Source organism: Monocercomonoides exilis (assembly GCF_001643675.1).
Source record: "Monocercomonoides exilis strain PA203 chromosome Unknown scaffold8-1962414, whole genome shotgun sequence".
NCBI lineage: Eukaryota > Preaxostyla > Oxymonadida > Polymastigidae > Monocercomonoides > Monocercomonoides exilis.
Genome location: NW_027150553.1, coordinates 1816160 through 1959397, shown reverse-complemented (window position 1 = coordinate 1959397; position 143238 = coordinate 1816160). Strand labels below are relative to the sequence as shown.

General features: G+C 37.2%; 23 protein-coding genes across 23 annotated transcripts; 11 read left to right on the top strand and 12 right to left on the bottom strand.

Moving 5' to 3' along the window:
• Positions 1 to 748: 748 nt before the first annotated feature.
• MONOS_17172 (uncharacterized protein) lies at positions 749 to 1260 on the top strand (the record flags this gene model as incomplete). Its single annotated transcript, XM_067870067.1, has 3 exons — positions 749 to 843; positions 914 to 956; positions 1033 to 1260. The coding sequence occupies 3 exons, from the start codon at positions 749 to 751 to the stop codon at positions 1258 to 1260; spliced, it is 366 nt and encodes a 121-aa protein (XP_067733191.1).
• A 7613-nt stretch (positions 1261 to 8873) lies between these two features.
• On the bottom strand, positions 8874 to 9521 carry MONOS_13733 (uncharacterized protein; the record flags this gene model as incomplete). The annotated part of the gene is made up of 3 exons (XM_067866463.1): positions 8874 to 9176; positions 9261 to 9274; positions 9401 to 9521. 3 exons carry the CDS (start codon positions 9519 to 9521, stop codon positions 8874 to 8876), a joined length of 438 nt encoding a protein of 145 aa, XP_067733190.1.
• Positions 9522 to 10377: 856 nt separating this feature from the next.
• MONOS_17171 (uncharacterized protein) lies at positions 10378 to 10889 on the bottom strand (the record flags this gene model as incomplete). Its single annotated transcript, XM_067870066.1, has 3 exons — positions 10378 to 10605; positions 10682 to 10724; positions 10795 to 10889. 3 exons carry the CDS (start codon positions 10887 to 10889, stop codon positions 10378 to 10380), a joined length of 366 nt encoding a protein of 121 aa, XP_067733189.1.
• Positions 10890 to 14821: 3932 nt separating this feature from the next.
• Positions 14822 to 16078, top strand: MONOS_15600 (uncharacterized protein; the record flags this gene model as incomplete). Its single annotated transcript, XM_067868487.1, has 1 exon — positions 14822 to 16078. One exon carries the CDS (start codon positions 14822 to 14824, stop codon positions 16076 to 16078), a length of 1257 nt encoding a protein of 418 aa, XP_067733188.1.
• Positions 16079 to 20079: 4001 nt separating this feature from the next.
• Positions 20080 to 20292, bottom strand: MONOS_16240 (uncharacterized protein; the record flags this gene model as incomplete). Its single annotated transcript, XM_067869153.1, has 1 exon — positions 20080 to 20292. The coding sequence occupies one exon, from the start codon at positions 20290 to 20292 to the stop codon at positions 20080 to 20082; it is 213 nt and encodes a 70-aa protein (XP_067733187.1).
• A 342-nt stretch (positions 20293 to 20634) lies between these two features.
• MONOS_16241 (uncharacterized protein) lies at positions 20635 to 21266 on the bottom strand (the record flags this gene model as incomplete). The annotated part of the gene is made up of 2 exons (XM_067869154.1): positions 20635 to 20795; positions 21200 to 21266. The coding sequence occupies 2 exons, from the start codon at positions 21264 to 21266 to the stop codon at positions 20635 to 20637; spliced, it is 228 nt and encodes a 75-aa protein (XP_067733186.1).
• Positions 21267 to 28960: 7694 nt separating this feature from the next.
• On the bottom strand, positions 28961 to 29301 carry MONOS_15599 (uncharacterized protein; the record flags this gene model as incomplete). Its single annotated transcript, XM_067868484.1, has 2 exons — positions 28961 to 29073; positions 29142 to 29301. 2 exons carry the CDS (start codon positions 29299 to 29301, stop codon positions 28961 to 28963), a joined length of 273 nt encoding a protein of 90 aa, XP_067733185.1.
• A 181-nt stretch (positions 29302 to 29482) lies between these two features.
• On the top strand, positions 29483 to 29929 carry MONOS_15598 (uncharacterized protein; the record flags this gene model as incomplete). The annotated part of the gene is made up of 2 exons (XM_067868483.1): positions 29483 to 29495; positions 29733 to 29929. The coding sequence occupies 2 exons, from the start codon at positions 29483 to 29485 to the stop codon at positions 29927 to 29929; spliced, it is 210 nt and encodes a 69-aa protein (XP_067733184.1).
• A 1532-nt stretch (positions 29930 to 31461) lies between these two features.
• MONOS_15597 (uncharacterized protein) lies at positions 31462 to 37443 on the top strand (the record flags this gene model as incomplete). The annotated part of the gene is made up of 1 exon (XM_067868482.1): positions 31462 to 37443. One exon carries the CDS (start codon positions 31462 to 31464, stop codon positions 37441 to 37443), a length of 5982 nt encoding a protein of 1993 aa, XP_067733183.1.
• Positions 37444 to 42290: 4847 nt separating this feature from the next.
• MONOS_16435 (uncharacterized protein) lies at positions 42291 to 44717 on the top strand (the record flags this gene model as incomplete). Its single annotated transcript, XM_067869343.1, has 1 exon — positions 42291 to 44717. The coding sequence occupies one exon, from the start codon at positions 42291 to 42293 to the stop codon at positions 44715 to 44717; it is 2427 nt and encodes an 808-aa protein (XP_067733182.1).
• Positions 44718 to 49156: 4439 nt separating this feature from the next.
• On the top strand, positions 49157 to 49630 carry MONOS_15950 (uncharacterized protein; the record flags this gene model as incomplete). The annotated part of the gene is made up of 3 exons (XM_067868855.1): positions 49157 to 49277; positions 49404 to 49417; positions 49505 to 49630. 3 exons carry the CDS (start codon positions 49157 to 49159, stop codon positions 49628 to 49630), a joined length of 261 nt encoding a protein of 86 aa, XP_067733181.1.
• Positions 49631 to 62601: 12971 nt separating this feature from the next.
• Positions 62602 to 63044, bottom strand: MONOS_17170 (uncharacterized protein; the record flags this gene model as incomplete). Its single annotated transcript, XM_067870065.1, has 2 exons — positions 62602 to 62745; positions 62862 to 63044. 2 exons carry the CDS (start codon positions 63042 to 63044, stop codon positions 62602 to 62604), a joined length of 327 nt encoding a protein of 108 aa, XP_067733180.1.
• A 4221-nt stretch (positions 63045 to 67265) lies between these two features.
• On the top strand, positions 67266 to 69255 carry MONOS_13734 (uncharacterized protein; the record flags this gene model as incomplete). The annotated part of the gene is made up of 1 exon (XM_067866464.1): positions 67266 to 69255. One exon carries the CDS (start codon positions 67266 to 67268, stop codon positions 68817 to 68819), a length of 1554 nt encoding a protein of 517 aa, XP_067733179.1. The 3' UTR covers positions 68820 to 69255.
• A 287-nt stretch (positions 69256 to 69542) lies between these two features.
• MONOS_13735 (uncharacterized protein) lies at positions 69543 to 83158 on the bottom strand (the record flags this gene model as incomplete). The annotated part of the gene is made up of 2 exons (XM_067866465.1): positions 69543 to 82823; positions 83154 to 83158. 2 exons carry the CDS (start codon positions 83156 to 83158, stop codon positions 70259 to 70261), a joined length of 12570 nt encoding a protein of 4189 aa, XP_067733178.1. The 3' UTR covers positions 69543 to 70258.
• A 5442-nt stretch (positions 83159 to 88600) lies between these two features.
• Positions 88601 to 89192, top strand: MONOS_14255 (uncharacterized protein; the record flags this gene model as incomplete). Its single annotated transcript, XM_067867041.1, has 4 exons — positions 88601 to 88613; positions 88744 to 88755; positions 88849 to 89055; positions 89110 to 89192. The coding sequence occupies 4 exons, from the start codon at positions 88601 to 88603 to the stop codon at positions 89190 to 89192; spliced, it is 315 nt and encodes a 104-aa protein (XP_067733177.1).
• Positions 89193 to 90488: 1296 nt separating this feature from the next.
• MONOS_14254 (uncharacterized protein) lies at positions 90489 to 90785 on the bottom strand (the record flags this gene model as incomplete). The annotated part of the gene is made up of 1 exon (XM_067867040.1): positions 90489 to 90785. One exon carries the CDS (start codon positions 90783 to 90785, stop codon positions 90489 to 90491), a length of 297 nt encoding a protein of 98 aa, XP_067733176.1.
• A 1538-nt stretch (positions 90786 to 92323) lies between these two features.
• Positions 92324 to 105190, top strand: MONOS_14253 (uncharacterized protein; the record flags this gene model as incomplete). The annotated part of the gene is made up of 2 exons (XM_067867039.1): positions 92324 to 93499; positions 93773 to 105190. 2 exons carry the CDS (start codon positions 92324 to 92326, stop codon positions 105188 to 105190), a joined length of 12594 nt encoding a protein of 4197 aa, XP_067733175.1.
• A 5186-nt stretch (positions 105191 to 110376) lies between these two features.
• MONOS_14694 (uncharacterized protein) lies at positions 110377 to 113046 on the bottom strand. The gene is made up of 2 exons (XM_067867518.1): positions 111040 to 113046; positions 110377 to 110860 (listed from the first exon to the last, which is right to left on the bottom strand). Exon 1 carries the CDS (start codon positions 112851 to 112853, stop codon positions 111387 to 111389), a length of 1467 nt encoding a protein of 488 aa, XP_067733174.1. The 5' UTR covers positions 112854 to 113046; the 3' UTR covers positions 110377 to 110860; positions 111040 to 111386.
• Positions 113047 to 116397: 3351 nt separating this feature from the next.
• Positions 116398 to 116790, bottom strand: MONOS_14693 (uncharacterized protein; the record flags this gene model as incomplete). Its single annotated transcript, XM_067867517.1, has 1 exon — positions 116398 to 116790. One exon carries the CDS (start codon positions 116788 to 116790, stop codon positions 116398 to 116400), a length of 393 nt encoding a protein of 130 aa, XP_067733173.1.
• A 1261-nt stretch (positions 116791 to 118051) lies between these two features.
• Positions 118052 to 119629, top strand: MONOS_14692 (uncharacterized protein; the record flags this gene model as incomplete). Its single annotated transcript, XM_067867516.1, has 1 exon — positions 118052 to 119629. One exon carries the CDS (start codon positions 118052 to 118054, stop codon positions 119627 to 119629), a length of 1578 nt encoding a protein of 525 aa, XP_067733172.1.
• Positions 119630 to 126226: 6597 nt separating this feature from the next.
• MONOS_14690 (uncharacterized protein) lies at positions 126227 to 127612 on the top strand (the record flags this gene model as incomplete). The annotated part of the gene is made up of 1 exon (XM_067867514.1): positions 126227 to 127612. One exon carries the CDS (start codon positions 126227 to 126229, stop codon positions 127610 to 127612), a length of 1386 nt encoding a protein of 461 aa, XP_067733171.1.
• Positions 127613 to 132782: 5170 nt separating this feature from the next.
• On the bottom strand, positions 132783 to 135241 carry MONOS_14691 (uncharacterized protein). Its single transcript, XM_067867515.1, has 2 exons — positions 133324 to 135241; positions 132783 to 133134 (listed from the first exon to the last, which is right to left on the bottom strand). The coding sequence occupies exon 1, from the start codon at positions 134593 to 134595 to the stop codon at positions 133384 to 133386; it is 1212 nt and encodes a 403-aa protein (XP_067733170.1). The 5' UTR covers positions 134596 to 135241; the 3' UTR covers positions 132783 to 133134; positions 133324 to 133383.
• A 3071-nt stretch (positions 135242 to 138312) lies between these two features.
• MONOS_17169 (uncharacterized protein) lies at positions 138313 to 138836 on the bottom strand (the record flags this gene model as incomplete). The annotated part of the gene is made up of 1 exon (XM_067870063.1): positions 138313 to 138836. The coding sequence occupies one exon, from the start codon at positions 138834 to 138836 to the stop codon at positions 138603 to 138605; it is 234 nt and encodes a 77-aa protein (XP_067733169.1). The 3' UTR covers positions 138313 to 138602.
• Positions 138837 to 143238: the final 4402 nt, after the last annotated feature.

Genomic DNA, 143238 nt, shown 5'->3' with positions numbered 1-143238 from the left:
TTGGATCAACATCCCTCAACATCCCAAAGAGACAAAACAAGATGATTCTCTTGTGTTTGAAAGGCATTTGTCTTCACCTGATATCTCTCTTTTTCTGCCATTCTATCATCATCTTCTTCTTCTGTTTCTATTTGTTATCTTCATCAACATTGTTGGGAAGAGCCCATCTGATCCCAAGAAAATATATCAATGAGAATGAGCAGGATTGTTTTTTATCATTCCTTTTTGTTAATGAAAGGAAATATCACAAAGCTCTTGGTTTTTGAATTGGAGTCATCAAGGCCAATCACGTGAGCACTTTGGCGATCATCAGGGTTGTGAGTCCATGGAAAGGTATGGAAAGAAGAGAGAATGCAAAAGGCGAGAAATGAGAAGAGGAATTATTAAGAATCTGTTTGTGAATGAAGCCTTGCATGAAGCAGAAGGAAAGACAGGATGGATTTTTTTTTGAGAGGGATTGTCAAAGAAGTTCTTTGAACTGAACAAGGATCGAATTGACAGTTGGTGTGCCTGAGTGGATTTTGAGCAGGATACACATTCTTTAGCCTTCTCATAAGTCTTAATGCAATTATGTTCCATTTGGAATGAGAGATTGTTTTGAATATATTTGAGGATATGGTGAAACACTTTTTCTGATAGAAATGGTGGAGCTGATTCATGCAGTTTATTTTCTTTTGCAATCAGACATCTGGGAAAATGGGAAGGATGCATTTGTGGAGAATGGAGCAGTTAGTGATTTTTGAGGGTGATGGAGGAAGATATGTCCTATCCAGAACGAGTCGGGAGAAGGGAGCAGAGGGAAATGAAGGTGAAAGAGCAAGGAGGAATGGCAGATGAAACTCAGTTTGTGAGGGGAAGAGAAAGAAGGGTAAATTGCTTAATAAATCCTTTTTTTTATATGAGTTATTGCCAGTCTTGTGGTGTGGCTGCACATCAACGATCACTTTGGAAAATGTGTGTGGAGAAGGTTGTATTTCCTTTGGCATTCCTCTAACCATTTGTGTTTTTGGGGGAAATGTGCCTGTGAATGAGCAAAAGGAGGGGGAATGGATGTTGTTGGGAGTGATTGAGATGTGTCTGTTTTGCAAAAAGGATGAGGATGAGGAAGGTGATGGAAGGGGAAGTTGGCAGTCTGCTTGGAGGGGTCTTTGGAAGGGAGTTGGAAAGAAGAAAAGCAGAGGGGCAGGGGATTGGGATGGAAAGGAAAGTTGGGTGAAGAAGACGAAAGGTGAGGAGAGGATGGTGTGGCTGGGCAAATGAAATGGGGTGAGGAGTGCTTGTGGGTGTGATGATTCCACGCTCAGCAAGGTTGTTGGGAATGTTGATGGTTGTGACGGATGCTGTGTGTTTTGGAGCAGAAAGGATGAGGAAAGCAGACAGAAGAAACGAGAGAGGATGGTGAGTGGCAGGCAGTTGTTGGAGGGGGTGAGGATGAAGCGGAGGAAAGGATGCTGGATGGGCATATGGCTGATGGAGCAGATGTGTTTGTTGAGAGGGGTTGAGGGGCAGTTGTATTTTTGGAAAGGAGAGGAAAGAAGAGGGAGATGGAGAACATATGGAGGGTGAAGGGTTTATTGAAACAAGAGAAGGAAGATGAAGGAAAGGGAGGCATTTGAATTGTGATAAGCATGAAGGGAATGGGAAATATCCTTGAAAATTCACAAAAAAATAAAAAATATCTTGTAATTTTTCAGAGAAATTTCAAGTACATTATTCTCTGTTTTGTTCTCATTCACATTGTTGGTTTCTTTTTCGCTCAGTTCCACTCAAAACTTATTTTTTTATCTGTCCGTTTGTGTGGCATTCCCCTGTGTGATTCTTGCAAATAATACAAGGGAATGAACACACGTTATTGTCTTTGGAAAGGAGCCAGGGCAAATGAATTCTTTTGTGAAGGCTGAGAAAATGGATTTGGAGGAGTCTGGACACACAGAAACCAGGGAAATGGTACTTTTCTTCTTTATAAATATTATTAAAAATATATTGACAATTACAAAAAAAATATTTTATTCAAATAGACTGAGGAATTGGTTTATGCAATCAGATCAAATGAAAACAGAAAAATGCGGAAAGCGTGTTGAGAGAAGTTTTGCAGCCTGGAACAGACATGGTACATGGCACCATCTGAGGAGTGTGGCTCGATCCTTGAGGTGGTACGGGTGCTGAGCCTCTGGGGTGCCTGGGAAATGGGGCAGCGATTTATTGGCCAGATGTCTGTGTCTGGGCATGGAACATGTTTATGATGCCTCTTTCTATGTGCTGTGATGGAAATGTGTTGTGAATTGGCCGTATGAGTGGGCTTGTGGGGCAGCTTGGTGTCGGTGGGTGTCATTGTTTCCTTTCAGAATGTTATCTAATCAGCCATACTGGTGGAGGTGTGCCATTTTATTTGCCTCACGAGGGAGCCGTTGACGTGTTGCACCTTTTTTATATCTATTTTTCCGTATTTTATTTCTCAGCAGGGAGCAGCTGGGGATGTTTTGCAACAGAAGAATTTTTCGATGATCGGGGTTCCTGTGTGGGCCAAAACAGCGGAGAAGGGGATGGGAGCAAAAGAAACAGCGATTGGGAGGGGTGCAGCGTGGAGACGAGGGGATGCAGCAGAATTTTGTTTTTTCATCTCAACGGCAGTTATTGGCTGTTGTGGCAGCGCCAGCGCAAATACGGATGATTTTATTGGATGCTCTCCTTCAGACCTGGGATTTGCCGTTATTTCAGCCAGCAAAAATATTTCGACTCCAACTGCCCACCCGTCACACTGAACAGCATCGTTGAAATTGAAGAAAGAGAATTCGTCCCAATCACACTCACTGTCTTCCCTTTCCCAACAACAGAAATCTTCTTTTCCCCAACATTGATCGTCGCCCCTTCGCTCACATGCTTCCCATCCAGCAACGTGATTGTCGAGCTCAGCTGCGCCATGCTCGAACCCACTGCATGCCCCACTGTCTTGCAAGGTGCTGCCTCACTCATCCCACACAGATTATTTGTGTCATCTCCACTCACTCCAACATACCGATCCTTCATCCCGACGCTCAGCCACCACATCTTTTCTGTATGCTGATAATACCAACTTCCAGATTTATAATAACGGCACACTCTCGTATCATTGCTGTTCGTTGTGTACGATTCGTAGAACGGGTTGTTCGAAGAAAAGTGATTGTAATTGTCTTGAAAAAACACATCGTGGCCATATGGAGTGGAATTACTGCAACTGCAATCGTGGAAGAAGAAGAAATAGCAATAAAGGTTGTTGCCGGGAGCTGTTGATTGATATGGATAAAAATACAATCCTCCACCATATGATAATGCACTGCACGAAATAAACTGGAGGCTCCTCATTTTGAATGCAGACGGAACACCATAACAATATATCCCTCCGCCGCCAGTGCTCGAGAGTGTACATGAAGTGAATGAGCACTCAAACACACAAGCACTCTCCCCTTTGTCGTTTTCTGTTCCAATACAGGAAGATCCAGAAACATTAAAAGTTTGAAGATAAAGGCCTCCTCCATAATTTTTCGATGTGCATTTCTGGAACTCGCAGCCACTGATCCTGACACACGAAGAAATCGAATAAATGTCAATTCCTCCGCCTTCATAGTTCTGAGCTGTGCAAGCGTTGAACGAAGTATTCTCGACCGTAATGGAACATATTTCATATGCTGTTATTGCTCCTCCGCCATAATACGCGTAGCAGTTGTTGAACGAGCAATGCTTTACAGAAAGTGTTCCTGATGACAGACCGTATATATTGATTGCTCCTCCATTTGAAGCGCTATCTTCATAATCTTCATTTTCTCCAGTTGTTTTTGACCCATTCCACACACACCAAGTGAACGAATTCGCCCCATCATCTGTAATCTTCTGTCTCGCTGGTTTCGATAAATTCCCCTCACTCCCTCCTATTGCAACATTCTGAGTGCGATAGCATCTGACAAATGAGGTGTTCGAGGCAGCCAATGACGATGAAGAGCTGTTAAGCAAAGGCAGAAGGTTTTATAAAGGGAATCGATTAAAGATGAAGAATCCAATAGTTTGGCTAAGATATTAGAAAAGACCAAATGAGAGCGCGATGCAAAGGATATGACGGGCAACGGAAGAACGGCGCTGAAGAAATGCAAAAAGAAGAGAAATGCGACTCGCCCTCCCGAAAGCACTGCCTCCTTCTTCTCTTTTTTATTTTTATCATTGTTGTTGAATGGATTGTTATATTTATCACGATTTTATTGTTAAAATAATAAGACGGTTGATTCAATTGAAAGGCATTGTCAGTACTTGTCAAATAATTTTTTTTTTAATTCAAAGAGAAATTGAGAGATTCTAAATTGAGGGATTTATAAGCTAAATGCCAATGGCCAAGATGCATTCATTCTTTTCTTTGAATGCATGTTTGGAATCAAAATTTATTGTTTTCCTTTTATTTTATTCATTAATGATGAAGGTGAATGAAATGATGGAGATATCTTCAATAGGTGAAAATTCTTTTTTGTTCATTTTTGTTTTGTTTTTATCCAAATATTTGAAATATGTATTGATTGAATATTTGCAGCAAATCGAAATGAATAATTCTTTTAATTCGTTTCATTTTCACTTAATATTTTTTTAAAAAAAATACATTCGTAAATCGGATATTATTATTATTATTTTAATATTCAATATTTCCATAAAAGGAAATAACTATGCACAAATTTGTTTTTGTTATTTATTTATTTTCGAAAAAGATAGTTATTTAAATAGCAACAGAACGTTTGTAACGCTTGGCCAGAATATCGATTCTTCGAACAAATCTTTTTTTTTTTTTTTTTCCTTTTTTATAAATATTCAAACACTCTTAATTTCACAGATCAGCCTTTTCACCGTTTATTATTCAGAAGAAATACAAATGAAATATTTTTATTAAAAAATGTTCTTTAGGTATTCGGTTTATCGAATGAATGTTTCAAACAAAATAGGATTCGATATTCAATTTCTTTTCTCTTGAAGTGGAAGATGATTTGAAATTTGATTTTCTTGAAAATTGACAAAAGTTTTTTTTCAACAAAATCTCTTGACCCTTCACAAAATAAAACTGTCATTGTTCATGTTGATGATATATTTATTCAGAATTGATTTTTCACCTCTTGTCTTATTTGTTTGTTTGTTTGTTCAGTAATTTGATTATCAAAATCCAGTCTCTTTCAAAATATTATTGATCATTTGTTGTTGTCATTTACTGATTTGAGATTTGGGTGATTCCTTTGTGGCATCACACTTTTTCTATCATAAGAATTCGTTTCGATAAATCAATTTGATGATCATGAAGATGAAACAAAACAGAACTATTAATGAGTTTCTATTTGTTTTCAGATTGTTGTCTTTCAGTTATTTTCAATGATTCAATAATTGATCATTTCCATCCACCGAACAATTCATTGCAATCTGTTAGACCCAATGATAGAATGTTGGTTATTATTGGAGAACAGAATTTTCATTTTTGATTTCAAAAACACTCACCCATTTTCAAGAGTTAATCTCAAAGTCCAATTTCATTTTGACATTTGTTTTGAAATTTGATGAGAATCATCAACTATTTTGTATTCTTGTTTGCACCATGTTTCAACAGTATTTTTTTTCCTTTATGAATGAATTGAAACATGTTTTTCAAAAATATGTTATTCTTTCAAATGTTTTCCTGTGTGATCCTTTGATATTATCTAGAAATTATCTGAGTCGAGTGATTATTTTTGTTATTATTTATTAGAATATTGATATCTTAAAAAAACTGAATTGAGATAAAGATCAACATAATTTTCAAACTACACTTTCATTTAATTTTTTTCCAGTGCAAATATAAGTTTATCAAAAAGCGTATCATTATATCAGAGTGATAATAAACAAATAAAGCTCGAAAAATTGACTGAAAAATTATCACTCGACTCAGATAATTTCTAGATAATATCAAAGGATCACACAGGAAAACATTTGAAAGAATAACATATTTTTGAAAAACATGTTTCAATTCATTCATAAAGGAAAAAAAATACTGTTGAAACATGGTGCAAACAAGAATACAAAATAGTTGATGATTCTCATCAAATTTCAAAACAAATGTCAAAATGAAATTGGACTTTGAGATTAACTCTTGAAAATGGGTGAGTGTTTTTGAAATCAAAAATGAAAATTCTGTTCTCCAATAATAACCAACATTCTATCATTGGGTCTAACAGATTGCAATGAATTGTTCGGTGGATGGAAATGATCAATTATTGAATCATTGAAAATAACTGAAAGACAACAATCTGAAAACAAATAGAAACTCATTAATAGTTCTGTTTTGTTTCATCTTCATGATCATCAAATTGATTTATCGAAACGAATTCTTATGATAGAAAAAGTGTGATGCCACAAAGGAATCACCCAAATCTCAAATCAGTAAATGACAACAACAAATGATCAATAATATTTTGAAAGAGACTGGATTTTGATAATCAAATTACTGAACAAACAAACAAACAAATAAGACAAGAGGTGAAAAATCAATTCTGAATAAATATATCATCAACATGAACAATGACAGTTTTATTTTGTGAAGGGTCAAGAGATTTTGTTGAAAAAAAACTTTTGTCAATTTTCAAGAAAATCAAATTTCAAATCATCTTCCACTTCAAGAGAAAAGAAATTGAATATCGAATCCTATTTTGTTTGAAACATTCATTCGATAAACCGAATACCTAAAGAACATTTTTTAATAAAAATATTTCATTTGTATTTCTTCTGAATAATAAACGGTGAAAAGGCTGATCTGTGAAATTAAGAGTGTTTGAATATTTATAAAAAAGGAAAAAAAAAAAAAAAAAGATTTGTTCGAAGAATCGATATTCTGGCCAAGCGTTACAAACGTTCTGTTGCTATTTAAATAACTATCTTTTTCGAAAATAAATAAATAACAAAAAACAAATTTGTGCATAGTTATTTCCTTTTTATGGAAATATTGAATATTAAAATAATAATAATAATATCCGATTTACGAATGTATTTTTTTTTAAAAAAATATTAAGTGAAAATGAAACGAATTAAAAGAATTATTCATTTCGATTTGCTGCAAATATTCAATCAATACATATTTCAAATATTTGGATAAAAACAAAACAAAAATGAACAAAAAAGAATTTTCACCTATTGAAGATATCTCCATCATTTCATTCACCTTCATCATTAATGAATAAAATAAAAGGAAAACAATAAATTTTGATTCCAAACATGCATTCAAAGAAAAGAATGAATGCATCTTGGCCATTGGCATTTAGCTTATAAATCCCTCAATTTAGAATCTCTCAATTTCTCTTTGAATTAAAAAAAAAATTATTTGACAAGTACTGACAATGCCTTTCAATTGAATCAACCGTCTTATTATTTTAACAATAAAATCGTGATAAATATAACAATCCATTCAACAACAATGATAAAAATAAAAAGAGAAGAAGGAGGCAGTGCTTTCGGGAGGGCGAGTCGCATTTCTCTTCTTTTTGCATTTCTTCAGCGCCGTTCTTCCGTTGCCCGTCATATCCTTTGCATCGCGCTCTCATTTGGTCTTTTCTAATATCTTAGCCAAACTATTGGATTCTTCATCTTTAATCGATTCCCTTTATAAAACCTTCTGCCTTTGCTTAACAGCTCTTCATCGTCATTGGCTGCCTCGAACACCTCATTTGTCAGATGCTATCGCACTCAGAATGTTGCAATAGGAGGGAGTGAGGGGAATTTATCGAAACCAGCGAGACAGAAGATTACAGATGATGGGGCGAATTCGTTCACTTGGTGTGTGTGGAATGGGTCAAAAACAACTGGAGAAAATGAAGATTATGAAGATAGCGCTTCAAATGGAGGAGCAATCAATATATACGGTCTGTCATCAGGAACACTTTCTGTAAAGCATTGCTCGTTCAACAACTGCTACGCGTATTATGGCGGAGGAGCAATAACAGCATATGAAATATGTTCCATTACGGTCGAGAATACTTCGTTCAACGCTTGCACAGCTCAGAACTATGAAGGCGGAGGAATTGACATTTATTCGATTTCTTCGTGTGTCAGGATCAGTGGCTGCGAGTTCCAGAAATGCACATCGAAAAATTATGGAGGAGGCCTTTATCTTCAAACTTTTAATGTTTCTGGATCTTCCTGTATTGGAACAGAAAACGACAAAGGGGAGAGTGCTTGTGTGTTTGAGTGCTCATTCACTTCATGTACACTCTCGAGCACTGGCGGCGGAGGGATATATTGTTATGGTGTTCCGTCTGCATTCAAAATGAGGAGCCTCCAGTTTATTTCGTGCAGTGCATTATCATATGGTGGAGGATTGTATTTTTATCCATATCAATCAACAGCTCCCGGCAACAACCTTTATTGCTATTTCTTCTTCTTCCACGATTGCAGTTGCAGTATTTCCACTCCATATGGCCACGATGTGTTTTTTCAAGACAATTACAATCACTTTTCTTCGAACAACCCGTTCTACGAATCGTATACAACGAACAGCAATGATACGAGAGTGTACTTCCAATATTATAACGGAAACAATTGGGTGTATCAGGAAACACAAAAGAAGGAATGGCTGAAGGAAGGGATGAAGGATCGGTATGTTGGAGTGAGTGGGGATGACACAAATAATCTGTGTGGGATGAGTGAGGCAGCACCTTGCAAGACAGTGGGGCATGCAGTGGGTTCGAGCATGGCGCAGCTGAGCTCGACAATCACGTTGCTGGATGGGAAGCATGTGAGCGAAGGGGCGACGATCAATGTTGGGGAAAAGAAGATTTCTGTTGTTGGGAAAGGGAAGACAGTGAGTGTGATTGGGACGAATTCTCTTTCTTCAATTTCAACGATGCTGTTCAGTGTGACGGGTGGGCAGTTGGAGTCGAAATATTTTTGCTGGCTGAAATAACGGCAAATCCCAGGTCTGAAGGAGAGCATCCAATAAAATCATCCGTATTTGCGCTGGCGCTGCCACAACAGCCAATAACTGCCGTTGAGATGAAAAAACAAAATTCTGCTGCATCCCCTCGTCTCCACGCTGCACCCCTCCCAATCGCTGTTTCTTTTGCTCCCATCCCCTTCTCCGCTGTTTTGGCCCACACAGGAACCCCGATCATCGAAAAATTCTTCTGTTGCAAAACATCCCCAGCTGCTCCCTGCTGAGAAATAAAATACGGAAAAATAGATATAAAAAAGGTGCAACACGTCAACGGCTCCCTCGTGAGGCAAATAAAATGGCACACCTCCACCAGTATGGCTGATTAGATAACATTCTGAAAGGAAACAATGACACCCACCGACACCAAGCTGCCCCACAAGCCCACTCATACGGCCAATTCACAACACATTTCCATCACAGCACATAGAAAGAGGCATCATAAACATGTTCCATGCCCAGACACAGACATCTGGCCAATAAATCGCTGCCCCATTTCCCAGGCACCCCAGAGGCTCAGCACCCGTACCACCTCAAGGATCGAGCCACACTCCTCAGATGGTGCCATGTACCATGTCTGTTCCAGGCTGCAAAACTTCTCTCAACACGCTTTCCGCATTTTTCTGTTTTCATTTGATCTGATTGCATAAACCAATTCCTCAGTCTATTTGAATAAAATATTTTTTTTGTAATTGTCAATATATTTTTAATAATATTTATAAAGAAGAAAAGTACCATTTCCCCTGGTTTCTGTGTGTCCAGACTCCTCCAAATCCATTTTCTCAGCCTTCACAAAAGAATTCATTTGCCCTGGCTCCTTTCCAAAGACAATAACGTGTGTTCATTCCCTTGTATTATTTGCAAGAATCACACAGGGGAATGCCACACAAACGGACAGATAAAAAAATAAGTTTTGAGTGGAACTGAGCGAAAAAGAAACCAACAATGTGAATGAGAACAAAACAGAGAATAATGTACTTGAAATTTCTCTGAAAAATTACAAGATATTTTTTATTTTTTTGTGAATTTTCAAGGATATTTCCCATTCCCTTCATGCTTATCACAATTCAAATGCCTCCCTTTCCTTCATCTTCCTTCTCTTGTTTCAATAAACCCTTCACCCTCCATATGTTCTCCATCTCCCTCTTCTTTCCTCTCCTTTCCAAAAATACAACTGCCCCTCAACCCCTCTCAACAAACACATCTGCTCCATCAGCCATATGCCCATCCAGCATCCTTTCCTCCGCTTCATCCTCACCCCCCTCCAACAACTGCCTGCCACTCACCATCCTCTCTCGTTTCTTCTGTCTGCTTTCCTCATCCTTTCTGCTCCAAAACACACAGCATCCGTCACAACCATCAACATTCCCAACAACCTTGCTGAGCGTGGAATCATCACACCCACAAGCACTCCTCACCCCATTTCATTTGCCCAGCCACACCATCCTCTCCTCACCTTTCGTCTTCTTCACCCAACTTTCCTTTCCATCCCAATCCCCTGCCCCTCTGCTTTTCTTCTTTCCAACTCCCTTCCAAAGACCCCTCCAAGCAGACTGCCAACTTCCCCTTCCATCACCTTCCTCATCCTCATCCTTTTTGCAAAACAGACACATCTCAATCACTCCCAACAACATCCATTCCCCCTCCTTTTGCTCATTCACAGGCACATTTCCCCCAAAAACACAAATGGTTAGAGGAATGCCAAAGGAAATACAACCTTCTCCACACACATTTTCCAAAGTGATCGTTGATGTGCAGCCACACCACAAGACTGGCAATAACTCATATAAAAAAAAGGATTTATTAAGCAATTTACCCTTCTTTCTCTTCCCCTCACAAACTGAGTTTCATCTGCCATTCCTCCTTGCTCTTTCACCTTCATTTCCCTCTGCTCCCTTCTCCCGACTCGTTCTGGATAGGACATATCTTCCTCCATCACCCTCAAAAATCACTAACTGCTCCATTCTCCACAAATGCATCCTTCCCATTTTCCCAGATGTCTGATTGCAAAAGAAAATAAACTGCATGAATCAGCTCCACCATTTCTATCAGAAAAAGTGTTTCACCATATCCTCAAATATATTCAAAACAATCTCTCATTCCAAATGGAACATAATTGCATTAAGACTTATGAGAAGGCTAAAGAATGTGTATCCTGCTCAAAATCCACTCAGGCACACCAACTGTCAATTCGATCCTTGTTCAGTTCAAAGAACTTCTTTGACAATCCCTCTCAAAAAAAATCCATCTTGCTGTCTTTCCTTCTGCTTCATGCAAGGCTTCATTCACAAACAGATTCTTAATAATTCCTCTTCTCATTTCTCGCCTTTTGCATTCTCTCTTCTTTCCATACCTTTCCATGGACTCACAACCCTGATGATCGCCAAAGTGCTCACGTGATTGGCCTTGATGACTCCAATTCAAAAACCAAGAGCTTTGTGATATTTCCTTTCATTAACAAAAAGGAATGATAAAAAACAATCCTGCTCATTCTCATTGATATATTTTCTTGGGATCAGATGGGCTCTTCCCAACAATGTTGATGAAGATAACAAATAGAAACAGAAGAAGAAGATGATGATAGAATGGCAGAAAAAGAGAGATATCAGGTGAAGACAAATGCCTTTCAAACACAAGAGAATCATCTTGTTTTGTCTCTTTGGGATGTTGAGGGATGTTGATCCAATTTCCCAGATCGAGTATTGGCGAATACGAAGAAGAAGAAAAAAACGTTTGAAAACATGGAAAGCGAAGATGATGCACAAGTGAAAGAGATAATTTTGATAAACGAAAATTATCCATTTGTATCTGTGTTGGATTTCACAATAAAATTGAAAGATGACACCAGATGTTGCTCAACAGGTGAAGAATAAAACACATGTTCAAAAGTGCAACAATGTTGTGACATGACCGAAACAAGATTTAACATTGCTTTTCCTTTTCCTTCACTTTTCAAAGAAATTCCATTTATTCAAGGGGATTGGCAGGATATGTTGCAATCCAGGTGCTGAATGATGAATCAATGCATTGTCGATAATTTCTCCCTCTTATTATCTCATGCTCATCATGAGCACCAGACAGCGGCCATAAAGTTAGAAATCAATTTCTTTTCTGCTCATTTGGCACACAAATAACAAGAATTGGCAAGGTTGTTGAGCTGCCCCACAAACAATCCCCTGTCCCCATTTCTCTTCCAGCCTCTGCCCTTTCAACCAAAAAACATCAAATTGAATCCTCTTTCATTCATCAAACTCTCTAATCTGTTATGGCAAATGATCAAAGTTTAATGATAAAAAAGCCGTTCAACAGAGTGAGAAATCAAGACGTCAAACATTCCAGCTGGGATGGGTGAATTATTTCCAGAGATATGGCAGATGAGACAGCAACAATTTTATTTTGAGGGAAGCTGGAATTATTCATTTTGATTGATGGAATGGTGTGAGGATGCAACATTTTCAATGTGAATGTGAAATTTTTAATGTATGTATTTTTTATTTTTCTGTTGATTGTGAAGATATTATCATCCGTATCCTCTCCAAAGTCGTGATTCAGACGATTTATAAAAAATGGACGATTTATTCCATGCAGAGGAGAACAGCAATGAAGCGAGACAAATGCTATCTTACAAATATATTATAAGAGCCTGAATATATTTTATCATAAATGTATGTGACTTATTTTGGACTCAACATGCGCGATGGATAGAAATACGATGAAAAATGAGTTTTGATGGAGCAGAAATCAACGGGATTGGAAAATGCCAAAGCTAAAAAGGAAGAATAACCAAATTCAATGAAAAGGGAGCGTTTTTTAAAAAGAGGAAGAAGACATTTTCATTTTTAAGTTTGTTGGAAAGATTGGGACAAGTGACTGAAACAGGACATTGGAGGCAATTGGAGCAGAACAAGGTGCCTTTCTTTGGAGAAGAAGGGGAAGACATTGCTTTTATGGACCGAGGAGAGGGGTAGAATGGCACTTGATTGTTTTGCTTGTTTGTCGAAAATTCGAGAAAAACAGACAGTTTGGCGTAAAACAAGCAGCTTGTGGTGGATAACAGACAAAATAGATTTAAGTCATTTTGCCTTTGCCTTCAGTCTTATATCATAGAAGGATTTGCAGCTGGAGCAGAGAACGAGATTGCTATTTTGAGGATGTCTTCTTACAGAAGAAAATATCATTCATATGAAAACTCAGCGGCATCTTCTTTATCGTCTTTTGCATCTCCTTCATCGTATTCTTCATCTTCACAGACTTTTTCATTTATTGTTATTCTTATTTTTCAGCCTCACAGTTTTCATCATCTTCTTTGCCTTCTTTGCCTTCTTCGCATCATCATCATCATCATCACCAGCTCCTCCGAATAAAATAATTTCATTTTCTTCTTCAATTTATTCGTCTATGTCTCCTTCTTCGTTTTTCTCGTCTTCGTCTTCTTTTTTCTTTTTTTCACTTGCCATCTTATGAAAATAAAAATGGTTGGAGTTGTTGGAATTTGTGGAATAGAACCGAAAGTGAGGATTGGACATGGGCAATTTTGAGGGAACAGAAGAGAAGTGGTTTCATTTGCCGTGAGACTGAGAGCAGAGACAGAGAAGGCTGATGTTATGAGCAGAACAGAGAAATACACACAGAAGAAGAAGAAGAAGAAGAAGAAGAAATGTTGTATACGAAGATTGGTCATATCAATTGGCATAGGTTTGTTCATTATTATTAAAAAATATGTTTTCGTATTTTATTTTTTATGATGTTTGTATTTTTACAAGAATGCTCGATGGCAATGAATGAACATGGAACATGGAAAGAGGAGATTAAAAATGCATAAAAGAAGTCTGGATGAAATAAATGAAGGGGCGCATAGAGGAGTGAGCTGGAGGAGAAATGCGAAATGAAATGAAAGAAAGATAATTTTGAAGGTTTTGGAAGGAGTGCTGGACAAATCTGGTTGAACGCGAAAAAAGAGAATGGGAAAATGATGAAAAGACAGAAGATATGCACAAGTAATTGAGAAGAAGAAAAGAAACTGTGCCTTACAAAGAAGAAAGATGAAAGGAGAAAGGGGTTTTGGTGAAAAACAGAGGAGATTAGCTTTTGTGAGAAAGAACACAGATAATTTGGAGAAAATTCTAAAAAGAAGATGGGGATAGATTCCAGAATATTTATCTTTATGGATGGAGATTGCAGTATGTTTTGTTTTTGTTGGAGATGATGGAAGGGATGAGGAGGCAAGGAATGGGATGATTCTTTGAGAAAAGTGGGCGAGAGAAAAGGAAAACAAGGGTATGACATTTTTATTAATTATATTATTTGACTATTTTTTATATGATTTATTGTTTTTTCTTTTTATTTTGTTTGAACAAAATTGTTTTTGCTGGCGTTTTCGTAAAATTTCAAGGGAGTGAAATTACATCAAAATACAGAAAGTGAAGGTCAATCAGCAGAATCAGTTTGGGAAAGAGCTTTATGGGATCATTAATTATAAAAAGGCATTGACAGCGAAGGTCTGTTATAATTTTTTATGAGATTCATAACATATGCTGCAGAAAGAGGAAGGAAAAGGGTTGTAGAATAATTTGAGATTTTGATGAAAATTGTATTGAGAGGGATGGTGCAGCCGAGAAGTGGGAGAGAGGAGGAGGAAGAAGAGGTGGAGAAGGAAGAGAAGAAGGAAGAGAAGAAGAAAGCGAAGGAGGAGGGAGTGTATTGGTGAGTGAGTCGAATTTCTCATCTTTTTGTGTGTCTTCAGCCCCGTTTCTGGCACCTCCCCTGACACGCCTTGTATCTCTCACCCAGCTGACCTTCTTCAACATCTCCACAAATCCACCAAAAATATCACATCTGGCTGAAGGGCTGAGCCAAACATCATTTCTGATGAGTGGGTGTGAGTTTGTATCGGTGTGGGATGTTTATGATGGGGGCATTGTTCCCTCACTGAACAGCCCCTCATCATCCTTGGCTGCCTCGAACACCTCATTTGTCAGGTGCTATCGGTCTCAGAATGTTGCAGTCAGCGGGAGTGAAGGGAATCCATCGAAACCAGTGAGACAGCAAATTTCTACAGATTTAACGAATTCGTTCACTTGGTGTGTATGGAATGGCTCAAAAACAACTGGGACAAATTATGATTATTCTTATGGAGATTCAAATGGCGGAGCGATTTACATGTATAACAAGGCATCTGGAACACTTTCTGTGAAATTTTGTTCGTTCAATGATTGTTATGCGCATTATGATGGCGGAGGAATTTTGTGTGTTTCAATCAATTCTATCAAAATAGAGAACAACTCATTCAATGCTTGTACAGCAAAAAATTGGGCTGGAGGAGGATTGTATGCTTATAATATAACTTCTTGTGTCAGGATCAGCGGCTGCGAATTCAAGAGTTGCAAAGCGAAAATTTATGGAGGAGGTTTATGTCTCGATTCTTTTAATGTTTCTGGATCTGGCTGCATTGGAACAGAAAATGGCAAAGGGGAGAGCGCTTGTGTGTTTGAGTGTTTCTTCACTTCGTGCTCCATTACAAATTCGAATGGCGGAGGGATGTGCTGTTACAATGTTCCAGCTGCATTCAAAATGAGGAGCCTCCAGTTTATTTCGTGTTCGGCATATTCACATGGCGGAGGAATGAGATTTGATCCAAACCAACAAACAGCTCCAAGCAACAACATTTATTGCTATTTCTTCTTCTTCCACGATTGCAGTTGCACTGATACCACTCCATATGGTCATGATTTGTTTTTCCAAGATCTATACAATCTCTTCTCATCGAATAATCCGTTTTATGAATCGTACACAACGAATAGCAATGATACGAGAGTGTGCCGTTATTATTTATCAGGCAGTTGGACGTATCAGCACACAGAAAAGATGTGGTGGCTGAGCGTCGGGATGAAGGATCGGTATGTTGGAGTGAGTGGAGATGACACAAATAATCTGTGTGGGATGAGTGAGGCAGCACCTTGCAAGACAGTGGGGCATGCAGTGGGTTCGAGCATGGCGCAGCTGAGCTCGACAATCACGTTGCTGGGTGGGAGGGATATGAGCGAAGAGAAGACAATCAGTGTTGAGGAAAAGAAGATAATAATAGCAGGGAAAGGGAAGAAATTGAAAACGATTGGGATGAATTAGCTTTTGGTGAGAGAAAATCACAGCTGCCAGAAGCAATGGGAGGTGTTTTGCGGAATGCGACAGTTCCGAATGCCAGAAAAAGATGATAAAAGATGAAGGAAAAATGCATTTGAAGATGATAAATATTTGAAGAACTTTTGAAGAAGGGATGGATTCAAAGGAGAAAAAGAAGGTGGAGAAGCAAATGAATGGAAAATATTTTCTTGCATTATTTTTTTGGGAAATTTGCTGAGAAGAGAATAAAGAACAAATCAGTCAACTTTTTTCCTCAACCCAAAGAAAATGAAAAATATGTGAGGAAAAACATGGATTTTCAAGAATTTTATGCATAGTACATTAAAGCCTCCTTTCTCGAATAACCTAACAGTTGCTTCAAAAAATTAATAAAAAAATAGATTTTCATATCTTAAATACATTTTAAGAGAATTTTTATTTACAAAAAAATTCTTTCATAGAGTAAATTTTTTTCAGTGAAAACACCATTAGCGGGTATATTTTGCCCCATGTGTTATCCTACAGAAGCATCTTTCATGAACATTATTGCAAATGCATAAACATCGACGATGCTTTGAATTAGAATTAGAATTTTTATTTATTTATTTTTTTTATTTATTGGCTTGTTTGTTTGTCTTCAGCAATTCAATTAATGTGGAAAAATTTATTGTGCAAAAATTATTAGTTGAATAAATAAATCGGTACAACAAATTTTTTTAAAAAAAAACATCTGATATTGTTATTTTCACTTTTTCGTCTTATCGCTCAGTGTTTCTTGAAAATTTTCAAATCGAAATTTTTTGAGAGAAAACATATGATATCAAAAAGCAGTCAAGTGCTGATTGAAAAATATGAATTATTTTTAGTTTTGTAACTGTTCTTTTTTTCGAGGCATATTTCCCACATAATCATGCTATGCTTTGTTCAAGATTAGATTACCCAGGGTCGACTTTTTAATGGGACTTTTTTATTTATTGGTACTTTTTTGTTAATATGTCTCAATCAACCATGAGCTCCCTGTGACTTTCAACACCTCAACACTCCTTTTAAACAGTTTTCGCACTGTTATTAACCAGTTTATTTTTCCATTTTTGTTTATTGCTCACAGAGATATTTTGTTTTTTCGTTTATTTTAAAAGAAAAAATTTTCAGCCAACAAGTCTTTTCAAAAATATTTGAAGTTCATTTTTGAATAATGTTAACTTTTGTCAATTTGTCTAAATTTTTTTGAAAAGTTCCTTTTGTTTATTTTCCAAATAAAGAAAAAATTTCATATTTCGATCATATTTCGATCATATTTATGTTCCCACTCATAAACATTCGCTGTTATGAAAAAATAAATCTTTCTGATGTTATTATTTCCATTTGAGTGAAGTTTCGTGAGTGGGAACATAAATATGATCGAAATATGATCGAAATATGAAATTTTTTCTTTATTTGGAAAATAAACAAAAGGAACTTTTCAAAAAAATTTAGACATTTGTCATTTCAATTTCAAGTTAAAGAATTATGTTTTTCATGATATTTTCACATTTCAAATTTTTTGCAACATGAAAACAAATATTTGAGTTTTTCTTTGTGAACATGATGAAGTGAAATTAATCAAAATATTGAGAATAATACTGACTTCCATACTTTTTTCCCACGAAACGTTGAAAAATTGTTTCACTCATAACAATATTTAACTTTCTCAGATTTCAAAATAAATTTTAATTTCACATCTGTAAATGGACTTCAATGATATTATGACACTTTGTTTTGAAGCCATGTTTAAATTCGAAAAAATAAATTCATTTTATTCAAAGTTTTTCTTCAGAAAAGTTGATCAATAGTTCATTTTTTCACAAAAAATAAATCATTGGAAATTAATAGTTTGCACTATTTATTCAGGGCATGCGCAAAACGTTTTTGAACAAATATTTGTGCACATGACTGTTAAAGGATTTGTTTCATATATCAAATGGGACAAAATACTGTTCATCAGACATTTTCAATGATAATAATTGGGTGATTTTTTTTGATATCATAAAAAAAGATCAAAAATCGAAAAAATAAAATCAATTGTGGTAATTTTTGATCGAAGAGTTTTTTAAATATATTTCTAGTATTTAGCTTTTATTTCTGTTATGTATATTTGTTTTATTGTTTTATTCAAAAAAAAAACATACCTTTTTAATGTTTTTCGTGAAAAAGGATTTTTTGATCAAGTTTTAGAAAAATTAACAAAAAACAAATAAATGAAACTTCTAAAGGAAAATAGAAATATCATAATTGGAAAATCAAAACATTGTTAAGAGAAAGTTTATGAAGAAGAACTGAAAAGAAGATAAGAAAACAAAATTATCGAAATTAATTGATAAAAATCAGATAATTTTCTTTTTTTGTTCTTTCCTTTGAATAGACAACAAATCTCCATTTTTTTTATTTGATTCAGAAGCTTCATCAATTTTTGAACGAAACCGTGAACCATTGGATAAAGCGAAGTTTAACAGCTGTCTCCCCCTCATCGCCCAGAACAAAATTGTTGCCAGCAATGGAACTGATGCAGATGCCTATGGCAGACCCCAACAGACCCCATGTGTCACCATCGAGTATGCCCTCACTGGCTTCATTTCCCTCCTCCAAGACGCCTCTCTCACCCTCCTTTCCTCAATATTTACTCCGACTCAAACACTCACTTTCAGCGCGGTTGACACTAAAATCAATGGAAATGATGAACTTTTTCTGATTTCATCATAATTTCTTCAATTTTTTCTTCTTCTAATTTTGAACAATTTTTATATTATTGTAAAATTCATGAGTTTTCGTCGTCTTTTCACAAGAAGCTTATTTTTTCAAAAATCCTTTACGTCAGCTCAAAATAAAAATATTTCTTCGAAATTTCTTCAACCGTTGTCACTTCTTCCGTAAAGCAACAAATGGAATTTGCATTTGGTGAATCATCTATTACTTCTCTTCAATATGCATCTCTTCTATCATATCAGAAAGTTCTTCAAAAGCAATATTTCTTCAACATTCAGATTTCAACTTGCTTGAAACCGATTAGCGCAACTACCTCTTTGAAATTTCTCTTCAAATATGCCTTTTCCCCAAAAATTGCTTTTCCTCTTCATTTCACTTCCAACAAGTCGCTGTGGTTTTGATGTTGTGAAATTAATCGAAGGCTATTTTTGAACCAATTCACCCCAAATATCCTATCCTGCCCTGCTCCTTCTGTTTTCTGTGAATTCTTTCAATCTTAAAACGAAAAGGTCAGAATAGATTTTCTTTCCGATTGCATTCCTGATAATCGGCTTATCTTGGTTAAATATTGCACAATTTCCTTTGAAAAATAACATCAGCTGTTATTCTGTGATGGAATGAATATTTGTTTTGTGCTTCTGAATTGAAATGAAAGTGATAAACGATGTCGAATTCGAGGGGAGTTGAATGCAAGAGAAGGAGACGAAGAGAGAGCAGGAAGAAAGAGTGGAGAAAGTGAGCCAGGAGAAGCAGAATTAGTAGAAGATGGATGAACAGCTTGAGACAAGAAGGAAGGAAACAAAGATGTTTTGAAAGAAGGAGAAGATTGAAGTTGGTCGTTCATAAACAAGGACAAATTGACAAGCGAAGTGATGCAACGAAAAAGAGGATGAAGAGCAATATTTGTATTTGCAGAAAAATCAGCAGCCGAACCAAAAGGCGCAACCAAATAGAGAGCAGGGTATTTCTGCATCAGATCCATTGCCATTGAAGTGTGCAACGTGAACAAATAAGCTGACTTTGAAAACGACAGCAAAGAAAACAGCTTCGATAGTGCATTTCTCCTCCCAGGCACACTGCTCTGACTGAATGTTCTCATCATTTTCTCCTTCTGAAACAGCAGAGGCGATCCTTTCCCTGCTCCTTTCTATCCCTTTCTGTGTGTTTCTTCTGTTTCCTCTTCGCAGTTCCGCACAGGTTTGCTTTAGAACGCTCTTCAGCGCACTCATCAGATCCGACCGCTTTATTGTCTGCCTCGAAAAGATTCATGCATACGCAGGAACTTTCCTCATCTTCCACACAAATTTCCAGTTTTCCTCGCTTTTGATACGCACATAACGACAGGGCACATCCTGTTCATCGCTCAAATCTTCCAGGTCAGAATAAGCGAGGTCATTCAGCGTGCAGTCCAATTTCCGCTCTATTGTCAGAAATGGCGTTTGGCTTTCTTTCGCCTCTTGCTGCACCTCGCATGCCATTTTGTTTTCTTTCTGGCTGATCTGTGTGCCTGTTCCAAGATGTGGCTGTAGTATTCCTTGGATGCTGTTTCACAGATTCTTGTCTTTTTCCTCTATCTTCTTCGTCATTTTCTCCATTTTCCTGCGCTCTTTCTCTTCTTTCTCCTTCTTCTTCTGTGTCTCCTGCAATTTCGTCAGCCGAAGCTGTTTTTCTCTCTGATCATCTGATTCCAATGAATTGAACGTGATCTTCGCCTCTTCATCGTCCACTTTCCATTTCTCATTCTGAAACTCATCTTGCATCGCCCTTGTCACTTCTTTGTTCAAATCCTTCATCCTCATCACACCCAACGTCACCCCTTCTTATCCTCCTCCAATTCCTATTCCTATTCCTCCTCCTCCAACAGCAGGTGATAGCGGAGTTGTCGGTGCACCAACAGCCCCTCTCCCCATTTCCATCTCTTGGCAGTACACAATCAATGCACAACCTCCAACTCCTCTCCATCCACCGTCCATTCGCTTTCCTAGTGTTAAGTGCATCTTTCTAAAGGCGCATCGTTCTGAAAAGCACTGTTTAGATTGTGGAGAAGGTGAATGTGGGGGAGAGGGAGTTGTTTTTGCTGCTTTTGCGATGAAAGAGGCTCTGATTTTGGCTCATTGGAATGTATTTCGTATTTTCTGCCGTTTTTTATTCATTCTTTGGCGTTTGCACTCTTTTTTACTTCCGTTTGATTATATTTGCTTTTGAAACAACTTCTTTGGGGTTGTTCATTAAATCCTCCAAAATCACTTCTTTTCCTTATCTTTTCCATCATCTTCATCTCATTCAACTTCTTCCTTGTTTCCATTTTCATTCAAAGAATGATTCCCTTCTTTCTCTTCTTTCCCGTCTTCGAAACCATCCCCCTCATTTTCGAAGCATTCACACTCATTCCTGATCTTTTTGTCGACTCGTCAATCGGTGCTGGAGAAAGCAGAAGGTTTGGTCTGACCATCAAAAGCACCTCTTTCACAACAGAATCTCGTTGAAGCTCAAGCACATGGTAATATCTTCGCACCAGTCACTGTCTTCATCTTTGTTTGCTTCATATCTCTGCTCTCGTCTTCATCACTTACGATGGAGATGTCGGAAAGGCATTCAGTTTCTTCCTTTTTCTTCAGTTCCTTCAAAGAATCTCTTCTGATCAATGATAAACTCTCGTTTTCTTCTGATTTTGTTTTATTTTCTTTTTCATCATCACAGCTATCTTCGTCATTTTTATGCTTTAATTCCTTCCTCAACTTAATATGTTCCCTTTTACTTCATCTGCATTGCCTTTAACTTCTTCCTTTTCTTCAGATTCTTCGCATACCGCTCCACCATCCGAAACTCTGCAAACAGCGGCAGTGCCTCAAACACATCCAGTGGGAGAACAAAATATTGTCTTTTCCTTCTTCTTCCGAACAACTGTCTCATCCTCCTCATCTGCTGCTCTTCTCCTGTCAGAAATCTGTTTCAAGAAGAGCGAAGCAACGAGGAAGAGAGGAAGAAGAAGAAGAAGAAGAAGAAGAAGAAGAAGAAGAAGAAGAAGAAGAAGAAGAAGAAGAAGAAGAAGAAGAAGAAGAAGAATGTGAAGCACCAGAAGCAGCAGCCACTTGCGCACAGCGTTTGAGATAGCATCGGCGGAGGAGAGGGAGCATTGCTCTTACGCTGAGCGCATTTTAATCTCAGAGCGATAGGGTGATCAAGAGTGGAGAGAGAGAAAGATCGGTCATTGCTGGAGAAGATGTGGATGAAGAGGAGGAAGAGGAAGGTAAATGAGAAGGTAATAGCCGACGAAGTGAAAGCAAGGAATCATTGGTCAAAGTCGGAGATGCGCCTGTACACATTCCAGCAAATGAATGAGTCAAAGATGTTTGTGAAGAATTTTGATTATTTTTTCTTTTGCCTTTGTCTTCAAGGGACATAAAATGAATTTTGAAGAGTTGCTTCTTGTGGTGGGTTCACAGGAAGAGGCAGAAGCTGCGCATGTTTTCTTTTGAAGTCTTCGATGATTTCGTCCATTTTTGCTTTTTCGGCTCTTTCTTGTGATGAATTCACTTCTAACTGTTCGTAAAAAGAGGAAGATGAAGATGATCAGTTTTCTATTTTTTCTTTCTCGAAGAATTTGACAATTGCTGTTTTTGATGATGACGTTGAAGAAGAAGAAGAAGAAGAAGTCAAAGAATTTGGAGAAGGTGAGGAAGAAGGAAATGATGAAGAAGAAAATGAAGAAAGTGAAGAAGATGAAAGGACGATGAAAATGAATATTTTTGGTGATTGATAAATCCATAAAAAATTCAAAAAAATTCCAAGGAAGAAGTGGGGAGGTTCCATGTGATGTTGTTTACTGAATGAAACATCTCATTTAACAAGTTAACTTCGCAACGAGACAAAAACCCAAATTGCAAATATTTTGGAAAATATTCTGTTATTAATCAATTAAGCTGCATTTCTTCAAAGTCATTTGCCTTCTTTTTTTAATTTCCTCTCCTTTTTCTTCAAAAACAAAAAATGTTAATAACTCTCAATTTCCTTTCTTTTCCATTTCCATCTTCAAAAAATCTTCTCTCCTTTTTTTCTCTTCTCAAAAAATATCCCTCTTTCATCTTAACATTTCAGAATATCCATCTTCTGTCCCGCTTTTGCCCTCTTTTCCTTCTCTTCCAAATTCCATTTCTCCAATTTATCTCAAATATCTTCCTCGCCCTCCTCAGCCACTTCTCTACATATTTACTACATTTTCCTCTACAAATTTCCATCTGCTCTTCTCCACCTTTTTGTCTCAGAATTTCTTTCATTCAAAAACCCCTCTCGAAATATTAACATTCAAAGATATACTCAACTCCCACCCCCTGCCACAAATAATCCTCTTCCATCTCCTCTCTGCCCCATATATCTCCTGCACCAGACGTTGATGAGATAAACATCAAATACTGCTTTGGGTGGTTGAGAATATTATTAAAGGAGATGATCATGACAAAAACAGAAAAAACCCCTTTGAACAGGCATCACAATGTGTACGGGCTGAGAAGACCCTCCAGCGAGATATATGAAATATTTTGTGGAGATGCATTCCATGTTGCAATTTGACCATTCTGAGACTGAAATGATGAGATTTATTTTTTGAATGATGATGGCTGTGGAAATGAAGCTGTTTGGCAAAAAATAGTCGAAGGGCAGTTTGGCCTTTATTTGTTTTTCTGTATATGAATATTAACCTGTTGATGATTTTTGTGTTGCTTTCAAGGCAGGAGGCGGAAAAGAGTGAAAATGAATGAAAGCAGGATATCTCGTTATGAAAGGTGAGTGTCGAGTTGGGAGAGCGAATTCATACGAAAAGTGCTCAGGATGAAGGGGTTGGGAAGGGAATTGAAGATGATATTTTTGGAATAAGAAGTTTTTTAATGATGAGTGTGGAAATGAGAAAAATTCAAATTTTTACATTATTCAGAAGAGAAAGATAACGAAACAGTTGAAAGAGAAGCGAACGTAGGTGAATCAACTATGAAAATTATTAATTGTCAAAAATTTATTGATTTTTTCTATTATTTGTTGATTTCAACCAATCAATTCTTTTTTCATTTTCAATAACATTTTTCTGCAAATTTTTCTAATGAAATTTATTGAATACTTTATCTGAATTGTTGCATTCATATTTTATTTGCATTTAATTTGAAGTTTAATTCTATTTATAAAAGTTTTGTAATTTTTTGATAAGTTTAAGGAATTTTCTTCAAAGTTTGAAGCAAAAACAATTAGAAACAAATTTAAATTAATTTATAAACAACAACAACCATATATAAAGCAATATATTTGAATAATTTCCTCATTTATTTTTCTTTTTAAAAGCAACCCTTAATGAAATTAATTTTTGATCAAACGTCGGAATTTTTTATGATATCAAAAAAAATCACCCAATTGGACATTTGATAAACTTTTTATGTGAAAAAGTTTGAATAAAATGAATTTATTTTTTCGAATTTAAACATGGCTTCAAAACAAAGTGTCATAATATCATTGAAGTCCATTTACAGATGTGAAATTAAAATTTATTTTGAAATCTGAGAAAGTTAAATATTGTTATGAGTGAAACAATTTTTCAACGTTTCGTGGGAAAAAAGTATGGAAGTCAGTATTATTCTCAATATTTTGATTAATTTCACTTCATCATGTTCACAAAGAAAAACTCAAATATTTGTTTTCATGTTGCAAAAAATTTGAAATGTGAAAATATCATGAAAAACATAATTCTTTAACTTGAAATTGAAATGACAAATGTCTAAATTTTTTTGAAAAGTTCCTTTTGTTTATTTTCCAAATAAAGAAAAAATTTCATATTTCGATCATATTTCGATCATATTTATGTTCCCACTCACGAAACTTCACTCAAATGGAAATAATAACATCAGAAAGATTTATTTTTTCATAACAGCGAATGTTTATGAGTGGGAACATAATTTGGAAAATAAACAAAAGGAACTTTTCAAAAAATTTAGACAAATTGACAAAGTTAACATTATTCAAAAATGAACTTCAAATATTTTTGAAAAGACTTGTTGGCTGAAAATTTTTTCTTTTAAAATAAACGAAAAAACAAAATATCTCTGTGAGCAATAAACAAAAATGGAAAAATAAACTGGTTAATAACAGTGCGAAAACTGTTTAAAAGGAGTGTTGAGGTGTTGAAAGTCACAGGGAGCTCATGGTTGATTGAGACATATTAACAAAAAAGTACCAATAAATAAAAAAGTCCCATTAAAAAGTCGACCCTGGGTAATCTAATCTTGAACAAAGCATAGCATGATTATGTGGGAAATATGCCTCGAAAAAAAGAACAGTTACAAAACTAAAAATAATTCATATTTTTCAATCAGCACTTGACTGCTTTTTGATATCATATGTTTTCTCTCAAAAAATTTCGATTTGAAAATTTTCAAGAAACACTGAGCGATAAGACGAAAAAGTGAAAATAACAATATCAGATGTTTTTTTTTAAAAAAATTTGTTGTACCGATTTATTTATTCAACTAATAATTTTTGCACAATAAATTTTTCCACATTAATTGAATTGCTGAAGACAAACAAACAAGCCAATAAATAAAAAAATAAATAAATAAAAATTCTAATTCTAATTCAAAGCATCGTCGATGTTTATGCATTTGCAATAATGTTCATGAAAGATGCTTCTGTAGGATAACACATGGGGCAAAATATACCCGCTAATGGTGTTTTCACTGAAAAAAAAATTTACTCTATGAAAGAATTTTTTTTGTAAATAAAAAATTCTCTTAAAATGTATTTAAGATATGAAAATCTATTTTTTTATTAATTTTTTGAAGCAACTGTTAGGTTATTCGAGAAAGGAGGCTTTAATGTACTATGCATAAAATTCTTGAAAATCCATGTTTTTCCTCACATATTTTTCATTTTCTTTGGGTTGAGGAAAAAAGTTGACTGATTTGTTCTTTATTCTCTTCTCAGCAAATTTCCCAAAAAAATAATGCAAGAAAATATTTTCCATTCATTTGCTTCTCCACCTTCTTTTTCTCCTTTGAATCCATCCCTTCTTCAAAAGTTCTTCAAATATTTATCATCTTCAAATGCATTTTTCCTTCATCTTTTATCATCTTTTTCTGGCATTCGGAACTGTCGCATTCCGCAAAACACCTCCCATTGCTTCTGGCAGCTGTGATTTTCTCTCACCAAAAGCTAATTCATCCCAATCGTTTTCAATTTCTTCCCTTTCCCTGCTATTATTATCTTCTTTTCCTCAACACTGATTGTCTTCTCTTCGCTCATATCCCTCCCACCCAGCAACGTGATTGTCGAGCTCAGCTGCGCCATGCTCGAACCCACTGCATGCCCCACTGTCTTGCAAGGTGCTGCCTCACTCATCCCACACAGATTATTTGTGTCATCTCCACTCACTCCAACATACCGATCCTTCATCCCGACGCTCAGCCACCACATCTTTTCTGTGTGCTGATACGTCCAACTGCCTGATAAATAATAACGGCACACTCTCGTATCATTGCTATTCGTTGTGTACGATTCATAAAACGGATTATTCGATGAGAAGAGATTGTATAGATCTTGGAAAAACAAATCATGACCATATGGAGTGGTATCAGTGCAACTGCAATCGTGGAAGAAGAAGAAATAGCAATAAATGTTGTTGCTTGGAGCTGTTTGTTGGTTTGGATCAAATCTCATTCCTCCGCCATGTGAATATGCCGAACACGAAATAAACTGGAGGCTCCTCATTTTGAATGCAGCTGGAACATTGTAACAGCACATCCCTCCGCCATTCGAATTTGTAATGGAGCACGAAGTGAAGAAACACTCAAACACACAAGCGCTCTCCCCTTTGCCATTTTCTGTTCCAATGCAGCCAGATCCAGAAACATTAAAAGAATCGAGACATAAACCTCCTCCATAAATTTTCGCTTTGCAACTCTTGAATTCGCAGCCGCTGATCCTGACACAAGAAGTTATATTATAAGCATACAATCCTCCTCCAGCCCAATTTTTTGCTGTACAAGCATTGAATGAGTTGTTCTCTATTTTGATAGAATTAACAGAAACACACAAAATTCCTCCGCCATCATAATGCGCATAACAATCATTGAACGAACAAAATTTCACAGAAAGTGTTCCAGATGCCTTGTTATACATGTAAATCGCTCCGCCATTTGAATCTCCATAAGAATAATCATAATTTGTCCCAGTTGTTTTTGAGCCATTCCATACACACCAAGTGAACGAATTCGTTAAATCTGTAGAAATTTGCTGTCTCACTGGTTTCGATGGATTCCCTTCACTCCCGCTGACTGCAACATTCTGAGACCGATAGCACCTGACAAATGAGGTGTTCGAGGCAGCCAAGGATGATGAGGGGCTGTTCAGTGAGGGAACAATGCCCCCATCATAAACATCCCACACCGATACAAACTCACACCCACTCATCAGAAATGATGTTTGGCTCAGCCCTTCAGCCAGATGTGATATTTTTGGTGGATTTGTGGAGATGTTGAAGAAGGTCAGCTGGGTGAGAGATACAAGGCGTGTCAGGGGAGGTGCCAGAAACGGGGCTGAAGACACACAAAAAGATGAGAAATTCGACTCACTCACCAATACACTCCCTCCTCCTTCGCTTTCTTCTTCTCTTCCTTCTTCTCTTCCTTCTCCACCTCTTCTTCCTCCTCCTCTCTCCCACTTCTCGGCTGCACCATCCCTCTCAATACAATTTTCATCAAAATCTCAAATTATTCTACAACCCTTTTCCTTCCTCTTTCTGCAGCATATGTTATGAATCTCATAAAAAATTATAACAGACCTTCGCTGTCAATGCCTTTTTATAATTAATGATCCCATAAAGCTCTTTCCCAAACTGATTCTGCTGATTGACCTTCACTTTCTGTATTTTGATGTAATTTCACTCCCTTGAAATTTTACGAAAACGCCAGCAAAAACAATTTTGTTCAAACAAAATAAAAAGAAAAAACAATAAATCATATAAAAAATAGTCAAATAATATAATTAATAAAAATGTCATACCCTTGTTTTCCTTTTCTCTCGCCCACTTTTCTCAAAGAATCATCCCATTCCTTGCCTCCTCATCCCTTCCATCATCTCCAACAAAAACAAAACATACTGCAATCTTCATCCATAAAGATGTTCTTTTTGATAGTGTTCTTGAGGATATTCCCTTCTCCTTTTTTGAATAATTCTTTGTTGAACTGACTTTCCTCTATTTTCCTCCAAAATCTCTTTTCTCTTTTTTCTTCTTCGTGTCCTCCCTCAATTCATATTACCATCTCGTTTCCTTCTTTCTGCTCTTCTTCCAATGCTCCAAAAAAAAAATTCATTCTTCCAATTCCTCTTGTTTTCCTTCTTCATCTCATTTTCTTTTCCCTATCTTCTGCTCCAACTTCCGCTTCTTTTTCTTCTTCTCGACTTTTTCTCAAATTTCTTCTTCTGTCATGTCATCAATTTTCCGCCATTCCTTTTTGATTTAAACAAGATTCATCGTAAATGCCTTCCAAAACCTTCAAATAAAAATATCTTCTTCTCTTTTCCTTTCATTTATATTTTGCGCCTGCTCACTCCACCAAGCGCCACTTCAATTATTATTTTCTGACTTCTTTAATGCATTTTATATCCTCTTTTTCCGCATTCCATGTTCATTCATTGGAATAAAATATACCTGCAAAACAATCCAATTTCATAAAAAAATAATATATGAAAAATCGTAATTAAAAAAGGCAAACCTATATCTTTTATAATGATCATTCTTCACTGATTTTCTTCTCCTCCTCCAAATATCGTTCCTTTCTACCAACAAAACCCATCTGCCCCATCTTCGTTTCCTTTCTGCCCCCAAAAATCGTTTATTTACAATCCTCTGTTCTTCTTCCACTCAAACAACTCCACAAACTCCTTTCTATAAAAAATTAGAAGAGATATAAGCATTCCATTTGAAGAACCCCCATTCCATCGCTTTTCGCAAATAGTATTCTTCTTCTTTCCATTTTCCCAAAAACATCAATGCTCCTCCACCGCACATCCTCCATCTCTTCCACTTCATTCCTCAACATCCTTTTCCCAATCAAAAAATAAATGCCTCCAATATTTTGCATCTCTTTGGTGCAAAACACCCTCTCATGGTCAGCCCCTCACCTCGATCCATCCTTGTCGCACCTCTGTCTCCACACCTCCAATGCAAAGTGCCAGCGCTGATGTTCCTTCTTCCTGTCCTCTTCCGCATCCACCTCCATTCCCTTCCCTCCAAATGCGAGTCACATCCAAACAATCATCAAAAGATTATATTAAAATATGAAAAAAAAACTTCTCCTCTTCTTCTCCTCTGCTTCTCCAATTATTGCTCCGTTCTTCCCACAAAGCCCATTCGTCCTGTCTTCGCTTCCCTTCTGCTTCTCCCAAGAATAATAATCGCCAAAGTCCAATCTCTTGTCCTGCTTCCACAGAAATAACTTCGCAAACTCCATTCTGAAAAATAAAAGTGAACGAATAAGACGGAGACGAAGACGAAGACGAAGACGAAGATTAATAATCATGTGCAGTCGAATAAGAGGAAGAAATCAAACTTGAAGGCGATGAAGGCAAAAAAGATTATGGCCAAGAAGGTCAAAAAATAATTTTGCGTGTTTCAGCTGTGAAAACGAAAACATGATGATGGCGAGTCCGAAGAAAACAATCTGAAAGAAGAAGAAGAAGAAGAAGAAGAAGAAGAAGAAGAAGAAGAAGAAGAAGAAGAAGAAGAAGAAGAAGAAGAAGAAGAAGAAGAAGAAGAAGAAGAAGAAGAAGAAGAAGAAGAAGAAGAAGAAGAAAGAGAAAGAGAAGGAGATGAAGATGAATGAAGATGAGAAGGAGCCGATGGGAACGTGCCCATCAAATGCTGATTCCATTGGAGAATAAGAGGAAGAGGAAGAAGAAGAAGGAAAAGAAGAAGAAGGAAAAGAAGAGGAAGAAGAGGAAGAAGAGGAAGAAGAGGAAGAAGAGGAAGAAGAGGAAGAAGAGGAAGAAGAGGAAGAAGAGGAAGAAGAGGAAGAAGAGGAAGAAGAGGAAGAAGAGGAAGAAGAGGAAGAGGGAGAAGAAGAAGAAGATGATGATTGAGAATGAGTTAGAGAGAAAGAGAAGAAGAAGAAGAAGAAGAAGTTGATGTTTCTGTTGTTGATTCAAAAAGAGGAATTTGGAAGAAGAAGAAGGCGAAAGAGATGGTAATGATGATGATAAAGATGAAGATGATGTTTGCAGAAGAAACATTTTTGGAAGGTCAGAAGATGCATCGAATGAAAGGCAAATGAAAATGACCAACACAGAATCTGAAAGCAATGAAATCACCATCATCACACATTTTGGCTGCTCAATGAAAAAGTCCACTGCTTCCTTTGAGGAATTTGATGCGTGACTCAGAAACAAACATTTGCTGTTCCATTCTCCAAAGCTGAAGTCATAAACATCACAAACACAACTGAAAGGCTCCAATGACTGTGCTGTGCAAGTTCCTTATCTGCCTTCATTTCACCATTCACAAATGCCCAAATGCTCAGTTCTCTTCCTCCTCTTCTCATTTTCCTCTTCCTATTCTTCCTCGATTCAAATAACTTTGCAAACAGATTCGCCAATCATCCCCTTTGCTTGTCTTTCTTCCGCAAAATGCTTCAATCTCAGACTTTTCTGTGAATAATGAGATTAACATTTTCTTTTCACCTCCATTCCATTTTTGATCAATGTCAAAAAATATGGCCAGTTCCAATAAACGCCCAATGCTTTCATTCCTTATCTTCATAAATGGCACTCGCTGTCTGTCCGTAAGATTCAGCTAGAATAATCGCATATTTCTCATTTTATTTATTCTTGTTGATTTCATTCCTCTGAACTGATTGGAATCACAAAAATAAAAAAACACTCAAAAAATGCAAAAATAAAAATGCAAGCAAACATCATACTTTCTGTCTCTTCCTTTTTTCCAGCAGATGCTTTTTCGGGGCAGCTGGCTTTCAAATGCTTTCTTCAAAACAGAAAAAGGACGTCCAGCTGATTTGCTTCGCCTGTCCATTGCCTTTTAAAATAATAATAATACATTTCCCTATAATGGAGGATGCCACACAAATTATCGAAGCAATAAATTTCATTTGGCACGTTCAATTCAACTTTCCATCAGCCGAGGAAATGTCAACAATTGACCACATAGAAATTAGAAAGCAAATGAAATTGCCATTCATCTGCGCTTTTGAACATTTATCATTCGGTATAAAAATCGAAAATGAAAAGATATCAAATCAAACAATTAAAATAAAGAGGAAGAAAATGAACAAGATTTCAAAAATTGAAAGCAAAATAAAATTATTAGAATAATGATTATTTAATAATATATAAAAAGAAAAGTCACACCTCACTCAATCAAATGAAAATACAAAGAATTTAATAATCACAAAAATATATGAGGTTACAAATATGGTTAAAAAAATGAAAATGTTTCATTTATCACATATATCGCTTATATGCATAATACACAAATGAAAGATTATATCGTTTGAATAAAGATCAGAAATTGATAGCAATGAAGGGAATAGGATCCATCAAGATCAACAAGAAAATCAATTCTTTGTTATCTTGTTATTAACAAGGTAATGATTAAAATAATGCATATGGCAATGATTATGAGTGTTTTCGGAATAAGTGTGTGCTTGGATGGAGAGTGGAAGGAGAGTGTGGTATGTGGATGTGTTTGTGCATGTAATTCGTCCGTTGAGTTGAGAGGGATGATATTGACGAGGCATGAGCGTGGGAGTGTGGTTTATGGTATGAGAGGGAGTGTGGTTGTGGTGAGTGGATGTGATGTTGAAGTTAAGAGAGAGACATCCCCATTTTATTTGTGTGGGAGCTGCGGATTGTTCACCAACATTTCCCTCATATCGTCTTCAACTTCGTCTTCAATTCCAACTTTAACCTCGACTGAACAGATATTTCCTCCACTTTTCTCTTCAAAAGCAGCGGAAGGAGAGATTTCAGAGAAATGCCATGTTTCTGTTTGTTCTTCTCATTTCTCATCTTTTTGTGTATCTTCAGCCCCATTCATCTCATCGCACTTTGTTTCTCTTTCCCAATTGGAATTCTTCAACATCTCCACAAATCCACAGAAAACAAGACAACTGGGTGAAGGGCTGAGCGAAAGAGTGTTTCTGATGAGTGGGTGCTCATTTTCATCGGTGTGGGATGTGTATGATGGAGGGATTGTCCCCTCGCTGAACAGCCCTTCATCTTCGTTATCTGCCTCGAACACCTCGTTTGTCAGGTGCTATCGCTCTCAGAATGTTGCAGTCAATGGGAGCGAAGGAAATCCATCGAAGCCAGCGAGACAGAATCAGACAGACAATGGAGCAAATTCATTCACTTGGTGTGTGTGGAATGGATCAAATACAACTGGAACGTCATCTTCTACGACTGATAGAGTTTCGAGTGGAGGGGCGATTAATATGTATAATCTGGGATCGGGAACGCTTTCAGTGAAGTTTTGTTCGTTCAATGATTGTTATGCGCATTATGATGGTGGTGGAATTTTGTGCTATTCGATCAATTCCATCAAAATCGAAAACAACTCGTTCAATGCTTGTACTGCCCAAAATGACGGCGGAGGAGGAATGTATGCTTATTCGATTTCGTCATGTGTCAGGGTCGGTGGTTGCGAATTTCAGAAATGTTCTGCAAAATATGATGGAGGAGGACTTTATCTCGATTATTTTAATATTTCTGGATCTTCCTGCATTGGAACAGAAAGCGGCAATGGAGAGAGTGCTTGTGTGTTTGAGTGCTCATTCACTTCGTGCTCCATTACAAATTCGAATGGCGGAGGGATGTGCTGTTACAATGTTCCAGCAGCATTCAAAATGAGGAGCATCCAGTTCATTTCGTGCTCAGCAGTGTCATATGGCGGAGGATTGGATTTCAGGCCATATCAATCAACAGCTCCAAGCAACAACATTTATTGCTATTTCTTCTTCTTCCACGATTGCAGTTGCAATGCCTCCACTCCATATGGACACGATGTAATGTATTACGATTATTACAATCTCTTCTCATCGAATAACCCATTCTGTGAATCGTATACAACGAATAGCAATGATACGAGAGTGTGCCGTTATTATTTATCAGGCAGTTGGACGCATCAACATACGGAAAAGAAGGATTGGCTGAAGGAAGGGATGAAGGATCGATATGTTGGGGTGAGTGGGGATGACGCAAACAATCTGTGTGGGATGAGTGAGGCAGCACCTTGCAAGACAGTGGGGCATGCAGTGGAGTCGAGCATGGCGCAGCTGAGCTCGACAATCACTTTGCTGAGTGGAAGGCATGTGAGCGAAGAGAAGACAATCAGTGTTGGGGAAAAGAAGATAATAATAACAGGGAGAGGAAAGACAGTGAGTGTGATTGGGATGAGTGCGCTTTCTACCTCTTCAACAACGCTGTTTAGCGTATCTTCTGGCCAACTGGAGGTGGGGCATGTGGGGATCGACCACAACGCGACAAGGAGCTCATCACCAAGCGTGTTTGTGGTGTCTGTGGGGAGCGGGACACTTTCACTGGAGGATGTGGTGATTGACTCTTCGACATCAGGAGGGAGTGGAATCTCGTCATCTGTTTTTGAAGTGATGCTGAGGCAGCTGAAGATGATTGAAGTTGAGATCAAAAATATAAAAATGAGTCAACCACTATTTTTTGAACCATCATCAGCAGGATCGTCATCAGGAAAGAGTTTGCTGGGTAATGTAACAATTCGGAATGTGAATCGGACAACAGGGGATGGAGTGGTGATAGCAAAAAGCGTGAAGGGAGGAGAGACATTTGTGGTGTGGAATACAACAATAGAAGGGTGTGAGTGCGTGAATGGGAATGGAGGAGGGATTAAGATTGAGTTGGCTTCTTCAACAAGCAAAGCACGAATTGGAACATCAACATCGCACAGCGGAGGAACAACGAAATTCAACAAAACGAAGTGCAGTGGATATGGAGGAGGGGTGATGCTGTGGCTGGCAGATAGCTCATTCGATTTTACAATATCATCAGTGAGTTTTATTGGTTGCAGTGCAACATTGGGAGGGAAAGATGTGTTTGTGAATGGGAGCAGGCTGGTGAGTGGGACAATAACAACCACAAAGCTGAATGTTGGACACAATGGATCTATTTATGATGAGTTGATGGGATATGATCGGAATGAGGGAGGGATGGGAATATTCCCATTGAATGTGTTTTTGGAAGCATTTTCAGGAGCAGCACATGTGGGGAAAGCGGTGAATGGGTATGGAGGATATGACTGGTGGTTTTGTGGGTTTGGGTATTTTCCATGCAAAACGATCGCGTTTGCTTCACAGAACAGATTCAGTTCGTCAAAGAAGAACATTGTGTTGGATTCAGGGTTTGAGCTTGGAGAAGTTGTGTCGATGGCAGGGTCATATGAATGGGAGGTGTATTGTGGGATTAACAAGACGAATGTGAATGTGAGAGTGCCTGGTGGAATGACATCTTCATATTTGATAAATGTTCAGAGTGCAAGTTCCATAAAGAACATTGCATTCCAAATTCCATTTTTGTTATCGAGTGCAACATCGCTCATCGTTTTGACAAGCTCATCACTCACACTCACAGACTGCTCAGTTGCTCATATATCAGAGAGCACATCGAGTGTAGCCTTTGGATACAGCATTGTGAATGTGCAAGGTGGGAGTCTGAAAATGGAACGATTTGTGATTGGTGGAGCACTTGTGTTTGGAGCTCATTCAGCGATTGAATTTTGTGAAGGAATGACGAGTGTGATATGTTCAGGATGCAATATCAGTGGAGTCAAAAGGAATGAGGGAGATGGAGGATGGATGAAAGGAACAGTTGGAGGGAGTGGAACGTTGACAGTTGAAGGATGCAATGTGAATGGGTGCAGTTGTGGTGGTGGAAAAGGAGGAGGAATATATGTTGGATTGAAGGGAAATGGGAAAGTGGTTGTGAGTGGAACGGGTGTGATTGATGGGAATAAGGCAGAGAATAATGGAGGGAGAGGAGAGAGAGGAGGAGGGATGTTTGTGTTGATGGAGAGTGGAGGATGCGGATTGACAATTGGGCAGGATGTGAAGTTTTCGAAAGTGAATGAGAATGTGGCAACATATGGGAAGGATGTGTTTGTTGATTGTGGGAGTGGAGCGTTTTTGGAGTCAAAAGTGAATACCAGTTCATTTGCATTTTTCACTCCACTGACAATTCCATCAGATGTGCTTCAGTTGAGTGGGAGCGAAAATGGGGATGAAAATGGAGTGATTCCACTGTTTGTGTATTTGTGCACAATGGGTACAAAAGTGCTTGTTGATGGGAGTGGAGGAAATGGGAAGGATCACAGTCATTGTGGATTTGATGGATTCAGGTGTTTGACAGTTGATTATTGTGCGAACTCAAGAATGAGCAGCACTTTGAATGAAATAGAAGTTGTCTCATCTTCTTCAATTGCCAAGGAAATATCAGGACCGTCATTTGGTGTGATAATTTCAGGCAGAATAGCGTTATCCGATGGAGAGAGGATGGGAGTGAATGTGAGTGATGGAGGATCAGCCACACAAGACTGGCTTGTTGGATGTTCGAGTTCACTGACAATGAGCCGACTTTCATTTGTTGTGAAAGGTCAGTTGAGTTCAAGGAGAAGTGCATTCATTCATTCAACATCAACACTCAATGTGACGAACTGTTCAGTCTCATTTGAAAGTGGGGCATTGACCGATGGAAAAATAGGATACAACATCATTGAGATGGCAGGAGGGAATCTGATTGTTGATGGATTTGTGATGGAAAGTGGAGCGACACTGACAATGAATGGGAAATCGCCAATAATGATGACAAATGGAGTGAAATTGAAGATTTTGAATAGCAGAGTGTGTGGAGTGGAAGTGAATGTGGCAGGTGGAAGTGGAGGTGGGGGATGCTTGAATGTTGGGATGGGCGTTAATGGGAATGCGAAAATTGAAGAAAGCAATATATCCTCGACATGCATAGGTGGAAGTGGAATGAAAGGGGGAGGGATGATGATATCAGTTGGAAGCGGAGGAACATTGAGGGTGAAAGGAGTGAAATTATCAGGATGTGAAGTGCCATCAGAGGATGTTGAGAATGGAGGGAGAGGAATGGGAGGAGGGATGTTTGCTGAACTTGCAAATCAAATGGGAACATTTTCATTGGAGAGCATGGAATATGAGGGATGTGATGGGTGGAAAGGAAAGAATATGTTTGTGTCAGGATGGGATCTGAGAGAGATTGTGAATGAGGAGCATCTGAAATGGGAGATGAATTCAGAGGAGTTGGAGTCGTTGGATGAGTTATGTGGATGGGAGAGGAAGACAACAGGAGAGGAGGGATATGTGATTCCGCTTGTTGTGTATTTGTGGAGGAACTGGAGTGGGGATGGGTTTGTTTCGAAAGAGAAAGGAGGAGACTTCAGCGGGTGTGGGTTTTCTGAAGCACCGTGTTCATCGATTGACCACTTAATTTCTCTGAGATATTCGACACTTGGAAAAGGCGAATCCCAGATCAGCATTGGCGATTCAGGATCGCTGAGCCATTCAATATCATTCTTGTCTTCGTTGCCAACTTTGCCAGATTCAGAAGCACCAGCAGTTGTGATAAAAGGGACAAAGAAAGGGACAGGAGTGACGATCAGTGATGAAGATGAGAATGATTTGGATGATGGTGCAATGATATCATCGAATGTGAGTCTATCATTTGTCAATTTATCATTCACCAAACCTGGATCGACCACCAATCATGCAGTATTCATTGAATCGTCAGGAACAAATACAGTCTTGTCGGTCACAGACTGCTCATTTGGGTCATCGAGTGGGACGGTTGAAAGTTTTGCATATTGTGTGATAAAAGTGAACGGAGGGAGCGCAGCAATTCAGAGCTGCACGTTGAATAAGATCAACGAATTGAAAGGATTCATTGCTTTCAGCCAAAGTGCGAGCCAGGTGACAAACCAGAATGTGAACATTTCATCAGCCACTTTGACAGCAAACAGCCTGATTTCGATGATAGAAGAGGAAAACCAGATGAATGAAAATGAAAACACTCATTTGAATGGCAACAAGCCTGTGTTGAAAGTTGTGTACTGTTCGCTTGAAAACATCATGAACGAAGGAAGTAGAGCAAGTGCGATTGAATTGGGATCGTTTGATTATGCGATGGAATGCACGATAGAAGACTGCACAATGTCCAAGTGCAGGAGCGATTTGAGCACTGAAGGAGGAGGAATGAAAGTGATGCTGAAGGGTGAAGAATCAGTTTTGAAGGTTGATGGGAGCACGTTTTCGATGTGCAAATGCTCGACGGTATCGGGGCGTGGTGGAGGGCTGTTTATCGATGGAGCCGATCCAAATGTTAACATTAATGATGAAAGTCAGATACCACTCCTGAGGATCAAAATTGTGAATATCATGTTTTATATGAATGAGGCTTTTGTTGGGAAAGACATATTCATCAAATGCCATTCAATTGCTCGACAGGTCAACGAAACACTGTTCACTCTTGACTACAACCAGGAATCATTGGGCACAAACAACTCCATCTGTGGGAGCGATTTAGAAGGGAATACTTGAAAAAGAAAATGTGAATCTCACTTCCTTCTCTTCTATTTACGAGAGATCATCACTTAAGGGTCAGTCACCCAACTGATCTGAAATGCAAAATAGTAATAGATTACAACGGTGATGTGAAATAGCTAAAAAGGATAGAAACATTAAAAAACATAACAATGTTATGGCGCTCATTACATATCACGCCTGAAGAAGAAGGAAGATGGGTCATTAACAGAATCTGTTTATAATAAGGGTGGGAGTGTATCGAGGCGGGAAGAAGAGAAGGGAAGTGAGATTCACATTTTCTTTTTCAATCAAAGCGCAAGCACTTTGATTTAAAAGAAAACATTCTCTCACTTCCTTCTCTTCTATTTACGAGAGAGTTCCATAATTGGGAGAATACTCTGCTGTTGTTATTATTTGATTGACCTCTTATTTGTCATCCCTCAGCAATTGTTCGAGTTGCTCACGTTTGGCTTGCGCTCTGGTTTTAATTGTTATCTCAATTGTTTTCTTCTGGACAACTTCTCCAACTAGTCTTTTCTCACGAAAATTCCTTCTTTCATACTCTTTATGACTGTTCTCGTCTGGCTCCTCCACGTAGTCTGGCTTTGATGGTTCTTCTTCGTCGTTGTAGATCGTTTGGCTTTTGTTGTCATATTGCAGATTAGGTTTTTCCAACCTGATCCTGATTCCTTTTTCGCTCTCGATGTTGTCAGACTTTGAGTTCAGACTGTAGTCCTCCTCATCTTGCTCTTCGTCAGTTGACGAAGAGTCCTCAATATCTTCTGAACTTGAATTGTCATCAAAAGTAATTTTTGGTTTGCGAAGGGTTTGCAGACTTAAAGGTGATGACTGGGTCTGGGAGGAAGTTGCATTAATAGCCGCTTGATCTGCAATCACTTTCGCACAGGATGTGGCGATATCTTTTTGAAAATAGTAATTAATAATGGTATCGCTTCGTGGAGACAGCCTTGCGAACTTTGCCACTTGCGCTATTGGTAGTCCAGCCATTGTCAATGCAGATATTGAAGCATGCTTTATCGAGTAAGGACCAAAATAATTCGGTATACCTGTCTCGTGAAGGAGATTTGCAACAAGTTTTCTCAGCACTCTTGCGGAAAGTGGAATCTTTGTGCGATCGTTAATAAACAAGTGGTCAGGGTTGTCTTGAAGTTTGCTTATTCTGGACCACAATTCACACACTGCTGAGGCAGGACATATTGAAGGAGTATCTGTGAGAAACGGTATTATAATGTCTGTTCTTTCGGGTCCTGTTTTCAGCGAAGTATCCAATGCAATTGAATCTTCTCTCACTGCAGAATGTTTTCAGACTGATCCGCTCGAGCTCGGTGAACCGGCAGGCGGAGAATAGCATGCAAAGACAAATTGTTTTCTTCGTGAGAGTAGTGAAGGATAAGTTCGCGTTCTCGCCTAGCCCCGATATATAATCAAGAAGTATTTTGGGGTTCCATATATCAGGCTTATTTTTCTTCTTCCTCCTTTCCAATCTTTTAAATGATCGGAAGAGAAGCTTCATAAGCGGGTAATCTCCCAAACTTCTCTCGAATAATAATTGAGAAATGAGAGAGATGGCAGATCGTATTTTACAAAGGGATTGCTCCTTCAGCCCCTTGTTGAAAAGCTTAAGGAAAACATCGGCACATCTAACGACCCAATTGAACCAATCTCCAACAGAAAGACCATAGCCGCAGTTTGTCCACTGGTCTCCGAAATGAGCATAACTGAGTAAGTACCCATGCCACGTCGAAGGCGAAAGACTGGATTTGCACAGATCACATATATCCATTGGAAATCCTCTTGTTTGCAAAACTCCTTTGAACCAGTGTTCTCCATTGATCGCTAAGGATTCATCAGTACAACTCGAAGCTTCCCTGGTGGCAGGCAAGCATCCATCCTCTTCATCCATGGTCCCGGGGTAAGAAGTTCGCTCTGGCTCTTCCACATCCATTCTATATGGGTCGTTCTTTTCAACAACGGCTCCCATATTTGTCCCTTCCAATCGGGAAGAAGGAGAAGACCTCGAGCTCGTTCGAGAATCATTTTCCTGATTGTCGGAAGAATGAGAGGAATTGGAGGATGAGCAAGAACTGTCTCTCCTCGCCAAGGCTGCTGCAGACCGTCTTCGTTTATCGGGCTTCCTGGCCCGCACCATCTGCTCACTTTCTTGTTTTGTTTTGTGGCGAAAGCGTCCAACGTTATGTTCAATCTCATCTTCGTTACAAGCTCCTTGTAGGATTCTTGCTTTATCTGATAGTCGCCTCCCCTTTCTAGCCTGGAAAGAGAATCGGCCCTTTCGTTTCTTTGACCGGGGATGTGTTGCGCTTTCACTTGAATCTGCATCGTGTGCGTTTGTTTCCAAATCTTCAATAGGAGTCTTCTCAAATTCGCTCCTGCCCGCCACCTGTTCAGGTTGAACACCGATGTTGAGTTGTCCGATCTGATAAGTAGTTTGTGGATGCGATTGGATAACAGAATTGGGGAGAAGTGAGTTAGAGCTGACAAAATTGCGAACATCTCCCGATAGTTTGAACTTTGATTTCGTTGCCAATAGGGGGAGTCTGCGATGAAAATCCAAAATACTGTTTCCGATTCTTAAATAAGCTCCAACAGCTTTTCTGGAAGCATCCGTCGTAAGTGTTGCATCTGGAAGAAAGAGTGGGCATAGTTGTCTTGGCGTGTTGGTTTTCAACCTCGATATCCATTTGGTTAGATTGGGGAGAATGGACTGGTTGATCCTCATCTTCCCTCTCCATCCCACCATCGAAACCATTTTGTTTAAAGTGCGATAAAGATCTGAGAGAAACAGAGAAGCTTCTCGAACCACGAACCTTGTAGCGTTCAGCTTTCCAATGAACGCTGCAAGGTCTCTTACTCTCACTTCTTTCGCTCTGAGGGACCTCCTCCTCCATCTGGTACATTCCTTTATAAGTTCTTTCGTTCTCATCATTTCCAGAGCTACATTGAACTGGTGCGTGTTCCACTCGAAACCCAAATAGGTGAAAGTTTGTGAGGGAATCAAATGACTCTTTTCTGTGTTTACCAGAAGACCAAGGCTTTCGAAAAGAGAAACGACTTTCTGAGTTATCCATTTTAATTTCTTTTGGTCTTGGTGAAGAAGAATAATATCGTCGAGGTACGCGATTGCTCTTACGTTCCATTGCTCCCGGATGAATTGTATCACCTTCCTCATGATTTTTGTAAAGATTCTTGGAGAATCTTTGTATCCAAATGGCATTCCGTTGAAACAGTAGTAATTTTCGTTGAATTCGAACGCAAGAAACGGCTTGAAGTTGTCGTCCACTTTCACTAAATAGTAGGCCTGGCTTAGGTCTAAAGTTGTTGCATAATCTCCTCTTGTTATAATTCGTTCTAGTGACCTGTAATCCTCCAGTTTGAAATGGATTGACTTCGTTGCATTGTTCAACGCTCTGCAATCGATAATTTGTCTCCATCCCCCTTGTTTTTTCTTTATCACAAACACTGGATTTAAATGTTTCACCTTTCTTTTCTGTATTTTTTGTATTATGTTCGTTTCGAGCTGATTCTGGATCAGCTTTGCCATCGCTTTGGTTGCTTCCCCTGATTGATGGGGGCTGTATGTTTCCATTTTTGAGTTTAGTAATTTCTCCCTGGCTATCCTGTTTTTCCAAATTGGAATGACGCCTCTTTTTACCAACTTCTCTCCATCTATCATTCTCCACGCTTCTCGAAAATATTCCGTTCTTCCTCCAACAATTGAAGGTGACTGGCTTAGTTGGTTCCCGTTCCCCTGGATCGCGTTTGAGAAGGACTTCTGCGGTATGTATTTGAGGTTTTTCTCCCTGCCCACGACCGGGGACCCGAACGAAAAAACCGAGGGCGTTGGTAGCTTTCATGTTTTCCATATCTGCTTTTGCCAAAGGATTTGGAATTAAATGAGAACGAAGTCCATCTTTTCGCTGTTGATTGTGAGGTTTTCCTGACCTCTTCCAATAAATCACTTTGCCTTTTCGTTAGGAGCGGTGATGCTGAATCCTCTTTCATTCTCGCTGCTTCGGTAAATCCAAATCTCGCTTGGATGCGAGCGTTTCTGGCTTCTTTCAAGGCTTGTGCAAGCAGTAAACATGCTTGCGCTACGGCACTCTGAGCTTCATCATCTTTTGTTTTCGTATGGGCAAATAAAATAAGTTTCATTGCGGGGTAAAGAAACGTCTCACATCTTTCTCCTGCTTGATCTAAGGCGTCTTTGTACGGACTGGTAGTCCTTACAAAAGGTGGAGGCGCATTAGGGAGGAAAGGGGATAAGTCTTCTGTCTTCAACGAAGCAACCAAGTCATTTATCTCCTGTTCCGGTAATGGAAGATCATATAACGATAATTCCGGTGCTCTACCAAATATTTTAAGAAACGAATTTTCCAGTGTAATTTCTTCTTCTTTTTCTTCGCCAAGGGTGGTAGAAGGTGGGGAGAGTGAGGATGAAATAGAAGAAGGTTGGGAAGCGGAAAAGGGTCCGGGAAATGTCGGAAACCCGCTTGTTGGACCACCAGGCAGCGCAGCTGCGCTCGGTTCGGCCGCAAGTCCTGTTCCCAGAGGATTGTTAGGGATCATCATTTTTAGATCAGTGATCGTGACTGACCCTTAAGTGATGATCTCTCGTAAATAGAAGAGAAGGAAGTGAGAGAATGTTTTCTTTTAAATCAAAGTGCTTGCGCTTTGATGACATGGATGTTATTCCTCGGATCACATTCTTCAAAGGCCTTCAAGTGTTTTTGAATGGGTTGGGGGAGGATGGCAGACGATGCGGAGCTCAGAGCAATCCATGCAGCAGCATCAACGAAGCGATTGAACACATTGAGCAAGGAGTGATGAATGCGATTCTGATTGACGGAGAAGGGACTGTGACAAAGGAATGTGCGATTGGAGATCTGAATGTGAACTCATACAAAAAGTCTCAGGCGATTGTGAAGCTGAAATCGGATATAGCGAAATCAGCAGAGAAGGATTGCATCATGGAGTTTATAAATGAAAGCGCAGTTGAGAGGTGCTCATTCGAGTTTGAAGATACGTTTGAGGCTTCTCACAGCTACATCATGAAAGTGAAGAACGGGTCTATGGAGATCCAAAAATGCGAGTTCTACTCATCAGCAACAACGGTTGATATGAAGCTGAACAGTTCGGTTGTGGGCGTGGAAAGCGGAGAGCTGAGGATATCGGAAACAGCATTCAGTGATTTGCACTCAACAACAGCATTGCTTTCCTTCAATGAAAAATCGAATGTGACACTGCTTGAAACAAGCATTTTGAACATCAAATGTGAAGGAGATGTTGTGAGTGTTGGAGGGAAAGCGAAGGTGGTGATGAAAGTGATGGTCATTGAGAATGTGACTGTAGCATCAAAAAGCTGTGTTGTTGCGGTGGAAGATGCTGAGCAAGAAGCGAGCGCATTGAACTGCTCGTTTGGAAAATGTGCGAATTCGGTGGAGAAGGGAAGCATGATGCAGATAAGACGATCCAAGGAAGTGAAGGTTGAGGCATGTGCGTTTGATGGAGAGAAAGAGGAGAAAGAAGCAGAGACAGTGAACGAAGGAAACAAGGGAAAAGATGAATTATGCAAATGGAATGGGTCATTGGTTGACATTGAAAACAGCAATGTGGTGATGAGGGAAACAACAATCAGAGCCAGCAAGGCAGGAGGATTGTGGGTGAGCGGAGGGAATGTGAATATTGAGAAAGGAGAATTTTTGAATAACAACCCATCAATTGAAGGATATCCATTGTTGAGAAGAAATATCATCTGTTCAGATTCAGGAACATTGAATGTGATGAGTTTGAAAGGAGGAGATGGAGTTTTGCCAAATTCATCACTTTGGATGTTGAATGAAGGGTGCAAGTTTGAAGGGATTGCTTCAGAAAGGGATTCATCATTCTTCATTCCTGTGTTGGAAAGTGTGGAAGCAAAAGAAGAAGCAAACAGAATGAAGCTGACATTCAAAGGAATGCTTCTTGTTCCGTGCAATCTGTCGTTCTCAGTTGTGAAGAGCAAAGGTGAAGAGAAAAAGATTGAACAACATGATTTTGTTTCAAATGGATTCTTATCAGAAAGAAAAGTTGAAGGAAGTATTGCAAAAGATCTCATCAGCAGTTGTGGAAATGATGTTGAGGTGAGTGTGTTTATTTTGTTTGGGAATGCAGAATCTCCTTCATCGACACAGCCATTTATTCTGAAGAACAAAAGTGAGACTGAACCAAAAGGAGATGAAATTATTTCAAAAGGAGAGGAAAAAATGGAATGGAGTTTGTTTGCGTTTATTGGGTGTATTGTAATAGTTGCAATTCTGTTATTTGTGATTGTTGTGGTTGTTGTGCAACAGAGAAAGAAGCGGAACAGAGATGGATGGAGAGTTGAAGATGGAGATATTGAAGAATCAAAGAATATTGGGAGAGGGGAATGGAGAAAAGAAGATGTTGCAGAAAGAGTTGAGGAGGAAGAGGAGGAAGAAGAGATGCGAACATTATTGACAGGAGAAACGGGAAATGTGATGGGAGTGCAATCAGAGAAAGGCGAAGAGCTGGAGGTGTGTGAGAACAAAGAAATGGTTGAAAATTCATTTGATTGCGAGGGAGTGATCGAGGTGGTGCCAGTGAATTATGTTGAAATACAAACAGTTGCTTCGCTTCTTGGTGGTGGAGAGGAAGAAGGAACGGAGACTGGAGCAAGAAGAAAGGAAGATGAGAATGTGCGAAAAAGAGATGGAAAAATGAAAAAGGGGAAGAGAAGGAAGGGGAAGAAACGAAGGCAAGAGGAAGAGACTGATGAATTTGGGGATGAGAGGGAAGGATGTGAGATTGGATTGGAGGAGTTGGGTGGGGTTGCAGCTGCAGATGATGGAAGAACTGGAAAGCCGACAGAATATTATATTGGGATATGTTCAGCACCACACAGCCATTTTTCGATGATTGGAGAGGATTCAGAAGAGCAAGGGATGAAGAGGATGATGGAAGAAGAAAGAGAAGAGGAGGAAAGTGTGATGAAGGAAATTGGAGGAGCTCCAGAAAAAAGAAGGAGGGTTTCTAAAGAAGCTGAAGGAGAAGAAATGATGAAAGAGTGCGAAGGGTTTGAAGAGGAGGGGAAATTGACAGATGTTGATGGATGTTTGAATGGTGAGGAAAGTTCGAAAGGTGAAGAGAAGCAAAAGAGGAGGAAGAAAAAGAAAAAGAGAAATCAGAAAAGAAAAGATAAATCAGAAATTGTTTGGGATATTGTTGAAATGGGGTTGCTCGATGCGGGATAGTGCAGCATTGAATATGGCAGATAATATGGTTGTGGTTGCTTCAGAAAACGAAGGAGGATGTGAGGGAGGGGAGAATGAAACCCTGAAATCAGAAAGAACAATAATATGAAAGAACTTTCGACTGGCAAAAGCACTGATGGAATTGTATTACTCCTTGAAAATCTGTTCAATTGTGAAATGAAAGACCCTCCCAATCAAACTTTTTGCTGCATGTTCTGAAAGAGAAGAGTTGAAATAACTATGCCAATTTGATTCCTCATTTTAATCATTTTCATTTTCATTCTATATATTTTCACTATGTTTTATTGAACACAAGACAGTGGGTGCCAAGCTTTATCCAATGTTTTGAAAAAGCCATCTCTTTCATCACTATGTAGCATTTCATTTTTTTTTTCTTTTTTTTTTTAACTGTAATATATATGTAATGAAATTGCTTTTGAATGAAATACATTATATATGCATTCATTTTATAAGTATTATAAAACAAACTCACTATTTCATCTCATTGCATTTCACTTCATCAACTTTAATTTTTAATTCACCATTTATTATTTCTATCCATATTGTTTGCTTGTTTTATTTTTATTTTTATTTTTATTTTTATTATTATTTTTATTTTTATACTGTAGTTAATGATTGTTGTGATTAGAATATCGACACACAAAAAAGAATTGGGTGAACATGTTTTTATGAAGAAGTTGTTCGAGCAATGCATTCCTCAAAATTGAATCCAGAATTGTTTGTTTATGCTCTGTTTGATGGAGACCTTTCCAATTCTTTGATGTTGAACTTCTGTGGAAGTGGTCTGAGAGGAACTGATGGATGTTCTGGATGAATGTTTCTGTTGAATTATATTATTTTCTTCCGTTTTATTAAAGAATATCATTTCTGCCTTCTTCAATCACATGAAAGAGGCATCTTTGGAATCGAATCGGTCTTTCTTGTGTGAATGAAGATGGTTTCCTTGCATGGCTGTTGGGGAATCTGGCATCTGAGGCATCGGAACAGAAACATCAGTTTGGACAAGAAATGATCAGGTGTTTTATCATCACTCCGTTTTGCTTCTCCTTCTTTGTCATCTCCACCATAATGGATCGGAAAAGGAGAAAAGAAGTCTGGTGGATTGGCAAGGGGAGGAGCGTTGTTCTTCATGGTTGTGTGGAAGAGTGTGTTTTGATAGGACAGATGATGAGAGATGGCTTGTTTTGGGCAGACTCAACAAAGGAGCTCGAAATTGATGAGCAGAGAGGAAAGTGAGAAAAAACAACTCATCTTTTCTTAAAAGATTCTTCTGGTGTTGTGAATGATTGAAATGATTTGGAGTTGGGCTTGCTTATATTTTGTTTTTGATTTTTTGTTTAAGAAAATGGGGTTAATGTTTGTTGGTTCGGTCCAAAAAAAGAAACAGAAATGTGGAAGTTTCTTGCGGTTGTGATTGAATTTCTATCCATTTCCTGATGATTCTGGTGGATGAAATTGTTGTTGGCTTTTGAAGAGCTTGCGATATGATGATGAAGTTTTGTGGATTGAATGAAAAGAGAAGTGACGTACAAAGGAGCTGCTTTGTGGAGTGCATGATAGAATGTGGAGCATGTGGTGTGTTCAACGGCGGTGATGAATGTGCGAGGAAATTCACTCGTGGAGTGTGAATGGGCTTGAAATGTTCGTGGAGAGAAAAGAGATGGAAACAGAAAGAAAGAGATGAAGAAGAAGCAAGCGGAAGTGAAAAAGAACCAATCTCACAAGTTAGAAAATTATGATCGCAGTTTGAATGTGCATCTGAATGGATATGAAATTGGAGTTGTTTGCACGACTGGATGGTTGGACAAGAAAAAGGGGAAATCTGAATAGTCAATTTTGCAACTCAACAACCTTGCCAATTCTTGTTGTTAATATGCCAAATGAGCAGAAAAGAAATTGATTTCTAACTATATGGCCGCTGTCTGGTGCTCGTGATGAGCATGAGATAATTAGAGGGAGAAAACATCGACAATGCATTCGTTCATCATTCAGCACCTGGATTGCTGTATGACTTGTTAATCACTTGAATAAATTATATTTTGTTGAAAAGTGAAAGAAAAAGAATAACAATGCCAAATCTTGTTTTGGTCATGTCACAAAATTGTTGCACTTTTGATCATGTGCTTTATTCTTCTCATATTGGTGTCATCTTTCAATATTATTGTGAAGTTCAAAGCACATACAAATGGATTATTTTCATTTATCAAAATTCGCTTTTTCACTTGTGCATCATCTTCGCTTTCCATGTTTTCAAACGTTTTTTTCTTCTTCTTCGTATTCGCCAATACTCGATCTGGGAAATTGGATCAACATCCCTCAACATCCCAAAGAGACAAAACAAGATGATTCTCTTGTGTTTGAAAGGCATTTGTCTTCACCTGATATCTCTCTTTTTCTGCCATTCTATCATCATCTTCTTCTTCTGTTTCTATTTGTTATCTTCATCAACATTGTTGGGAAGAGCCCATCTGATCCCAAGAAAATATATCAATGAGAATGAGCAGGATTGTTTTTTATCATTCCTTTTTGTTAATGAAAGGAAATATCACAAAGCTCTTGGTTTTTGAATTGGAGTCATCAAGGCCAATCACGTGAGCACTTTGGCGATCATCAGGGTTGTGAGTCCATGGAAAGGTATGGAAAGAAGAGAGAATGCAAAAGGCGAGAAATGAGAAGAGGAATTATTAAGAATCTGTTTGTGAATGAAGCCTTGCATGAAGCAGAAGGAAAGACAGGATGGATTTTTTTTTGAGAGGGATTGTCAAAGAAGTTCTTTGAACTGAACAAGGATCGAATTGACAGTTGGTGTGCCTGAGTGGATTTTGAGCAGGATACACATTCTTTAGCCTTCTCATAAGTCTTAATGCAATTATGTTCCATTTGGAATGAGAGATGGTTTTGAATATATTTGAGGATATGGTGAGACACTTTTCCTGATAGAAATGGTGGAACCAGTTCTTGCAGTTTGTTTTATTCGACAAAAAGACATCTGGCAAAACGGGAAGGATGCATTTGTGGAGAATGGGAAAACAGGAGAGTTTTGAGGGGATGGAGGAATGAGATGTCTCGTCCAGAACGAGTTGGGAGAAGGGAGCAGAGGGAAATGAAGGTGAAAGAGCAAGGAGGAATGGCGGATGAAACTCAGTTTGTGAGGGGAGGAGAAAGAAGGGTCAGTTGATTTATTAATCATTTTTTTATATGAGTTGTTGTTTGTCTTGTGGTGTGGCTGCTCATCATTGATAACCTTGGGAAATGTGTGTGGAGAAGGTTGTGTTGCCTTTGGCATTCCCTTTTGATATTTGTGTTTTTTGGGGAATGTGTGTCTGTGAATGAGCAAAAAGAGGGAATGATGTTGTTGGGAGTGATAGAGATGTGTCTGCTTTGCAATGAGGAAGAGGAAGAGGAAGAGGAAGGTGATGGAAGGGGCAGTTGGCAGTCTGCTTGGAGGGGTCTTTTAAAGGGAGAATGAAAGAAGAAAAGCAGAGAGAGGCAGGGGATTGAGATGGAATGGAAAGGAAAGGAAGGAGGAAGAAGGAAGAAGAAATGTGAAGAGAAAGATGTTGTGGCTGGGCAAATGAAATGGGGTGAGGAGTGTTTGTGGGTGTGATGATTCCACGCTCAGCAAGGTTGTTGGCAATGTTGATGGTTGTGATGGATGCTGTGTGTTTTGGAGCAGAAAAGTTGGGGAAAGCAGACAGAAGAAATGGGAGAGGATGGTGAGTGGCAGGCAGTTGTTGGAGGGGGGTGAGGATGAAGCGGAGGAAAGGATGCTGGATGGGCATATGGCTGATGGAGCAGATGTGTTTGTTGAGAGGGGTTGAGGGGCAGTTGTGTTTTTGGAAGGGAGAGGAAAGAAGAGGGAGATGGAGAACATATGGAGGGTGTGGAGCTTGTTGGAACAAGAGAAGGAAGATGAAGGATAGGATTGCATTTGAATTGTGATAAGCATGAAGGGATTGGAAATATCCTTGAAAATTCACAAAAAAAAATATTGTAATTTTTCAGAGGGATTTCAAACACTTTATTCTCTGTTTTGTTCTCATTCACATCGTTGATTTCTTTTTCGCTCAGTTCCACTCAAAACATATTTTTATCTGTCTGTTTGTGTGGCATTCCCTTGTGTGAAAAAATATAAGGGAATCAACACACATGATTGTCTTTGGAAAGGAGCCAGCGCAAATGAATTCTTTAGAAATGGCTGAGAAATTGGATTTGGAGGAGTCTGGACACACAGAAACCAGGGGGAATGGCATTTTTCTTTTTTATAAATAATAATAAAAATATATTTACAATTACAAAAAAAAAATATTTTTTCTCAAATAGAATAAGGAATTGGTTTATGCAATCAGATCAAATGAAAACAGAAAAAGCGGAAAGCGTGTTGAGAGAAGTTTTGCAACTTGGAGTGGACACGGCGCATGGCACCCTCTGAGGGGTGCAACTCGATCCTTGAGGTGGTACTGGTGATGAGCCTCTGGGCTGACTGGGAAATGGGGCAGCGATTTATCGGCCAGATGGCTGTGCCTGTGCATGGAGCATGTTTGCGATGCCTCTTTCTATGTGCTGTGCTGGAAATGTGTTGTGAGTTGGCGGTATGAGTGGGCTTGTGGGGCAGCTTGGTGTCGGTGGGTGGCGTTGTTTCTTTTCAGAATGTTATCTTTTCAGCCAGGGTGGTGGAGGTGTGCCATTTTGTTTGCCTCTCGAGGGAGCTGTTGATGTGTTGCACCTTTTTTGTGTCTTTTTTTCCGTATTTTATTTCTCAGCAGGGCGCAGCTGGGGATGTTTTGCAACAGAAGAATTTTTCGATGATCGGGGTTCCTGTGTGGGCCAAAACGGCGGGGGATGCGATAGGAGCAATGAAAACTGCGATTGGGAGGGGTGCAGTGTGGTGACGAGGGATGCAGCAAAATTTTGTTTTTTCATCTCAACGGCAGTTCTGGCGGCTGTGGCAGCGCCAGCGCAAATACGGATGATTTTATTGGATGCTCTCCTTCAGATCTGGGATTTGCCGTTATTTCAGCCAGCAAAAATATTTCGACTCCAACTGCCCACTCGACACACTGAACAGCGTCGTTGAAATCGAAGAAAGAGAATTCGTCCCAATCACACTCACTGTCTTCCCTCTCCCAACAACAGAAATCTTCTTTTCCCCAACACTGATCGTCGCCCCTTCGCTCACATGCCTCCCACCCAGCAACGTGATTGTGGAGCTCAGCTGCGCCATGCTCGACCCCACTGCATGCCCCACTGTCTTGCAAGGTGCTGCCTCACTCATCCCACACAGATTGTTTGCGTCATCTCCACTCACTCCAACATAAATCGTTTTGTCCTTCAGCCAATCCTTCTTTTCTGTATGCTGATACACCCAATTGTTTCCGTTATAATATTGGTAGTACACTCTCGTATCATTGCTATTCGTTGTGTACGATTCGTAGAATGGGTTAGCCGATGAAAAAAGATTGTTTCCATCATAAAAATGCACATCATGGCCATATGGAGTGGAATTACTGCAACTGCAATCATGGAAGAAGAAGAAATAGCAATAAATGTTGTTGCTTGGAGCTATTTGTTGGTTTGGATCAAATCTCATTCCTCCGCCATATGATAATGCGCTGCACGAAATAAACTGGAGGCTCCTCATTTTGAATGCAGCTGGAACATTGAAACAGCACATCCCTCCGCCACTAGTGCTTGAAAGTGAGCACGAAGTGAATAAACATTCAAACACACAAGCACTCTCCCCTTTGTCGTTTTCTGTTCCAATACAGGAAGATCCAGAAACATTAAAAGTTTGAAGATAAAGGCCTCCTCCATAACCACTTGCTTTGCATTTCTGAAATTCGCACCCACTGATCCTGACGCATGACGAAATCGAATAAATGTCAATTCCTCCGCCTTCGTAGTTCTGAGCTGTGCAAGCGTTGAACGAAGTATTCTCGACCGTAATGGAACATATTTCATATGCTGTTATTGCTCCTCCGCCATAATACGCGTAGCAGTCGTTGAACGAGCAATGTTTTACAGAAAGTGTTCCCGATGAAAGACCGTATATATTGATTGCCCCTCCATTTGAAGCTCTGTCTTCATATTCATCATTTTCTCCAGTAGTTTTTGAGCCATTCCACACACACCAAGTGAACGAATTCGCCCCATCATCTGATATCTGCTGTCTCGCTGGTTTCGATGGATTCCCCTCACTCCCGCTGACTGCAACATTCTGAGAGCGATAGCATCCGACAAATGAGGTGTTCGAGGCAGCCGAGGAAGATGAAGGGTTGTTAAGCAAAGGCAGAAGATTTTATAAAAGGAAATTGACTGAAGATGAAGAATCTTATTGCTTATCTGAGACGTTAGAAAAGACAAAAAGAGAGCGTGACGCAAGGGATATGACGAGCAATGGAAGAATGGGGCTGAAGAAATGCAAAAAGAAGAGAAATGCGACTTTTCCTTCGAAAGCACTTTCTCCTCCTCTTTTTATTTTTATCATTGCTGTTGAAAGGATTGTCATTTTTGTCAAGATTTTATTGTTGAAAAAAAATAATAAGACAGTTGGTTCAATTGAAAGGCATTGTCAGCACTTGTCAAATAATTTTTTTTTAATTCAAAGAGAAATTGAGAGTTTCAAAAGCTAAATGCCAACGGCCAAAATGCGCATAAACTTTTCTTGAAAGACTCGTTTTGGAATCAAATTTATTGTTTTGCTTTTATTTTATTTATTGAATATGAAAGTGAATGATATGATGATGTTTTCAAATGGGACGAAATTTTTTGCTTTATGAATTTTGTTCCACTCATTTCTTTCAAAGATTTTTCTCCACTTTTTTATATTTCTCATTCAATAGAGCACAGTAATGTCAGTTTTATGATTATACGATTGCAAAAAATTTTGGAACAAATCATTGAATTTTTCATAAATGTAAGAATTCTGTCCCAAATGGTGAAAATTCTATTTTGTTCTTTTCTTTTTTGTTTTTATCCAAATATTTGAAATAAGTATTGATTGAATGTTTGCAGCAAATCGAAATGAATAATTTTCATTGATTCGTTTCATTTTCACTTGATATTTTTTAAAAAATACATTTATTTATAAAAATTTATTATTATTTTATATTCAATATTTCCATAAAAAAAATCATAACTTTGAACAAATTTGTCTTTTGCTTTTATTTATTTTCGAAAAAGATAGTTATTTAAATAGCAACAGAACGTTTGTAACACTTGGCCAGAATATCATTTCTTCAAACAAATCTTTTTTTTTCACAATATTCAAACACTCATAAGTTCGCAGATGAGCCTTTTCACCGTTTATTATTCAGAAGAAATACAAATGAATTATTTTCATTAAAAAATGTTCTTATAACATTCGGTTTGTCGAATGAATGTTTCAAACAAAATAGGATTCGATATTCAATTTCTTTTCTCTTAAAATCAAAGATAATTTGAAATTTGATTTTCTCGTAAATTAGCAGATTCTTTTTTTCAACAAAATTCTCTTGACCCTTCACATGATAAAACTGTTATTGTCCATGTTGATGATATATTTATTCAGAATTGATTTCTCACCTCTTATCTTATCTTGTCTTGTCTTGTCTTGTTTATTTATTCAGTAATTTGATAGTCAAAAATCCAGTCTCATTCAAATAATCATTTATCATTGTTTTCATTATCGTTTGTTGATTTGAGATTTGGGTGATTCCTTTGTGGCATCACACTATTTCTATCATAAGAATTCATTTCGATAAATCAATTTGAAGATCATGAAGATGAAACCAAGCAGAACTATTGATGAGTTTCTATTTGTTTTCAGATTGTTGTCTTTCAGTTATTTTCAATGATTCAATAATTGATGATTTCAATCCACTGAACAATTCATTGCAATCTGTTTGACCCAATGATCGAATGTTGGTTATTATTGGAGAACAGAATTATCATTTTTGATTTCAAAAACACTCACCCATTTTCAAGAGTTAATCTCAAAATCCAATTCATTTTGACATTTGTTTTGAAATTTGAGGTTGTTCACGGACCATTTTTCATTTTTTTTTGTACAATGATTCAACAATTTATTTATCTTTTTGAATGAACTGAAACATCTTTTTCGAAAAAATGAAAAATTCTTTTAAATATTTTCTTGAAGGATCATTTGGAATTATATTAAAATCATCTTAATTGATCACTTGTTTTTTTGGAGTATTTTTTTTTCGAGTTTTTATTGTTTATTATCACTCAAATACAATGAAACACATAGGCCTTTGCGACAGACCGACTTTTTTTTCTCTGCTCGACAAGTCGACCGACAAGACAGTCACAAATATTTCTATTTTATTTTATTCGAAAAAATATATTTTTATATAACTTTTTTTGAATTATATTCTGCTCGTTTTTTTCAAAAATATATTTCTTATTGCATTTGATAATTAACAACATTATTTAATATTTCATTTTTTTTCGAATAATTACAAAAATTGCATTTTTTAATGGGTTATCGACAGATCTTTGTCGAGATCAGTCTGTCGAAAGATCAGTCGGTAGAAAGATCAGTCGGTCGAGATCACTTTGTCGAATGCATCTTCTTTTTTGAAAATGTCACTTCATTTCAGAAACAGACAATGATATCTTTTTAATTTATAATATCATTTAATGATTGGAAAATTTAAAGAATTTTACGTAAATGAAGAGATTGTCTGTTTTGCATATATTATTATTAGTCCAAAATCACATTTCGTTAAACACTTTATCTGCTTTCAGATATATGCGTTGTTGATGTTATTATTTTTGAAAATAGTTTAAGAAAATATTCCATAGGGCTGTAATTTTATCTTGACCTTTTTTCTTTATCTTGACAATTTTCTTTTTTGTTATGCTTTCAGCTATACACAAGCTTGTGATAAATAAAAAATAACCAGAAATGTTTGAAATGTTTTTATTTCCTTATTCTGTATTTTTTTTTTCAATATTTCTTTTTTTTAAATAAGATCGAGGATTATAATAATTTTATGTTCTGATCAATTACTTGCTGCTTTTCCAGCGAATATTTTTTATCGGAAGTTTTAAGTTTTCATATCATAATACATCGTTTATTTTTTATAAGTTGAACTTGTTTTAAACTTTCTCAACTTGTTTTTTTAACACTTTTTCTCATTTCACACATTTTTTCAAAAAACACGATTTAAAGGACAAATATGAATTTGTTTTGTAATTTATTGAAATGATAAATAAACATTATTATAATAAAAAGATTCTTGTTTATTTAAATGATAAATTATTTGTATATGTTTGGTAATTTGAAACACAAAAAAATGATATACACATGCTTTTCAGTTCAAATTCTTGAAAAGTTCCTTTTCATTTCAATGCTTAATGCAAATAAACAATAAATAAGATTTTGAATATTTTTTTCATTTAAATAAAATTTGACACAAACACTTGTTTATTAAAAAAATCGTGTTTTAAGCAAAAACAGTGAAATGAGAAAAAAAGGTCAAAAATTAAATTGAAAAAGTTAAAAACAAGTCAAAATAATAATATAGGAGTGAAGAATTGTGATGCTATTGCTTAAAACGTTCAGTATGAAATATTCGTTTCACAGCCAGCAAGTCTTTGATCTGGGTCCTAAAATAAAAAAAATTTAAAATATTATTTGGTACATAAAAATATCAATTTTTTTTTCTACAGAATTCTGAAAATCATAAATATCAAGAAGTCTATTAATTTTGTTTTTGTTTTAAGCCTTTTCATAAATCAAAAAAGCAAAAATAAGTTTTAAAAAAATAGGGTTGAGATAATAAATTGAGGTCAAGATAAAATATGCACCCTAATAATAAAATATATCAGTTTTGAAAATAAACATTTAAATTTTGAAAACAAAAGGTTGACATGCGTAATAGGTTTGATGAAGTTCATTTTTTTTATAATTAAATACTATTAATAAAGAAAGAAGTTTGACAGAGTTGTTTGTGATACTGAAGGAAATTTGAAATTATTCGTGAAATTGTGTGCACAATAATTGCTATTTCAAGATGAAATATGAAACATTCAAAATGATATCAAAGGAATGAGGGATACTTATGAGAAGAACAGAATTCAATCATAACTAAATAAAAATGAAAAGATAAAAAAAGATACGAAAGATTTTTTGAAGGAAAAAAAGCTTACGTTTTCAAAAAAAAAGAAAGAAAAGAAGAAAATGTTGTATTGAAAATTTATATCATTGAAATCATTTGATAGACAACCAGGAAGTCCACACACTTACGCTTCAAGAGGTTTTCAGGGTAGAGGAAGGTGAACTCAGGCTAATGATAGCGTCATCGCAAAACAAATATCGCTGTTTTGCATTGGCCATTTCACGAGCGCATAGCAAGGGATTCATGCACATAGATGCAAAGCCTAACAATACATTGACTCTGCCTGCGAAAATTTGCCCAACGTTGTCTCATTTAGCTTTGTTTGAACAATGTTCTTCTTCTTTTTCTTTTCATTCATCGATTTACCCCGGATTTATACGAGCAAAGTTTGGAACTGAGATTTTCATAGTCGGTTTTCTACACAATTTCGATCTGATATGTCTGCCACAATGGGAGCAGAGATCCTAGCTCCTCACTCGTCATCTTGGTTCTTTCGATTCGTGGAATCAATGCTGGATTATACGATATTGCAAAATGCATTCTTCTATGCGTAGAAATGAATATCATTTGAGCTGAAAACTGGAAGTGTTTAGAACCGAAGAATTCAAATATAAAGATGCAAAGGCTGATTCAGGAGTCCAAGGGTGTGCTGCCAAACTGGCTGAGAAGCAAAGGCAATGAACAATGGATAAAAAGATGCATTAATGAATATGGAAAGCTCCTGGAGCATTTCTTCGATAAACTCATGCTCGCAAAGTCCATATTGACGATTGCCTATTCGTAGCCTTCGCAGATTATTCACGAGATGCTGTTTGACGCTGCGATTCATTCTCTTCTTTCTGCAGTATCTGAGGCGATTGCAACTTATTCGTTATTGCAGCCAACAAGAGAAAACAAACTGTTGCTGAGTGAAGTGGAGTAATTCATCGATTGTTGACTGACGTTCAACATATAGAAGGATATGGTAACAGAAGTGTCAGAATTCCGCTCGTTTCTGAGTCAAATAACATCTCAACAGAAACTCGAAGGCGGATATAATAAATACTGATTCTGAATCGAAATCTTCATCTTCATCTTCTTCTTTCCTAATTCAAATCAGCTCACATTTTCATGTTAATGTCTATCCAAACGAATAAAATTAATGATACATGTTCATTCTTTAGCCATTTGTACTATTATCGAAATGGAAGAGATACAGCGTTTGAACAAAACATCTGACGAATTTAATGTGAAGTCAACTTCAATCAACACTCTTGAAGTGGTTGTGTTTTATAAAAACATAGCAAGCAAAAAAGATAGAAAAGCTAATGAGTCAAAAGATGGCGATGGAATTATTGATGAGAACAGCAGATTTATCTGTATAAATTATATAAAAACATCTTATTCAAGAAATAGCTGAAGATGGAAAAAAAGATGAATTTATATGGAGAAAGAAAAAGAAAAGAAGAAAGAGAAAGAGAGAAAGAGAAAGAAAGAATGAGTATATAAAAACAGATGGATTTGGAAATTCAAGAATTTTTGTGGATACTGAACGGAGAAGGAGGAGCGGAAGAAAATGAGATATACGAAGAGAAAGAAGTTCCAAAGACTGTGCAAGTGATTCATTTCTCAGCGGGAAAGGCCAAGAACATTCTTCAGTATGAAAAGATCAAAAAAGGCAGAAAAAATAAAATTTCCAACCTGACGAACTCAATTCTCTTTATTTGATAAATGGAATATTTTCGATTTTTGAAACATCCTGGACAGTTGTTGTTTTGTCACTTCTGACAAACAAAATTGAATTTCCAAAACATTCAAAATGATACATGCTTTATTTGCTTCATCTTCTGTACTTTCATCCGCACCATTGAAATGTGGCTCGCTTCCATCTTCTCAGCATTCAAAACAAATAAAGATCAAGTGAATACAAGCACATTCCAATCTGTATTCGAAAGAGAATCAAGATGCTTCGCAACATGCTTTTTTCCGCACTCATTTTTCTCTCAAAACACCATTTTCACGTTCTTAATAAAAGGCCAAAAAAGATTTTGCTTTGCTATCCAGTTACAGATGCTGACAGGCATTGGAACTCGACTGAAGGAAAAAGGAGGATATATTGTTCTGTTCGAGATGCATTTTTTCCCATGCAGCAGAGAAGGTAACCTGGCTAAAGAATTGTCTCAATTGGAAACACGAATTGGAAGGACAAACAGAACATCAGCTTCTCGAAACAGCATTTAGTGTTAATATTCTTTTCTCAATTCAAGTGATACCAATGCTCCGCTTTCTCCTCGCTCTTATGAACGCTCATCTCTCCCATCCTCAGATGAATCATTGAATCTGATACCTTCATTTCCATTCACAGTGCTCCATCTCTCACACAATTTTTTCTTTTGCTGACTATTTGCACAGGAAATGGAAATATAACGTAATATGAAACAATTGAGCCGCTTTGAACAATTCCACTATTCTCAAAAGACCGCAGGAATCCTGTTCTGATTTTCTCCTTGCGAACGGAACCCGTTTCAATTTACATCTTTTGTTCCTTCGTTTTTTTTAAACAAGGACAAATTGTTGAAGCAAGAACTTCCGTTTATTGTTCCAACATTCTTTCTTGCAACTTATAAAAATCCAACGATAATGCATTCCACATGTTCTTCCTATTTTTAAAAACAACAGCTTAACATCAATCCAACAACAGCCGCTCAAAATCAGATTTCCTCTATCGTTCACATATTTAGTTTCATTGTTGGCCTCTTGCTTCAGTCGATTTAAAGTGGAAAAGATAGGTCATTAAATGATGCTGAAGGACAAAAAAAGACTTCATGAAATGAATATTGACAACACAGCTTTATTTTGCTTGTTTTACATATTTTTGAAAATTCCAGCTGAATCTGAAAGTTATTTAAAATCAAATTATTGTTTTTGCATTTGATAATAATATTTGTCTTGTGTTTGAATGTGATTTTTATGAGTTATTGCAATACCTTGCACTGATAATATCTGTATTTTTTAACTGAATTAATAAGTATTTTGAGATTATTTGATTGCATTTCACTGAAAAATGAGTTCTTGAAAAATCAAAACTTAACTTCTTGCGCATGAAATGTGTGTTAAAATAATTTGCAAAAGAAAAATTTTGCAACTTCAAAAGTTAAAAGCGAAAACTGTTAAAAATACATTTCAAATAGCTAATTTCAGAAAAAAAAAAAAAAAAAAAAAAAAAAAACTTTTTTTTCGACCGACACAATTCGCTAAATATTTCCTTGTCGCAAAGGCCTAGAAACACATATTAATGAATTTTGTTTTGCATTGTAAAAAATAAAATGAAAGTGTAATTCGAAAATGATGTTGATCATTATCTCAATTCAGTTTTTCAAGATATCAATACTCAAACAAATGAATGAAAACAGTTCTCGATTTTGATGATTTGAAGATAATTATTAATGATCACACAAGAAAACATTTTGAGAATATTTTATTTTTTGTTTAAAGATGTTTCAATTCATTCATAAAGGAAAAAAAATACTGTTGAAACATGGTGCAAACAAGAATACAAAATAGTTGATGATTCTCATCAAATTTCAAAACAAATGTCAAAATGAAATTGGACTTTGACATTAACATTTGAAATTGGGTGAGTGTTTTTGAAATCAAAAATGATAATTCTGTTCTCCAATAATAACCAACATTCGATCATTGGGTCAAACAGATTGCAATGAATTGTTCAGTGGATTGAAATCATCAATTATTGAATCATTGAAAATAACTGAAAGACAACAATCTGAAAACAAATAGAAACTCATCAATAGTTCTGCTTGGTTTCATCTTCATGATCTTCAAATTGATTTATCGAAATGAATTCTTATGATAGAAATAGTGTGATGCCACAAAGGAATCACCCAAATCTCAAATCAACAAACGATAATGAAAACAATGATAAATGATTATTTGAATGAGACTGGATTTTTGACTATCAAATTACTGAATAAATAAACAAGACAAGACAAGACAAGATAAGATAAGAGGTGAGAAATCAATTCTGAATAAATATATCATCAACATGGACAATAACAGTTTTATCATGTGAAGGGTCAAGAGAATTTTGTTGAAAAAAAGAATCTGCTAATTTACGAGAAAATCAAATTTCAAATTATCTTTGATTTTAAGAGAAAAGAAATTGAATATCGAATCCTATTTTGTTTGAAACATTCATTCGACAAACCGAATGTTATAAGAACATTTTTTAATGAAAATAATTCATTTGTATTTCTTCTGAATAATAAACGGTGAAAAGGCTCATCTGCGAACTTATGAGTGTTTGAATATTGTGAAAAAAAAAGATTTGTTTGAAGAAATGATATTCTGGCCAAGTGTTACAAACGTTCTGTTGCTATTTAAATAACTATCTTTTTCGAAAATAAATAAAAGCAAAAGACAAATTTGTTCAAAGTTATGATTTTTTTATGGAAATATTGAATATAAAATAATAATAAATTTTTATAAATAAATGTATTTTTAAAAAATATCAAGTGAAAATGAAACGAATCAATGAAAATTATTCATTTCGATTTGCTGCAAACATTCAATCAATACTTATTTCAAATATTTGGATAAAAACAAAAAGAAAAGAACAAAATAGAATTTTCACCATTTGGGACAGAATTCTTACATTTATGAAAAATTCAATGATTTGTTCCAAAATTTTTGCAATCGTATAATCATAAAACTGACATTACTGTGCTCTATTGAATGAGAAATATAAAAAGTGGAGAAAAATCTTTGAAAGAAATGAGTGGAACAAAATTCATAAAGCAAAAATTTCGTCCCATTTGAAAACATCATCATATCATTCACTTTCATATTCAATAAATAAAATAAAAGCAAAACAATAAATTTGATTCCAAAACGAGTCTTTCAAGAAAAGTTTATGCGCATTTTGGCCGTTGGCATTTAGCTTTTGAAACTCTCAATTTCTCTTTGAATTAAAAAAATTATTTGACAAGTGCTGACAATGCCTTTCAATTGAACCAACTGTCTTATTATTTTTTTCAACAATAAAATCTTGACAAAAATGACAATCCTTTCAACAGCAATGATAAAAATAAAAGAGGAGGAGAAAGTGCTTTCGAAGGAAAAGTCGCATTTCTCTTCTTTTTGCATTTCTTCAGCCCCATTCTTCCATTGCTCGTCATATCCCTTGCGTCACGCTCTCTTTTTGTCTTTTCTAACGTCTCAGATAAGCAATAAGATTCTTCATCTTCAGTCAATTTCCTTTTATAAAATCTTCTGCCTTTGCTTAACAACCCTTCATCTTCCTCGGCTGCCTCGAACACCTCATTTGTCGGATGCTATCGCTCTCAGAATGTTGCAGTCAGCGGGAGTGAGGGGAATCCATCGAAACCAGCGAGACAGCAGATATCAGATGATGGGGCGAATTCGTTCACTTGGTGTGTGTGGAATGGCTCAAAAACTACTGGAGAAAATGATGAATATGAAGACAGAGCTTCAAATGGAGGAGCAATCAATATATACGGTCTTTCATCGGGAACACTTTCTGTAAAAGCATTGCTCGTTCAACGACTGCTACGCGTATTATGGCGGAGGAGCAATAACAGCATATGAAATATGTTCCATTACGGTCGAGAATACTTCGTTCAACGCTTGCACAGCTCAGAACTACGAAGGCGGAGGAATTGACATTTATTCGATTTCGTCATGCGTCAGGATCAGTGGGTGCGAATTTCAGAAATGCAAAGCAAGTGGTTATGGAGGAGGCCTTTATCTTCAAACTTTTAATGTTTCTGGATCTTCCTGTATTGGAACAGAAAACGACAAAGGGGAGAGTGCTTGTGTGTTTGAATGTTTATTCACTTCGTGCTCACTTTCAAGCACTAGTGGCGGAGGGATGTGCTGTTTCAATGTTCCAGCTGCATTCAAAATGAGGAGCCTCCAGTTTATTTCGTGCAGCGCATTATCATATGGCGGAGGAATGAGATTTGATCCAAACCAACAAATAGCTCCAAGCAACAACATTTATTGCTATTTCTTCTTCTTCCATGATTGCAGTTGCAGTAATTCCACTCCATATGGCCATGATGTGCATTTTTATGATGGAAACAATCTTTTTTCATCGGCTAACCCATTCTACGAATCGTACACAACGAATAGCAATGATACGAGAGTGTACTACCAATATTATAACGGAAACAATTGGGTGTATCAGCATACAGAAAAGAAGGATTGGCTGAAGGACAAAACGATTTATGTTGGAGTGAGTGGAGATGACGCAAACAATCTGTGTGGGATGAGTGAGGCAGCACCTTGCAAGACAGTGGGGCATGCAGTGGGGTCGAGCATGGCGCAGCTGAGCTCCACAATCACGTTGCTGGATGGGAGGCATGTGAGCGAAGGGGCGACGATCAGTGTTGGGGAAAAGAAGATTTCTGTTGTTGGGAGAGGGAAGACAGTGAGTGTGATTGGGACGAATTCTCTTTCTTCAATTTCAACGACGCTGTTCAGTGTGTCGAGTGGGCAGTTGGAGTCGAAATATTTTTGCTGGCTGAAATAACGGCAAATCCCAGATCTGAAGGAGAGCATCCAATAAAATCATCCGTATTTGCGCTGGCGCTGCCACAGCCGCCAGAACTGCCGTTGAGATGAAAAAACAAAATTCTGCTGCATCCCCTCGTCTCCACGCTGCACCCCTCCCAATCGCTGTTTTCATTGCTCCTATCGCATCCCCGCCGTTTTGGCCCACACAGGAACCCCGATCATCGAAAAATTCTTCTGTTGCAAAACATCCCCAGCTGCGCCCTGCTGAGAAATAAAATACGGAAAAAAGACACAAAAAGGTGCAACACATCAACAGCTCCCTCGAGAGGCAAACAAAATGGCACACCTCCACCACCCTGGCTGAAAAGATAACATTCTGAAAAGAAACAACGCCACCCACCGACACCAAGCTGCCCCACAAGCCCACTCATACCGCCAATTCACAACACATTTCCATCACAGCACATAGAAAGAGGCATCGCAAACATGCTCCATGCACAGGCACAGCCATCTGGCCGATAAATCGCTGCCCCATTTCCCAGTCAGCCCAGAGGCTCATCACCAGTACCACCTCAAGGATCGAGTTGCACCCCTCAGAGGGTGCCATGCGCCGTGTCCACTCCAAGTTGCAAAACTTCTCTCAACACGCTTTCCGCATTTTTCTGTTTTCATTTGATCTGATTGCATAAACCAATTCCTTATTCTATTTGAGAAAAATATTTTTTTTGTAATTGTCAAATATATTTTTAATAATATTTATAAAAGAAGAAAAATGCCATTCCCCCTGGTTTCTGTGTGTCCAGACTCCTCCAAATCCATTTTCTCAGCCATTTCTAAAGAATTCATTTGCCCTGGCTCCTTTCCAAAGACAATCATGTGTGTTCATTCCCTTGTATTTTTCACACAAGGGAATGCCACACAAACAGACAGATAAAAAATAAGTTTTGAGTGGAACTGAGCGAAAAAGAAACCAACGATGTGAATGAGAACAAAACAGAGAATAATGTGTTTGAAATCCCTCTGAAAAATTACAAGATATTTTTTTTGTGAATTTTCAAGGATATTTCCCATTCCCTTCATGCTTATCACAATTCAAATGCCTCCTTTCCTTCATCTTCCTTCTCTTGTTTCCAACAAGCCCACACCCTCCATATGTTCTCCATCTCCCTCTTCTTTCCTCTCCCTTCCAAAAACACAACTGCCCCTCAACCCCTCTCAACAAACACATCTGCTCCATCAGCCATATGCCCATCCAGCATCCTTTCCTCCGCTTCATCCTCACCCCCTCCAACAACTGCCTGCCACTCACCATCCTCTCTCGTTTCTTCTGTCTGCTTTCCCCAACTTTTCTGCTCCAAAACACACAGCATCCGTCACAACCATCAACATTCCCAACAACCTTGCTGAGCGTGGAATCATCACACCCACAAGCACTCCTCACCCCATTTCATTTGCCCAGCCACACCATCTTTCTCTCACCTTTCTTCTTCCTTCTTCCTCCTTCCTTTCCTTTCCATCCCAATCCCCTGCCCCTCTCTGCTTTTCTTCTTTCAACTCCCTTTAAAAGACCCCTCCAAGCAGACTGCCAACTGCCCCTTCCATCACCTTCCTCTTCCTCATCCTCATCCTTTTTGCAAAGCAGACACATCTCAATCACTCCCAACAACATCCATTCCCTCCTTTTGCTCATTCACAGGCACATTTCCCCCAAAAACACAAATATCAAAAGGGAATGCCAAAGGAAACACAACCTTCTCCACACACATTTTCCAAAGTTATCAATGATGTGCAGCCACACCACAAGACTAAGCAACAACTCATATAAAAAAGGATTTATTAAATCAACTTACCCTTCTTTCTCTTCCCCTCACAAACTGAGTTTCATCTGCCATTCCTCCTTGCTCTTTCACCTTCATTTCCCTCTGCTCCCTTCTCCCGACTCGTTCTGGATAGAGACATCTCATTCCTCCATCACCCTCAAAAATCTCCTGTTTTCTCCATTCTCCACAAATGCATCCTTCCCGTTTTCCCAGATGTCTTTTTGTCGAAAATAAACTGCATGAACTGGCTCCACCATTTCTATCAGAAAAAGTGTTTCACCATATCCTCAAATATATTCAAAACAATCTCTCATTCCAAATGGAACACATATGAATTGAAACTTATGAGAAGGCTAAAGAATGTGTATCCTGCTCAAAATCCACTCAGGCACACCAACTGTCAATTCGATCCTTGTTCAGTTCAAAGAACTTCTTTGACAATCCCTCTCAAAAAAAAAATCCATCCTGTCTTTCCTTCTGCTTCATGCAAGGCTTCATTCACAAACAGATTCTTAATAATTCCTCTTCTCATTTCTCGCCTTTTGCATTCTCTCTTCTTTCCATACCTTTCCATGGACTCACAACCCTGATGATCGCCAAAGTGCTCACGTGATTGGCCTTGATGACTCCAATTCAAAAACCAAGAGCTTTGTGATATTTCCTTTCATTAACAAAAGGAATGATAAAAAACAATCCTGCTCATTCTCATTGATATATTTTCTTGGGATCAGATGGGCTCTTCCTTAACAATGTTGATGAAGATAACAAATAGAAACAGGGGATGGTGATGATAGAATGACAGAAAAAGAGACACTATCAGGCGAAGACAAATGCCTTTCAAACACAAGAGAATCATCTTGTTTTGTCTCTTTGGGATGTTGAGGGATGTTGATCCAATTTCCCAGATCGAGTATTGGCGAATGCGAAGAAGAAGAAAAAAACGTTTGAAAACATGGAAAGCGAAGATGATGCACAAGTGAAAGAGCGAATTTTGATAAACGAAAATTATCCATTTGTATGTGCTTTGGATTTCACAATAAAATTGAAAGATGACACCAATATGAGAAGAATAAAACACATGTTCAAAAGTGCAACAATGTTGTGACATGACCGAAACAAGATTTGGCATTGTTATTCTTTTTCCTTCACTTTTCAATAAAATTCCATTCATTCAAGGGGATTGGCAGGATATGTTGCAATCCAGGTGCTGAATGATAAATAAAAGCATTGTCGATAATTTCTCCCTCTTATTATCTCATGCTCATCATGAGCACCAGACAGCGGCCATAAAGAACGAAATCAATTTCTTTTCTGCTCATTTGGCAAACACAAATAACAAGAATTGGCAAGGTTGTTGAGCTGCCCCACAAACAATCCCCTGTCCCCATTTCTCTTCCAGCCTCTGCCCTTTCAACCAAAAACATCAAATTGAATCCTCTTTCATTCATCAAACTCTCTAATCTGTTATGGCAAATGATCAAAGTTTAATGATAAAAAAGCCGTTCAACAGAGTGAGAAATCAAGACGTCAAACATTCCAGCTGGGATGGGTGAATTATTTCCAGAGATATGGCAGATGAGACAGCAACAATTTTATTTTGAGGGAAGCTGGAATTATTCATTTTGATTGATGGAATGGTGTGAGGATGCAACATTTTCAATGCGAGTGCGGATATTTGTATGTATGCAATTTATATTGTTCTATTTGATTGTGAAGATGTTATCATCCGTATCCTCTCCAAAGTCGTGATTCAGACGATTTATAAAAAATGGACAATTTATTCCTTGCAGAGCAGAACAGCAATGAAGCGAGACAAATGCTATCTTACAAATATATCATTGGAGCCAGAATGTATTTTATCATAAATGTTTATGTGACTTATTTTGGACTCAACATGCGCGATGGATAGAAATGCGATGAAAAATGAGTTTTGATGGAGCAGAAATCAACGGGATTGGAAGATATCCAAAGCCAAAAAGGAAGAATGTCCAATCCCTATGAAAAGGGAACGTTTTTTAATGAGTGTGGGATATTTTCAAAATTTTTGTTGGAGAGATTGTGGCAAATGACCGAAACAGGAGATTGGCAGCAGTTTGGACAGAGCAAGGCGCCTTTCTTGGGATGAGAAGGGTAAGATATTGATTTTATGGACTGAGGAGAGGGATGGAACTACTTTAGTTGATTGGCTTGTTAGTCGAAAATTCGAGAAAAACGGACAGTTCTGTGTGAAACAAGAAGCTTGTGGTGGATAACAGACAAAATGGACTTTGAATATTTTAATACTCGCCTTAGCCTTATGTCATCGAAGCGTTATCTACAGGAGCAGAGAACGAGATTGCTATTTTGAGGATGTTCTTACAGAAGAAAATATCATTCATATGAAAACTCAGCGGCATCTTCTTTATCGTCTTTTGCATCTCCTTCATCGTATTCTTCATCTCTCACAGACTTTTTCATTTATTGTTATTCTTATTTTTCAGCCTCACAGTTTTCATCATCTTCTTTGCCTTCTTTGCCTTCTTCGCATCATCATCATCATCACCAGCTCCTCCGAATAAAATAATTTCATTTTCTTCTTCAATTTATTGTCTATGTCTCCTTCTTCGTTTTTCTCGTCTTCGTCTTCTTTTTTCTTTTTTTCACTTGCCATCTTATGAAAATAAAAATGGTTGGAGTTGTTGGAATTTGTGGAATAGAACCGAAAGTGAGGATTGGACATGGGCAATTTTGAGGGAACAGAAGAGAAGTGGTTTCATTTGCCGTGAGACTGAGAGCAGAGACAGAGAAGGCTGATGTTATGAGCAGAACAGAGAAATACACACAGAAGAAGAAGAAGAAGAAGAAGAAGAAATGTTGTATACGAAGATTGGTCATATCAATTGGCATAGGTTTGTTCATTATTATTAAAAAATATGTTTTCGTATTTTATTTTTTATGATGTTTGTATTTTTACAAGAATGCTCGATGGCAATGAATGAACATGGAACATGGAAAGAGGAGATTAAAAATGCATAAAAGAAGTCTGGATGAAATAAATGAAGGGGCGCATAGAGGAGTGAGCTGGAGGAGAAATGCGAAATGAAATGAAAGAAAGATAATTTTGAAGGTTTTGGAAGGAGTGCTGGACAAATCTGGTTGAACGCGAAAAAAGAGAATGGGAAAATGATGAAAAGACAGAAGATATGCACAAGTAATTGAGAAGAAGAAAAGAAACTGTGCCTTACAAAGAAGAAAGATGAAAGGAGAAAGGGGTTTTGGTGAAAAACAGAGGAGATTAGCTTTTGTGAGAAAGAACACAGATAATTTGGAGAAAATTCTAAAAAGAAGATGGGGATAGATTCCAGAATATTTATCTTTATGGATGGAGATTGCAGTATGTTTTGTTTTTGTTGGAGATGATGGAAGGGATGAGGAGGCAAGGAATGGGATGATTCTTTGAGAAAAGTGGGCGAGAGAAAAGGAAAACAAGGGTATGACATTTTTATTAATTATATTATTTGACTATTTTTTATATGATTTATTGTTTTTTCTTTTTATTTTGTTTGAACAAAATTGTTTTTGCTGGCGTTTTCGTAAAATTTCAAGGGAGTGAAATTACATCAAAATACAGAAAGTGAAGGTCAATCAGCAGAATCAGTTTGGGAAAGAGCTTTATGGGATCATTAATTATAAAAAGGCATTGACAGCGAAGGTCTGTTATAATTTTTTATGAGATTCATAACATATGCTGCAGAAAGAGGAAGGAAAAGGGTTGTAGAATAATTTGAGATTTTGATGAAAATTGTATTGAGAGGGATGGTGCAGCCGAGAAGTGGGAGAGAGGAGGAGGAAGAAGAGGTGGAGAAGGAAGAGAAGAAGGAAGAGAAGAAGAAAGCGAAGGAGGAGGGAGTGTATTGGTGAGTGAGTCGAATTTCTCATCTTTTTGTGTTTCATCATCCCCGTTTCTGGCGCCTCCCCTGACACCCCTTGTGACACTCACCCGGCTGACCTTCTTCAACGTCTCCACAAATCCATCGAAAACAACACATCTGGGTGAAGGGCTGGGTCAAATGGCGTTTCTGATGAGTGGGTGTGAGTTTGTATCGGTGTGGGATGTTTATGATGGGGGAATTGTCCCCTCACTGAACAGCCCCTCATCTTCATTGGCTGCCTCGAACACCTCATTTGCCAGGTGCTATCGCTCTCAGAATGTTGCAGTCAATGGGACTGAAGGGAATCCATCGAAACCAGCGAGACAGCAGATTATAGACAATGGGACGAATTCATTCACCTGGTGTGTGTGGAATGACTCAAAAACAACTGGGACAAGTAGTTCTTATTCAGATGGGATATCGAGTGGAGGGGCGATTTACATGTATAACAAAACATCGGGAACACTTTCAGTGAGATTTTGTTCGTTCAATGACTGCTATGCATATGCTTATGGTGGAGGAATTATGTGCTATAAAATCAGCTCAATCAATATTGAGAACAACTCGTTCAATGCTTGTACCGCAAAAAATAATTATGGAGGAGGGATGTATGCTTATTCGATTTCGTCATGTGTCAGGGTCGGTGGTTGCGAGTTCCAGAAATGTTCTGCAAAATATGATGGAGGAGGACTTTATCTCGAAAATTTTAATATTTCTGGATCTTCCTGTATTGGAACAGAAAGTGGGAAAGGGGAGAGTGCTTGTGTGTTTGAGTGCTCATTCACTTCGTGTTCTCTGACAAACCAATATGGCGGAGGGATGTATTGTTATGGTGTTCCAGCTGCATTCAAAATGAGAAGTCTCCAGTTTATTTCGTGTTCTGCATTATCATATGGCGGAGGAATGGAGTTGTATCCAAACCAACAAGCACCTCCAAGCAACAACATTTATTGTTATTTCTTCTTCTTCCACGATTGCAGATGCACAACCACTTCCACTCCATATGGCCACGATGTGTATTTTTCTGATGGAAACAATCTTTTTTCATCGAATAATCCGTTCTATGAATCATATACAACGAATACAAATGAGAAGAGAGTGTGCCGTTATTATAATGGTCAATATACAGAAAAGAAGGATTGGCTGAAGGAAGGGATGAAGGATCGGTATGTTGGGGTGGGTGGAAATGACACAAACAATCTGTGTGGGATGAGTGAGTCAGCACCTTGCAAGACCGTGGGGTATGCAGTGGGTTCGAGCATGGCACAGCTGAGCTCGACAATCACGTTGCTGGGTGGAAGGCATGTGAGCGAAGGGGCGACAATCAATGTCGGGGGAAAGAAGATAATAATAGCAGGGAAAGGGAAGACAGTGAGTGTGATTGGGACGAGTGCGCTTTCGAACTCTTCGACAACACTGTTCAGCATATCTTCTGGCCAACTGGAGGTGGGGCATGTGGGGATCGATCACAACGCGACAAGAAGCTCATCGCCGAGTGTGTTTGTGGTGTCTGTGGGGAGCGGGACTCTTTCGCTGGAGGATGTGGTGATTGACTCTTCAACATCAGGAGGGAGTGTTATATCAGCATCTGTGTTTGAAGTGGCGCTGGGGCAGCTGATGATGAATAATGTTAAGATTGGAAAGAAGATTTTGATTTTATTGAACAAATTTCTTTTCTATTTTTTATTTTGAAAAACGTTCAAAGAAGCTTTTTTTTGTATCATGAACGTTGTATCAGAATCATATGTGATTTTTGTTAAAAATTTATTTTTCGCAGCAAGACAATCTTTCTTTGATTTGAAAAGAGTTGAAAGGTTTTATCCATATATTTTCAAAGCCATGTCTATTTTTCGAATGTCGTTGTATTTCATCATTGAACACATTTGATTCGTATTATTTCGTGACAAACAACACAAAAGCATTGGAAAAGCATCATTAACATGAAATGCACCTGAAATAATAGAAAACTGAGGAAATGAAAGAATTTTTCAATTTTTATTCTCTATTTTTTTGAAAAATCTTTTGATGATTTTTATTTTCTTCACTTCACTCTTTTGCAAGCCCAAAAAAAAAAAGGATTTTGTGAAACGAGCTTAAAAAAAATGAGAAAGAATTTTTTCAATTCAAATAGTAATTTTTTGCTTTTTGAACTTTTTTCTGCAAAAATCGTTTTTGTTGGAAAGTTTCTTTTTCCAAGAAATACATTTTCATATAACTTTCACAATCGAATATTCAGGCACATAGTTTCGATTTGTATCATTTGAAGGATGCTTTTCATTTGTGCTTTTTATGAATGCTTAACTGAAGAAATCTTTTTGCAACACTTTTCCTTCAAAAATGATAAAAAGCATTCATTTGGTAGATATTCTCCAATAATAAAAAAATTACAAAAAGAAATATAAAAAGATGAAAATACAAAACAAAAAATTCATTTGTTGTCAAATTTGGTGAAGTTGCTTTTCAAAAAATGAAAAATCAAACTAAAATGGAAAAATGCTTATAAAACTTTTCAAATAAAAAATAACAAGGAAATCCAATCAAATATACTCAACAATGAATACTATTCCAAAAACAGTCTGGTGCGAAGTACATATTAACGGCCAATGCTAAAAGCGTGAAGTTGGATCAATAACAATTCTTGATTTCCAAAACAAAAATTTAAATCTCTCAAAAGCTCTCAAATCAATGCTGTATGCAATCACTACTAGACATGACAAAACTGATATGCGCAATTTCTCAATATGCACACAAAATTCTCAAACGAAAAGAAGTCAAAAAAATAAAATAAAATAAAAACATTTTCCGAGTGGATGAAAATTCGCAATAATGCGAGAAAACTTAAAAAAAGACCAACGAATCAAAAGATAAACCAAATAAACCATTGCTCGTGTGTCTCTTTAGTTTTGTTGCTGATTGACTTTGCGTTGTTGAATCCATCGAACATTCATCATTTTGCATTTTGTCTTTGTAAAAAGGAACAAATTTCTTCTTCTTCCTTCTTTCTTCTTCTTTTTCTTCTTTTTCTTCTTCAAGTTTTATCTTTTCTTCGGCTTTTCCCTCTTTTCCCGCGTTTCTTCTCTGAGCTGCTTTGAGTTGAATCCGATGCAGCGCAAAGACAGAACGCAGCGAGATTAAGCCAAACAAGACGATTTGTCTTCGCTCTCTTCCTTCAAATCTGCCTCAGAAACACATTCCGAATCAGACTGAGCAGAAGAAGCAGAAGCAAATGAAGCAAAAGAAGAAACAGAAGAAGAAGAAGAAAGGCTATCAACAGACTCATCTGACTCATCTGAGTCATCCAATGCATCCACTTCGGCTGAGTCATCTGAATCATCTGAGCCATCTGAAGAGGCAGAAGAGGCAGAAGAGGCAGAAGATGCAATTGACAGGATCGACGCTGAGGTGGAGATGCTCACAATACCCAACTCTCCATTTCCTTCTCTTTTAACTTCTTCTCCCTCTCCCTCTCCTTCTCTTCCTTTCTTCATCAGCTCCTCTGCCTCTGGAAGAATTCCCGCAATCTTTTTCTTCAGCGCGCAGATCGACGGGCGCAGAGCGGGATTTTTCTGCAGCATCTGCTCGACGATGGGCCGCAGGAAGGAATATTCCGCGCCCACTTCGGAAGGTTTGCGGCCGGCAGCGATCGACACGCCCGCCGCGAAGGCGTCTTCGTCCTCAAAGGGCATCTTCCGGCTGAGCATCTCGTGCAGCACCAGCCCCACCGAAAACACAGCGCTCTTCTCGTTCGGCTGCCCAACCGCCCCGCTCAGCTGCTCCGGCGCTGCCCACCGCTGCGCAAAGAAGTTCGTCGGCCGCTCGCTCTTTCTGCACAACACTCCCTTCCCTCTCTCTTTCTCTTTCTCCCTCTCTTTCCCTCTGCTCAGACACGACTCCACCGAGAAGCCCACAAAGTCCTCTCCTTCCTCATCTCCCCATCCTCCCTCTCTTTCTCCCTCTCTCCCTCCTTCTCCTTCGAATGCCCCGCCCGCTGTCGATGAATACAGCCGCAGCGCAACTGCCCCGCCGTCGGTGAACACAACCGACTGCGACGTAAACTCCCTCAGCTCTTCTTCTCTTCCGCTCTGCAGCAGATGCTCCACCCCATTCAGCACCCAGAATATCACCCGCGCTGCCTCCACCTCTTCCTTCTTCGCTTTCTCCCTTTTCTTCTCCTCTTCTCCTTCCTCTTCTTCTTCTTTCTCTTCTTCCATTCCTCCTCTTCCTTCTCTTCCCATCCCCATGCTCTCCATCTTCTCCATCTTCTTCTTCTTCTTCTCCTCTGCCAAGTGTACCCTCGCAAACACCGTGTCCCTCAGGTCAACCACAACTGACTCGAATGGATGCTCACAGCTCATTCCTTCCACCAGCTGGCTCAGCGACGTCGTCGTCTGCGCATCTGAATACGGCACCATCAGACACGTCTCTGCCCCTTGCTCTGCACTCACCCCATTCACCCCATTCATCCCAATCATTCTATTCAATGAATCCATTCTGTTCAATGAATTATTTGAGTTATTAGAATCATTAGAATTGTATGAGCTGTATGAGTTGTATGAATTGGCTGAATTGGCTGAATGAACTGAATTCAGTCTATTTATTCCCTTCCCTCCGCTCCCTCCATTCATTGCTGCCCCTGCCAAGCCAGGCGACACACACAGCGAACGATTCGACTCCGCCCCGTTCAGCACAGGCGGCGCAAACGGCGACAGCGCATTCGCCACCTCCCTCTGCCCCATCCACTTCTCCCTCTCCCTCTCCTTCGCCTGCCCCTCTTCTCGCTGCTGAGCATCCAGCAGCAGCTCCAGCGTGTTGCACTGCCCGTCTGCTGCCACCAGCCGGCAGTCAAAGCCATCCACCCCACCATCTCCTCCATCTCCATTCAGCCTCCCAAATCTGCCTGAGCCCTCGCACCGCAGCAGCGCCTCCTGCGACGAGCAGATCTCGCTCGTCTGCGCCACCCCGCTCAGACCCATCCCGATCGCTGCTGTCTCCATCCGCTGCATCTCAAAGCCCCCTTCTGCCCCGTCCCCGTAAATGTCATACGCATAGCGCATCCCTTTCGCCTGGTTCTTTTCCTCTATTTGGCGCCGACGCCTCGCCCGCAGCAGCACAGCCACAATCGCCAGCACAAGCACCACAGCCAGCACGATCATCCCAATGAAGGCATACAGCAGCCACGAGGCACTCCCCTTTCCATTCTCTGTCTTTGTCATTTTATTTGGATCGTTTGTTTCAGTATTGTTCTCGTCTGCTGGCAGTGGGTGTGCTTCATTGATCACAAACTCATTCGTTTGCACAATCGAATTGTTGTGCTCATCTCGAAACTGAAGAAGAACAGCAACTTTATATTCATTTTCCAATTTGCCTTTTGCAGAGCTGTCAATCAGACATTCCAACGTGTTTTCGTCAATGCTCTTCGTCTCTTTTATCGCTAAATCTTCAATCGTTGTTATTTCTCCTTCAATCCGATGAACTCTCAAAACAGGCGAGCAAGGCAGCAAAAGCGTGCCAATGAATTTCAATTCGATGTCTTTGTTTTCGTTCTCTGATTTTTCAACAGACTTGATCGAAGGAACAAAGAAAGACAGTGGAACTTCTGTGTCACTCTTGTTCAAAGTGCCATCTTTGTCCAGCACCCAAAAAGAGGAGTTCTCTTTTGCTCCGTCTCCTCCTTTCACACTCTTCACATTCAACGTGCTTCCATTTGAACACAAAATGTTGCGTCGAAGAGAAGGAAAGCCAGAAACAAATGGATTGTTGTTCTGAAACATCCCCAGTTCTATCGTAACAGTCGAGTTAGACAGAGAAATGGCTCCTTGAGAGAAGTTCTCAAATGAAGTATCGTTTATATTCACTGTGCTTTCTACAAAGTTGATTGAAGAGCTGCTCCATTCCCACACAAAACCAGTTTCTTCGCCAGTTTCTTCGTTTTCATTCACTTTTGAATGAATATTCTTTCCATTTTGGCTCATCATTTCTCCAACCCCCCAAAATGAGCTCTTTTCTATTGCAACACTTCCACACGAGGTCAAATCCAAATAGCTTCCTCTTTCGCGCTGGCTGCTGATGTTGCTGAACACACACGAGTCAATCAGAATGCGGCTGTTCCAACTGGCTGCCTTCACAGCTGCTCCTTCCGAATGCTTCAGCTGCACATCCCTCACTTCACACAGAACCAACTCAAACGGCGTGTCGCTGCTTTCATCGGCTGCCTTGTAAAATTCAGAATTAAACTCAAAATTATCCGATTCTTCATCGAAAAGAGAAGAAAGAGGAGGAGAAGGAGAAGGAGGAGGCAGAAGAGCAAACAAACATCCTTCTTCCACAGCCACTTGGCTGATATGAACGTCTCTCAGCACAAAAGACGCTGCCATTTCGGCGGCAAAGGCAGACGAGTGCGAAGAGAGCGAAGAGACATTGCTCCGCTTCACTTCCACTTTGCACCCGCATTCTGCAGAGAGCACACCGCAGCACTCGAAAACATGCTCTATGCAAATGTCTGCCAGCACAGCCACGCTGCCGCCAGACACAGAAATGAGAGAGTTCGCAGATGACTCAAAGGAATTGGGAGAATGAGAAGAAGAAGAAGATGATGATGAAGATGATGATGATGAAGAATCGGAAGGTGTTATGAAAGAAACAGAACAATCTTCTATTCTCAGTCCGCTGGCTGTCAGAGACGACGACTCGCACTTGATGACATGAGCCGACTGCGAGGCATCTCCCGACACGACAAATAAAGATAGCTCTTTGAAGCAGACACCAATCAACTCCACAGCAGCACCTGAGCAGGCCTCAATGAACGAATTCCCTGCTTCTGGCTCTAACAAAGACAAAGCAAAAGAAGACTGAGCAAATTGCTTTGCTCCAAATGCTTCTGCTGATGGCTGCTGCCTCGATGCCTGCAAGCGGATGGCCGAGAACGAAACATTGCTCAAACACAAACAATGACTCTCAACACAAATTACAGTATTTGCCAGCTGCGCCGGCTCTTCTGACGTGATTGTGCAGTCGCCCAGCGTCAGATTTCCGCTCCTCACCCCAAAGACAGAGCGATGCGCTGAAGCGAAGCTGGGGCCGAAGACGATGTCCATCCCCAAAATGCTGCACTCCTCAGACGAAGACACCACACAATCCGCACTTCCATCTGTCTGAGCGATTTCGGAGTTGAACTCGAAAACAGCTGGGCTGCCTCCGACTGTCTGCACTGTCGCTGATGAAATGGCTGTCTCTGCTGAAACAGCTGCCTTCTTCACCACCAGCACGTTCTGGTACGGCTCGTCGTTCAGATGCCGCACAGCCTCGCTCAGCGTCTCACACGGGTCTTCCCTTCGCCCACAGTCCTTCTCGTTCTTCCCTTTCTCTCCCGACACAAATATCCGCTCTGACTTGTAGAACACAATTAATGGCACCAAATCAATTGGCCCCTCGTTTTCTTTGTCCATCCCGAAGATGGCATTATTTCTGTCAAAGGCCAACTCGCTGAAGTCCATCACAAACAGCGCCTCGTTGATCTGCTCAGCAATCGATCGGCAGACAATGTAAAGATCCTTCGCCACACTTGCTCTGTTCAAAGAAAACCGAATCAGCCGAAATTTGATTGGCAGCGCCTTCGCTTTCTCCGCAGACGGAGCATCTGAATCTTCTGGATCGTCCAGGCAGTTCAATGCAATTGCGCCTCCTCTGCCTTCACTTGTTGAGCACGCACATGTCACAAAAGACGACAGATTCGCCAGCACACTTCCTTCATTTGCCCAGCTGTCAGCCAGCCCACCCGCCTTCTCCTTCATCCACACACAAAACGCCCCTCCCAGCTGAGACTCGCTGTTGCAGTCGCTGAATGTCGAGTTGTCCATCGTCAGCTCCACAGACAGCGCGCTCTCATAAGAAATGATCGACGCCTTCGCATTTGTGCTGCGGATGAGATGCCACTGAAGATTCTCCAGTCTGATTTCGCTCGCTTCTTTGCTTGCTTTCGTTTCTTTGCCATTCCCTGATAACACTGATTCCTCATTCCCCTTCTCTTCTGCATCGTCCACAGAAATAAACGATCCATCTGCAAAATTCAGAACATCAACAGAAAACGCGCTTGCAACAAAATGTGCAGCGGGTGCTGAAAGTCGGATGGCCGATATCGCAAAGGAGAGCTCGGCCATTTTGGACTCTTCAATCGAAAGTGTCCCAGACGAAACATGGAAAAGCACAAACGCAATGCCTTCTTCTGTTGTCTGCATCGCAAAGGAGCACTTGTTAAGCGTGGCTGTTCCTGTCTCTGTGAAAAGAAGTTCCTTTTGTGGTGTTTCGAAAGACGAAGGCAGGCAGAAGTTGATGGAGGTGAATGTGAGCACAAGCTTGTTAGTGAGCACAGCCTCAGAAGGCTCAGAAAGAGATTGAATAGCTTTTCCCACATTGATTGTGCATTCATCAGAGGAAGGCTCATCAGAAGAGGAAGAAGAAGAATAGCCAGGAGAAGAAGGAACAGCTGGGCTTATTGAGCTGTTTGAAAGGTCCCACTCGTCTGAAATGGCAGCACTTGTGTTGATTTTGATTTCTCTGAACTGAACTCCTTCTCTGAAATGCCTCATCCCTTCCCAAAATGACAGGCAAGGCTCCGTTTCTGACCCGCACCCATGGATGTCTCTTCCACTCGACGACACAACAACAGAAGTGTCTGTGTGCTCAAACAGCAGCTTGTCCAAAGATATGCCTTCTGTAAAGTTCACTTCATCTGCCCCAAAGAAAGCATTTTTGTTTTTCCATTCAGTCCAATCAAACATCAACCTTTCAATGATAACAGAGGAATTTAAATCGGAGCTCAATATGAACACGTTTCCGCCAACAAATGCTTCATTCTCAGAAAACACCAAATCAGACAAAGAAAATCCATCGATCGAGTTGCAGCAGCTCAGATACAAAAACCCTCCTTTTCCGACAAACGTCGAGCAAGTGCAATGGCTAACAGAACTTAACTGCTCAGAATTTTCTCCCTTCAGACAGAAGCTTCCTTCTGTTCCAAGTTCAATTTTCATTCCTCCGCCTTCCTCACTCAACGCAGATGTCAAATCATCCAAAGAACAGTTCACAATCGACAGATGCGTCTCAAGCTGTACATACCCAAACGAAGGCTGCTCGTCATACTCACTCACATGAAGAGAAGTGAATTCACAGTTCTTGAAGCTTATTTCTGCTGGCTCAGATTCTTGATTGGTCGAAGAGGAATAATCATCTTTCTCTTCTGGTGTTGAAGGAATCAGATCGAAAAGTGAACAAGTCGAAAATGACAAATGCGTAAAGTGAACTCCCTCGAATGAAGCTTGGGCTGTTTGCGAAATCACAAAAGGCGTGACAGAAAATGAGGCAGAATCTGCATGGCATTGAGAAAGCTGCACAACTCCACCCAAAACGCTGATCAAATGCACGCAACTTGAAACATCTTGCGATTCTGAAGAAGTGAGAATGAAAGAGCACGATGAAAATTGGATGTTTCCTGTTTCTGTCGAAGAGGAAAACAACGAAGCACCTTCAGGTGTATCAATAGCAAAAACAGAAGGAATGTGAAAATCGATCGAAGAAAACGAAAGAGCGGCTGTGGATAAAACAACACTCCCAGATGCAAACTGAACATTGGTGCTGATGTTAATACCGCTGTTTTCTTTGCCAAATGACAGAACATTGACTGAATTGAGTGAAATGTCATTTTCGATCGAGCCATTCGATTTCACAGTGATCACCCGATGTGGCACATCTGCACTGCTCTCTGCAAGTCGATTGACAGAATAGTCAAGCGATTGGCACGGAACATATTTGTTCCCACAAAACACCTCGTTCTGCCCTGCTGGCGCCTCAACCAGAACAGATGCACTCACAAAACCTTCCACAAAAATCATCAGATCAACTGCCTCGTTGAAATAGCTCCTATCAAACCCAACCAGCGCATTCGTTTTGTCCTCAAATTGTGTTGCAAATGCAAACAACTCAGAATTCACTCCCTTCCTCAGATCATTCGCCACAATGAACATGTCTCTTCCCTGGTGTGCCTTGTTTCCTCCAACACTTATCTCTGAAAATGAATATCGGTCATTGTTGTCTGTTGCACATGTCAAATAGATTCCTCCCCCGCATCCTTCAGAACTGCTGCAGATGCTGTCCGTCACTCCCACGTTCCTCATCTTCAGCTGTCCATCTACCCCTTTCAGCTCAAAAGACATCGCTCCTCCCTTTTTGCATCCTTCTGAGCCCAGTGTTTGGAACGTGCATCCAACAACTTCGATTTCGTAGCTGTTCTGAAGAGAGAACATCGAAGAACACGGATTCAATGCTCCATTGTTGATGCTGCTGAATGAAGAAGCGTTCAACAGAAGAACAGCTGTTGATGAATCTCCTTCTCCTTCTCCTTCTTTTTCTCCTTCATTTTTTGGTGTTTCCACCTCCAACATTTCCATGAAAGATTTCTGCTCCAAATTGACTGATGCAAAATGGCATTCTTCAAACCACAAAACACCACCTGAACTGAATGCAAATGCAGAGCAGCTGAATGCCATCTCCTCCACCCACACATCACACAGAGACACTTTCCCTTTCATTGCAGCAACCAACTTGTACTTCACAGATTCATCTGTCTGCTTTTGGAATGAGCATTTCGTCAGACTCAGTCCACTCCCTGCCAAATCTGCTGCATCGTTGCATTCACTCGCAAACAGCACATTCTCATTGATCGAAGCAGAACTCCCATCCAAAAAGGACGAAGGAATCGAAATAAGAACATCTTCTATTGTGGCACTGCGAGAATTGACAAGCACACCTTTTTGTGAATTGTTCAAAGTGTTCAGTTTGGAATGAATGGAAAGCGTTGAAGAAGGCAAAGGCGAGTCAGAAAGTGAGTCCAAAGCACTTTGCGACGAGATTGTCAGGCCAGAAATGTCGTGTTCGTCTTCAATGTCTGTTGAGGAGGTTATGATTATTCGCTTGTTGGTGGCTTTTGTGTCAATATGCTTTATGGATGTCCAAAATGAGAAGCATGGAACATGTGCACCACACCCATCTGAATCCAATCCTTCAGAGCCAACGTTGATTGTGCTTCCTAAATAAGCAAATAGAAACACGGTCAGATCCGTATTTCCATATTTTGTGTCGTTGCCGACAAAGGCGTTGATATTGCCAGCAAAATCAGAGAAATCAAAGTTGAACTTCGAAGTCTTGATCGAAGCATTCAATTCTGTGCAAGCGAGGAACATGTTTTCTCCCACTTTTGCTTCGTTTCCAGAAAAAGTCAGCTCTTCGAAGTTGAATTCTGCATCACTTCCGTCCAAGCAGAGGAACAAGAATCCTCCCTTTCCGCTGGCTGTTTCGCATGCACAGCTGCTGATGCTGCTCTTCTTCAGAGTGAACGGCGCCTGAGACGAGGCAGACAGGCGAAGTGCTCCTCCTTCGAGGGATCCTTCAGAGAGACATGTGGAGACAGAGCAGTTCGACAGAACAACACCCGCAGCGTGTTCAGGCGACAGAAGCGACGCTTTTCCAGTCTGAACAGCCGAAGAAGCTGAAGAGACTGAAGAGATCGAGTTGAATGTGCAGTTCAGGAATTTGAATGAATACTCTGAAAAGTCTTCATCAGAAACATCTCCTTCTCCTTCTGTTTGTTCTGTTTGTGCTCTTGAGGAAGCAGACGCAGAAGCAGACGTCGAATGAAGCAGAGAAGCCTCGTTTGAATGCACAACGTTGAAGAGACAATCAGAATGCACACACAAATTCTGAAATGTCGCTGTGTCAAAGGTGAAGTCGACTGAGTCGCTGATTTCCATCACAGCTGCACCAAAATTGACTGCCAAGTTTGAGCCGAAGCAGCACGAGACAACAGACAGCACACCCGAAGACACCCCAACAAGAGGAAACGAGAAGGAAACGGCATCATCAGCATCAGCATCAGCATCATCACCATTTGAATGGGCAAATGAAGAAGATGAATTCAAATAGAAATTGCATGATTCTAACGATGTTGTTCCACTTTGCGACGAAATCAGGAGCGTCATGCCATTTGTGAATGCAGTTGGAACATTGAATGAAACATGAGAGATTTTCATTGTTTTTGTGTTTGTGATGGCAATTCCTGTTGTCTTTGGAATCGACTGAACAAAATCCACTTTGCACTCTGCGTTTTCTTCTGCAGATGTCAAAATCGAGTCAGAAAGATCGATTTCTTCTTTGATGAACGAAGACTCCTTCACTTTTATCGTCTGCATTTTATCTTCTTCTGCTGCTGCTTCTTTTGCTTCTGGTTCTGGTGCTGCCTTTTGCTTCAGACTGAAATCGATCGTTTCACACGGATCATCCGAGGGACCACAGCGGAACCAGTCGATGCCTGTTTGGCTGGCTGGATCAGTTGGGTCAGAATTGATGGCAGAAGAAGAAGAAGAAGAAGTGACAGAAGAAGAAGTGGTAGGAGCTTTGCCAAACACAAACACAACTGTGCTTCTGTATCGCATCGCATCCAGCAGATCAACAGTATTCGACAATGTTGCACTTTCTGCTCCAAAGAACGAGTTGTCTGCGTCGAATGCACTCGAAAACACATCCACATATTTCGACAGATCGGCTGCCTGCGACAACTTCGCGCACTGAATGAACACGTCTCTGCCCAGCTCTGCCCGGTTGCCTGAGAAAGTGCACGACTCAAAAAGGAAGTCGCTCGAAGACCCATTCAGAATCAGATAGACGCCTCCTCCTCTGCCTTTGCTGCTGTCTTCATTGCTGCCTCTGCTGCTTCCAGGGCTCTCTTTGGCAGCACAGCTGCTGATGTTGCAATTGATCATCTTCATCTCTTCTGAGCCACACACATCCCATCGCATCCCTCCTCCTTCAGTCGAACTGGCTCCCACACAATCTGTCAAGTTGCACTGCTCAAACACAACTGAGCCTGTCATCAATGGACTTGTCGAAAAAAGTGCATTTGTGCCTTCGCTTCCTTTGATGTTGGCAAAACTGCACTGAGAAAATGAGGTCTGTGGATTGGCTGCTGAAGACGATGAAGAAGAATCAGAAGAAGAAGAAGAAGAAATAGACTTAAACGCAAAGACAGCTGAGCTTCGACTGCTGGATGTGACATTCTGAATGTGAACAGAAGTCAATTGGGAGCTGATTGAACCCTGCGACAGATCAAAGATGGGAACAGAAATGGCCAAAGGAGCAGAATGGCTGATGGCGCATTGGTTGATAACAAGCTTGGCATCTGATCTTTGCTCAGATGATATCAGAATGAGAGAAGAGGAATAAGAATTAGACAATGATGACTCGTCCCATTGAAACGAGCAGTCACTCAAAGTTAATATTCCATTTTGCAAAGAAACAAGCGATTGAAGCAGATGTTTAACCTCATCGATAACTGATGGAGCAATTGAGAATGCAAGGCTATTCAATGAAGTCTCATCCGAGGAGTGGAAAATATAGCTGCTTTGACCAGTAACAGAAGATGGGATACGAAGATTGGCTTTAACAGATCCAGAAGGTTCAGAAGAATATGATGATGAAAATGAAGATTTTGAAGCAGAATTTTGTTCTGGTGTTATTGAAACTGAATTTAACAGATTTCCACTAGAAGTGACTGTTGAAGCACCTGAAATATAAACAGTTCTTTGTCCATTTGAAGGAGAAGACGACGACGAAGAAGAAGAAGGTCTTGTCAATCTTCCGAGTGCATAGTTCACAGTGGAGCATTTGCGACGGATTTCTCCACAGAAAATTCTGTCGATGCTATCTGAGCCAGATGCTGCATACACAGTCATTGCAAAATAACCCTTCAGGAATATCCTCAAATCAATTGGATCACCTTGGAAATAATTGAAATCATCTCCATAAATTGACATGTGAATTCCTCTTTTCGATTCTGCCGTTGAAACAAAGCCAAACAGCGTTTCATTAACGCTTTCTTCAAAGTTTAAGCACACAAAATACAAATCACCTCCAGAAGTTGCCTGATTTGAACTGAAACTCGTGTTGAACACATAAAAATCTGATTCTGTTGGCTTTGACTGACCGTAATTCGCATAAATAGCACCTCCTTTGCTGTTTGCAGGCTTGGATGCACACAAACTGAAAGAACAGTTGCGAATGCTGAAAGAAGAGGCAATATTCGAAATTGAAGAATCACTTGATGATGTTAATTTCGCATAGAATGCAAGACATCCACCAGTTGCACAATCTCTGGAAGAAATATTGTTGAATGAGCAGTTTTGAAGAGAAAGCGCCAGATTTGATGAGCTGAGCTGAGTAAAAATAGGAGAATAAATTGACATGGAAGAAGAATACCATGAAAAAATATTATCGAACACACAATCTCTGATTGAAGGATTGTCACAAGAAGAGAAGAAAAAGAGAGAAAAGAAAGAAGATGATAGCTTAATATTAACTGCTGTTAGCTTTGACACAGAAAACTGCCCAGACTCAATCGAAAACAGCGCTGCAGACAGCTCTTTGTCTGCCGTTTGATTGATTTTGATTGACTCAAACTGAGAAGTGCTTTGACCAGAATTTGATGAACAGAAAGCGTTGGGTTCGTTTGATGAGTGAGCCGAAGAGGAAAATGAAGAGGCACTTGTCATTCTCAGTATTCTTGTACTGCCAGTTGAAAGCAGAAAACACAAATTCTGAACAACCAATTCGTTTCCGCTAACCATAAAAATCGCATTATTTGCATATGAGTTTCCAATCGTTGTTTTGTCTATTCCTGCTCCTGAAAATGTCAGCGGCTTTTCTGAAATCGTCAGAGTTGGGGGCGTATATGTGCCTTCTTCACAAAGCATTGGCATTATGTACTTTGTTCTCATAGCTGAATACGCATACGCGATTGTTTGACATGGAAGGGTTCCTAATCCGCATCCCCATTCATCAGCCCCAGAGTGTTTAATTTTTCTCTGCTCGTTCATTGTGGCAATATAATTTGAATAATCTCCCTTTTCATTGATAACAAATCGAGAGCCAGTTGTCGTTGAATAAGAATTCGAAAATGCAAAATTTGCGATTTCATAATGTGAATCGGTGTTTGCAACGTAAATGTCTTGCGGATCATTCACAGCTGTGTTTCCAAAGAAATGACAAGCTGAACAAGTATGCTTGTAGATCTTGTATACGAAAATTGCACCACCTTTATCATCTGAATGGCATTTTTCGAAAACGCAGTTGCTGATATTTAGATCCCAATTTACCGTTATGTAATATCCATTAAAATATATTGCGCCTCCCTGTTGACCTTTGCATTCAATCCATTCCTCATTTTCAAATATGCCATGTTGTTTTTCCATTGTAACGCGGTCAGTTCGGGATATGTAAAATTTTGATGATTTTTCAGTTGATTGTGAATGAGTGCATTGAATATAGCGGTCGAAAGATGATCGAAAATCACAAGCCGGCGAGCTGGGCGACAATCCGTGTACAACAGTTCCGTAGAAAACGTCTGCACAACTGAAAAAAGTGTTGTTGTAAAGCACAGAGGAGTTAACAGCGGATAAATGATCGGCCATTTGTAGCTCCTTGATGGGTTCTTCCTTTGCTGTAACATTCGAAAAGGCGCATCCCTCAACGGACTCAAAATCTCCGATGCCTCCGCAGGCAAACGAAGAAGATTTCGAGGGGCAAAAAACCAAAGAATTAAATGATGAAAATAAAACTGATGACCTTCCGGCTCCACCAGAAAGCCACGCCAAACTGCAAATTGAACGATTCCAATTTGCTTCAAAAACAACGGAAAAATTAACGAAAAAGCATTGGCCATTTGATGTACAAGTTGGGTGCAAATTAATAGTTGGTTTTAATGAAGTAATACGGTTCAACGACAATATCGAATTCTTGTCCACTGAGAAAATTGCTGAGCATCCTCTTTCATCGAGCAACAAGTTCGTGCTTTCCAGGGAAGAATTTGTTAAAAGCACCATTGGCAAAAATTGCTGATTTGACTTAATTACAGCTTTTTCTTGGCTCAGCGGAACGAGTTGAGCAGCTACTGCATAACAAAGTGCAAAAACAAAAATGGCTAACCGCATTGTAGCAATATATAACAAATTCTCTCCTGTAAAACCGAAAAAGTCAACAAAACAATTTTGATCTAAACCTAAAAAGAAAAAATCGTGTCAAATGATTTATATTGAGAAATTTTTTTTGGCATTGCATAAGAAAGGAAAATGAACTTCACATAATTAATGATGAATGCTGTTGAAAATTTGAGGATTATTATTATCGTTCATGCATATTAATTTACAATGACAATGAAAAAAACAAATATTCAAAATGAAAATATTAAGAAAAAAAATTATTAGAAAAAGTCTGGATTAAGCCTCTGCGAAACAAAAAAATTTCAGGTTATTTGTCGGTCGAGCTGGGAAGTCTTTGTCGAGAAAAAAGAGGATTTAAATTTTTCTAATTTTCAAATTTGCATTAACTTTTGTGAACAAAAAACATTCTATCAATTTTAATTTCTTGAATTAAATGTTCATTAAAATACCATTGGTGGAAAACCCGGTAGTTAGTGGAAAACCCGGTAGTTAGTGGAAAACCCGGTAGTTGGTTATTCGATATTGTCAATTTTTTCAACGTCAAAGTCATCTCAATTAATTTTTAACATTTTTATTTTTGTTTTGAAAGGTGTTTGTGATAAAATATTTAATGATTGCAGAAAAAACTTTTCGAAATTTGGAGAGAAAATTATTGACTTTTATTTGATCAAAACCATTAAAATATGAAAAGCATGCCAAAAACTCAGCTACAGTGTGTAGTTCATGTATGTCAATAATATTTCATTAAGCAATTAATAACAAATTATATTTCTCTTACTATACATCAATTTTTTTAGTGAACGAGCACACAAGCTACATGTTTTGATTGGAGCGTGCTTTTTGGTTGCAGGCTTTCCAAAAGAAAGGTTACGGTTTGTTATTTTTTTGTACTATGTTTATTTTTTTATATTTTGCGATGTAATTAATTAAATTCTTTAAAAGAAAATGTTTATTGCAATATTGTTCGACGTGAGTATTTTTGAAGTTTATGAGTGTTTAATTTGTGCAACAGTTGATAATACTTTGGTTTTATGTTAGTTATACAAAATTCTAATTGTAATTTAAATTGTGATTTGTTTGAATAAGTATTGATTGTTAATTTTGAAAAATATTATCATTTGTACTTTCTTCAATTCTTTTTATACACAACTATTTTTCTTGTTTTGTTATTAAATTTCTTGAATTCAAACTCAATACATTATTCCAATTGATTTTATATCTCAAAATTCTTTTTTGTCACATAAATATAAGATAAATATATTTGTTTCAAATATTTACAATTTTTTTCTCAGAATACAAGAATCATATGAAATACTTAATTTATTTTGTAATTTCACAATATTTTTTCTATTTTAACATAAATTAAACGTTTATCATAAAAACAGCTTACGCTCTTTAATGATTTATGAAAGAAATCTCATTTTTCTTAAAAATTGAATTAATTTTCAAAAATACTTAATAATGTGTAATTTTTGAATCTGTTTCAAAAGGTTATTTCTCTAATATTTACTCTAATATCCACAATAAATATTTCAGCGATTGATTTCATTTATTCTGAGAAAAAATTGTAAATATTTGAAACAAATATATTTATCTTATATTTATGTGACAAAAAGAATTTTGAGATATAAAATCAATTGGAATAATGTATTGAGTTTGAATTCAAGAAATTTAATAACAAAACAAGAAAAATAGTTGTGTATAAAAAGAATTGAAGAAAGTACAAATGATAATATTTTTCAAAATTAACAATCAATACTTATTCAAACAAATCACAATTTAAATTACAATTAGAATTTTGTATAACTAACATAAAACCAAAGTATTATCAACTGTTGCACAAATTAAACACTCATAAACTTCAAAAATACTCACGTCGAACAATATTGCAATAAACATTTTCTTTTAAAGAATTTAATTAATTACATCGCAAAATATAAAAAAATAAACATAGTACAAAAAAATAACAAACCGTAACCTTTCTTTTGGAAAGCCTGCAACCAAAAAGCACGCTCCAATCAAAACATGTAGCTTGTGTGCTCGTTCACTAAAAAAATTGATGTATAGTAAGAGAAATATAATTTGTTATTAATTGCTTAATGAAATATTATTGACATACATGAACTACACACTGTAGCTGAGTTTTTGGCATGCTTTTCATATTTTAATGGTTTTGATCAAATAAAAGTCAATAATTTTCTCTCCAAATTTCGAAAAGTTTTTTCTGCAATCATTAAATATTTTATCACAAACACCTTTCAAAACAAAAATAAAAATGTTAAAAATTAATTGAGATGACTTTGACGTTGAAAAAATTGACAATATCGAATAACCAACTACCGGGTTTTCCACTAACTACCGGGTTTTCCACTAACTACCGGGTTTTCCACCAATGGTATATGGGACAAAATTCTTGCTTTTATGAAAAAAACAAAGATTTGTTCCAAACTTTTTCTATTTTCATGCCTTAACAAGTCAAACATTTTCATTAAAATTGTTCGGAAAAATTAATAAAATGAGATATTTATTCGTCAATTCTGAATGGAACAAAATTCATAAACTGAAAAATTTCGTCACATATGGTTAATCACAACTTTAATTAACATTCAGAAACTCGTTTTTTTTCGGATTTTTTGTGATAGAATGATTTAACATCAAAAAATAAAACATTCTAGGGGTGAATTTTCCATTTTAAGAACACTTTTTTTTCGATGAAAAAAATCAAATTTTCGAAAATATTATGGTTGTGATCAAACAAATTTCTAATAATTTAAATTTGAAAATTGAACGATTTTTCGAAATTTCATAGTTTGGTACAATTTGATTTGTTTGAAAAAATCATTCCATTCTAATGAAGTGAATTAAAGATGTTTGAAGTTCATATTTGAATGTTTTGAAAGTTTGAAAGGAAAAAAATGTAGTGAAAATGAACTTCTTTGTTTCGTTCTGCTTTAGGGTTTTCCTTTGAATCGAAATATTAGGTTTAAAGGTTTGCGTTTTATTTTTGTACATATTTTTATTAATAGGGTTAGGGTTTTAATCTATAAATCACTTTTTCACACACAAAAAACGTGTGTTTTAATGATTTCACAAGATGAAATGAGAAAAAAATAAATATAAAAATGAATTGAGAACTTATGTCATTTTCTTTTTACATAATAAAAAAAGAAAGCTAAGAATTATATAAAAAATTTTAAATTATTCTTTAAAAAAGTTGATTTTTATTGAAATTATTAGAAATTAGTTTGATCATAACCATAATATTTTCGAAAATTTGATTTTTTTCATCGAAAAAAAAGTGTTCTTAAAATGGAAAATTCACCCCTAGAATGTTTTATTTTTTGATGTTAAATCATTCTATCACAAAAAATCCGAAAAAAAACGAGTTTCTGAATGTTACTTTAATTTGTGACTTGCCGCTTATTTCGTTTGACAGGGAAATAAAATTAATGATTTGTTGAAGTATTTATTGAACAATTTCTAAAGCAATTCCAATAATTTTTATTCAAATATGGTAAACTTAGTAAAAAATAATCGATTTTGTTGCTTTTGAAATGCACATGGGTGATTATTTTTGAAATCATAACTTTTTTCGAGGTGTTGATAATTTTGAAAATTCATTATCATTAACCTAATAACTAACTTTTGAATATAAATGCTTTTAAATCGTATCAAAAGCTAAATGTTGATGAAAAAGAAAGACAGAGATGTTATTTATTAGAATTATCACTTTTCCTTATTCATTAACAAAACTTTTGAAACAAAATTGTATAACCGAAATTTTTGAACGAAAAAATTTGACTTCAAAAATTTTCACCCACATAGACAATTATTGGCAAATATGTGCCTCACAGGTTCATCGGAATTTGCTTTTTTTTATGATAAAAGTGATTATTAATGTTCTATAAAAATTTGAACAAAATATCAATGATCGAAAATTATTCTCTGTTTAAAGGAAATTTTTCAAAATAAATAAATCTGTATAGGATCAGATTTTTATTAGTATCCCGTTTTTTATTAGATCCTAATTTTTTTCTTCTTCAATTGCTTTAAATAGAAGCTTGTATTCAATGAGACTAATTTTAAAACAAATAATATACAGATATTGCATTAAATACTGGACATTGCAAAAAATACCGTGCAATATCGATTTCTCAATAACTGCAAAAGGAGTAATTCTGACAATTTTCCTAAAAATATATCTCATCAATACAAACTCAATTGATAAACAAAACTTTTAAAATATCCTTATTTGTACTCAGGAAAAATTAATGAGTTAAATCTCGGAGATACTCCAAATCCCATTTCTCTAAAGTTTCATCAAAAAATTTCATCTAAGCATAAATTATATTATTTTGAAAGTTTTGTTTATCAATTGAGTTTGTATTGATGAGATATATTTTTAGGAAAATTGTCAGAATTACTCCTTTTGCAGTTATTGAGAAATCGATATTGCACGGTATTTTTTGCAATGTCCAGTATTTAATGCAATATCTGTATATTATTTGTTTTAAAATTAGTCTCATTGAATACAAGCTTCTATTTAAAGCAATTGAAGAAGAAAAAAATTAGGATCTAATAAAAAACGGGATACTAATAAAAATCTGATCCTATACAGATTTATTTATTTTGAAAAATTTCCTTTAAACAGAGAATAATTTTCGATCATTGATATTTTGTTCAAATTTTTATAGAACATTAATAATCACTTTTATCATAAAAAAAAGCAAATTCCGATGAACCTGTGAGGCACATATTTGCCAATAATTGTCTATGTGGGTGAAAATTTTTGAAGTCAAATTTTTTCGTTCAAAAATTTCGGTTATACAATTTTGTTTCAAAAGTTTTGTTAATGAATAAGGAAAAGTGATAATTCTAATAAATAACATCTCTGTCTTTCTTTTTCATCAACATTTAGCTTTTGATACGATTTAAAAGCATTTATATTCAAAAGTTAGTTATTAGGTTAATGATAATGAATTTTCAAAATTATCAACACCTCGAAAAAAGTTATGATTTCAAAAATAATCACCCATGTGCATTTCAAAAGCAACAAAATCGATTATTTTTTACTAAGTTTACCATATTTGAATAAAAATTATTGGAATTGCTTTAGAAATTGTTCAATAAATACTTCAACAAATCATTAATTTTATTTCCCTGTCAAACGAAATAAGCATATTTTCCTAACTGTTGATGGGCTGAGTTTTCATGATAATGGCAAACGCGGTTTTCTTTTTTGCACACATGCAATTGATTAGTGATAATATTCATTTTTTCATAAAACATACGAACCGTTTTGGCTTTATATATAGAAAAACGAAGGTCATTGCTTATGATGATTAACAATATATATTGAAGACAGTTATTTGATGAGACTATTTTTTTTGGGTGATTTGTGAAAAATTAAGGGGCAGAGATGAAAACGGCCGAATGAAAAATTTGTGTTTGCAAAAATGCCATAGATTTGGCTGCGGACAGTTTTGACATCTACAAACATCATCGAAATAGAACATAACCCACAAACTTTGCAAGTGCAAAACGTACATTATAAACATTTTTTTGTTTGCAAATAGCGTCGGATTCAGGTGAGAAATATTTTTGCTGGACATTTTGAATATTATTTAAGACATTATTTGTTTTGTTGCTTTTGACTTTGGATGCGAACGAATGTTGATTAGAAACGATTGTACAGAAGAATGATGTTGGAATTCATAAAATTTGTGTTTGCTCGCGTTGGGGATTTCTTTTATTTATCGGAGAAATTTTTTTTGCTAAGGCTAATTTTTTAATAACTAAAAGCGGGTTCAAATCGAAGGAAAAGGGCGGAAGTGCGAAAAGAGGTGGAAATAAAATTGCTGGACTTGAGGAACATCTTAACAAGGGAAGTTTGCGAAGTTTTTTTCGAAGGAACGCATTGCCTTTTTTTGAATTTTGAATAGGAAGAGAAAAAAGAAGCTTAATTGAGCGAGATCACAGAAAACATCCGAGACTGCCAGGAGCGTCACGATCTTATTTAGCGTGAGCATCGATCGGGCTTGGGCTTTTCAACGGACAGATTAATCGAAAAAAGGAGAGCTGGGAAAGGTGAGGGCGAACGATCAGCGGGTTGCATCAGAAGCGAAAAGAGAATTTGGAGAGCCGAGAAGAAATATGTATTGGAAGGAAAAAGAGATCAGAAAAGAAAAGAGAAGAAAGAAACGAAGATCACATTGAAATGGACAGTTGCAGAAAACTGCTTTATTTTATTTTATTTTATTTTATTTTATTTTATTTTATTTTATTTTTTTTTGAGTGTTTTGCGGTGTGGAATGGAGAAAATGCTGTGAGAGATTTGCAGTGTTTTGAGGGAGGGCAGAGCAGAAGGAGGATATGAAAGAGGATATGAAAGAGGAATATTTGGAAAAGGCATTTTATTCAATTTGAAGGCAGCTGGAGTTGGAGTTGGAGTTGGAAGGCGAAATGACAAGAAAGTGGGTGAAACAATTCGGTTTGGCTATTTCTGAGAGAGAGAAAGGGAGAAAGGGAGAAATAGAGAAAGAAAGAAAGAAAGAAAGAAAGAAAGAAAGAAAGAAAGAAAGAAAGAAAGAGAAAGAGTGAGAATGAGAGAGAGAAAGGAAGGAAGATGTCATTGAGATGATCTGTTTCCTCAGCAGAGCATCTTGTTCTGGATTGTCTTCTTATGCAGCGAACAGCACTGCGAATGTGTTTGGAGAATGAAATGATTTGAATTTCGCCTTTCAAAAATAAGAAATTCAATTTCTTTCTTTCTTTCTTTTTTCATTTCTTTTTTTTGCCATCTCACAACACCAAAAAAAAAAAAAAAAAAAAAAAAAAAAAAAAACAGTTTTCGAAGTTTATTTGAAAGCCTTTTGACTTTTTTTTTCTTTTTCCCCCTTTCATTTTCTTCGAAATGGAGCAAAACAACAACAACAACAACAAAAAAAAACAAGAAATAAAAATAAGAAAATATTCAGAATTTATTCTGCTCTTTTCTCCATGAAAAAGAAAACAAACAGAAAACAAATCAAAAATAACAAATGTTCCACACGTCAATGTTGCTGCTTTCATTCTTTGCAAATGAGGCCATCCGCCTTCACTCAGCGCCTGTCCCTTCAGTCTGCTCCTCTTCTCCTCTTCCCTTCCTTCTTTTAAACATAAAGAGAAAAAGCACTCTTTCTGACCCCTCTTCTTCATCATCATGAACAAACAGAATTTAAAAAAAAAAAGAAAAAAAAGAAAAAAGAAAAAGAGGAATAACACTGCCAACTGGGTGTGGCTGCCTCCTGACCCACTCTAAAATTGCATCGCACTCGTCACTCTATCTATCTATCGATCTATCTTGTCTCTCTCTGCGTCTTGTCTGTCTTGTCTTGTCTTGTCTTGTCTTTTCTGTCTGTCTGTTTTGTCTCTCTTTGTCTGTCTGTTTTGTCTGTCTATGTGCATTGTCTGTCCTGCTACCTCTGCCTCTGTCTCTGCCTCTGTCCCCTCGCCAATGCTGATGTGCTGGACTGATGCCATCCCTCCTGCTCATTTGCTCATTAATCCCTCTCTCTTTCTCCCTCTCTCTTTCTCTTTCTCCCTCTTTCCCTTCCTCCTCCTCCATGTGATATATCATCCCTAACTGCTCTCAACAGCGAAAATGAAGATGATGATGAAGCAGAAAACGTTTTGATGTTGACAGACATGTCTGATTGATGGAATGAGCAGGAAATTGGATAACAAAATGAGGGAAAAAACAATAACAAACAACAAACAACAAATAGAAATCACATTATTCATTCATTTTCCATTCATACAAAAAAAGAAATAAAAAATATTCTTTCTCTTTCTCTCTCTTTTCTTTCTTTCTCTCTTTAAAATTCGATTCACTTGTTCACTCAATCAACACACCAAATGGACATTTCCGCCACCAGCACAGCAGCATCTCATTCGCTTCAACCAACTAACCAATCAAGAAGAAGAAGAGGATGATGATGAAGAAATATTCATTGAGTTTTCTTTCTCCAAAACTGAAATCTAAAATAGACAAATGTTCTGTTCTCTTCCTCTTCCCCTTCCTCTTCTTATTCTTCTTCGTTTTAAATAACTTTGTGAATAGATTCGTCAATAACCCCTTTTGCTTGTCTTTCCTCCTCAGAATGCTTCAATCTCAGACTTTTCTGTGTAAAAAATTAGTATCCTTATTCTCTTTTCACCTCCATTTCATTTTTGATCAATGTCAAAAAATATGGCCAGTTCCAATAAACGCCCAATGCTTTCATTCATTATCTTCACAAATGGCACTCGCTGTCTGTCCGTAAGATTCAGCTCAAATAATCGCATATTTCTCATTTTATTCATTTTTGTTGATTTCATTCCTCTGAGCTGATCGGAATCACAAAAATAATCAACACTCAAAAAATACAAAAACATTAATGTCAGCAAACACCAGACTTTCTGTCTCTTCCGTTTTGCTTGCAGATGCTTTTTCGGTTCAGCTGGCTTTCAAATGCTTTCTTCAAATCAGAAAAAGAACGTCCAGCTGATTTGCTTTGCTCGTCCATTGCCTTTTAAATTGATAATAATATAGTTCCCTATAATGGAGAATGCCACACAAATTATCGAAGCAAATAAATTTCATTTGGTTCGTTCAATTCAATTTTCCATCCGTCAAGGAAATGTCAATAATTGACGAGATAGAAATTAGAAAGCAAATGAATTTGCCATTCATCTGCGCTTTTGAATATTATTCATTCGGAATAAAAAACGAAATTGAAGAGATATTTAATCAAACATTGTCCATCAAAGATAAAGAAAATGAAGATGAATCCGAAAACTGAAAGTTAAATGAAATTATCAGAATAAAGATTATTTAAAAATATATAAATAGTAAAGTCACACTTCTTTCAATCAAACGACAAATACAAGAAATAAAAAAAATCATCAACATTCATGAGGTTGCAAATATGGTTATGATATAAAATAATTTTTTATTCAATCACATAAATTGAATATAAGAATAATATGCAAATAAAAGTTTATGTCGTTTGAATAAAGTTCAGAAAATCTTAACAATGAAGGGAATAGGATCCATCAAGATCAACAAGAAAATCAATTCTTTGTTATCTTGTTAATAACAAGATGATGATCAAAATAATGCATATGGCATTGTTTATGAGTATTTTTGGAATAAGTGTGTGCTTGGATGGAGAGTGGAAGGAGAGTGTGGTATGTGGATGTGTTTGTGCATGTAATTCGTCCGTTGAGTTGAGAGGGATGATATTGACGAGGCATGAGGGAGGGAGGATTGTGTGTGGTATGAGGGGGAGTGTGGCTGTGGTGAAGGGATGTGGTGTTGAAGTTAAGAGAGAGACATTCCCCTTTGATTTTTGTGGCAGCTGCGGATTGTTCACCAACATTTCCCTCAGATCATCTTCAACTCCAACTTCAAATGAACAGATATTTCCTCCACTTTTCTCTTCAAAAGCAGCGGAAGGAGAGATTTCAGAGAAATGCCATGTTTCTGTTTGTTCTTCTCATTTCTCATCTTTTTGTGTATCTTCAGCCCCATTCATCTCATCGCATTTTGTGTGTCTTTCCCAATTGGAATTCTTCAACATCTCCACAAATCCACTGAAAACAACACATCTGGATGAAGGGTTGGGTCAAAGAGCGTTTCTGATGAGTGGATGTGAATTTGTGTCGGTGTGGGATGTTTATGATGGGGGAATTGTCCCTTCACTAAACAGCCCCTCATCTTCCTTGGCTGCCTCAAACACCTCGTTTGTCAGGTGCTATCGATCACAGAATGTTGAAATCAGTGGAAGTGAGGGGAATCCATCGAAACCAGCGAGACAGCAGATATCAGACAATGGGGCGAATTCGTTCACTTGGTGTGTGTGGAATGGGTCAAAAGCAAATGGAACATCGACATCCACCAGTAATGGAACTTCAAATGGTGGAGCTATTTTCATGTATGGCTTGTCATCAGGAACGCTTTTGGTTAAATATTGCTCGTTCAATGACTGCTATGCTTATTGGAATGGAGGAGGAATTTTGTGTGATTCAATAAATTCTATCAAAATTGAAAACAACTCGTTTTATTCTTGCGCCGATAAAAATGATTACGGAGGAGGGATGTATGCCAGGTCTATTTCTTCATGTGTCAGGATCAGTGGCTGTGAATTCCATAAATGTTCCGCGAAGAATTATGGAGGAGGACTTTATCTTAGTAATTTTAATGTTTCAAGAGTTGGATGCGTTGAAGATGAAAATGGCGATGGAGAGAGTGCTTGTGTGTTTGAGTGCTCATTTATTTCGTGCATACTTTCTGGAAAAAGTGGAGGAGGGGTATATTGTACAAATGTTCCAACTGCATTCAAAATGCGGAATGTCCAATTCATTTCGTGCAACTCAACGTCATTTGGAGGAGGAATGTTTTTTTATCCAGACCAAAGCACACCTCCAAGCTACAATAATTATTTCTGTTTTCTTTTTTTTCATAATTGCAAATGCAGTAATTCCACTCCATATGGACATGACGTATATTTTTTAGATTTTCACAATCTTTTTTCATCGAATAATCCGTTCTATGAATCGTATACAACAAACACAAACAATAAGAGAGTTTGCATAAATGTTTATTCAGGTAGTTGGAAATATCAGCATACAGAAAAAAAATGGTGGTTGAATGAAGGGATAAAAAATAGATATGTTGGAGTGAGTGGGAATGACTCAAGCGAGATGTGTGGAATGAGCGAGGTAGATGCTTGCAAAACAGTGAGTCATGCGGTGAGTTCGAGCATGGCGCAGCTGAGCTCGACAATCACAGTGCTGAGTGGGAAGCATGTGAGTGAAGGGGCGACGATCATTGTCGGGGAAAAGAAGATATCAATTGTTGGGAGAGGGAAGGCAGTGAGTGTGATTGGGACGAATTCTCTTTCTTCGTCTTCTACAACACTGTTTAGCATATCTTCTGGTCAACTGGAGGTGGAGCATGTTGGGATCGACCACAACGCAACAAGAAGCCCATCGCCGAGTGTGTTTGTGGTGTCTGTGGGGAGCGGGACACTTTTGCTAGAGGATGTGGTGATCAGTTCTTCAACATCAGGTGGGAGTGGAATGACGAAGTGTGTGTTTGAAGTGGCGCTGAGGCAGCTGAAGACGATTGATGTGGAGATCAAAAATATAAAAATGAGTCAACCTCTGTTTGCAGAACCATCATCAGCGGGATCTTCATCAGGAGAGAGTTTGCTGGGGAATGTGACAATTAGGAATGTGAATCGGACAACAGGGGATGGAGTGGTGATGGCAAAAAGCGTGAAGGGAGGAGAGACATTTGTGGTGTGGAATACAACAATAGAAGGGTGTGAGTGTGTGAATGGGAATGGAGGGGGGATAAAAGTTGAGTTGGCATCTTCAACAAGCAAAGCTCGAATTGGAACATCAACGTCTCATACTGGAGGGACAACGAAATTCAACAAAACAAAGTGCAGTGGATATGGAGGAGGGGTGATGTTATGGCTGGCAGATAGCTCATTCGATTTTACAATAACATCAGTGAGTTTTGTTGGTTGCAGTGCAACATTGGGAGGGAAAGATGTGTTTGTGAATGGGAGCAGGCTGGTGAGTGGAACAATAACAACCACAAAGCTGAATTTCTCGCGAAATGTTTCTATTTATGATGAGCTGATGGGATATGATCGGAATGAGGGAGGGATGGGAATATTCCCATTGAATGTGTTTTTTGATGCATTTTCAGGAGCAGCACATGTGGGGAAGAAAAAAGATGGATACGGAGGATATGACTCGTGGTTTTGTGGGTTTGGGTATTTTCCATGCAAAACGATCGCGTTTGCTTCACAGAACAGATTCAGTTCGTCAAAGAAGGACATTGTGCTGGATTCAGGGTTTGAGCTGGGAGAGGTTGTGTCGATGGCAGGGTCATATGAATGGGAGGTGTATTGCACAACAAACAAGACGGATGTGAATGTGAAGGTATCGAGTGGAATGACATCATCGTATTTGATAAATGTTGAGAGTGCAAGTTCAATTAAGAACATTGGGTTCCAAATTCCATTTCTGTTATCGAGTGCAATATCGCTCATTGTTTTGACAAGCTCATCACTCACACTCACAGACTGTTCAGTTGCTCATATATCAGAGAGCACTTCGAGTGTGTCCTTTGGATATAGCATTGTGAATGTGCAAGGTGGGAGCCTGAAAACGGAACGATTTGTGATTGGTGGAGCACTTGTGTTTGGAGCTCATTCAGCGATTGAATTTTGTGAAGGAATGACGAGTGTGATATGTTCAGGGTGCAATATCAGCGGAATCAAAAGGAATGAGGGAGATGGAGGATGGATGAAAGGAACAGTTGGGTCGAGTGGAACGTTGACAATTGATGGATGCAATGTGAATGGGTGCAGTTGTGGTGGTGGAAAAGGAGGAGGAATATATGTTGGATTGAAGGGAAATGGGAAAGTGGTTGTGAGTGGAGCGAGTGTGATTGATGGGAATAAGGCAGAGAATAATGGAGGGAGAGGAGGGAGAGGAGGAGGGATGTTTGTGTTGATGGAGAGCGAGGGATGTGGATTGACAATTGGGCAGAATGTTCAGTTTTCGAAAGTGAATGGGAATGCTGCAGAATATGGGAAGGATGTGTTTGTTGATTGTGGGAGTGGAGTGTTTTTGGAGTCAAAAGTGAATACAGACACATTTGCCTTTTTTGACACAAACACCATTCCATCAGATGTGTTTCAGCTGAGTGGGAGTGAGAATGGGGATGAAAGTGGAGTGATTCCACTGTTTGTGTATTTGTGCACAATGGGGTCAAAAGTGCTTGTTGATGGGAGTGGAGGAAATGGGATGGATCACAATCATTGTGGATTTGATGAATTCAGGTGTTTGACAGTTGATTATTGTGCAAATTCAAGAATGAGCAGCACTGTGAATGAAATTGAAGTTGTTTCATCTTCGTCAATAACCAAGGAAATAGCAGGATCATCATTTGGTGTGATAATTTCAGGCAGAATAGTATCATCATCATCAGAGGATGGAGAGAGGATTCGAGTGAATGTGAGTGATGGAGGATCAGACACACAAGATTGGCTTGTTGGGTGTTCGAATTCACTGACAATGAGCCGACTTTCATTTGTTGTGAAAGGTCAGTTGAATTCGAGGAGAAGTGCATTCATCCATTCAACATCAACACTCAGTGTGACGAACTGTTCAATCTCATTTGAGGGCGGGGCATTGACCAATGGAAAGATCGGATACAGCATCATTGACATGGCGGGAGGGAATCTGATTGTTGATGGATTTGTGATGGAAAGTGGAGCGACACTGAAGATGAATGGGAAATCACCAATCACAATGACAAGTGGAGTTCAATTGGAATTGAAGAACAGCAGAGTGAGTGGAGTGGAAGTGAATGTGGCAGGTGGAAGTGGAGGTGGGGGATGTTTGAATGTTGGGATGGGCGTTAATGGGAATGTGAAAATTGAAGAAAGCAATTTTTCATCAAGATGCTCAGGTGGAAGTGGAATGAAAGGGGGAGGGATGATGATATCAGTGGGAAATGGAGGAACATTGAGAGTGAGTGGAGTGAATTTGTCAGAATGTGCTGTGCCATCAGAGGATGTTGAGAATGGAGGGAGAGGAATTGGAGGAGGGATGTTTGCTGCACTTGCTGATCAAATAGAAACATTTTCATTGGAGAGCATGTCGTTCAGTGAGTGCAAAGCCTGGAAAGGGAAGAATTTGTTTGTGGAAGCACAGGATTTATCGGCTGTCATCAACAGCACTTCAATTGGATTCAATCCAGAAATTGGAATTAAAGTTGCAGACTTGAATGAACTTTGTGGAAGAGAAAGAAACAATTTGGAGTTGATTGTTCCACTTGTTGTGTTTCTTCGGACATTTTCATCACCAGCATATGTGAGTGGGAGAGAACAAGGAAGTGAATTCAGGCTGTGTGGATATGAAGATTACCCATGCAGAGGAATTGGGAATGTTGGAGAAGTTCAGTTTCAGGGTTCAAAGAGAGTGATCAGACTGACAAGCACATTTTCATTTGATGAAGAAGTGAAGTTGGATGAACAATCATATGAGATTGATTCAAGTGATAAAACTTTTGGAATAAAAATCGAGGCAACAGGAACAAAAACACAAGAAGCGTTGGTGATGAACAGTGTTTCATCAATATTGACAGGGATACTGTTTGAATTGGGAGGATCGATTGGAGAGCGATCATCATTTGTTCATTCTTCAGGAGGCACATTGAGATTTGCTGATTGTGGGATGAAGATGGGGAACGGAGTGGATTCTGCGAATTATAAGTTTGTGAGTGCAAGTGGAGGGACATTATCCATTTCAGGTTTTAGTATGACTCATGTGAAATTTGGATTGAAGGCATTCATTGTTGCTGAAGGGAGCGGAGAGGCTTCGATTGGGGATTCCTTGCTTGAGAATGTGGAAACAACAAATATGAAGGGATTGATTGATTATTCATCATCATCGAGTTCATTGACGATTGTGAATGTGACAGCACAAGAATGTGTGATGGGAGGGAAAGGACTGATATGGGATGAAAATGGAAAGAAGCTGGGGATGAGGAATTGCACGATTATGAAGATGAGCAGTTTGGAGGGAAATGGGAGTGTTGTGAGTGGAGAAGTTGGAAATGGATGTTCTGTTGAGGTGAATGATGTTGTGATTGAAGGATGTGGAACATTGAAGGGATGTGGAGGAGGGATGAGTGTGATATTGAAGGGAACAGGAGAAATGCGTTTGGGGAAGAGTGGAGTGGTTACATCGTTTGAGAAATGTTCAGCTGGTGGTGAGGGATCAGTTGGGGGATATGGAGGAGGAGTGTTGTTGAGATGCGAGGAAGGAGGAAGGGACTTTGTGATGAGTGGATTGACATTTTTAGAAGGAGACAGAGCAAACACTGCGGCACATGGAGGAAACAATGTGTTTGTTGAAGGAGCAGATTTGCCACAGTTGGTGAATAATGTTTCATTTGACTTCTCATTTGAGATTGAAGGCGAAGGATTCAACATAAAAGATCTTATGGGAGCAGAAGATGGGAATGAGTTGAAATTGATTCCAGTTGTGGTGTTCTTTCGAGAGAAGCCGAGTGTTGGGTATGTGAATGGGGGGAATGGAGGGATGGACTATCATAAGTGCGGATATGCTGACTTTCCATGCTCCACATTGACATATGCGGGAACAAGTGTTTTTGGTACATCGCCAGCAGCACTGAAACTTGTCGATGGAAGTTCTATTTTCGATGAAATGACACTCAACACTCAAGAAATGAACATTGATGGAGATATTTCAAAGGCAAAGATTGGAATTGTCGAAGGAGGAGAAAATGAATTTTTGATAAAGAGCGAACGAGCAATATCGTTTTCATCATTGTCATTTTCGATATCAACATTTGCCGAATCAAGAAAGGAGTGTGTATTTTTGTGCAGTTCAAGCACATTGAGATTTGAAGGATGTTCATTTGGAGCAGAATCAGAAAGTATTGGTGTGGGATTGATTTGCGGGAAAGGAGGGAAAGTGGAGTTGACAAATTGTGAATTTGAAAATATCCGAATGACCAAATTAGGGATGGTGACTTTTGATGGAGCAGGGGTTGGAGGATTGATTGATGAGGTGATTGTGAGGAATGTGACAAGAGAAAATGAGGGAAGAAGCTTATTTGAGCTGAGAAATGGAGGAGATGTTGAGATTAAGAACACAACGATGAATGAATCTCGTTTTGATGATGGAAATGAGATTGAGATTGGAGAAGGGATTAATGCAAAAATCTGGAACTGCACATTCAAATCAATTCAGAGAGGCAGTGGGAATGGAGGGGTGTTGAATGGGAGAGCGGGGAATGGGAAGTGTGTGGATATTAACAAATGCGTGTTTGAGGAATGCAAATGCAATTCAGTGAGCGCAATTGGGGGAGGGGTTGTTATGATTGTGGGAGATGGAGGAAAACTGTTGTTTGATGAAAACAAGATGAATGGATGCACAGTTTCAGATAGAAGTGGAAAAGGAGGAGGGTTGCATCTGACATTTGAAACAACGAATATTGAATACTCTATGAAGAATGATGATTTTGCGAACAATGTTGCAGAAAAAGGAGAAGATGTGTATTTGGTGTGCGGATCACCATGGACGATGCTTCTTCCAGCGTTGTGGGAAGGGACAGCCACAAGAGTCACAGCAGAAAATAAGATGTGGGTGCTTGAGTCATCTGAACCAAGAAAAGAAGACTCACTGATCAATTATCTGTTTCCAAGATTGGGAACGGATTTGTTTGTGAGCAATTCTGGAAACGAATTATCAAGTTGTGGAGCGAAAGTCAAACCTTGCTTTTCTGTTGATATTGGGTTTGATCGATTGAACGATGAGATAGAGAGGATTATGCTTGTTGGTGCTGCTTCAGTGAGCAAGACTATCAACAGAGGTGGGAAAGGACTGACAATCGAAGGGAATAAAGAAAAGAAACAGCTGGTTGTTGAAGAGGGAGGGAAATTTGAATTGACAGAAGGAGATGGACAAACACATTTGACTTTGTCACTTCTTCAGATTTTGCTTCCATGTTCCTCCTCTGCAAGTGCAAGTGGTGACGAATCGATTGTGGAAGCGAGGATTGGGGAATGTTTCATTTTAGATTGTTTGTTTTCAGGAGGAGAAGGGAATTCAAATGTGAATGAGTGTGGGAAGTGGATAGTGATTGGGAATGGAGGAGTTATTCGAATAGAGAGAACAGAAATGAATGGGATAAGATTTGAAGAATGTGGAATTGCAAGATTTGGAGGAGGGAATGTGATATTTGAGAACTGTTCATTGAGTGGGATTGAGACCAGTGGAGGAGGAATGGTAGTGGGGAATGGTGGATCGGAAGTGACATTGAGGAACATGACAGCATTGGGGTGTGTTGTGGGAGCAGGATCGCTGATAACGTCGAATGGAGGATCGAGTTTGATGGTTGATGGAGAAAGCAGATTTGAGAATATTGAGACAGAAAGCGTGAGTGGAGGGTGTGTGAAGAGCGAGATGGACCTGAATGATTTGCTTGAAATGGGATCATCATCCATATTGAGATGCTCGGCGAATGGAAATGGAGGAAGAGGAGGAGGAATATATCTGGATTTGAGTGACAATTGTGTGAATAACTTTGCGTTGACAACATTGACATTCGAAGGCAATGTTGCTGCCGAGGGAAGGGATTTGTTCATTTCTTGCAAGAAACTGAATGAAACAGTGACGAAGGAGAGGTTTGGATTTGAATACAAATATGAAAATGGAGAAGGAGAAGGAGAAGGTCAGGCAGTTGATATGAAAGGGATTGACAGAGAGCATTTTGCAGAGAGTGTTGATCTTGGGCTGTTTCTTGTTGAAATGAAGGGAATGGAGGTGTGTGTGTCGAAGGAGGGGTATGACACATTGGGATGTGGGAGCGATGGATATCCATGTGAATCAATGTGGAGTGGAATAAGCCACATTGACAGAAGTGGAGCGGAAGGAGAAAGGAAAGTGAAAGTGAGGGATGAAGGGACAATTGAAGATATTTATTCTTTCACAGATGCACTTGCGATTGATGGGTGTGTGAATGAAGGAGATGAAGTTCAACACAAGCCTGTTCATTTTGAAGGGACAATCAAAGGGAATTCTGCATCATCATCTTCATCTGTTATTACGTCAACTGCCTCACTCAGCTTGTTATCTTTGAAGCTGCAGATTCCAAGTCAATTTGAGCCAAATATGAATTCTCTGATCTCATCGAGTGGGGTTCTTCAACTCGAAAACTGTTTGTTTGACATCCAATCATCAACGACCATTCCATACTCGTTGATAACAACAACCACTGGAAGTTGCACATTGAAGGGATGCAGTTTGACAGATTGCTCATTTTCCAAATCTCCATTGGTGATGGCTTCTTCTGTTTTATTTGAAAACAGCAGCCTTTCAAACATTAGGAACACTGGAAGTGGTGAAGAAGGAGGCGTTGCAAAAGTTACATTAAAAAATGAAGAAGAATTGGTGATGAAATCAACAAATGCATCATCGTGTTCACTTTCATCAGGCAATGGAAAAGGAGGGTTTTTGTATTTGGATTGCCAAAATTGTTTGAATGAGAAGCCATTTGTTTTTGATGCTGACGTAACTTTTAAGAATAACAATGCAGCCATTGGAAAGAATGCATTCATTTTTGCATCTGATCTGAACAAGACCGTGACAAATGAGACATTTGCCTTCGATTATTCATCAATGACAAATGATGGTAATTTGTTTGTGGGAAGTGACAACTTTCATTCAAACAAGGATTTATTCGTGTTTCTGATTCCATACAGCTCATTTGAGATATTTATCTCATCAGAAGGATTTGATGTGGCGCGTTGTGGAAGTGAGGAAGAGCCATGCTTCACAATGTGGAAAGGGATGGAAAACATGAAAAAGGAAAGTGGAATGAAAACAATTCAGATTAAAGGATCAACAATTATTCGAGATTCATTCAATGTTTCCAATTATCAGATCAAAAAGGGTGTGAAGATGGGAGAGGAAGATACAAAAGCAATATTGAATTTTGAAAAGGCAATTGGAAGTCAACTGGAATATATCATGGAAAATGATGAGCATTTTGAATTGATAAATATCCAACTGCAACTTACATCTGGATTTGAGAACTCAGCCAAAACGATTATTTCCAACAAAAATGGAGAATTGGTGATAAGTGAAAGTTCATTCCATTCAGAGGCAGGAGCGAACAATGGATTTGATTGTGTATTTGTGGATGTGATTGCGGGCAGTGTGGAAGTGAATGATTTGTCAATGGAATCATGCTATATTGGAAACAGTATTTTTGTCATTCATGATGTTGGAATTTCTTGCCAGTTGAAGAATGTTCGAGTGGAGTCGTTAAATGAAAGCAGAGGATGCATTTTATCAATCAAGAAATCTGAACAAGGATTAAGGATAAATGGAGAAATTAAAGAAGGAGCAAATATAAAGATTGAGAAATCATCATTTTCAGGAGTGAAGAGAACTGACAATGGAGCAAGCATTTTGGAATCAAAGAGTGAGAAAAAGATTTGTTTGGTTGTGAATGAGAGCAACATCACAGAAGACAAAGCAGAATCAAGTGAAAAAGGAGGGGCAATATTCTTCACATTGGGTGCATCTGGATCGATGAAGATGGTTGATTCAACAATCAGCCGTTGCAGCTGCACCAATGGGAAAGGAGGAGGGGTGTATCTGGCAACAAAGGAAAGAGGAGAATTGAATTTCACATTTGTGGGAATGAAATTCAGTTCAAACACAGCAAAAGTGGGGAATGACATTTATATTGAATGTTTCAACATCACATCGCAGATCAATGAAAGCCAATTTCAGTTTGATCTTCGTGAGAATCATTACTCACGAATTAATGCAATCTATGGAATTGATAGTTGTGAACACAAAGATGATACAAATCTGATTGGATTTATTACGATTCATCAGAGTGACACAATTGTTGTGAGCAGTGTTGATGGTTCGAATGGCAGACAATGTGGAACAAACACATTACCATGTGATTCGATTGATCATGGGCTGGTGCATATGACTTCTGATTTCATTAGTCAGATGTTCGTTGCTAAAGAGAGCGTGATTGAAGGAGAATTAGATTTGAAGGAAATGAGTTTGAGTTCGAAGAGCAGAGAGATGTGCAAAGTTGAAGTGAAATCAGGAATTGAAAAAACAAGAGAGACATTGATCACAACAACAGGAGAAGTTTCATTATTGAAAGTGAACTTTGTGTTTGATTCGAATTTCATCTCTTCTCACGAATCACTGATCTCGCCAGAAGGAGGAATTCTTGAAGTGATGGATTGTTCGTTCACTTCAAAACAACTGAAGGAAGGAGTTAATGCTGATTTTGCAAACATTCCATTTCACATCATTCAGATGACAAAAGGAGAATTACAACTTGATGGATGCACAATATCATATCTCATTCTTCAAAAATCTGCATTATATCTTTCATCTTCTCTTCCATCAGTTATTGATTCATTAACGATTTTCAATTCAACAGTTTCTCATTCGCTTGTTGAAATTAATGAATGTGAACAATTAAAAATGGAAAAGTTTCATTCAGAAAATATCACAGTTGAAGGAAATGAAGAATCATTGATATCTTGCTTGTCAATAAAAAAGACGATGCAATTGGCAAATTGCACAATGGGTGGAGTCAGTTCAAAGACCACAAAAGGGAAATTGATGAAAATGGAGAATTGCACAGATGTGAAAATGGACAGTTGTATTTTTGATGGGAGTTCAAAGGAAAGAAATGAAAAGAATTCAAATACAGAAGAAGAGATGTGCAGATGGGATGGATCTCTTGTTGATGTTGTGAAGAGTTCTGTGGTGATGAAAGTTTCAACAATATCAAATACACCAAAAGGAGGAATAACAATGAGTGGAGGAAATGTGATAATTGAAAAAGGAGAATTTTTGAATAACAATCCATCAATTGAAGGATATCCATCACTGAGAAGGAATATCGTCTGTTCAAATTCAGGAACATTGAATGTGATGAGTTTGAAAGGAGGAGATGGAGTTTTGCCAAATTCATCACTTTGGATGTTGAATGAAGGGTGCAATTTTGAAGGGATTGCTTCAGAGAGAGATTCATCATTCTTCATTCCTGTTCTGGAGAGTGTGGAAGCAAAAGAATCAACAGATAGAATGAAGCTGACGTTCAAAGGAATGCTTCTTATTCCATGCAATCTGTCATTCTCAGTTGTGAAGAGTCTTGGAGAAGAGAAAGAGATTGAAAAACATGATTTTGATTCTAATGGGTTTTTATCAGAAAGAGAAGTCGAAGGGAGAGTTGCGAAAGATATTATCATCAGTTATGAAGATGAAACAGAAGTGAGTGTGCATATTTTATTTGGAAATGCAGAATCTCCTTCATCAACAGATTCATTCATTCTGAAGAACAAAAGTGAAACTGAACCAAAAGGAGATGAAATAATATCAAAAGGAGAGGAACAAATTGAATGGAGTTTGATTGCATTTATTGGGTGCATTGTTATTATTGTGATTCTGTTATTTGTGATTGTTGTGGTTGTTGTGCAACTGAGAAAGAAGCAGAATGGAGGAGGACGGAGAGTTGAAGATGGAGATATTGAAGAATCAAAGAATATTGGGAGAGGGGAATGGAGAAAAGAAGATGTTGCAGAAAGAGTTGAGGAAGAAGAGAGGGAGATGCAAACATTATTGGCAAGAGAAACGGGAAATGTGATGGGAGTGCCAACAGAGAAAGGTGAGGAGCTGAAGGTGTGTGAGAACAAAGAAATGGTGGAGAGTGGATTTGATTGCAAGGGAGTGATCGAGGTGGTGCCATTGAATTATGTTGAAATACAAACAGTTGCTTCGCTTCTTGGCGGTGGAGGGGAAGAAGGAACAGAGACTGATGCAAGAAGAAAGGAAGATGAGAATGTGCGAAAAAGAGATAGAAAAGCGAAAAGGGGGAAGAGAAGGAAGGGGAAGAAATGGAAGAAAGTGGAAGAGGTTGATGAAATTGGGGATGAGAGGGGAGGACCCGAGATTGGATTGGAGGAGTTGGGTGGGGTTGCAGCTGCAGATGATGGAAGAAATGGAAAGCCGACAGAATATTATATTGGGATATGTTCAGCACCAAACAGCCATTTTTCGATGGTTGGAGAGGATTCAGAAGAGCAAGGGATGAAGAGGATGATGGAAGAAGAAAGAGAGAAGGAGGAAAATGCCATAAAAGATATTGGAAGAGCTCCAGAAAAAAGAAGGAGGGTCACTAAAGAAACCGAGGGAGAAGAAATGATGAAAGAGGGTAAAGGGTTTGAAGAGGAGGGGAAATTGACAGATGTTGGTAAATATACGAATGGTGAGGAAAGTTCGAAAGGTGAAGAGAAACAGAAGAGGAGGAAGAAAAAGAAAAAGAGAAATCAGAAAAGAAAAGATAAATCAGAAATTGTTTGGGATATTGTTGAAATGGGATTGCTTGATGCGGGATAGAAGGCTGTTGAGCAGAGCAGATAATATAGTTGTGGTTGCTTCAGAAAACGAAGGAGGATGTGAGGGAGGGGAGAATGAAGCTCAGAAATCAGAAAGAATAATAATATGAAAGAAATTTCAACCAATTGAAGAGCTGATGGAACTGTTTTGCTCCTTGAAAATTCGTTCAATTGTGAAATGAAAGACCCTTCCAGTCAAACTTTTTGCTGCATGTTCTGAAAGAGAAGAGTTGAAATAACTTTGTCAATTTGATAACGTGCATATTGTTGCCGTTGCAATTGTACCATATCCTTTCTCAAAATCTTTTATATTCATTTTTCAATTCAATTCAATTCGATTATTTTATTTATTGTATTTCCCTCAAATAACTTCATTTGCATCTTTTTCCAACCGGAAGAATAGAAGGAATCATTTCACCTGTTACGTTTTTTTTTCAGAAAAAGTTTTATCCAGCTGTAATGTTTTTGTTCAATTTTCTTCTTGACCTTGAATATTTTGACATCTCAACTTTTTTCTTTTCTTTTTTGAATATTTCTGTCACCTCATCACAACTTATTTGCTTGCTTTTCTTCTTTGCTGTATCATTGGGCTGCATGGCGCAATGATATATTTGAAACATTTTCAGTCATTTATTGTCACATTTCGAATTTTTAAACTGCTTTTTATTGCCAGCAAACACTCAACTCAAGAGCTTGATTCTGATTTTATCAATCAGTTTTTGAGGCAAAAGGATGATGAAGCAGAGGATGTGCTGGACGAGATGAAAAATCATTGTTTGTTCAGCATGGCTCAAACGAACAGCCATCTCCCAAGTTTCTCTTTTGAAGGAAAGATAAAAACAATCATCATCGTCATCATCATCTGACAAAAAAGGGTTCAACAAAAAGAAAGAGAACACACCAAACTTGGACATTCACGATTGTCACATCAATGACCAATTCGGGAACTTCTTTCTTATTCATTGATTTCTTTTTATCCAAATGTTGTTTTTGCTGAACCGTCAGTTCTTGTGATATTCCAAAAACACACAACAAAAAATATGACTTCGTTTCAGGACATTTGTCAAATAAACAATCTTTTGCTTTTTGTTGTCATTTTTTTAAAAATGATTGCAAATCTATATAATTATTTTTTATTCGAATTCTTTTGTCTGATAACGCTGCACAAAGAAAAAGATGAAAACCAATTGCCAAAAATAATAAAAAATAAAAGCCATAACAATAAGACAATTCACAAAGTTCCACTTCATCAACTTGCTTTTCACACATCTCAAAACTGCAAATGACACTTTGTCAATCCTTCTTTATTCTTCCTCTTCTTCCTCTTTCTTCTTCTTCTTCCTCCTCTTCTATTTCATCATCATCTTATTTTCTTCTTCTTATTATTATTATGTTTCCTCTCTTCTTTGCTTTCACAGAAAAATTCCGCAATTCTCAAAAGAAGTGCGAAAGAGGAATTTTTTTTTTTATTTTTATTTTTTTTTTTTTAAAATTACACTTCATTTTCTTTAACAAATTTTGTGTTTTTGCAAAGAATTTCTTCTTCTTCTTCTTCTTCCTTAATCCACATAATCTCTTCTGGAATGCTCTTTCACACTCTATTTATGATGTTGTATTTGAAAATCTTCCCCTTTGTTCCTTCTGATATCAAATCAACGGAATTATTCATTGAATTAATTGATAAAGAAAAAGAATTTAAAGAAGAAGAAAAAGGAAAAAAAAGATAATGATGATGATAATGTTGTTGTTGAAAATAGTCGAAGTGCACATTCGTCTTGATGTCACCTGAACCAAATGAGCAGAAAACGAAAAAATCAGTCCATAATGTGAGTGTGCTCCAATCGCCTTTCTCTCCTCTTTTCTCCACTCGAACGCATATTGCGTCTCATCTTTCACTCACCCCATTCACTTCCCCCCAAAAAAGAAATGCCATTCCATTCACCTTCAATTCTCCAAACACTGACCTCAATCGAGCAGCAAATTCCGCTGAAATGTTTCAATAACTGACTCATGCATCTTCGCTGAATGACTCTCTTTCACCACCTTCTCACCATTCGATATTCGCTTTTCGCAATCCAATTTCAAATGCACCTATTTTCCTCTCTTCTCCCTTCTCGGCCACTTTTGTCCACAAGACACCCCAATATCTCTCTTTCCACTCCTTCTCCCACATTATGCAAGCCAGTACTTATCGCAACCCCGCCCACTCGCCTAATGCAATTCAGTAAATGCACTTTGGTTGCTGCATAAACAATACCCCGGGCTATCAGGCTCGTAACTCAACAATTTGGCAAAACAACGATTCGCCAAGCCTTAATGCGCTGAGGATGGGCAAAATAACAGACATTTATGAAAGCACACATCAAAGGCAATTCACGAAATAGTCAAGAACAGCCATTCCAAAAAATGAAAAAAGGCAAGCAAACATTTCGATAAATCTCATCCAATAAACAAACATTACCAGAAAATGTGCGGGCAAAGATGATGGAAAAATGGAATGTATCACTTATGCATCGAGAAAGATGTGCAAGTTAAGGCGCCAACAGATGTCACTTCCAGAACTCACAACTTATGTTTTTATTGGTGGTATTGCAAACTGCATAATGATCGATTTTTAAATAAGTGTCTCATCAAAATTTTGCAAATCATTTAAATATCTTTGAATATGTTAATTTGAAAAACAATTTAAACTTGTTTTCAATTTCTTCAGGAAGCGAAAAAGTGTTCTTTTTAGACATTTTTTGTTTTATGTTGGTTCAATTTGAACTTTGTTTCTTTAAAAATATGTGTGTCTTTCTTTTTGAAAAGTCCCATACAGAACAAAATTTTATTCTTTATGAATTTTGTTCCACACAATATTTTCGTATATTTTACTCAATTTTTTCATTTTGCATATTTTTTGACAGAGAAAAAAAGATTATTTCTTGATGCTCTTTCAGAAAAAGTTTGGAACAAATTTTTATTTTTTTCATAAATGCAAGAATTTTGTCTTAGATGTTAAATTCTTAATATAACAAAAAAATTTCCATATGGGTGATTATTTTTGAAATCATAACTTTTTTCGGTTTGTTAATTTTTCAATTGTTTAAATTGTTTGATCAGAAGCGTTTCACGAAAATGGTTCATCCATTTTGATTGTTTGAAAAAACCGATTTTTTAAATGAAAGTGAGAAATAAATACTACAAATAGTGCGATAATTTATTGGTGTTTTATCACAAATATTCTTCACTTAATTACGAACTGAATTTTTTAAAAAATGAAAGAATATGATTTCAAAAATAATCACCCATATCTTGATCAAATTTCTGTTCCGGCTCGCAACTATTCACAATAATGAATTTCATTAGGCAATCAAGAAATAACTTTCATTTTAGTGCAGTTTCGTGAGCATGAACAAGAATTTGATCAAAACATGGAAATTTTGTTTTCTTTGAAAATTTAACATTTGTGACTTTTTTTAAAAGGATAACATTAACATTCAATAATCTTGATTTATTTAATTTTTTATCCAAGAAATGTGTGATACTCATATGTTTTGAATTTTTCGTGTTGACTTTTTAATTTCCAAAATTGTTGTTTTTTGGAAAAGGATAATAATTTTTCATTATTCGCTGAATAAATGTGAATATTTTTGAAATCACAACTTTTTTTGCGGGGTCCAAATTTTTCAGATGGTTTTGGTCTTTATCAAGAAGTATTCAATTCTAATAAAAAATGAATAATAATTGTTTCAAAAACCTATGCTTGAAATAAATGCACAACAAAACTATTTGAAAATTGTGTTTAAAACTAAAAGCATTCATATGCATATATTCTTAGAGACTTTTTAAACGAAAAGTTCGATTGAAAATCTGTGACTTTGAAAATTATCATCCATATTTTTTTGTTATTGAAAAAAAGTTTTTCATGTGAACGTTTCAGTTGTCACAATTGCTTAAAAAATTCAATGTTCAATATTTGGGGTTAAATATGGGCTTTCAAGCTTTTTCTGCGCAAAGCATGAAAATATAGTTTCACTTATCACATAATTAAACTTTATCTGATTTCATAATAAATTTGATTTTATATCTGAAAACAAACATCATTGAAATAATAACATTTTGTTGTGTGACATCACATGTATTTCAAAAAATAAACACATTTTTTCCATTTGTTTTGATCACAAAATGATCATCTTAGATGTATAATTTTTCAATGAAAATGTCTGATGTCAAATATTTTGTCCCATTTTAGAAACACAAATATATCTGATATTTGAATTATCACTTTTCAGTGTTCATCTTAAAAATAATGAAAAATAAATTTTCAAATCGAATTTTTTGGTTGAAAAATTTGATATGAAAAATAATCACCCAAATGATAATGTTTTCATTTATACCAATGAAAATCATTGACTTTGATTTTTCTTATAATGATTAATTTCACTGTCTTGTATTTTCAAGTTAAGTTGAAGTCAATTGGCTCATCCAGTTGAAATGATGTTCTGATTAAATAAAAATAACGTTTGGGATGATGCAATATGATGAAGTTTTTTTGAAAAAAACCAAATATTTCATGTTTAATAGTAATTTTCATGAAATTGTTGGAAAAAATAATGTAATTTGATTTAAAAATTCACTTTTGTCTAACTTCAATTCTTGATTTGGGGAAAAATATTTGACTTTATGCATTTTCATTGGAAAATAGTGCACATTTTCTTGACTTTTCGTGAACAGAAATAATCAGTAATATGGGTTTATTATTTGAAATACATGTGAGGTCACAAAACATTTTGTAATTATGTTAATGATGTTTGTGAACAAATATGAAAATCGAATTTATTTTGAAATCTGAGAGAGTTTACCAAAGTTATGAGTGAAACCATAATTTTGTCATTTGTGCAAAAAATGCTTGGAAGTTCATTTTTTCCCCCAGATTGTTTCATTATTTTTCATATCTATTTGTTTTCAATGAAAATAATGCATTAATAAAAATTTCTTGAAAGAAATAGAACGATGTGAAAACGAACCACTAAGTTTTATTTTCTTTAAATATTTGAAGATTATTGTGTTTTCCAAAAGAAAGTGACTTGGAAGATAATTGAATCACGATTCAGCCAACAAGGTTGAAAACCCCTGTTTCAAATTATTTAATTCCTGTTGTATTTTTAATCTGAATTGATTGAATCATTTGCTCAAGTTTTCTTTTTTTGTTTTTCTTCTTTTCATCATCTCTTCGAACCATTTTGACAATCCTCAGAAACAATCAAAAAATTAAGGAAATGAAAAAGAAAATCGTCGTTTTAAAAATAATAATAGAGAAAAAAATAAAGTCACTTTTTATGTGTTTCATAACCGTCACATATCAAAACTGACTCTTTTGGATGATTTGAAATTGTTTCTCGAGTTTGATACAAAATTCAATTTCACATTTGACTTGATCCTCTCTGAACAATTGGAATAAAGAATTATTCCAAAACAACTGTTTGTCTGTTTCTCGATATTTTCTGTTCTTGGCTCCATTTTGGGTTCATTGCAATAATTCTTTCTCATTCTTTTTCACAGATACTTTTTCAATGAAAATGTTTGAAATGCTCCATTTCCTTGTCCATATCCAATACCCAATTCATATTATCCCTAAAACATTTTATCTCGTCAATTTTAATTTTTGCACACTTATTTATCATCAGAACTACTCAAGAAAAAGAATAATAAGCACAAAATATCTCAAAAATGGCAATTCATTTGATTTTTGCAAAAATTGAAAAACTAATAAAAGGAAAACTCTTCAAAAATTAATGAACAAATCAAACGCTGCTTCACTCTTATTCTCTCACAACAACACATTTCTCCATCCAATAACAAACAAACCCCAAGGCTCACTTCATTTGTTTATCACCGTTCATGCAAACACCTCAAAGGCACCTTTAACCTGCCATCTTCCGCTTCATATGCTTCCAACCCCTTTTGCCTGTCAATACGTCTCAGCAGCATTAACATGGCAGCCAATTGCTCAGATCTAAGTGGAAAGCACTCTTCTGCCCATCACCATTCAGCACTTCAAGAAACAAAAACGATCATTCATTCTGTGCTTTCCTGGCTCAGGTGCTCAACATCTTCCAAAACACAGAATGCAGATCCACATGGCCATTGCCTTGAAATGTTTTGTTCATAATTTTGCGCTGGAAATTAAAAGTGCTCTAATAATAAACATAATCTCAATGATGTTGCCATTGCGAGTCCGATATTTCCAAAGATGATGAATCCTTTCCTGTTCCAATAACAGAAATCTTCTTTTCCCCAATCGCAATAGTTGTTGTCTCGCTTGTGTGATTCCCTTCCATCAGCGTAACAGACAGACTCACCTGGATCTTGCTCTTATCAACTGCAACACCAATGGTTCGGCATGCACTTGACTCATCCAGTCCACACAGATCATCTTCACCACCACCGCTCACTGCCACAAATCGGTTGAGAATCCCTCTCTTCAGCCAATCCTTTTTTGATGTTTGATCATATGACCAAGCGCTTGCATTTGCATAATTGTATGCAAAGCAGATCCTCTTATCGTTTGTGTTTGTGGTGTAACATTCATAAAATGGATTTCCTGATTCCAAATACAGATTGTACGTATCGACGTACTCAACGTCATGCCCACGTGGATTGGCTGCATCCCTGCAGCTGCATTCATGGAAGAACAAAAAATAACAATAGAACCCATCATTTTGTGTTGTTTCTCGATTTGGCTGCAATAATAATCCTCCGCCCTCTTGCCGTGCTGAGCATGAGATAAATTGAATGCTCCTCATTTTGAATTGATTAGGAACATTGTAACAACGCATACCTCCACCATAATAATTTGTCACAGAACATGAAGTGAAACTGCAGTCAAACACACACGCACTCTCTCCTCCTCCACTTTCTGTTCCAATGCAATCAGCTCCTGAAACCTGAAAATTTTCAAGATAAAGCCCTCCTCCATTATAAGCCGCTTTACAATTCTGGAATTCACATCCACTGATCCGAATACACGATGAAATCGTGACGATGCACATGGCTCCCCCAACATTCACTTGAGCTGAACATGAATTGAAATAGTTGTTTTCAATTTTCACAGATTTTATATTATAGCACATGATAGCTCCTCCATCATAATACGCATAGCAGTCGTTGAAAGTGCAGTGAGAAACGGAAACAGAGGCGGATGACTGACTGAACATGCAAATTGCTCCTCCGCTTGATACTCCATCTGTAACAGACTCACTTTCTCCTGATGTTTTCGATCCATTCCATTCGCACCAAGTGAATGAATTAGCTCCATTGAATGTTTCGTTCTGTCTGTCTGGCTTCAAAGGAACCTCTGCTGTTCCACTGCATTCAACATTTCTTGTCCGATAACATCCAACAAACGAGGTATTTGAGGCAGTTAAAGAGGCATAGGGATTGTTGAGGGAATGAACAATTCCGCCATCATACGTATCACAAACAGACCAAAATGAGCAGCTACTCATCATACAATTTGTTTGGGTTGACATTGTGGTTGAAGGTGAACATAGATCATTTGCTGTTGAAATGTTGAAAAATGATAATTTGGAGAAGGATTCAAGGCGTTTGGAAGGCGATGAGAAAAATTGGAAAAAAAGAGGAAAAGTGTGATTTTCTCTCAGAAAATTCTTCCTATTCATTCTCCCCCTTCCCTACGCCTCTTTGCGCTATGTATTGAGCTTGAATTCACATTTTTCTATCTCTTCTTCCCCTTCTGATTGGAATGCTTTCCCAATAATCTCTTTTTTGGATGGCCATCATCTGTCTCTTAATCTTATTCCATTCCCATCCATTCCTGTTGAATACGTATGAAAGAATCCTTTCATTATTTAAAAAAAAAAAAAAAAAAAAAAAAAAATTCATTCTTCCAATTCCTCTTGTTTTCCTTCTTCATCTCATTTTCTTTTCCCTATCTTCTGCTCCAACTTCCGCTTCTTTTTCTTCTTCTCAAACATTTGCCAAATTTCTTCTTCTGCTGTATCATCAATTCCTTGATCTCATTTTCGGCTTTTAACAAGATTCTCCCGATATGCCTTCCAAAACCTTCAAATAAAAATATATCTTCTCTTTTCCTTTCCTTGATATTTCGTCCAGCTCATTTCACTCTACGTTCTGCAATTGTCATATCCTGACTTCTTTTAATGCATCCAATATCCCCTCTTGACATATTCCTTGTTCATTCACTGTCGTTGAACATTCTTGCAAAAATCCTAATTTCATAAATAATAATATGTGAAAAAAAATTAAAATAATTTTAAAAAAAATGCAAACCTATATCTTTCACAACGATCGCCTTTCGCAGATTTCTTTCTTCTTTTCTAAATATTTCTCCGTTCTGCCAACAAAGCCCATCTGCCCCATCAACGCTTCCCTTCTGCTTCCTCAAAAAAATTAGCTTAAACCCAAATCCTCAGTTCTGCTTCCACTCAAAAAACCTCCACAAACTCCGTTCTATAAAAAACTGGTAATGAAAAAGATTCCATCTGAATAACCCCTTCCCATCCCTTTTCGCAAAACGTCTTCTTCTTCTCTCCATTTCCCCCCAAAACAACAACAATACCACCACGCCAAATATCACAGTCCCTGTCTCCCCATCTCCCATTCCCCTTCTTCCAACCAAAAAAATATAAATATCTCCATCCTTTTTCCGTCTCCTTCCATTGCAAAACACCTCCCATAGTCAGCTCCTCATCTTCCTCTGCCTCCACACCTCCAATGCAAAGTGCCAGCGCTGATGTTCCTTCTTCCCGTCTTCCTCCGCCTCAGCCTCCAACACTTGTCCTGCAAATGAGAGGCGCGGCCAAACGGTCCTTTCAATAAAAAATTAAAAAAGATTAAAAAAATATCTCTCACTTTTTTTTCCCCTTCAACCCCACTTCTCTTTCTTATCAAACATACATCCACAAAAACTCTCCCTCTTGTCATACCTCATGTGCCTCCTCCTCTCGATACATAAAAAAATAATATTCCTTTTCCATTTCTTCTCCATTTCCTTTCCATCTCTAATCTTCCCCTCCAATAAGCTTATTCCATTAACCCCACTCATCTTCCCCCCCTCTATTCCCTCCTCGCCCCACCTTCAACACAACAAATTCCATTTCTCCACAATAAACACAACTTCCACTCCTTCCAACTCACAAAAATCGTAAAAACAACCCCGCAAAAGTCCATTCCAATCCATCTCCCACGCATCCATTTTGCCTCTGAAATATCACAAAAATGCCTCTTTCCACAAAAAAATATCCTTTAATCGTTCCATTCCCTCTCAAAACCCTGCTTCCTCCAAAAACTCAACTTCATCACCCCACACCACAAATCCATCCTTTTGTTATCGCATTGTCTTCATATGCCCGTTCAGCAACGACACATCGAGTTGTGCTCCTTTTCTTTTGTGGCTCTTATTCGTTATGGAAAATGATCAAGTTTTGCCAAATGCTCAGAAACTGCCAACGGGGTCAGATTCCGAAGCTAAAACAAGAACAGGTTGACTAAATGATATATTTCCAGTGAAAAGGAGGATATTACAAAAACGATATCTGTTTGATGGAAGATGAAATTGTTCATTTTGATTGCTGGATGGCCGTGAAGCAACAATATTTTCGATGGAAATGAAGAATTTTCAATGTATGTATTTTATATTGTTCTATTTGTTGTGAAGATGTTATCATCTGTATCCTTTCCAAAGTCGTGATTCAGACGATTTATATAAAATGGACAATTTATTCTTTGCAGAGCAGAACAGCAATGAAGCGAGACAAATGCTATCTTTCAAATATATTGGAGCCTGAATGTATTTTGTTACAAATATTTATGTGACTTATTATGAGCTCAACATGCGTGATGGATAGAAATACGATGAAAAATGAATTTTGATGGAGCAGAAGTCAACGGGGTTGGAAGATGTCCAAGACCAAAAAGGAAGAATGTCCAATCCCTATGAAAAGGGAACACCCTTTGAAGATGGCGGGGATATTTACAAAAAAATTTGTTGGGGTGATTGTGGCAAATGACTGAAGCAGGACATTGGAGGCAGTTGGGACAGAGCAAGGTGCCTTTCTTGGGGTGGGAATGAAAAGACATTGCTTTTATGGACTGAGGAGAGAGATGGAACTGGAATTCACTGATTGGTTTGAGAGGCGAAAATACGAGAAATACAGACAATTTGGCGCAATACAAGCAACTGAGGAAAATGATAGGCAAAATGGACTTTTATCGTTTGACCTTTGTCTTCAGCCTTCTATCGTTGACGCGTTATCCACAAGAGTAGAGAACAAGGTATTTTTGAAGCCATCTTCGACCAGAAAATATCCGTTATTTGAGTTCTCGATAGCATCGTCTTCATTTTCTTCATCGTCTTCATTTTCTTCATCGTCTTCTTCATTGTCTTCATTGTCTTCTTCGACTTTTTCGTCTATTCTCCCCCTTCTTCTTCACCCTCATTGTTTTCGTCAGCCTTATCTGTCTCATCTCCATCATGTTTTCGTAAACACCTACAAATGATATGAAAATGTGTATTTTTCTCCTCATTTTTGATTATCACCTTCATCACCTTCATCACCTTCATCACCTTCACTTTCTTTATCTGCTTTTCTCTCTTCGACTTTTTCGGCTTAGCCTTCTTCTTCTTCTTCTTCTTCATTTTTGTCATGTTTTTCTTTCCACGACCTAAGCACATAAATAATTTTATTTCCTTCTTTATCATTATCTTCATCTTCCTTTTCTTCCTTTTCTTCTCTGCCTTCATCACCTTCTGCAAGTATTTCTTCTTCATCGAATGCAACTAATTTTTATTTTTCTTCTTCTTCTTCTTTGTCTTCATCTTCTTTTCCCCGCGCCATGAATTCATCCTCCTCCATTTTCTGCTTCCTCTTCAGTCGAAACGCCAAATGCATTTGAGCCGCATTGTCCTGCTGCTGAGTCTCTCCTTCTCGAAACAATTGTCAAACGAAGAATATTTCTGGCTGGCTGTCATCTGTGTGAAACAGCCTGTTTGCTGCTTTTGGCTTTGTGTCAGAGCATGCCAAGAGAGAAACGACGAATTTCGTTTTGAAATGATTCTCTGAAGATAAAAATTCAATTGATGCTGCAATTCCTTCTTCTTCTTCTTCTTCTTCTTCCCCCTCATTGCATTCTTCATTATGTTTGCTGTAATTGTTGTCATTTGCGCTGCTCCAACAAATGAAGTTACACACACATATTTTCTTCTTGGCTGTTATCGTATTCTCCTTCTTTATCTTCTTCTTCTTTTTCATTTTCTTCCTTTTCTTCCTTTTCTTCCTTTTGTTCCTTTTGTTCCTTTTCTTCCTTTTCTTCCTTTTCTTCCTTTTCTTCCTTTTCTTCCTTTTCTTCCTTTTCTTTTTCTACCTTTTGTTCCTTTTGTTCCTTTTCGTTTTCTTCCTCATCATCTTCATCTGCTTCATCCTCTTCATCATCTTCATTTCCTTCATCGAATTCTTCTCCTTCATTGTTTTCATATGCACTGTCGCAGCAATCAAAATTAATACATACATATGCATATACATATTCCTTCTTGTTCATTATCATTTTCGCCTTCTTCTTCTTCTTCTTTTTCTTCATTTACTTCCACTTCTTTATTTTCCTCCAAGCCTTCTTCTTCTCCTCCTCCTCCTCCTCTTTCTCCTCCTCCTCTTTCTCCTCCTCCTTTTCCTCCTTCTCTTTCTCCGCCTTTTTTCTCCTTCTTCGTCTTTTTCTTCGTCTATTTTAAAGAATTTGGCTTTTATAGTTATTTTTAACAAAGCCAGAACTGAAGTCTGGGCTTTGATAAATGATATTATTTTCCTCCTTTTTTTTGCGATCTGAAGGGAAGCGAAGACGAGAGGGATAAGCGCATTCGGAGAAATGAACGATATTTGGAGAAGAAAGAGAAAGTGTGTGAAGAGAAGAAATAGCAAGAGGCATTGGTTTGTATTTTCATGCTTTAAAAATATGTTTTAAAATATATTTTTTATTTATTTTTTTATTTTATTATATTTTATAATATTTTATTTTATTAAATAGCATTAGTATCTTTTTGGAAGAGTATTTCTACCCGATTTGTACATATGGAATGAGGAAAGATGGGTTTGAGGTGTGCCTGGAAATGATAGGAAGGTGGAACAGCTGAAATGCGTATAGAGGAATGAGCCAGAGAGAAATGAATGAAACGAATGAAAAATATGGGATTTGAAGAATTTTAGGGCATTTTGGAAAGAAGGAGGGGAAGGGACAGAAAAGAGAGCATGAAATTAATGAAATTGTTGAAGAAAACGACAGAGAAGAATATGAGAAAGAGAAAAGAAATTTTGATGAGAAGAAGAAGAAGAAGAAGATTGATTAAAGAAAGTGGTATGGCATTTCAAATTTTGTATTTTTTATATTTTTAAAAATTTTCATTTATGCTCAATTTCATATTTTTATGTTTTATTTTTCTTATTTATTATATATATATATATATATTCTGTTTTTTCGGAGATATTAGGGCCCTTGCATGTTCAAGAGAAATACGAGAAAATTGAATTTGGAAAGAAGACAGGAAATGGCAAGAGAAGAAAAAAAGACTTTGGGAAAACATGCAAATCAGAAGTGACGGGAAAAAAATAGGAAAAGAGAGTTGGACTTTTCCGAGGATATTTCAACGTTGTGCAAAGAGGCAAAACAGGTATATGGTCAAAAAATTAAAAGAGAAGGGAGTGCGTGGGCGAGTGAATCATGATTCTCTTCTTTTTGTGTCTCATCAGCCCTATTTATTTCATCTCCCTCAATCCCTCTTGCTTCTCTCTCCAAACTCACATTTTTCAACATTTCAACAGCATCTTCAGATTATTCACCTTCAACAATTATGTCAACCCAAGTATCAAGTTTTATAAATAGTTGCTCATTTTGGTCTGTTTTCGATGCGTATGATGGCGGGATTGTCCCCTCTCTGAACAACCCCTTTGCCTCTCTGACTGCCTCAAACACATCATTCATCGGGTGCTACCGGACAAGAAACGTGAAATGTGAAGGAACTTCAGACAATATTATAAAGCCAGATAGACAGAATGAAACAGAAAATGGAGCGAATACATTTTCTTGGTGTGAATGGAATGGATCGAAAACAACAGGAACAAACAATGATCACACTGATGATTCTTCTAATGGCGGGGCAATTCGCATGTTCAGCCTGGAAAATGGAGAACTTTATGTTTCGCATTGCTCATTCAATGGATGCACAGCATATGCGTATGGAGGTGGAGTCATGTGCCATACAATTAAATCAGTCATTTCGGTAAATAACTTTTTCAATTCGTGCACCGCTCGGTACAGTTATGGAGGAGGATTATACTCTTATTCGATCTCGGCATGTGCTCGGATCAGTGGATGCGAATTCCAGAATTGCAAAGCAAACAGTCAAGGCGGAGGTTTGAAACTTGAAAGTTTTCAGGTTTCAGGAACAGGATGCATTGGGACAGAAAATGAAGGAGATGAGAATGCGTGTGTGTTTGACTGCAGTTTCACTTCATGCTCAATCACAAATACACTTGGCGGAGGCATGTTTTGTAAAAATGTTCCTGCGACGGAATTTAAAATGAGAAGCATTCAATTTATTTCATGTTCGGCAGCGTCTCATGGTGGAGGATTGTGTTTTGCTCCATGGAAAGATGCATTACCAAGTGATAAACTGTATTGCTTTTTCATTTTCTTTCACAATTGCAGTTGTTCAAGAGATCAGCCATATGGAGCTGACCTATACTATGAAGATTATTACAGTAAATATTTGAACTCAGATAGTCCGTTCAAAGAATGCTATACCACAAACACAGAGGAGAAGAGAGTGTGCTATGCCTACAATTATACTGGGAACAGCTGGTCATATCAGTACACCGAAAAGAAAGATTGGCTGACGGACAAGACGATTTATGTGTCAGTGAATGGGAATGACAATTTAGAGTCATGTGGAGCAAATGAATCAAATCCGTGCCTGACAGTGAAGAAGGCGTTTGAGATGTGTGAAATACAGATAAGCTTGTCAGTCACACTGATGGAAGGAAATCATCAAAGCGAGGCAACAACAATTGAGATTGGAGAAAAGAAGATTTCAGTTATTGGGAAAGGCAAAGATAAAAGTTTGATTGGAACAGGGGCACTTTCATCGGTAGGAATTCTATTCAGTGTTTCGACAGGACACCTTGGTTTATTGCACATGAAGGTTGATTGCAACTCAACAGCAGATTTTTCTTCGCCGAGTGTGGTTGTGGTGTCTGATGGGGGTGGGTCACTCTCATTGGAGGATGTTGTGATCACAACGAGTAAAACTGGAGGCTATGTGATGTCTTCGTCAGTGTTTGTGGTGGTGCTGTCACAACTGTCGATGGTTGGTGTGGAGATCAAAGACACGAATATTACACGGCTGCAGTTTTGTGAAACAGAATTGTGAGGATTGTGGGGAAGAGAAAGTGTTCCGTGGGGTGAGAGAGGGAATGAAAAGAAAAGATAAAGCGAACAATGAAAGCTGAGTCACACGAAATGGAGAGTGTTTTGAGATGAATATTCTGGGGAGAGATTTATTGAAGTGGCTGAAAAGGTTCTTTGAGATGACGAAATATATTTTGCTATTTTTAATTTTCGAGAGGAGAGTGGAAGTTGCTTTGAGATTTTGTATCAGAAGATTTTTGGTTTTGTCAATTCTTTACAAATGGTCAGGAAAACAAAAAAAATTTTTTTATCAAAAGGATTTTTGATTTTTCATTGAATCAAAAAGCATTTGGAAAAGATCCACAATAATCATTGTTTTGGGGCTTTAAGTGCGTTTTAATGATTTTTCGATTTTTCATTCATTAATTTTTTAATTTTTAATAAAATGAGTGAGCTGTGAGATTTGCCTTTTTGGAATGCAATCAATAAACAGTAATTATCAGAAAACGTGCAAATTGATGAAAGCGATGGAGAAAAGAGAAAAATTGTCAAAACTCAAGAAACGCGAAAAAAACGAGTTTTGTCATTCAAAGAAATAAATCGTTGTCAAAAACACTTCGGTTCTTAAAAAAAGACAATTATTATTAATACACTGATTTAGCAATTCTCTGTGAAATAATTATTAAGTGGATGTATTTCTTTTTTTTTAATCATTTCTTTTCTCTGAGCGTGGATCACATCTTTTATCTTTTCTTTCTGAGTGTGACAATAATATATGACAAATGAAAGATAATATAAATGTGTGTGCGTTATCCTTTTTGAAAAGTCGCAAATGTTTAATATCAGGGTTATATAAAATTTTGACCTTTTTGATAATTTTTGGTGATAAATCCATCAGACTTTATCACTTTGCAAATTAGAATAAAACAATCGATATGAAGCGAGAATATGTGAATTGTGGAAAATCTTGATTGATTTTTTTGCAAAAATTGATCAAACAAGGAACATTCTCATTTGTCCTGGATATTTAACATATGCAATTTTTCAAAAAGAATAACTCATATATATATATATATATATGGGTGATTATTATTGAAATCATATTATTTCATACAAAAATTTCGAATCGAAAATAAAACTTCAATATCAACAAAAGAACGCTGAAGAGTGAAAAGGCCTATAAAAAACAACAACATCTTTATTTGAACAAAAAGATTTATTTATTAAACAATTGTGAAAAATTCACAAATTGCAGACAAAATCTCTTCCCAGTGACAAACAACCTTTAAAAAATGAACACCCCGAAAAAGTTATAATTTCAAAAATAATATCCCATATAATCACATTTGGTTTTGATATGTGTTCAATTTTCAAAGAAAAATCGATTTTTTGATCCAAAATTTTTAAAAATTCGAATTTTCAGAAATGCGATAAAAAAATAAGTCTGAATAACATAATAAAAAAATTATTTTTAATGCAATAAAACGAGTTATTGTGAAGAATTTCCTTAAATGAAAAAATAAACCCAATTTTTTTTTAATTAATAATATATTTACTATTTTTTTCTGTGTTAAGTCACATCGCAAATAATCACAATTGGAAAGTCACAAAAAGTTGAGCAAAAGCCGACGTGATAATATCTGATTTTGACCGTCAAATATTTTCATCGCTTTCTGACACTCATCCAAAAGCAATTTTTCACAAAAAATTTTTTGTTCAAAAATACTCAAATGATAATTTTCGAATAATAAGTTTTTCAATTTTGAATAATAAATGATGAAACCAGTTTTGAGTGTTTTTGAATAAATGAAAATTATAGAAACATAGTCAGAACATGCGCATGATTCTTTTAGATGATGATGTGTGTAAACATGATGAATCATTGAAAACAAAAAGTCGTTAAAATGATTTTCCTGATTTTCATTCAATAAAACATATTTGGCTTTTCAAAATTCATTCCAACAATTTTTTTGTTCTGTTGATAAAACATGAGTTTTCCATCAAATATCTTTTTTTTTTAAAGAAAGACTCTTATTCTTTCCACTTGATTTATTTTTATTATAATTTTTATTTATTATTATTTTTTTGAGAGAATCTTTTTGGAAGAGATTTTATGGATGAGGCGGCGGTTAGTGTAGCGATTGAGGTGGAGAAAGATGGAGAGGGCGAGTGAAGGAAGAGACAGAGAGATGGCGGACGTGAGAGATGGAAAGAGAAGGAGAAAGAAGAAGTAGATAGAAGAGTTTGAGGGAAACAAGAACCCAACTGCGAGATATGATCAGCAAGAGATAGAGAAACGAATGAGAAGAGAATTCCGATTGGACAAATGTTTTGTGTGACATTGTGGTGAAAATGGTGATGGATTTCAGCAAAGGTTATATCATTGAAATTGCTTCCTTCTTCTTCCTTCTTCTTCCCTCTTCATTTTTTCTATTGAATAATTTGCTTCACAAAATAAGCACAAAAAATTCTCTTTCACAGCCGTCTTCTGCTGCTTCACTGAACATTCCGTCTTTCTTCATGAATAACTAATACCATCGTCGTCGTCGTCGTCGTCGTCATCATCATCATCATCATCATTATCATCATCATCATCATCATCATCTTCTTCTTCTTCTTCTTCTTCTTCTTCTTCAGCTTATATTGCGTACTTGGCATATCTCAATGCCCCCCAGCTGCAAATTTATCAAGCAATGCGAAGGGAAAAAATGATGATAATTCTGCGGTTCCTTATTAGGAACAGGAAAACATAGAAATGAAGTTTTTGTTTGTTTAATCCCCACCGGAAAATCACGTTCATGCCTTCACAACTACTGTTGACATTCAAGCAAATTAATTCTTCTTCTTCTTCCTCTTCTTCTTCTTTTACAGCAAGCACAAAATGTTTCATTATCCAAAGGAATTCAATGAGCTAAATTTCAAAGCAAAGGAAATGAAAGAGTATTTTTGTTTGATAATGCTTTGTGAGGAGAAGGCGGGAAAAATGAGGCACATTGATGATTTTCGATGGGCTGAGGAAGAGATTGCAGGATTTTGAATTTGGAGAAGGGAAACAGAAATGGAACAAAGATGAAGATTGGAGGGAGAGCAATGAGAAGAAGGGATAAGAGAAAGGGGGAATAATGAGGAAGTGGGAAAGGAAGAAAGAGAAGGGAAATTAATGAGAAAGATTCAAAAATATTGGAAAGTTCAAAGAAGACTGTGGCGATACGCTTTGAGGTTGCAATCAAAAGGATGATCTTTGGAGAAGCGAATTGGAACAAGGAATTATCTCAGCCTTTTTGATTTTTGTCAGATATGACGAAAGAGATGGAGGCGAGGGATATAAAGATGCCTCGGCAAAAAAAGGCGAGATTGAAGGATAACAAAGGAATAACTATTTTTATTTTTTATTTTTATTTTTTATTTTTATTTTTTATTTTTATTTTTTATTTTTATTTTATTTTATTTTATTTTATTTTATTTTTTGTGTGTGTGTGTATGCATGCGCGTGCGTGCGCAAGTAATTTTTTATTGTTATTTCCTTTTCGGTTGTGCTTAGCAAAAACGTTTTTATGGCTGCCTTCCAAAAATGACGAGGGAACATACACTTTGGAAGATTGACAGAAGATGGAAACTGAATGGCCATCAACAGCACAGCTGGATCGATAACTCTATGGGAGAATTTTTGTTATGCATTTTTGAAGAGAAAAGGAGCTTTTATTCATTTTCTACGAGATTTCTTTTATTAACAGTCGAAAAGGAAGGAAAAGGGATATAGGCTAATTATGATATTTGTAAAATTGCACAAAAAGTCGAGGCAGGCTATTGGGAAGGAAATAGGGAAATAGGGCCAATGAGCAAAGGAAAAAGAATCATTTCTGAAAGTTAATAACACGCATCCTCTTTTTGCGTGTCTTCTGCCCCATTCCTCTCAGGTCCCTAAATTTCCCTTATGTGCCTTCCCAAGCTTCCTTTTTTCCACATTTCTGCAAAATCAACAACATCAACAATTTTAATCAATTTCTTGTGAAACCTCTTATCTGATGAGCAGTTGTTCATTTTCGTCTGTTTGTGATGTGTTTGATGGAGGAATTGTTCCATCCCTCAACAACCCCTTGGCTTCCTTAATTGTTTCAAACACTTCATTCATTGGGTGTTGCAGAACAAGAAATGTTGAATGCACTGGAACTACAGATGGAAAGTTGACTCCAGACAGACAGAACGAAACATTCAATGGAGCTAATTCATTCACTTGGTGTGAATGGAGTGGATCAAATACAACAGGAATAAATAATGATTATGCAGATGTGGCTTCAAATGGAGGGGCCATCTGTATGTATGGTCAATCAAACGCCTCTGTCTCAATTAAATACTGTTCTTTCAACGACTGTTATGCTTTCTTTGATGGAGGGGGAGTCATGTGTGCAAACATAAAATCGGTTGAAATTGAAAGCAACTATTTCAATTCATGTTCAGCTCAAGTGAATGTTGGGGGAGCCATGTGCGTTGTGACAATTTCATCGTGTGTTCGGATTAGCGAGTGTGAATTCCAGAATTGTAAAGCGGCTTATAATGGAGGAGGGCTTTTTCTTAGCAGTTTTAATGTTTCAGGAACAGGCTGCATCGAGGAAGAAAATGGGGAAGGGGAGAGTGCGTGTGTGTATGACTGCAGTTTTTCTTCATGCTCACTTACAAGCACAAGTGGCGGAGGTATGTTTTGTCAATATGTTCCTGCTGCATTTAAAATGAGGAGCATTCAGTTTATATCATGTAATGCATCGGCATATGGAGGAGGATTTTGGTTTCATCCTGCTCAATCAACAGCGCCAAGTGATGGATTTTATTGTTATTTTTTGTTCTTCCATGAATGCAAATGCAGAACAACCTCCACTCCATATGGGCATGATGTGATGTATTATGATCGCTATGAACTTTTTAACTCTTCAGGGAATCCATTTCATGAATGTTACACAACTAATACAGATGGCAGGAGAGTATGTTACGGATATAATAATACGGGAAGTAGCTGGCTATTTAAACACACAGAAAAGAAGGATTGGTTGAAAGATAAAACGTTATATGTTTCTGTGAATGGAAATGATGAATATGAGCTGTGTGGGGCAAATGAAGCATTTCCTTGTCTGACAGTGAAGAAGGCACTTGAGATGTGTGAGGTTCAGATTAGCTTGACAATAACGCTGATGGACGGGAATCATCAAAGTGAGACAACAACTATTGAGATTGGGACAAGATGATTTCGATCATTGGGAAGGGAAGGGAAATAAATGTGATTAGCACAGAAGTTAATATGAAATGTTCATCTTTCTTAATTTTCCTTATCTTTTTTTTATTATTATTAATCTTTTTTTCTATTCCCTCATCTTCTTCCTCTTCTTTCTCATTTTCATCTTTTTGCATATCAAATTCTTTTTATTCTACCATCTCTTCTCCCTCTTCCTCTTCTCCCTCTTCCTCGTTACTATCTTTTTTTGTCTCTCTTTTTAGAATGTGATTGTCAAAATTATTTAATAGGAAACGGAACATGAGATTGAGTATTGCCATATGTTTATTTTGGAGCAGAATGGAAGGGAAGACGGGGAAGATGGGTGCATTGGGAGAACGGGGAAGCATTTGGAGAGAAGAAGTGAAAGAAAAAGTCAGCAAAGAGGAAACATAAAAAACATGCATTAATTTATTGTTTATAAATAATATTCCAATTTTTCATCTTTTATCAATTTTTGTTTCTTTAAGGTTATTGTGTAAGAAATGTTGAATGGCTATGAATGAACATGGAATGTGGAAAGAGAGGTTATTTGATGCATATAAAGATCAGGAGATAATAACTGCAAGGCGCATAGAAGAATGAGCGAGAGGAAATAAATGAAAGGAAAGGAAAAGATAATTTTTTTTTGAAGGCATTGGAAGGCATTTACGACGAATCTTGTTAAAAGCAAAAGATGTAACAGAAGCTGATGATAAAACAGAAGAAAATATTTGGTTAAAAGTTGAGAAGAAGAAGAAGAAGGGATTGGTGAATCAGAAGATTGCGAAAGGAAAATGGTACAGGCTTTTTCATATTTTATGAAATATTTTTTGATAATTTTCTTCAATGTTTTATTTCATGTTTAACATTTTGTTGTTTGATTATTTAATCAAATTATTTCATATTCTCCATTAAGTTTATATCAAAATAGTTCTTAAGCTTATTCTCTATGCGAATGTACTTATGGAATATGGAAAGAAAGCAGAAGATGGAAACAGGAAAAAAAGAGATAATGTGGAAGAGGGATAACGAGGGATGTTGGAATACTGTTTCGATTGGGCGATGTTGAAGAGAAAAGTTTTCTAATTTTCACAAAATATTTATCAGAAGTATCAAAAGAGAAATAGGAAGAGGACTTCAAGCCCATTGAAGTCTTGGCGAATATTTCATTGAAACACATGGCAGATTTATGCAAATGAGTGAAGGAAAAAGGAGTATTTCGGTGAGAGAGTCGCACTTCTCATCTACTTCCTCATTCTTCTCATTACCCTCACACCCCTAATTTTCTTCTCTCACCTGACATTTTTCAACACATCAACAGCAAATGTGGCATGTTCACCTGCAACCACAATGTCAACCCAAGTATCATGTTTTATGGTCAGCTGCTCATTTTCGTCTGTTTGTGATGTGTATGATGGCGGAATTGTCCCTTCTCTGAACAACCCCTATGCCTCTCTGATAGCCTCAAACACCTCATTCATTGGATGCTGCCGGACAAGGAATGTTGTTTGTGAAGGAACTGCAGATAATAAGAAACAACTGGGAAGACAGAATGAAACAGAAAATGGAGCGAATACATTTGTTTGGTGTGAATGGAATGGATCGAGGACAACAGGAGAAAGTGAGTCTGTTACAGATGGAGTATCAAGCGGAGGAGCAATTTGCATGTTCAGTCAGTCATCCGCCTCTGTTTCCGTTTCTCACTGCACTTTCAACGACTGCTATGCGTATTATGATGGAGGAGCTATCATGTGCTATAATATAAAATCTGTGAAAATTGAAAACAACTATTTCAATTCATGTTCAGCTCAAGTGAATGTTGGGGGAGCCATGTGCATCGTCACGATTTCATCGTGTGTTCGGATCAGCGGATGTGAATTTCAGAATTGTAAAGCAAATAGTCAAGGGGGAGGGTTTTATCTTGATCGTTTTCAGGTTTCAGAAACAGGATGTATTGAAGCAGAAAATGGAGAAGGGGAGAGTGCGTGTGTGTTTGACTGCAGTTTTTCTTCATGCTCAGTTGCAAATAATTATGGCGGAGGCATGTATTGCACTAACATTCCTGTTGCATTCAAGATCAAGAATATTAGATTTCTTTTTTGCTATGCTGTTTCATATGGCGGAGGGTTGCGATTATATACAGATAAAGCAACGATGCCTAAAGCTTTGCATTATTGTTATTTCCTTTTCTTCCATGAATGCAAATGTTCAGCCAATCCACCATATGGGCATGACGTTGCATATGCAGATTATAACAGTCTTTATCTGGATTCAGGGAATCCGTTCAAAGAATGCTACACCACAAACACAGAGGAGAAGAGAGTGTGCTATGCCTACAATTATACTGGGAACAGCTGGTCCTTTCAACACACCGAAAAAAAGGATTGGCTGAAAGACAAGACGATTTATGTGTCAGTGAATGGGAATGACAATTTAGAGTCATGTGGAGTAAATGAAGCAAATCCGTGCAAAACGGTGAAGAAGGCGTTTGAGATGTGTGAAATACAGATAAGCTTGTCAGTCACGCTGATGGAAGGAAATCACGTAAGCAAGACAGCAACAATTGAGATTGGAGAAAAGAAGATCTCAGTCATTGGGAAGGGAAGGGAAGCAAGTTCGATTGGAACAGGAACGCTTTCATTTCCATCCGCAGCTAAATCGCTGTTCAGCGTGTCAACAGGTCGTCTGGGAATGCATAAGTTGAAGATTGATTGTAACTCACATACAAGTCCTCTTTCACACATTCTTGAACTCTGTTAATGAGGTGTGCTTTAGAGATGCTTGTGAAAAAGCAGGAAATATCTATAAGTTTTTGCCTAAGCTATCTTTTCACATAGAATTGCTTTCAAAAATGTTGTGAGTACAAAGGCATTTATTGTTCATTAAAAACTATCTTGTAATAGTTTTTTAATGAACAATGGATTTTTTTTCACATTAAAATCAATCTTTACAATTAATAATAGAGCAACATTTTTAAAGACTTTGTACACTATTTTTGAATTACGTACACAAAAATAATTCGGTTTCGAAATAGTGATTAAAAGGGCATAAAGCTACTTTAAGGGTAACTGAAAAATTAAAAACAAGCTTTATGAAAAGGCTAAATGTTTTCGAGTGAACTTTCATCAACACTCTTTGGTGTTGGCTATACGTTTTATTTATCATTTTTCTTTTTTAGGGTTTTCGTTCTCAAAAACAACTGTCCCCTAATTGAAATTTTTAAATAATTTTTTTTTTGATAAATTCATTAAATAACAATAAAAAGACATTTTCAGGTTTTTAAATTTGAATATTATTGCTATTTGCAATTGTTTGGGTTGAAAATAACTCAATTTAAGTATTTTAATGAAGTTTGAAAAAAGCCTCGTAAAACTTGAGATTTGAATAAAAAATCACTCAGTCATTTTTTGCTTTGATCAATTGGTTATTATTTCCCTAATGTATTAATAATATCTTTACATTGTATTTTTTTAGCTATTTATTCATGGATTTAACGAAAAAATCTGGTACCCTTAAAGGAGCATCTTTCCATTAAAAGTCGAATCTAATATTTTTTAAACAAATATTGGGGATTATTTTTGAAATCATATTTTTTTCGGAGTATGGATGATAAAATGTATTTTTTATCACTGACATGGATAATTCATGTTAAAATGTTCTATCAATTGCAATAATCACAAAAATGTGTGTTTTTAATGAATGAAATGAAACGAACTCTTTTAATGGTGCGATTCTTTTATGGGTTAATCTTCCAGTTTTAATAAATAAGTTTTCAAAACAATTTTTGTGACAAAAATTTTTGACTTCAATTATAATCACTCATATCTTAAATATATTTTAAAATAATGCATTTAAATATTATTTAAAAATGATAGAATGAAAGGAATCATGGGCAAAAATCAAATGTTGATGATATTCAAAAAATTGAATTCGAAGGTTGCATCGAGAAGAATATCTGTACCTGTGATGCTTGCAACAGAATTGACGTTTCATCGTTTGAGAATAATTTTTAAATGAAAAATTTTCTCATTTTTCAATTGTGTTTTTCTTTTTGAGAAAATAGCACACATATTCCAACAGTTTGGATCCGTTTTTTCTTTCTCAAGTCAATGCTTTCGATATATCTAATTAACATGTGTAATTCTTTTTGAAAAGTTTAAAATGTTTCACTTTCACTTTAAATGAAATTCATATATTATCCTTATGTTGTTTCTACCTGGATGTTAAAATTTTCTTTCACACGATTTATTTCAACGAATATTTTCAGATATGACATGATTATCATTCCAATCATATTAAACAGGTAGACAGTCAAAATTTCATTAAAAATACTTTATTTCATTTAAAGTGAAAGTGAAACATAATAAACTTTTCAAAAAGAATTACACATGTTAATTAGATATATCGAAAGCATTGACTTGAGAAAGAAAAAACGGATCCAAACTGTTGGAATATGTGTGCTATTTTCTCAAAAAGAAAAACACAATTGAAAAATGAGAAAATTTTTCATTTAAAAATTATTCTCAAACGATGAAACGTCAATTCTGTTGCAAGCATCACAGGTACAGATATTCTTCTCGATGCAACCTTCGAATTCAATTTTTTGAATATCATCAACATTTGATTTTTGCCCATGATTCCTTTCATTCTATCATTTTTAAATAATATTTAAATGCATTATTTTAAAATATATTTAAGATATGAGTGATTATAATTGAAGTCAAAAATTTTTGTCACAAAAATTGTTTTGAAAACTTATTTATTAAAACTGGAAGATTAACCCATAAAAGAATCGCACCATTAAAAGAGTTCGTTTCATTTCATTCATTAAAAACACACATTTTTGTGATTATTGCAATTGATAGAACATTTTAACATGAATTATCCATGTCAGTGATAAAAAATACATTTTATCATCCATACTCCGAAAAAAATATGATTTCAAAAATAATCCCCAATATTTGTTTAAAAAATATTAGATTCGACTTTTAATGGAAAGATGCTCCTTTAAGGGTACCAGATTTTTTCGTTAAATCCATGAATAAATAGCTAAAAAAATACAATGTAAAGATATTATTAATACATTAGGGAAATAATAACCAATTGATCAAAGCAAAAAATGACTGAGTGATTTTTTATTCAAATCTCAAGTTTTACGAGGCTTTTTTCAAACTTCATTAAAATACTTAAATTGAGTTATTTTCAACCCAAACAATTGCAAATAGCAATAATATTCAAATTTAAAAACCTGAAAATGTCTTTTTATTGTTATTTAATGAATTTATCAAAAAAAAAATTATTTAAAAATTTCAATTAGGGGACAGTTGTTTTTGAGAACGAAAACCCTAAAAAAGAAAAATGATAAATAAAACGTATAGCCAACACCAAAGAGTGTTGATGAAAGTTCACTCGAAAACATTTAGCCTTTTCATAAAGCTTGTTTTTAATTTTTCAGTTACCCTTAAAGTAGCTTTATGCCCTTTTAATCACTATTTCGAAACCGAATTATTTTTTGTGTACGTAATTCAAAAATAGTGTACAAAGTCTTTAAAAATGTTGCTCTATTATTAATTGTAAAGATTGATTTTAATGTGAAAAAAAATCCATTGTTCATTAAAAAACTATTACAAGATAGTTTTTAATGAACAATAAATGCCTTTGTACTCACAACATTTTTGAAAGCAATTCTATGTGAAAAGATAGCTTAGGCAAAAACTTATAGATATTTCCTGCTTTTTCACAAGCATCTCTAAAGCACACCTCATTAACAGAGTTCAAGAATGTGTGAAAGAGGACTTGTATGTGAGTTACAATCAATCTTCAACTTATGCATTCCCAGACGACCTGTTGACACGCTGAACAGCGATTTAGCTGCGGATGGAAATGAAAGCGTTCCTGTTCCAATCGAACTTGCTTCCCTTCCCTTCCCAATGACTGAGATCTTCTTTTCTCCAATCTCAATTGTTGCTGTCTTGCTTACGTGATTTCCTTCCATCAGCGTGACTGACAAGCTTATCTGTATTTCACACATCTCAAACGCCTTCTTCACCGTTTTGCACGGATTTGCTTCATTTACTCCACATGACTCTAAATTGTCATTCCCATTCACTGACACATAAATCGTCTTGTCTTTCAGCCAATCCTTTTTTTCGGTGTGTTGAAAGGACCAGCTGTTCCCAGTATAATTGTAGGCATAGCACACTCTCTTCTCCTCTGTGTTTGTGGTGTAGCATTCTTTGAACGGATTCCCTGAATCCAGATAAAGACTGTTATAATCTGCATATGCAACGTCATGCCCATATGGTGGATTGGCTGAACATTTGCATTCATGGAAGAAAAGGAAATAACAATAATGCAAAGCTTTAGGCATCGTTGCTTTATCTGTATATAATCGCAACCCTCCGCCATATGAAACAGCATAGCAAAAAGAAATCTAATATTCTTGATCTTGAATGCAACAGGAATGTTAGTGCAATACATGCCTCCGCCATAATTATTTGCAACTGAGCATGAAGAAAAACTGCAGTCAAACACACACGCACTCTCCCCTTCTCCATTTTCTGCTTCAATACATCCTGTTTCTGAAACCTGAAAACGATCAAGATAAAACCCTCCCCCTTGACTATTTGCTTTACAATTCTGAAATTCACATCCGCTGATCCGAACACACGATGAAATCGTGACGATGCACATGGCTCCCCCAACATTCACTTGAGCTGAACATGAATTGAAATAGTTGTTTTCAATTTTCACAGATTTTATATTATAGCACATGATAGCTCCTCCATCATAATACGCATAGCAGTCGTTGAAAGTGCAGTGAGAAACGGAAACAGAGGCGGATGACTGACTGAACATGCAAATTGCTCCTCCGCTTGATACTCCATCTGTAACAGACTCACTTTCTCCTGTTGTCCTCGATCCATTCCATTCACACCAAACAAATGTATTCGCTCCATTTTCTGTTTCATTCTGTCTTCCCAGTTGTTTCTTATTATCTGCAGTTCCTTCACAAACAACATTCCTTGTCCGGCAGCATCCAATGAATGAGGTGTTTGAGGCTATCAGAGAGGCATAGGGGTTGTTCAGAGAAGGGACAATTCCGCCATCATACACATCACAAACAGACGAAAATGAGCAGCTGACCATAAAACATGATACTTGGGTTGACATTGTGGTTGCAGGTGAACATGCCACATTTGCTGTTGATGTGTTGAAAAATGTCAGGTGAGAGAAGAAAATTAGGGGTGTGAGGGTAATGAGAAGAATGAGGAAGTAGATGAGAAGTGCGACTCTCTCACCGAAATACTCCTTTTTCCTTCACTCATTTGCATAAATCTGCCATGTGTTTCAATGAAATATTCGCCAAGACTTCAATGGGCTTGAAGTCCTCTTCCTATTTCTCTTTTGATACTTCTGATAAATATTTTGTGAAAATTAGAAAACTTTTCTCTTCAACATCGCCCAATCGAAACAGTATTCCAACATCCCTCGTTATCCCTCTTCCACATTATCTCTTTTTTTCCTGTTTCCATCTTCTGCTTTCTTTCCATATTCCATAAGTACATTCGCATAGAGAATAAGCTTAAGAACTATTTTGATATAAACTTAATGGAGAATATGAAATAATTTGATTAAATAATCAAACAACAAAATGTTAAACATGAAATAAAACATTGAAGAAAATTATCAAAAAATATTTCATAAAATATGAAAAAGCCTGTACCATTTTCCTTTCGCAATCTTCTGATTCACCAATCCCTTCTTCTTCTTCTTCTCAACTTTTAACCAAATATTTTCTTCTGTTTTATCATCAGCTTCTGTTACATCTTTTTGCTTTTAACAAGATTCGTCGTAAATGCCTTCCAATGCCTTCAAAAAAAAATTATCTTTTCCTTTCCTTTCATTTATTTCCTCTCGCTCATTCTTCTATGCGCCTTGCAGTTATTATCTCCTGATCTTTATATGCATCAAATAACCTCTCTTTCCACATTCCATGTTCATTCATAGCCATTCAACATTTCTTACACAATAACCTTAAAGAAACAAAAATTGATAAAAGATGAAAAATTGGAATATTATTTATAAACAATAAATTAATGCATGTTTTTTATGTTTCCTCTTTGCTGACTTTTTCTTTCACTTCTTCTCTCCAAATGCTTCCCCGTTCTCCCAATGCACCCATCTTCCCCGTCTTCCCTTCCATTCTGCTCCAAAATAAACATATGGCAATACTCAATCTCATGTTCCGTTTCCTATTAAATAATTTTGACAATCACATTCTAAAAAGAGAGACAAAAAAGATAGTAACGAGGAAGAGGGAGAAGAGGAAGAGGGAGAAGAGATGGTAGAATAAAAAGAATTTGATATGCAAAAAGATGAAAATGAGAAAGAAGAGGAAGAAGATGAGGGAATAGAAAAAAAGATTAATAATAATAAAAAAAAGATAAGGAAAATTAAGAAAGATGAACATTTCATATTAACTTCTGTGCTAATCACATTTATTTCCCTTCCCTTCCCAATGATCGAAATCATCTTGTCCCAATCTCAATAGTTGTTGTCTCACTTTGATGATTCCCGTCCATCAGCGTTATTGTCAAGCTAATCTGAACCTCACACATCTCAAGTGCCTTCTTCACTGTCAGACAAGGAAATGCTTCATTTGCCCCACACAGCTCATATTCATCATTTCCATTCACAGAAACATATAACGTTTTATCTTTCAACCAATCCTTCTTTTCTGTGTGTTTAAATAGCCAGCTACTTCCCGTATTATTATATCCGTAACATACTCTCCTGCCATCTGTATTAGTTGTGTAACATTCATGAAATGGATTCCCTGAAGAGTTAAAAAGTTCATAGCGATCATAATACATCACATCATGCCCATATGGAGTGGAGGTTGTTCTGCATTTGCATTCATGGAAGAACAAAAAATAACAATAAAATCCATCACTTGGCGCTGTTGATTGAGCAGGATGAAACCAAAATCCTCCTCCATATGCCGATGCATTACATGATATAAACTGAATGCTCCTCATTTTAAATGCAGCAGGAACATATTGACAAAACATACCTCCGCCACTTGTGCTTGTAAGTGAGCATGAAGAAAAACTGCAGTCATACACACACGCACTCTCCCCTTCCCCATTTTCTTCCTCGATGCAGCCTGTTCCTGAAACATTAAAACTGCTAAGAAAAAGCCCTCCTCCATTATAAGCCGCTTTACAATTCTGGAATTCACACTCGCTAATCCGAACACACGATGAAATTGTCACAACGCACATGGCTCCCCCAACATTCACTTGAGCTGAACATGAATTGAAATAGTTGCTTTCAATTTCAACCGATTTTATGTTTGCACACATGACTCCTCCTCCATCCCAATAAGCATAACAGTCGTTGAAAGAACAGTATTTAATTGAGACAGAGGCGTTTGATTGACCATACATACAGATGGCCCCTCCATTTGAAGCCACATCTGCATAATCATTATTTATTCCTGTTGTATTTGATCCACTCCATTCACACCAAGTGAATGAATTAGCTCCATTGAATGTTTCGTTCTGTCTGTCTGGAGTCAACTTTCCATCTGTAGTTCCAGTGCATTCAACATTTCTTGTTCTGCAACACCCAATGAATGAAGTGTTTGAAACAATTAAGGAAGCCAAGGGGTTGTTGAGGGATGGAACAATTCCTCCATCAAACACATCACAAACAGACGAAAATGAACAACTGCTCATCAGATAAGAGGTTTCACAAGAAATTGATTAAAATTGTTGATGTTGTTGATTTTGCAGAAATGTGGAAAAAAGGAAGCTTGGGAAGGCACATAAGGGAAATTTAGGGACCTGAGAGGAATGGGGCAGAAGACACGCAAAAAGAGGATGCGTGTTATTAACTTTCAGAAATGATTCTTTTTCCTTTGCTCATTGGCCCTATTTCCCTATTTCCTTCCCAATAGCCTGCCTCGACTTTTTGTGCAATTTTACAAATATCATAATTAGCCTATATCCCTTTTCCTTCCTTTTCGACTGTTAATAAAAGAAATCTCGTAGAAAATGAATAAAAGCTCCTTTTCTCTTCAAAAATGCATAACAAAAATTCTCCCATAGAGTTATCGATCCAGCTGTGCTGTTGATGGCCATTCAGTTTCCATCTTCTGTCAATCTTCCAAAGTGTATGTTCCCTCGTCATTTTTGGAAGGCAGCCATAAAAACGTTTTTGCTAAGCACAACCGAAAAGGAAATAACAATAAAAAATTACTTGCGCACGCACGCGCATGCATACACACACACACAAAAAATAAAATAAAATAAAATAAAATAAAATAAAAATAAAAAATAAAAATAAAAAATAAAAATAAAAAATAAAAATAAAAAATAAAAATAGTTATTCCTTTGTTATCCTTCAATCTCGCCTTTTTTTGCCGAGGCATCTTTATATCCCTCGCCTCCATCTCTTTCGTCATATCTGACAAAAATCAAAAAGGCTGAGATAATTCCTTGTTCCAATTCGCTTCTCCAAAGATCATCCTTTTGATTGCAACCTCAAAGCGTATCGCCACAGTCTTCTTTGAACTTTCCAATATTTTTGAATCTTTCTCATTAATTTCCCTTCTCTTTCTTCCTTTCCCACTTCCTCATTATTCCCCCTTTCTCTTATCCCTTCTTCTCATTGCTCTCCCTCCAATCTTCATCTTTGTTCCATTTCTGTTTCCCTTCTCCAAATTCAAAATCCTGCAATCTCTTCCTCAGCCCATCGAAAATCATCAATGTGCCTCATTTTTCCCGCCTTCTCCTCACAAAGCATTATCAAACAAAAATACTCTTTCATTTCCTTTGCTTTGAAATTTAGCTCATTGAATTCCTTTGGATAATGAAACATTTTGTGCTTGCTGTAAAAGAAGAAGAAGAGGAAGAAGAAGAAGAATTAATTTGCTTGAATGTCAACAGTAGTTGTGAAGGCATGAACGTGATTTTCCGGTGGGGATTAAACAAACAAAAACTTCATTTCTATGTTTTCCTGTTCCTAATAAGGAACCGCAGAATTATCATCATTTTTTCCCTTCGCATTGCTTGATAAATTTGCAGCTGGGGGGCATTGAGATATGCCAAGTACGCAATATAAGCTGAAGAAGAAGAAGAAGAAGAAGAAGAAGAAGAAGAAGAAGAAGAAGATGATGATGATAATGATGATGATGATGATGATGACGACGACGACGACGACGACGATGGTATTAGTTATTCATGAAGAAAGACGGAATGTTCAGTGAAGCAGCAGAAGACGGCTGTGAAAGAGAATTTTTTGTGCTTATTTTGTGAAGCAAATTATTCAATAGAAAAAATGAAGAGGGAAGAAGAAGGAAGAAGAAGGAAGCAATTTCAATGATATAACCTTTGCTGAAATCCATCACCATTTTCACCACAATGTCACACAAAACATTTGTCCAATCGGAATTCTCTTCTCATTCGTTTCTCTATCTCTTGCTGATCATATCTCGCAGTTGGGTTCTTGTTTCCCTCAAACTCTTCTATCTACTTCTTCTTTCTCCTTCTCTTTCCATCTCTCACGTCCGCCATCTCTCTGTCTCTTCCTTCACTCGCCCTCTCCATCTTTCTCCACCTCAATCGCTACACTAACCGCCGCCTCATCCATAAAATCTCTTCCAAAAAGATTCTCTCAAAAAAATAATAATAAATAAAAATTATAATAAAAATAAATCAAGTGGAAAGAATAAGAGTCTTTCTTTAAAAAAAAAAGATATTTGATGGAAAACTCATGTTTTATCAACAGAACAAAAAAATTGTTGGAATGAATTTTGAAAAGCCAAATATGTTTTATTGAATGAAAATCAGGAAAATCATTTTAACGACTTTTTGTTTTCAATGATTCATCATGTTTACACACATCATCATCTAAAAGAATCATGCGCATGTTCTGACTATGTTTCTATAATTTTCATTTATTCAAAAACACTCAAAACTGGTTTCATCATTTATTATTCAAAATTGAAAAACTTATTATTCGAAAATTATCATTTGAGTATTTTTGAACAAAAAATTTTTTGTGAAAAATTGCTTTTGGATGAGTGTCAGAAAGCGATGAAAATATTTGACGGTCAAAATCAGATATTATCACGTCGGCTTTTGCTCAACTTTTTGTGACTTTCCAATTGTGATTATTTGCGATGTGACTTAACACAGAAAAAAATAGTAAATATATTATTAATTAAAAAAAAATTGGGTTTATTTTTTCATTTAAGGAAATTCTTCACAATAACTCGTTTTATTGCATTAAAAATAATTTTTTTATTATGTTATTCAGACTTATTTTTTTATCGCATTTCTGAAAATTCGAATTTTTAAAAATTTTGGATCAAAAAATCGATTTTTCTTTGAAAATTGAACACATATCAAAACCAAATGTGATTATATGGGATATTATTTTTGAAATTATAACTTTTTTCGGGGTGTTCATTTTTTAAAGGTTGTTTGTCACTGGGAAGAGATTTTGTCTGCAATTTGTGAATTTTTCACAATTGTTTAATAAATAAATCTTTTTGTTCAAATAAAGATGTTGTTGTTTTTTATAGGCCTTTTCACTCTTCAGCGTTCTTTTGTTGATATTGAAGTTTTATTTTCGATTCGAAATTTTTGTATGAAATAATATGATTTCAATAATAATCACCCATATATATATATATATATATGAGTTATTCTTTTTGAAAAATTGCATATGTTAAATATCCAGGACAAATGAGAATGTTCCTTGTTTGATCAATTTTTGCAAAAAAATCAATCAAGATTTTCCACAATTCACATATTCTCGCTTCATATCGATTGTTTTATTCTAATTTGCAAAGTGATAAAGTCTGATGGATTTATCACCAAAAATTATCAAAAAGGTCAAAATTTTATATAACCCTGATATTAAACATTTGCGACTTTTCAAAAAGGATAACGCACACACATTTATATTATCTTTCATTTGTCATATATTATTGTCACACTCAGAAAGAAAAGATAAAAGATGTGATCCACGCTCAGAGAAAAGAAATGATTAAAAAAAAAGAAATACATCCACTTAATAATTATTTCACAGAGAATTGCTAAATCAGTGTATTAATAATAATTGTCTTTTTTTAAGAACCGAAGTGTTTTTGACAACGATTTATTTCTTTGAATGACAAAACTCGTTTTTTTCGCGTTTCTTGAGTTTTGACAATTTTTCTCTTTTCTCCATCGCTTTCATCAATTTGCACGTTTTCTGATAATTACTGTTTATTGATTGCATTCCAAAAAGGCAAATCTCACAGCTCACTCATTTTATTAAAAATTAAAAAATTAATGAATGAAAAATCGAAAAATCATTAAAACGCACTTAAAGCCCCAAAACAATGATTATTGTGGATCTTTTCCAAATGCTTTTTGATTCAATGAAAAATCAAAAATCCTTTTGATAAAAAAATTTTTTTTGTTTTCCTGACCATTTGTAAAGAATTGACAAAACCAAAAATCTTCTGATACAAAATCTCAAAGCAACTTCCACTCTCCTCTCGAAAATTAAAAATAGCAAAATATATTTCGTCATCTCAAAGAACCTTTTCAGCCACTTCAATAAATCTCTCCCCAGAATATTCATCTCAAAACACTCTCCATTTCGTGTGACTCAGCTTTCATTGTTCGCTTTATCTTTTCTTTTCATTCCCTCTCTCACCCCACGGAACACTTTCTCTTCCCCACAATCCTCACAATTCTGTTTCACAAAACTGCAGCCGTGTAATATTCGTGTCTTTGATCTCCACACCAACCATCGACAGTTGTGACAGCACCACCACAAACACTGACGAAGACATCACATAGCCTCCAGTTTTACTCGTTGTGATCACAACATCCTCCAATGAGAGTGACCCACCCCCATCAGACACCACAACCACACTCGGCGAAGAAAAATCTGCTGTTGAGTTGCAATCAACCTTCATGTGCAATAAACCAAGGTGTCCTGTCGAAACACTGAATAGAATTCCTACCGATGAAAGTGCCCCTGTTCCAATCAAACTTTTATCTTTGCCTTTCCCAATAACTGAAATCTTCTTTTCTCCAATCTCAATTGTTGTTGCCTCGCTTGTGTGATTCCCGTCCATCAGTGTGATTGTCAAGCTAATCTGTATTTCACACATCTCAAACGCCTTCTTCACTGTTGTACATGCAAATGTTGTATTTGCCCCACACAGCTCATATTCATCATTTCCATTCATTGAAACGTATAACGTTTTATCTTTCAACCAATCCTTTTTTGATGTTTGGTCATATGTCCAGACACCAGCATTCGAGAAGTTAAACACATAGCACACTCTTCTATCATCGCTGTTGGTGGAATAGCTTTCGCAAAACGGATTCCCCTCATTCAAGAAAACATCGTATTTATCAACATAAAATACATCATGACCACTGGGAGGATTGGCTGAGCACTTGCACTCATGAAAAAATAGGAAATAACAATAGCACCCATCAACTGGCCCTGTTGCTCGATTTGGCTCCAATCTCATTCCCCCACCTTGTGACAAAGCTGTACAGGAGATAAACTGAACGCTCCTCATTTTGAATTGATTAGGAACATTGTAGCAATACATACCTCCACCATATGAATTTGTAAGAGAGCATGATGTGAAGCAGCAGTCAAACACACATGCACTCTCTCCTCCTTCATTTTCTGCTTCAATGCATCCTGTTCCTGAAACCTGAAAACTTTCAAGTTTCAAACCTCCGCCTTGACTGTTTGCTTTGCAATTCTGGAATTCGCATCCACTGATCCGAGCACATGCCGAGATCGAATAAGAGTATAATCCTCCTCCATAACTGTACCGAGCGGTGCACGAATTGAAAAAGTTATTTTCCGAAATGACTGATTTGATTGTATGACACATGATTCCTCCTCCACACCAGTGAGCATCGCAATTATTAAACGAGCAATGAGAAACAGAAAGCTCTCCATTTCTCAGATTGTACATACAGATTGCTCCTCCGTTTGAATCCACATCAGTATAATCATTGTTTGTTCCTGTTGTTGTCGATCCGTACCACTCGCACCAAGTGAATGAATTAGCTCCATTGTCAGTAATGTTTTGCCTCCCTGGATTCAACTTTCCATCTGAAGTTCCTTCACAAACAACATTCCTTGTCCGGCAGCATCCAATGAATGAGGTGTTTGAGACAGTCAAAGAGGCCAATGGACTGTTCAAAGAAGGAACAATTCCGCCATCATATACGTCACAAACAGACGAAAATGAGCAACTATTCATAAAACTTGATGTTTGGGATGAGGAAGTGGTAGAAGGTGAATATGCCTCATTTGATGTTGAGATGTTGAAAAATGATAATTTGGAGAGAGAAGCAAATGGCATCGAGGGAGTTGAGAGGAATGGAGTTTGACTCACTCACTGAAATGCTTCCTTTTTTGCCTCCTTCTCTTCCTTTCCCCTCTTAGAAAAATATCGCAAAATAACCCAATATGGCTGTGCACATTTTTCTATCTCTTCTGCCCCTTCTTCATCGTCTGCTTTCCCGGTATTCCTTTTCCTTTTGTTTCCATCTTTTGCTCCTAACCTTATTCCATTCACTTCCATCGCTTTTGAATATTCACGCAAAAGCCCCTGCTATCATTTAAAAAAATTCAATAAAACAAAAAATTAAAAAAAAAATATACAAAAATATAAAATTGTTAAAAAATTTTCAATAATAAATATGAAAAGCCCCGTACCATTTTCTTTTCACCATCTTCCGCTTCTTCTTCTCGACTTTTTGCCAAATTTCTTCTTCTGCTGTATCATCAATTCCTTGATCTCATTTTCGGCTTTTAACAAGATTCTCCCGATATGCCTTCCAAAACCTTCAAATAAAAATATATCTTCTTCTCTTTTCCTTTCATTTATATTTTGCGCCCGCTCACTCCACCAAACGCCCTCCAATTATTATATCCCGATTTCTTTTAATGCATCCAATATCCCCTCAAACCATATTCCTTGTCCATTCCTTGTCGTTGAACATTCTTTCAATAATCCAAATGTTTTCAAAAAAAAAATTGAAATATTATTATAAAAATTAATAAATAAATAAATAAATAAATGACAAACCAATCCATTTCATATCGACCAGCCTTCGCACATTCCTTCTTCTTCTCAAAATATTACTCCCTTCTGCCAATCAAACTCCCCTTCTCTGTCTCCGCTCCCAATCTCACAACTAATGATATATCTTCTCTTCAACCCCACAAATCATTCTTCTTTAGTCCTCCGTTTCGCTTCCATTCGAATAATTCTAACATCTCAAACTACCTCTTTCTTCAAAAAAAGAAAGAAAAGAAAGAAATGGAAAGGAAGATGAACAAAACAAAGTTGCTGAAATAGAAGTTGACAACGATGAAATTATCTTTGATGAAAAAGAAGAAGATGAAGATGATGAAAATATCAGCGAAGCTGACTATTTAGGATTCTGCGAAGGGAAATTATTCGAATAAAAAATAGAAGAAGGAGACAACTGAGGAGAAGAAATCGAAAAGGTTTCGGAGAAATACAGAAAAATACAGAAAAATGTGGAGAAAGTGAAAACTGTTGCTAGGGCTGAGGGATATGAGTGAATGAAGGCAAAGAAGAAGAAAATGATGGTGAAGAAGATGGAGATGAAGAAGATGGAGATGAAGAAGATGGAGATGAAGAAGATGGAGATGAAGAAGATGGAGATGAAGAAGATGGAGATGAAGAAGATGGAGATGAAGAAGATGGAGATGAAGAAGATGGAGATGAAGAAGATGGAGATGAAGAAGATGGAGATGAAGAAGATGGAGATGAAGAAGATGGAGATGAAGAAGATGGAGATGAAGAAGATGGAGATGAAGAAGATGGAGATGAAGAAGATGGAGATGAAGAAGATGGAGATGAAGAAGATGGAGATGAAGAAGATGGAGATGAAGAAGATGGAGATGAAGAAGATGGAGATGAAGAAGATGGAGATGAAGAAGATGGAGATGAAGAAGATGGAGATGAAGAAGATGGAGATGAAGAAGATGGAGATGAAGAAGATGGAGATGAAGAAAAAGACAGGAATGTTCGTGTTTCAGTGTTTTGGAGGGTACGGCACTTCATCCATTGCAACAGATATGTCATTCAAAAATCAAGGAGGTTGCAGAAGACGAAGATGAAAGCAGCTGAAATAAAACCAAAATGATTTTTGCTGTTCTTCAGCAACGTTGTTGAGGAAGAAAGAGGTAAAAAAAGGAGGATAAAAAAAAATAAAAAATGAAAAAGAAGTTGGCACTCATTTGACATGGGTCGTGTGTTCAGATCGCAATGTGAATTGCAACGTGAATTGTAATGCCATCTTCAGCAACTGAGCCACAAAATTCAAAGGACCATGCACAAACATAGAAGCTGAGCGAAACAACAGCTTTGTTGAAAAACAAACGACGAAAACAAAAACCATCATATTCTCTTTCATTGGCTGTGGCTTCGAAGAAAGCAAACTTCGAATGATAATCGCCTTGCTTGCTCAAAATGGCTGCCTCTTCGAAGAATGAAATTCAAATGTGGTTGGACAGAATGTTGTTCGACTGCAAGCTAATATACGATAATTGGATGTCTCGTAGTTGGCGTTTCTCCACTCTTTTGAAGCAAAAGCGGAATCACAAATAGAATTTCGCAGCCTTCCATGTCTGCCTGGCACAGTCCGAGAAACAGGAAAACCTTCTAAATAAAACTGATATTTTGGGGCTCTCCTTTTTTTCGTTGATTTATTGCCTTTTTTTTGTGATTAATATCCTTCCTTTTATTTGCCAGCCACTTTCCTTGCCCCAAAAAGTTTCTCCTTTGCCTTAGGATCAAAATTCTACATAGTTTTGTGCAGATTTTGTCCTTCACAGAATTCCATCCATAAATCTTCATTCAACAAAACATCAGTTGAATTTGTTTTCATCTCTTGCACCAAATAAAAATCATGAAAATCATATATCTTCCGTAACTTCATTTATTTCCCAATGCCTATATAATAATCTGCTCCGTTCTCATCGTATTGCTTTCCAAAGCGGAGATTGGCCATTTCAACAATAATTCGGATTCCTGCACTTTGGAGAGGATACAGATGGAAATATCTTCACAACATATAGAACAATATAAATTACATACATTATGTCTTTTTGTGTGATTGATGAAATTGTTGCATTCCCCTTGTTCATCAAATTGACAAAAATCATCAGGCAGAATTCCAAAAATATTGCATTGCCTCGTTTCTTGTTGCCTCCACAGGAAATAATATTCCTAGCTCTACAGGTCATGCTCCCTCACGGATTTCTCATTCTGTGATGGAATATTCCGTTTTTTCAAATCTGATGAT

Bases quoted from the DNA above. Each gene is read 5' to 3' on its own strand.
- MONOS_14694 (XM_067867518.1), bottom strand. From the start codon at position 112,853: ATGAATAGGAAGAATTTTCTGAGAGAAAATCACACTTTTCCTCTTTTT.
- MONOS_14691 (XM_067867515.1), bottom strand. From the start codon at position 134,595: ATGAGCAGTTGTTCATTTTCGTCTGTTTGTGATGTGTTTGATGGAGGA.